The sequence below is a fragment of the Hypanus sabinus genome, chromosome 25, assembly GCF_030144855.1.
Source record: "Hypanus sabinus isolate sHypSab1 chromosome 25, sHypSab1.hap1, whole genome shotgun sequence".
In the NCBI taxonomy this organism is placed as follows: domain Eukaryota; kingdom Metazoa; phylum Chordata; class Chondrichthyes; order Myliobatiformes; family Dasyatidae; genus Hypanus; species Hypanus sabinus.
In genome coordinates, this window is record NC_082730.1 from 27,412,203 (window position 1) to 27,556,381 (window position 144,179).

General features: G+C 40.8%; 1 protein-coding gene across 2 annotated transcripts; it reads right to left on the reverse strand.

Annotated features, from left to right (window-relative positions):
- Nucleotides 1-13,266: 13,266 nt before the first annotated feature.
- slc6a17 (solute carrier family 6 member 17) lies at nucleotides 13,267-86,425 on the reverse strand. 2 transcript variants are annotated; one of them, XM_059950379.1, is made up of 12 exons: nucleotides 86,205-86,425; nucleotides 68,584-68,977; nucleotides 52,040-52,197; nucleotides 47,656-47,782; nucleotides 45,939-46,120; nucleotides 44,624-44,734; nucleotides 43,103-43,344; nucleotides 37,698-37,890; nucleotides 31,548-31,740; nucleotides 27,882-28,041; nucleotides 23,830-23,992; nucleotides 13,267-22,719 (listed from the first exon to the last, which is right to left on the reverse strand). In XM_059950379.1, the coding sequence occupies exons 2-12, from the start codon at nucleotides 68,867-68,869 to the stop codon at nucleotides 22,354-22,356; spliced, it is 2,181 nt and encodes a 726-aa protein (XP_059806362.1). In that variant the 5' UTR covers nucleotides 68,870-68,977; nucleotides 86,205-86,425; the 3' UTR covers nucleotides 13,267-22,353. The 2 variants fall into 2 exon arrangements, with proteins under 2 accessions (XP_059806362.1, XP_059806363.1); XM_059950380.1 differs by lacking the exon at nucleotides 86,205-86,425 and adding an exon at nucleotides 69,552-69,640.
- Nucleotides 86,426-144,179: the final 57,754 nt, after the last annotated feature.

Genomic DNA, 144,179 nt, shown 5'->3' on the forward strand with positions numbered 1-144,179 from the left:
TAACATATGTATAATGTAATTTATTTATTCATTATGATTATTTAATTTTATTTTTCTTCTCTATATTAGGTATTGTATTGAACTGCTGCTGCAAAACAACAAATTTCATGCCCTACGTTAGTGACATTAAAGCAGATGCTGATTTCAACGTGCGAGTGAAGGACGGCCAGACATCCAAAAACAGGAGGAAGCTGACTGAAGCAAGAGGTTAAGCAAATGTGTAGGCAAATATAGAAAGAGCAACCGAGTTCTGCCTGAGATACTTCAAATCATTAATATTAATACCTGGTCAAATTTACCTAGTCTTGGATATTAAGCAATAGCTTATTTCACTGAGCAAGACAATGGCTTTAGTGCAGAATAACGTGCATCAAATGGAAATTGATGATACAGCAGGGTATAGCCATAGGGAGCTAGAGTCATAGAAGAGTAAGCACAGAACCAGGATCTTCAGGTCATCTAGTCTGCGCTGAACCAGTTAATCTGCCTACACACATCAACCTGCATTGGGACCATAGCCCTCCATACCCCTACCAGCCATGTACTCATCCAAACCTCATAACATTGAAATGCAGCTCACATGTACCACTTGCACTGGCAGCTTGTTCCACACTCTCACCACCCTCAGAGTGAAGAAGTTTCCCCTCATGTTCCCCTTGCACTTTTCACCTTTAAGCCATGATCTCGAGATGTAGTCCCACCCAGCCTCAATGGAAAAAGCCTTCTTGCATTTATCCTATCTATGCCCCTCATTATTTTATATGCCCCTATCAAATCTCCTCTCACTCTTCTACATTCCAAGGAATGAAGTCCTAACTTATTCAATTATTGCCCATTCCTGATGAAGGGTCTCGGGCCGAAAAGTTGGCTACTCTTTTCTCACGGATGCCGCCTGACCTGCTGAGTTCTTACAGCGTTGTGTACGTATTCTTTGATCCACAGCATCTGCAGTTGTATTTTTGTGTTTTAACTTATTCAACCTTTCCTATAATCAGGTCCTCCAGTCCCAGCAACATCCTTGTAAATTCTGTACTCTTTCAACCTTATTTACATCTTTCCTTTAGGTAGATACCAAAACTGTATTAAATACTCCAAATTAGGCTTCATTTGGACTGAAGGTGTTATACTTAAATGCACGCAGCATAAGGAATAAGGTGGATGATCTTGTCGTACAGATACAGATTGGCAGGTATGATATTGTGGCCATCACTGAGACGTGGCTAAAGGATGCATGTCTCTGGGAGCTGAATGTCCAAGGATACACGGTGTATCAGAAGGATAGGCAGGTAGGCAGAGGGGGTGGCGTGGCTTTATTGGTAAGAATTCATATAAAATCATTAGAAAGAAGTGACATAGGATCAGAAGGTGCAGAATCTTTATGGGTTGAGCTAAGAAATCGCAGGGGTAAAAGGACCCTGATAGCAGTTATATACAGGCCTCCTAACAGCTGCAGTTATGTGGACTACAAATTACAACAGGAAATAGATCAGGCTTGCCAGAAGGGCAGTGTTATGATAATTGTAGGGGATTTTAAATCAGGTCTGCACTGGATCTCAACAGATAGAATTTGTAGAATGTCTACGAGATGGCTTTTTAGAACAGCTTGTTGTTGAGCCCACTAGGGGATCGGCTGTACTGGATTGGGTATTGTGTAATGAACCAGAGGTGACTAGAGAGATTGAGGTGAAGGAATCCTTAGGACACAGTGATCATAACTTAATTGAGTTCACTGTGAAATTCGAGAAAGAGAAGCCAAAATCCAATACGTCGGTATTTCAGTGGAGTAAAGGAAATTTCAGTGGCATGAGAGAGGAACTGGCCAAAGTTGACTGGAAAGGGACACTAACGGGAAGGACGGCAGTGCAGCAGTGGCTGGAGTTTATGCAAGAAGTGAGGAAGGTGCAAGACAGATATATTCCAAAAAGAAGAACTTTTTGAATGGAAAAAGGATGCAACTGTGGCTGACAAGAGAAGTTAAAGCCAAAGTAAAAGCAAAGGAGAGGGCATACAAGGAAGCAAAAATTAGTGGGAAGACAGAGGATTGGGAGTTTTTAAAAGCTTACAAAAGGAAACTAAGAAGGTCATTAAGAGGGAAAAGATGAACTATGAAAGGAAGCTAGCAAATAATATCAAAGAGGATACTAAAAGCTTTTTCAAGTATATAAAGAGTAAAAGACAGGCGAGAGTTGATATAAGACCGATAGAAAATGATGCTGGAGAAATTTTAATGGGAGAAAAGGAGATGGCAGAGGAACTGAACGAGAATTTTGCATCAGTCTTCACTGAGGAAGACATCAGCAGTATACCGGTCACTCAAGGGTGTCAGGGAAAAGAAGTGTGCACAGTCACAATTACAACAGAGAAAGTACTCAGGAAGCTGAATAGTCTAAGGGTAGATAAATCTCACAGACCAGATAAATCTCCGGAATGCATCCTTGTGTTCTGAAGGAAGTAGCAGTGGAGATTACGGAGGCATTAGCAATGATCTTTCAAAAGTCAAGAGATTCTGGCATGGTTCCGGAGGACTGGAAGATTGCAAATGGCACTCTGCTATTTAAGAAGGAGACAAAGAAGCAAAAAGGAAATTATAGACCTGTTAGCTTGACATTGGTGGTTGGGAAGTTGTTGGAGTCGATTGTCAAGGATGAGGTTACGGAGTACCTGGAGGGATATGACAAGATAGGCAGAACTCAGCATGGTTTCTTTAAAGGAAAATCCTGCCTGACAAACCTATTGCAATTTTTTGAGGAAATTGCAAGTAGGCTAGACAAGGGAGATGCAGTGGATGTTGTGTATTGTGTATTTGTGTATGATACAGAAGACCTTTGACAAGGTACTGCATATGAGGCTGCTAAACAAGATAAGAGCCCATAGAATTACGGGAAAGTTACATATGTGGATAGAGCGTTGGCTGATTGGTAGGAAATAGAGAGTGGGAATAAAGGGCTCCCATTGTGGTTGGCTGCCGGTTACCAGTGGTGTTCCACAGTGGTCTGTGTTGGGCCCGCTACTTTTTATGTTGTACATCAATGATTTGGATTATGGTATACTTGGCTTTGTGGCTAAGTTTGCTGATGATACAAAGATAGGTGGAGGGGCCAGTAGTGCTGAGGAAACAGAGAGTCTGCACTGACTTGGATAGATTGGGAGAATGGACAAAGAAGTGGCAAATGAAATACAATGTTGGAAAGTGTATGATCATGAACTTTGGTAGAAGAACTAAACAGGCAGACTATTATTTAAATGAAGAGAGAATTTAAAGTTCTGAGATGCAACGGGACTTGGGAGTCCTCATGCAGGATACTGTTATGAACCCCGTAACTGGGTCACTTACCAGCAAAGATAGAGAGGTCCGTTGAAGTCTGATGATACGATTTCTAACAGTATTTATTAGTTAGAATACACAAAAATAATATCAATGCAAACATATAGATAATATGCATCGTCAATACTAAATCTAAAAGTGTGGGTATAATAATAATCAATAAGAAATAAGCTCTATCGTTGTCTAGGGGATAATGTATTGTCCGATGGAAATATAAAAGTCACTCAGTTCATGCAGGCTGCAGCCTTTGGGGACCGCTGGGTTTGCAACGGTTGGAGAGAGAGAGAGATTTTGAGAAACTTGCCGGCTTTCCTCTTATGATTTCGATCCATCAGAGTCTCGTTGGTGTGGCCGTTCACTCATGGCGTCTCCTTTAGCTAAGCCGTTCTTCCGTGGTGAACCCGCCAATCCCAGGCAAGGGAAGGACACAAACGAGCCCCCACCGGCTGTCACTATAAAGCGCTGTCACTGGATTTCCAGCGTTTCTCCTGGTGCGTCTAAAGTGGTTGTTCCCCAGACCCTCTTTTATCCTTACTCACGGGGTCTCAGATGTCCATCAGGTTGGGATGATGCAATTCCTCAACCAGCCCACTCTGGTTGTCCCCTGAGGGGCTTCAATGAATAGTACAGTACTCAATACACAATTCTGTCTCCAAGAGACAATGGCCGTCATCAGTGGCTTCGTTTCGCTGAGGCCAGGACACATTCCAAACCTTGTGGATTCTCTCTCATTTCCTGGGTCCCAGACCAGTATTAATAGCGATCTTGCGATTCTCAAAAAGGAGGGAGCGACTTTGTACCCTTTGGCCCCTCAGAGTTGTGGCACATTCGTAACAATACCCTTAAGGTTAACCTCCAGGTTGAGTTGGTGGTGAAGAAGGTGAATGCAATGTTGGCATTCATTTCTAGAGGAATAGAGTATAGGAGCAGGGATATGATGTTGAGGCTCTATAAGGCACTGGTAAGACCTCACTTGGAGTACTGTGTGCAGTTGTGGTCTCCTTATTTAAGAAAGGATGTGCTGATGTTGGAGAGGGTTCAGAGAAGAGTCACTAGAATGATTCCGGGAATGAGAGGGTTAACATATGAGGAACGTTTGACCGCTCTTGGACTGTACTCCTTGGAGTTTAGAAGAACGTGGAGGGACCTCATAGAAACATTTTGAGTGTTGAAAGGCATGGACAAAGTGGATGAGGAAAAGTTGTTTCCCATGGTGGGGGAAGTCTAGTACGAGAGGACATGACTTAACAATTGAAGGGCGCCCATTCAGAGCAGAGATGCAAAGAAATTCTTTCAGCCAGAGGGCGGTGAATCTGTGGAATTTGTTGACACGGGCGGCAGTGGAGGCCAAGTCATTGGGTGTATTTAAGGCAGAGATTGATAGGTATCTGGGTAGTCAGGGCATCAAAGGTTATGATGAGAACGCAGGAGAGTGGGACTAAATGGGAGAATGGATCAGCTCATGATAAAATGGCAGAGCAGACTCGATGGGCCAAATGGCTGACTTCTGCTGCTTTGTCTTATGGTCATATGATCAATATCTTACACAACTTCAACATGACATCCCATCTCCTGCACTCAATATTTTGATTTATGAAGGCCAATTTGCCAAAAGCTTTCTTCATGATCCTATCTCCCTGTAATGCCACTTTCAATGAATTATGAATTCATTCATAAATCCTGTATTCCCAGATCCCTTTGTTCTACAGCACTCCTCAGTGCTCTACCCTTCACTGTGTAACACCTACCCTGGTTGGTCCTACTGAAGTTCAACACCTAGCACTTGTCTGCATTAAATTCCATCTGCCATTTTTCAGCCCATTTTTCCTGCTGCCGATCTGATAGTCTTCCCCGTTGTCCCCTACACCCCAATCTTGGTGATCCAGTTAACTACAGTATCACCCAGATCACCCAGATCATTGATATAGATGACAAATAACAATGGATTCAGCATCAATCCATGTGGCACACCACTAGTCCAGTCGGAAAGGCAACCATCTACTATCACTCTCTGGCTTCTCCTACAAAGCCAATGTCTAATCCAATTTACTACCTCATCTTGAGTGCTTAGGACCTTCTTGACCAACCTCCCATGCATGACCTTGTCAAATGCCTTGCTAAAGTCAATGTCGACAACATTTACTGCCTTGACTTTATCAACTTTCCTGGTAACTTCTTTAAAAAACTCTATAAGATTGTCTTGGCATGACCTACCATGCACAAAGCCATGCTGACTATACAAATGCGTATATATCTGATCCCTTAGAGTATCTTCCAATAAGTTTCCCACTACTGATGTCAGGCTCACTGGCGTATAATTTTCTGGTTTACTTTTACAGCCTTTCTTAAACAGTGGAAAAACTTTAGATATCCTCCAATCCTCAAGTACCTCATCTGTCGCTAAAATCTCTGCTCGGTCCCCTGCAATTTCTGCACTTACTCCTGCAGTGACTGACAGAACACTTTGTCAGGCCCTGGGGATTTATCCAGTCTTTCTCCCTCCTCTGTAATCCGTACAGGGTTATGAAGTTGATACTTTACCTCACTTCTACACACGCTGTCTGTCTACCAAGTAATTACAGATGCAAAAAACATCCATTTAAGACCTCTCCCATCTCTTTTGCTTCCATGCATGGATTCCCGTTCTGATTTTCCAGAAGACTAGCATTCCTTTTGCTCTTAACATATCTGTAGAATCCTTTAGGATTCTTGGATCACGAGGCAAATTTGGCCAGAGAAATGGCAGATGAAATTTAATCTAGACATGTGAGAGGTGATGCATTTTGGGAGATCAAATGCAAGAGGAAAGTGTATAGTGAGTGGCAGAAGCCTTAGGAGCGTTGATTTACAAAGGGATCTTGGGTTGCAAGTCCACAGCTCCCTGAAAGTGTTAATGCACATGGAAAGAATAGTAACAAAGGAATAAGGTATACTTACTTTCTTCAGTTGTGGTACTGAGTACAATAGTCATGTTGCAGTTGTAAAAAAACCTTGGTTAAATGACATAGAACACAATGTTGTGCCAACCACATAACCTACTCTAGAAACTGCCCTGAATTTACTTACTGCTTAGCCCTCTATTTTTCTAAGCTCCATGTACCTATCTAAGAGTCTCTTAAAAGGCCCTATTGTGTTCACCTCAACCACCATCATTAGCAGTGCATTCCACGCACCCACCACTCTCTGTGTGGAAAACTTACCTCTGACATCCTCTCTGTTCCTACTTCCAAGCACCTTAAAACTGTGCCCCCTCATGTTAGCCATTTCAGCCCTGGCTATACAAGCGAACAATGCCTCTCATCAACTTATAGACCTCCATCAGGTCACCTCTCATCCTCTGTCGCTCCACGGAGAAAAACTTAAGTTCGCTCAACCTATTCTCATAAGGCATGCTCTCCTATCCAGGCAACGTCCTTGTAAATGTCCTCTGCACTTTCTCCATAGTATCCACATCCTCCCTGTAGTGAATGACTAGAGCTGAACATGAGTGCGGTCTTGTATTGCTGTAACATTTCCTCATGGCTCTTGAACTCAATCCCATGGCTGATGAAGGGCAACACACCATGCACCTTCTTAGCAACACTGTTAACCCATGCAAGAGCTTGGAGTGTCCTATGGACACGGACCCCAAGATCTCTTTGATCCTCCACAGTGCCAAGAGTCTTACCATTAAAACTAAATTCAATCTTCAAAGTTAACCTGCCAAAATGAACCACTTCACACTTACCTGGGTTGAATTCCATCTGCCACTTCTCAGCCTAGTTCTGCATCCTATCGATGTCCTGCTGTAACCTCTGACAGCCCTCCAGAGTATCCACAACACCTCCAACTTTTGTGATGTCAGCAAACTTACTAATCCACCTTCTACTTCCTCATCCAGGTCATTTATAAAAAGCACAAAGAGCAGAGGTCCCAGAACAGATCCCTGTGGAACACCACTGGTTACCAAACTCCATACAGAATGCGAACCATCTGCAACTACCCTCTGCCTTCTGTGCGCAAGCCAATTCTGGATCCAGAAAAACAAGATCTCCTTGGATCCTATGCCTCCTTACCTTCTGAATGAGCCTTGCATGAGGAACTTTATCAAATGCCTTACTGAAATCCATATACACTACATCCACTGTTCTATCTACATCAATGTGTTTTGTTACATCCTCAAAGAATTCAATCAGGCTCGTAAGAACGAACTGCATTTGACAAAGCCATGCTGACTATCCTTAATCAGATTATGTCTTTCCAAATGCTCATAAATCCTACCTCTCAGGATCTTCTCCAACAACTTGTCCACTACTGAAGTAAGACTCGCTGAAGTAAGATAACAATCCTGTGTAACCTTTACTCCCTTTCTTGAACAAGGGAACAACATTTGCAACCCTCCAATCCTTCTATCCCTATTGATGATGCAAGGATTATCACCAACCACTCAGCAATCTCCTCCCTCTCTTCCCATGGTAGCCTGGGGTATATCTCATCCGGACCTAGCAACTTATCTAACTTAATGCATTTCAAAACCTCCACCACATCTTCTTTCTTAATGTCTATATGCTCAAGCGTTTCAGCCTGTTGAAAGTCAACCCCACAATTGCCAAGGTCCTTTTCCCTGGTGAATACTGAAGCAAAGTATTCACTAAGTACCTCCACTACCTCCTCCGACTCCATGCACATGTCTCCACTATCACAGCTGATTGGTCCTATTCTCACACGGCTCATCCTCTTGCTCTTCACGTGCTTGTAGGATGTCTTGGGTTTTCCTTAATCCTGCTTGCCAAGGCCTTCTCATGGCCCCTTCTAGCTCTCCTAATTTCATTCTTGAGCTCCTTCCTGGCAACCTTGTAATTTTCTAGAGCTCTAATGGTACTAATTTTCTTGTGTGCCTTTTTGGTTACCACAGGACATGGAGGTTTTGGAGAGGGTGTAGAAGGATGTTGCCTGGATTGGAATACACTGGCTGTAAGGAGAAGTTGGACAAACTTGGCTTATGTTCTCTGGCAATATCGGTTAAATCATCAAAGAGTCTTTTCCCTAGATGGAAATATCGAGTATAAAGATCACTTTTATTTGTCAAAGCATACAATGAAATTTGTTGTCTTGCACCATTGACCATGCTTCTGGTGCCAGTATAGTATGCCCATGACTCACTAATCCTAACTTTTGGAATGTGGGAGGAAATCGAAGAACTCGGAAGAAACCCATATGGTCACAGAGGAAACGTACAAACCTCTTGCGGTGGTGGAAATTGAATCCCGTCAGTGGCTGCTGGCGCTATAAAGCGATTGTACTAACTGCCATGTGACCATGTGCAGAAGGGCATAGCTTTAAGATGTGCGAATGAAAGTTTAATGAAGATTTGCAAGTACTGCAGCTGGAACAGATCCTTCAGAACCACCAAATCTGCACTAACTATGATGTCAGACTAAATAAATGCCATCTTTCTGCACACAATTTGCATCCCTCAATTCTGTTTCTGTGCAACTTCCCATCTAAATATCCTAAAATGTTGTTATTACATCTATGCCCACCACCTCTGCTGGTAGTGTATTGCAGGCACCTGCCCCTCCCTGTGTAAACAGACTTGCCTTGTGAATCGCCTTTCAACTTTCCGCTTCTCACCTTAAAGCTCAGTTCCCTAGAGTTTGCCGTTTCCTCTCTGGGGAAAAACTCCCAAGGCTATATTTCTTTTGCTGATGCCTGAATGGTTTACTTTAATAGGCACAATTACTGATTTTGTTCTTTCTTATTTCTAAAGCCAAATAATCCAAATGATATTTTAAGAGTCTTCTGAGTTTGTCTTGCAACTTTCAGTCATTGAATGTATCCATGGTCTGCATCCCTCTAATCCTAGCCTTTTCTTGAACCTGTCTAAATGGCTCACAAACATTGCTAGCATATCTGATTCCTTTTCCCTCTTGGCTGTGCAGTCTAGGCACTCAGCACTCTCTGTGTGAAAGATAATACACCGGTGTCATTATTGGAGGCCAATCATCTCAGTTCCAGGTCCTTGCTGCAGAGTGGGAGGGTGCTGCTACATCACTACCCTACTAAACCAGATTTTATCCTGACCTCAGGTCCTTTCTGATTGGATATGGCATATTCGCACCATGACTGAATGAACTTCCACCAGATGCTCTGATAACTACCACATTGTAAAGACACATTGGTAGGTTAAATGGACACCCCACATTATCACTTGCTGAAGATAAGTAGCAAATAGAATCAGAATAAGGTTTATTATCACTAATATATATTGCAAAATGTGTTGTCTTTGTGGCAGTATACACCTATGACTGTGTGACTAAGCACAGCTCCAATGCCATGTTCAAGTTTGCTGATGGCACCACTGCCATAGGCCGAATCAAAGGTGGTGATGAATCAGCATACAGGAGGGAGACTGAAAATGATGCTGAGTGGTGTCATAACAACCTCTCACTCAGTGTCAGCAAGACCAAGAAACTGATTGTGGACAATCAGGAAAGGGAAATCAAAGGTTCATGTCCCAATTCTCATTGGAGGATCAGAGGTGGAGAACATTAGTAACTTTAAATTATTAAGTGTTACTATTTCATAGAACATGTCCTGGACCCAGCAAGTAAGTGTAATTACCAAGAAAGGACAGCAGCACCTCTACTTCCTTTGGAGTCTGTGGAGATTCAGCATGACATCTAAAACTTTGACAAACTTCTATAGTTGTATGGTTCTCCAGTGTATTGACTGGCTGCATCACAGCCTGGTACTTTGAACAGAAAATCCTATGAAAGATAATGGTTTCAGTCCAGTACACCATGGGTAAAGCCCTCCCAACCACTGAGCACATCTGATGAAACACTGTCATAGGAAAGCAGCATCCATCATCAGAGATCCCCACCACTGCTGCCGTCAGGTAGAAGGTAAAAGAGCCTCAAGACTTTCGCTGCCAGGTTCAAGAACAGTCACTACCCCTCAGCCATCAGGCTCTTGAATAAAAGGGGATAACTACACTCACTTGCCCTGTCATTGAAATGTTCCCACAACCAAGGATCTCACATTTAATAATAGCATTTACTTTGAATGTTGAACTTTTGAACTTTGAAATTTACTATAGGAATATATAACAAATAAACAAATAGTGCCGAAAGGGAGAAAAATTGTGAGGTAGTGTCCGTGGGTTCATGGAGTAGTCAGAAATCTGATAGCAGAGAGGAAGAACCTGCTCCTAAGATAATGCATGTGCACCTTCAGGCTCTGGTCCCTCCTCCCTGATGGTAGTAATGAGAAGAGGGTATGTCCCGGATGGGGAGGGTGCTGGGTGCTTCTTGATAGATGCTGCCATCTTGAGGGACTGCCTTCTGAAGATTTTCTTAATGATGAGGAGGTTAGTGCCCATGAACATTGCCTCACTCTTTTTACACAATATATTTATTTTTATATACTTCTCATTGTCATTTATAATATTTTATGTATTGCATTGTACTGCTGCCACAGAACAACAAATTTCATGACAGATGTCAGTGATAATAAATCAGATTCTGAGTTGTACAAGAGGCTGAATTTAGAGTAGTGCATGCAGTTCCGGTCACCTACCTACAGGAAAGACATCAATAAACATGAAAGAGTGCAGAGAAAATTTACAAGAATTTTGCCAGGACTTCAGTACCTTAGTTACAGGAAAGTATCAATAGGTTAGGACTTAATCCCTGGAGCAGAGGGAAATGAAGGGAGGTATTAGAGAGGTATCCAGAATTATGAGGGGTGTTGATAACGTGAATGCATGCAAGTTTTTTTCCCCACCTCAAGCTGAGTGAGACTAGATATGATAGTGAGACTGGGTGAGACTAATAGGCTTAGGGTGAAAGGTGAAATACTTAAGGGGAATCTGCAGAAATATGTCACTCACAGGATGGTATGAGTGTAGAATGAGCTACCAGAATATGTGGGAGATATGGGTTCATTTGTAAAATGTAAGCAAACTTTGGATAGTTACATGGAAGGGAAGGGTTTGAAGGGATATGGTCCAGGTGCAGGTAAATGGGACTTGGTAAGCAAAGAGACCGAGGGAGAAAGGCAGGGGAGGCACTGCAGAAACAAGGCTGGGATAGGCATTTTAGTTGTGGAAGCTCCTCAGAGGAGGAGGGAAGGTAGCAGAGACAGTCAAACGTATTTTGCCAGTGACATAGAAATGCCTGAACTGCAGTTCAGAAGAAAAATTACTGCAGATGCTGGGGATCTGAAATTAAAAACAAGATCAAAAATGCTGGGAATACCCTTCAGGCAACATCTGGTTAAATAAAGAAATAGAGTTAACATATTTGATTGATGGTTTTGCACTGGATCTGGTGAAAGAGCATCCATCCTAATAATTAAGTGTGTATCTTCCTCCACTGATGCTACCTGACCTGCTGAGCATTTGCAGCATTTTAGAACGAGAGGTTCATAGAAAATAGAAACACGGCTTTCAGTCTGACTCATGCCAATGATCAAGCAAACCCATATCCCATTTTATTCTCCCTATCAGCTCTCCCCACACCAAGGATTCCCAAACCTGTATCCACGGACCCCCTCAGATAATGGTGGGAGTCCATTGCAAAAAAAAGGTTGTGAATTCCTGCCCCAGTTGTGTCATCAACCCACACACTAGGATAAAATCTGCAATTATTCAATAACCTTCCAACACACATTCTTCTGGATATGGGAGGGATACTCTGAAGATGCCCACATAATCACAAAGAGAATGAACAAACCCCACACAGGAAGAATTGGAGATTAGTATTGAATTTGAGTTACAGGAACCTCAACCAGTTGTGCAACTGTGCCGTCGCTGTAGTTTGGAGTTACAGCTTGGAGTTGTTAGGGGTGAACATGGAGGGTGGAGTGGTGAATAAGCAGGCTGTTATCTGTGGGCGGGGAGGGAGGGAGGGCGTAAGGAGACTGAGGAGATCATCATATCATCAGGTTTACAATATCAGCAAGTTTCACCGGAAGAGAACAAAGCACAGTGGAGATTCAAAGGATTCATCATATAATCATAGTGAGCATGGCAAATCATAGCTAGATCAGTTGTGCCCTTTGAGTGGGCAAGAAGTGTCAAGCTAAGAGAGATGGGAATCATTGGGTGTATACAGGAAAGATATTGCTACAGAATAGATGATTACAGAGATGGAAGAGAATATGGAGGACAGAGATGGGGAGGAAGTATGGAGGAGAAGTGGAGATGAGGTAGAACTGGTGGAAGATATGGAAATAGTGGAGGGATGATGAGGGTAACAACGAATAGGTGGAAAGAAGATGTAGGTGTGGAAAGAGAGTGAATAGAAAAGGAGGTGGATAGAGGTGGCTCTTGCAATGGAGAAAGAGTCATTTCTGTCTTGTGTTGGTGGAAAAAGGATGAAGAGAGGAAATAAAGATGTGGTCATAGAAAGGGAGAGGTGGGGGTGAGCAAATCAGGTTAGGGAGGAGGTAATGATGGATAAGGAGAATAAATGGAGGAGATGTGGGAATGGGAAGGAAATATGGGAGCTGTCCAAGATGACGTTACAACCTGAGGTGGAGAGAAGGATTGGTGAAAAGGATAAGAGAGATGAGAGGGAGGTGAGAGGAATGAATTAGATGATAAAATAGAGAGTATGGTAAAGGAACATGGTAGGGATAGAGGGTGGGCTGGAGATAACGCAGAGGGGAAAGGAGTATGAAAGACTGCATGAAGATGGAGGTAGAGGTAGAAGATTGAGGGGTGGAGGAGGATTATTCTGTGAGTCAGTGGAATCAGGCAAAATTAACAACTCAAGGGGAAGTGATCAGTGGATTGAGTTTTATCTATTAGCAAGTGTCTGCAATTTCCAACCCAACAGATCTGTAGCAATGGTTTGTTATTCAGACATTGCAATTCAAGGTGGAAGTGCACCACACAACTGAAACTCCAGTTGGATCAGAAGCACCCAAATCCCAAGAGTGAATTTATTTGCACTCTAAAATGTTTGCTCTATCCCAGACTGAGGTTGGATAATTTGCGTACTTATTGGTATTGATATTGGCCACAAAGCCTCCCATTCATTTCAGCTAAATCACATTAACCTTGCTTTAAAAGCATGATGTTCAGATCTATGTACAGATAAAGATTGATGTTAACATCCTTAGATATTTTAGCATTCATGAGGGAGAATTGTCTGGAACTGGGAAACCAAATTTCATCCATTATACTGTAATTTGTGAAAACAGGGTACTTCAGCATCATTCACTACAAAATCATCAATCACTTCTGAATCTGGGCTCGAGAGAGAAAGGAATAAAGTGAGAGAGAAGAAGAAGAATGGAAAAAAAGAGAGTACAGACAAAGTGAGACAGAAAGACGGAGAAGCTGGTGAGAGGAAGAGTTCTGCCTCACCTTATTCCCATGATCCACACTGCTGGCTTCATCACACTGCAAATAGCAGTAAAACTTCAAGGATCCCACCGCTTACCATATAACCTACCATCAGACTGCTGGTCCCTGGGCACAGGCTCATGGACTGGAGCTTGTAAGGAATAGAAAGTAACCAGAACCATACAGCAGTTCAAAGGCAAGTCTTGACTCTCACCACTTAAGCAATGGGTAACATCTAGTTGTTAACCTGTCAGTACAAAGTCACCCATCAATCAAGAATAAAAATTTTGCTGTCGAGTTTGTGCAATATTGATATCTCAAAAAATCAGATCCTTCATAAAACTTTCTATTTGACCACACACAGTTTTATGTGTAAGAGCAGATTAACAATTGATAGAAAATAGTAGAGATTATCAGCTCTAGATGATCCGGGCATTATAAAAGCAAAATCTGTCCTCAGACCTAATTCTGTAATTCTGGATTTTGGCCAGGAATGATTTTTAACAGTGCAGGAAATGCCCATGATCATTTTATATAAGATACGTGTTCAGAGGTTCACTGCATTTTACACTAGTCAAAAACAGCTTTTTCAAATAATAAATGTCTTTTGAAGGCACTTTGATTAGCTCACTCCTTTTCTTAAATAGTCACATAAAGGGTTAATCACCTGATTTACATAAGTTCTGACATGGCCCTAAACATATTTATTCATTCACCCTGAATGGCAACTGGAATACTGTTAGAGAAGCAGAGTGTTAAAGCAAAGCGGAGAGAGAAGTGACTATCACATTTTTAAAAGTATATGAATATTCATATTGATTTCCTCTACATCCAGTACCGCTGATCTAGAAAGTGTGAAATGGGAAAAGGCTGGACAGCTAATTTTGTGGATGTTTATGCCACAAATTTCCATGGTTTTATGAATTCATGCTCTGGCTCAATCTATTGTCCAGACTAAAGTGGGATTCTTGGCTTAATGTGCCCCTGCTCCAGTGCCTTCTTGAAAGGAGCCACTAGGAATGTGAACACCTATCCAATTTTACCACAAAAAAAGAAATAAAACATTAAACCAAAAGAATGCTGAGTTATCAATCAATTAACAAGAAAACCTTTCAAACAGTACAAAAACAAGAAAATTTGTACATGTTCTCATGTGATACTATATATTAAATATACAGTGAATATATACATCACTACTAACCAACAATAGCATGAAAATATTCAGCAAAACTTCTGTAATTCTCATAATTTAACATAATGTACACAGACATATACAGGTTCAATGTACAATATAAATATCTTTAGATTATTACTACATTCTCTAAGTCACACAAATACCAAATTGGCCAATGTTCTACCTACAGTGGCCAGAGGTGCAGCAATTGTAGGGCTTTAGCAATAGTCATGTACCAGGGCAAAGAATTCTTCTCCAGAAAGGGATTTAAAGAGAGAGAAAAGTAACCCTGTGGTTACCTGCAGTTCCTGGGAAGTTTGTTTTCTTTTTAATCGGCCTTTAGGTTTGAGCTTACTATTTATGATCCTGACTGCCTACTGGGCAACAAGTGGATTGCTGCAATGATTAAAAGTTAAATATGCTGTAAAATATTTCACACCTTGTTGTGCTTCTGTTCCATCACTTTCTACCACATGAAATTCATTGTTTAGGCTAAATGTGTGCAGAACACAATTTGTAAAATTACATTCATTTTGAAACTGAATTTTAAGTGGATTTCAATGCATACATGTCATTATTTCATGCATTTTGCGCGTATTTTGTTTGATGGTACAGCACAGGGTAGGCCCTTCAAACCTCGCTGCCCTAGCAACGTCACATCCCCAATTAACTCTAAACTAATCACGGGGAAGTCATGCAGAGACATACTGAACGGCACCCGGATTGAAGTCCAAACTGTGTAACACCCAGGGCTGTAATAGTGGCACACTGATCGCGACACCACTGCGGAATAACAAAAACACAAACTTCCTTTTGTGCCCAACGTTCGACTTGACTTTATCCTTTGTCTGGCTGTTATCTATAAAATATTAAAATTCTTGCATTTGCAAAGGCTTCTGTTAATGTCTATATAATGAAATGTTATAACCTGGTTTACGATGTAGGTAGTGCAGGAAGGTGTCATTACTGCATGACTGGCTTACATACACACAGCCCATTGCCAGAGTGGAGATAACAACATACAGTAAAACAAGGGGGAACCAGGAATGGACTCACAGCTCTTTGTGCGAGTTATACTGTCAGATTGTTGCTATAATTTGATGACTGGTTCCTTCCTTCACTTCAGGCATTGAAACTTTGAACTATGACTGAGCTTCTGCATCTCTGACCTCAGCAGTGAGTAGTAAACCACACTGGAGAGATTGCAGAAGCATCTATTCCTGTTTTTTGCTGTGTCCTGCCTGATCAGCCCTTACAAGCAGAGGAACATCAATGATCCTCAGTGATTATAACTAAATCCCAGATCACTATTGTAAATTGCTGGCTGCCACGACCATATTAGTAACTGGTTCCGACATTAGTTTGGCTCATTGGTCAGTATGTTAGTGATAATCATTACCCTGAAAGTGTAAGCACTGGTCACTAGGTGAGTTAATCACTGGTTATCATCTTAATGTAATTCTACTCGTCAGTGAAAATCATAGGTCATGGACATAGTGTTAATAACTGACCTCCATATCAGAGTAAATCAGATTTTTGCTCAGAACTTACTTCTAAAATGTAAACCCACAGGCACTGGATTGGAGTTAAACAGCAGGTCAAACAAGATGAGAAAATCCTGGAGTTAACATCTTTCTTGATGGTAACTGTTCCTCTTTTGAATCCCTGCAAGCCAGTTTATATTTCCAGCACTTCCTGTCTGTAATCTTGTGAAACTCTGGTCATTTATTCAGAGATGCTTTCAGGTGCTTGGCACTTACGCTGACCAGTGTCAAGGCAGAAACTATCAACTTTGATTTCACAGGAGAACATTGGGGAACACACATTTACTACTGTGCATTGCTTGCATTGACTGTGCATCTGGGTGAGAGATCAGGTTACTATTAACCAGATTTATTCAGGAACTCACACGGAAGAGGTGTTTGGGGGCAGGGATTAACGCAGCACAATCACTGCATTCAACCAGATAGGTTCTGGCCTCAGCTCTGATCAATTAAGACTGATTATCATTGGGTTGAAGCCTTATTTCCAAAAAAAATGCCAGGTTTGACTTACTATACTTTTCTGCTTCCTCATCCTCTTTGGCAAGTAACAAACCTGACCGACAAATCACTTTTCACTGGCCAGCAGCTGCCGCTTGATAGCTTTCTCCCAAGACTGTTCCCTCCGGACAGGAAGGAATGAAGCAGAATCCACAGTTATTCTGGGTTTATTGTCTATGAACAGGAAATTCACAAATCCTACAAATGTATCCCTACAGGACTCAAAGAATAAATTTATTGACATTACCAGATTTTGTCTGTAACCAGCCAGTTAAACGTAGAGTTGGGAGCTTGGCCATAGCCACCAGCCAAGTAACTTGTGGAGTGGTCCTCCTTGGCTGCAATTCCAGGTATCAACTGTAGGTGTCCCTGACACCACATGAACAGTTGTGTATTTGACTAACAGAAGTTACTTTGCTGGTGCAAGCTTAGGAAAAGCCATATTGCCATGCCCATCTAAAAGTTACTTAATTTTAGTGGATATTAATAATTTAATATATTTAAGGTGGAGGTTGATAGGTCCTTGATTAGTAAGAGGGTCAAAAGTTATGGAGAGAAGGCTGAAGAATGGAGTTGAGGGAAAATAATTCAGCCACAATGGAATGGCAGAATGAACTTGATGGGCTTAATGGCCCTATTCTGCTCCTATACCTTATGGTTTTATGGGCATTTAAAGTAAAGTGATGTCAGCTGAAAGCAAATTTAATTGTAGCTTCAAAAACAAATTGATTAAATAGTCGAAGAAATGAAATCTGCATGTCTGTAGAGAAAGAGCAGGGGCACAGCACCAGCTGGATCGTTTGTTCAAACAGCCAGCACAAGTGCAATGGGCCAAATGGCATACTATCCCACAGGATTTCATGTTCCAATTAATTGCTGCACCTCTAGTAATAATAAAGTGCAATAAAAAATTATATCTGATCCATCTGATTGTACAACTTGAAACAAAATCAACACTTGAAAGCTGAAATCTATATATCTCTGAAACATTGGAGTATCACAACATTATATCTAGAGAAATGGCAATGTTCCCACTGTGCTTACCATCATGTGCTATAAATTAACAGGGCTCCACATAAAAGTCTAGAATAAGTCCCCTCCCCAAATACATGAACTCACACTACCTAAAGTACCAATAACACACACAGGACTGTTTACTACTGGTGTCTAATCCAAGTACATGTTAATCTCTGAACACTATACAGAGTGCAACGATTAACCTTCAGAAGCAGCTACGTGCTGCCTAGTTAGCTGTTGATTTTGCAAGCTTTAATACTGCAATCTGCAAACCAACACTGATTGGTCAGTGATATTGAGACTAGCTGCCCTCAGCAACCAAGATGGTTGCTACTTAGCACTGAAATTTCAGAAATTTTGAGGGGGAAGTGTTTTGTTTCTGAATATCAATGTTCCTTGAGTGACCAACACGAGAGATCAGCTTCTGCTGGACCTGTTGTGATCTGTCTGGACTCAAGAGGAAGTAGTGAACTGTAATTAGATTTTGCAATAAAATTCCAGTAGCCTGATAACTTATTGTTTGGAAACTCTAAAAGATCACTCATTAATACACTAACCCTTTGTTAGCTATGGACTTACTATCTGCAAATCTGTGTATTTGCATTGTTGGTCCTGTATTATAGAGAGTATAGCTAGGTGTGGCATAAATTCCATTTTAAAAGCTGAAATTCTCTGGATTCTGTTCCACACTCCCTTTAAGTCAGTTCATTTCAGTTCCTCCTTCATTTTAAACTTGATCACTTCACTGGAATATTTAATACACTTGCAATATAATATGTTAAAAAGTGAAATAAATGCGCATTGGAATAATAGAAGTAACATCCAATAGTCCAGCACCATTGTAGTCGGATTATTGGAGTGAGATCTTTGCTTAAGTGTAGCTCATTCTGGGATTGGATATTGTGCTAGAATCTCCTCACAAGTTCTCATCCAGAAAAATTTCATCTCCCCACATAGGCATTAACCTTGTTTTGGAATGTTCTTCAAGAACCCTTAAAGATCCGTCAGACTAATCTTGGAATAACAAAATATTACATGACTGTGAAAGCATCGGAGGAGTCACTAGTTAGTAATTTGGAGTGTTTATGCAGTTGATTGTGTTTTTTCTACCTGTGGCGTGGTGTTAGTTTTGGCTATGCCAAAATGACATAAACAAGTTTAAGCTTTCTTGTTGGTTTGCAAAGGAGTAATTTCTTTAGCCAGAGGGTGGTGAATCTGTGGAATTTATTGCCACAGACAGCAATGGAGGCTGGTCATTGGGTATATATATATACATATATAAAGTGGAGGTTGAAAGGTTCTTGCTTAGTAATGGCATCAAAGGTTGTGGAGAGAAGGCAGGAGAATGTGGTTGAGCAGGTAAGTAAATCAGCCATTGATCGAATGGCAGGCAGATTCAATGGGCTGAATGGCCTAATTCTGCTCCCAAGTCTTATGGTCTAATACTACAGTATTAAGGCATTGGAGAATATTGCACTTGATATTATAACAACCAAGTTAAACTACAGAAGGGAGAGAGGGTGGAAGGGAGAATGTGGAAAGAGGGTGATGGGTATGAGTGGAGAGAGGAACACAGAGGGGTAATGTTGGGATGGAGGGGGAATAGGGGGAGAGAAATGCATGGAGCATGCAGAGTAAGAGGTGGGCAGAATGAATGAAGGAAAGAACAGTGGTGGTTAGGTGAGTGGAGGAAATGTGAAGAGAGGGTGGGATGGAAGGTAGTGAGTGATGGGTGACAGAGCAGAGGGTTGAGGGGAAACAGACTGACACTGCTGTGAGCTGTAGAAGAAGCCATTTCTGTGTGGGGGCTCAGGCAAAACACGGGACTGAAATTAAAAGTGTGGGGGTGAGAGCAAGCTTGGATCCTATTCTGGATGAGCAAAGCAGGGGTTTATTTACTCATTGTCTCCACTTCCATCGGTACGGCCATAGTCATTGCCCATTACAAGTGAACTGATTTCAGAATGTAGTTGCTGTGGGGCCACAGCTTGACTGAGACTTGGGTAAAGGTTGGGAACTTTCTTAAGGACAACAGGGAATGAGCTGTAATTTTAAGAGAGTCCAACAGCTTCTTGATCATTTTTCCCCATACCAGCTTCATACTTCCTAATTTTTCAATTAAGCAGTATTAAATTCTGTAGCAATGGTAGCATCTAAAATCACACCTCTGAGTTATCAGTGGAGAAACCGAACCACTACTCAGTTAGGCTCATTTCTACTTTCAAAACTGAGTCTTGGCCCCCTTCATAATGAAATGTGACTCTGTGAGAAGACCACCTTGAAATTTTTTGCCCAGATTTGATGAATTTGATGGCCCTGATTGTTAGGGCCTTGTCTCTGTAATGAGGCAATGGAGAGAGAAAGATTGTATTCAGAATACAATAAAATATATGGAAAATCTAATGTGTATTAACTGTTACTCGATGTATCTATTTCCAGAGACCTGCTCGCCTTAGAGTTGCTGATTTAATGTTCCTATCATTTGTGCTTGGGGGTAAGTCTGCCTGCAGATCTAAGGTTGATGAGACCTGATATGTGGAAGTTAATCTACCTAACAAGGGAATCTTTTCCTTAGATGCTAAATCACTTGTGCATGGTTGCATGTGCTAGCCCTGGGTTAGTACAAATACTGGATCTGGATAATCAGTGGGTCCATTAATAGTACGCGGATTCAAATACAAACTCAGAATGCATTTACTCTGGCAGTAAGTACATGTGGCATCTGTACTCAGCAGCTACATTTGCACAGATATGTGTCCAAGTACATGTGGCATCTGTACTGAGGACTGGCTGATGACAACCTGTAGGGATGAGTGTCTGTCACACTTGGCTGACAACACAGCGCGTACTCGGAGCATCCAGGGCAAATGCCATTTTAGTACTTGTATTATCTACAGCATATTGATACCCAGTTCATACTTTCACATCTACTCTCATGTGTCAAAAAGCATGCAAGGGCTGTAGATATGGCAAGGGCATGCATCATCACTTCTGACACAATACATACATGCAATATCTGTACTGAAATACTGCCAGTACTCGCAATACCTTCATTGATACATACATGCAATGGTGGTAGTGACACACTGCACAAACATTGTTTGTGTTGTGACAAGGTGAGTGAGAACATCCACACATATTCAGCAGGTATGTGTAACCTCTGTACAGAGAGAGAGCTAGTACCTCCAGCATCTTTACTGACGTGGTTAGTATATGTAACATCTGCTCTGATGCAAAGCAAAGCAAGCACATGCAACATCAATAGTAACACGGCTCCACGTCTTATACTAACGCACCACTATTCCATGCGGTGTACTAACCCACAGTGATTTCTCCCAGTCTTTGTACAACAGCCAGAAAGCACATATGACATTTCTGCTGCTGCATAGCAAATACATGCAAGACCAACACACAGATATGGCTCTTTACTGCCAGTGCTGCACTAACATGTCTAATGCATGCACCATTTATACTTACATATAATGTTTGTATTGACACACAGTAAGTGGATACAACATCTATTCAGAGTTAAGACATGCAATTCACATGCTAAGTATCTGGGGCTATTACTGGCCAATCCATATTGATAACTGACTTGCACATGCAATTACCATTTGACATAAGCTTGACACGTACAACATCTGTACTGCTGTGGCCTCTGCATCCAGTACCCTTGCTGGCACACAGAATGTCTGTGCAGACATTAATACCACAGAAGACACCAGCAAGCACATGCATTTGTACTAACATATGCATTTAATACAACATTAGTCTTCCTGAATCTATATTTATGAGCCTGTACAGGTCTAGCCTATAAAGTAGTTGTACTGAATCAGGGCTGAGAAACATATTGCTTGCGCTAGAAGTCTATTTGACATTTGTGCTGAAGGTGCAGACAGATAATGTGCAGTGCCTATACCAGCGGCAATAATATGACAGTATATTGTATCTCTTTATGCAGGTGTTGCATATAACGCAGTTTTGCTGAAACACGATCAGCATATATATCAATAGATACAGTTCAGTATATAAATAAGAGATTACTACATACAATGCCTGTATTGTTATAAGGCTGGAATATATGGATATCTGTGCTTTTATAGGGATGGTTTTTGTGATACTTGTACTGATGGAGAAAAATAACCAAATAATTATGTATTACTTGTGCTGACTCAAGAGGTATATGTGTTGCCTGAGTTGATACAAGCCGGGTTTATTAAAATGCATTCTCAATGTTACCTGCTCTGAGACATGTCCGAGACACCAGTGCCTACACCGCTGAAGATCCATACTGCTTACACTATTTGGATTGGTTATATACCAGTGAAGATCATTGTCAAATCGATCTAGTCTTGGGTTGTTTGCCCCAGTAACAACTGATGATTAATCGTTGCACCACTTACTGTTTCACTTTATATTACAAATGCATTTTGAGCTGAGCTTCCTTCCTCAATCCACCTTAGAGTTCAGATTCGGGAGTGTCTGCTGATAGGTAGCCAACCCCATATCGTCCGTTGGCAGCAGTCATTTCCATTGGCGAGATGCTATCTGGTCCATTATAGGAGCGATGAGTGGGCATCGGCGAAGGCGTCTCACTGGGGACCTTGCTCAGGATGAACCTGGTCTCGTCATGGTCGTCCAAGTTGGATATGTCTTTCATCATTCGACCTCGTTTGTACGAAACAGACAAAGTATTGGACCCATCAGAAACAAGATGAAAATGGCGGGCAATGAAGACAATGGGAATGGGAAGAACTCCCACTACAATCAGTGCAATGGTCACTCCCAGGGCCCACCCTGGGAATATCAGGAACTTCTCTGTAGCCTAGATATAGAAAAATAAAAGCTAATTATGTTTATCACTGTACTTAGTAGATGGGCTATTTCATTAATTTGGCTTATGTCCAGGGACCTTAATAGCTTGTGAGCCCACCAACAGATGCTTCACAAGGAATTTCACTCACACATGGACTGATAAATAGAACTTTTCCTTTAAAATTATAATCAGATGGTGTCTCGCACACTTGCACACCCCTGGACTCAAAGGCATGCACAGTCATTGAGCTTGTACACTCACACAGAAGGTGTACGCATTAACACTTTACAATCACTAGTGCCCCCACTCACTAATTCCCCATACCAATGGACCCTCTACATTCCAATATCCTTACATTCACTCAATATCTTCACTCCGTGCCTAACCCTTTATAAAAAAATTACCCCCCCCCCGAGATGCTCACTATTCCAATACCCACTGCCCCACCTCACTAAGTGGCCCCTTCCTGCAGTCGTTGACCCATACTCTCATTCTCCATCTATATGTAATATTCACATCCTATTAAGGATTAACTGAATACATCCATAAGAAAATAAATCTCAGGGTTGTATATGGTCACGTATATGTAGTTTGATAATTAATATACTTTACATCCTCATCTGCTGAGTCCTCAATCTTACAGTGAGGCCCAAACCTCACTGACACCCCCACACTCACACTGACTGGTATCTTGTACCAAAGTTCAAAGTAAGTTTATTATCAAAATACATAAACGTCACCAGATACTACACTGACGTACATTCACTTGCAGACATCCACAGCAGAACAAGCAAATACAGTAGAAGCAATGAAGAACGATGCACAAAGATTGACAAACAGCCAAAGTGCAAAAGCAGGCAACTTGTGCAACTACTGAGAACTTGAGATGTAAAGCCATTGAAAGTGTTTGTCACTGAGCCCCACAATTTACACCATAAATGGAAATCCCTACATTCAGACCCATACTCACTGAGCCTCTACATTGATCGACCCTGAGAAATCAAGGGTACAACGTTTGCCCTTTCTCCCCTTTTATTAAGACAGATAAAACAAGTCACATCCGTGTGACTATCAACCCGCCCCTTGTTCAATAACCTTATTGTTGAAATATTCTTTTACCTCCTCCATTATCCAGGCATTGTATCCTGGTGGAGTAATGCCCATCTGAATAATACTGGCCACCGTCAGAATAGCCATGGCCAGGGGAGAGACGTACTTCCAGGTGTAGTAATAATAGCTGTATGGAGTGAAGCCCAGCATTTCTGTTAACTCCTGCATGAATCTGGAAAGGAGGAGCAACATGTGAAATGCCTTCAATGTCTGACTTCCTCTGTTCACTGCCAACACATCACTCTGACTATGCAGAGTTTAACCTTACAGAGCAACACAAGTCTGGACATCATTTTCCGAATGTTTAATTCTGTCAGAGCTGTCCCTGCAGTCTAGAGATTAAATGTGCATAAGACAGCTTCTGATATACTTGTGAGGGCTGCCACAGTGTTGCTTAGAGAAAAACCTCCCAATGCAGATCTTGGCCTGTTGCTAGGCACCCAATTCAATTACAATACACATAGTATGCTGGAGGATCTCAGCAGGTCAGGCAGCATCTATACAGGAAAATAAATGGTCAACATTTCGGGCCAAGACTCTTCACATTTATAGGTTCACTTTCAAAATTCAGGACAGACTCAGTGCTTATCCCACTTTTCTCTCTACACCCATGACTAGGTGACTAGACACAGCTCAAACACCATTGATAAATTCACCAATGACACAACTATTGTTGGCAAAACTTCAGATGGTGACGAGCAGGCATACAGGAGTGAGCGAGATCAGCTGATTGAGTGATGTCGCAACAACAACCTTATGCTCAACGTCAATAAGATCAACAAATTGACAGTAAACTTCAGGAAGTTGAAGTTGAGGAAACACATATCAGACTTTATCAAGGGATCAGCAGTGGAAAGGGTGGGCAGTTCTAAGCCCCTGGGTGTTAACATCTCTGAAGATCTATCTTGGGCTAAATATATTAATGAAATTACAAAGAAGGTACTATAGAGGCTATATTTCATTAGGAGTTTGAGGAGATTTGGTATGTCACCAAAGACTCCAGCAAATTTTTACACATGTACCACGTAGAACATTCTAACTGGTTGCATCACCATCTGGTATGGAGGAGTGACTGCACAGGATCAGAAAAAGCTGCACAAATTTGCAAATTCAGCCAGCTCCATCATGGACACTAGCCTACCCAGCAATGAGAAAATCTTCAAAATAAAATGCCGCAAATAAGCAGGATCCATCATTAAGGACCCCCATCATTTGAGACAAAGAGGAGGTACAGGAGCCTGAAAACACAAACTCAATACTTCAGGGAAAAGCTTTTTCTGATTTCTGAAGGACAATGAACTCATGCACACTACCTCACTATTTCATTTTGCTCTCTTTTTGCATTACATTTAATTTTATATATCTATTTCTTATTATAATTTACGTTACAAAACATGCCCCCTTCTCATTGCTACCATCTGAAAGGAGGTACAGGAGCCTGAGGGCACACACTCACCAATTCATGAACAGCTTCTTCCCCTCTGCCATCCGATTTCTGAATGGGCATTGAATTCATGAATACCACCTCACTACTTTTTTGCACGACTTATTTACTTACTATGATATTAATACCAATGATATTAAACCAGAATCTGATTTGCACTCCCCCAACTTCCCGACCCTGTACTGATTCTCATCCACTCCACCATGCTTATAGTTCTTGCCTATTTAAATACCCACCTACTGCACTTACTGAACATCCAAGCAGAAATTCCAGGCTTACCCTCCACACCTACAACCGAAATCCATAAATGGACCTTTGGCCATTCTGCTGCATGACTCTTCCATCAGGCCCTCCCTGAAACGTTACAGAACCAGCCTCTTCCCATTCTCACCACACTTACTTTGTGAACTCTGCACTTACTTGGCGGATGAAAGTAAGGCCTGACTTCAAGCAGCAGCTTATGATCGGAATTGACATTGACACACTACGCAGCAGCTGTTTACCGATCTCTCTGCAGGTACTGAGGGAAATCTAGGAGGGGGCCTCAACCACAGGCTGAAACAATCCTTTTAAAATATTGCAGTAGGACTGTTAAACTTCTCCTCTCCAGGGTTGGCTGGTGCCATGGATGGGCTGGGAACTGCTCTTCCAGTTCTGCAGCTAGCAGATGAACCGGGCTAAACATCACCATTTCAACTCTAATGTCTCTTGGAAAATTATGGAAAAACTACACCCTGGAACTAAGGGTACAACTGATAGAATAATGCACTATTGAGGAAGATGTGCACTGTCAGAGCTACAGTACTCAGGGTGTGCTGTGCCTTCAGAGAGACAGTACAGCACTGTCACAGTGCTAAATGAGAACTGCAGTGACAGTGGGGCAGTCCCAAGGTACAGCTCTGCCATCAGAATCAGGTTTAATATCATTGAAATATGTTGGGAAATTTGTTGCCGTTGCAGCAGCAGTACATTGCAATACATAATTTAAAAATTGTGAATTACACTAAGTGTATTTATATTTATTTAAATAGTTAAATTAAATAAGTAGTGCTAAAAAAAGTAGTGAGTTAGAGTTCATGGGCTCAATGTTGTTTCAAAAATCTGATGGCAGAGGGGAAGAAGCTGTTCCTAAATTGTTGAGTGTGTGCCTTCAGGCTCCTGCCCCTCCTCCCTGATGCTAGCAATGAGAAGGTGGCATGTCTTGGGCGATGGGGGTCCTGAATGATGGAAGCCACCTTTTTGAGGCATCGCTCCTCAAAGATTCCTGGATGCTACAGAGGCTGATGCTCATAATGGAGCTAACTGAGTTCACAACTTTCTGTAGCTTCTTTCAATCCTGTGCAGTTGCCCCCCCCCCCCACACACACACACACACACACACACACACACACACACACACAGAGTTAGACTGCTCTTCATGGTACATTTGTATAAATTTGCGTGTCTTTGGTGACATCAAACTCTTAAACCAGTGAGTTGTTTGTTATGTCTCCCCTCTCACTGTGACAGGGAGACACCCCTTTCTCCCTTATCAGGGACAGAGAGAGAGCCTGTGGAATGTCGAATGCCGGGTGAGCAAGCAGTCTTTGGGGTACTGCAAGGCCATGTCTTTGCTGTTGCTTTGCTGCATGCTTGAGTGCTCGGTGGTGGGTGCCGATGCTGGTGGGGGGAGGAGGGATCATTGCTTGCTGCTGCTTACAGGAGGAGAGCTGGTGGGTACATTGGCGTTCTAACATTTCACTGTCATTCGTTCTTTGTGGGCACTCCTCTGTTTTTGTGGATGTTTGTGAAGGAAAAGCATTTCAGGATGTATATTGTATACATTTCTCTGACAATAAACGTACCTTTGAAACCTTTGAAACTAATGAAATATAGCTGCTGTGGGGCCTTCTTTGTAACTGCATTGAAGGCATAGCATTAAGGGGAACCTTTCTATCGGAGAGCTAAGTTCTGAGGAACAGATACACTAATGAAAGGGCTGTTGCAAGTTGTAATGCTGAGGGAGAGTGGCACTATTAAAGGGGACATGATAAGATAGAATGCTTTGCCAAAAAGGTAGAGTGAAGGAAATATAGGAGAACTCGTGTGTTATCACCTAGATACTGTAAGATATTAAACTAAAACCTAGAGCAAAGAATCCAATACACATTCTTAAAGGGCTATCGAGAGCATTTAGTTGATCTGGGTAACATTTATCACTCAATAAGGTCATTCATCTCAATATTCCATGTGAAATCTTGTTTAATATTAGTCTGTCTGTGTGATCTGGAAACACAGAGTAAATACCCTCCAAAACACACAAAATGATGGAGAAGCTCAGTAAGTCATGCAGCCTCTATGGAGGGGAGTAGACATTTTGGATTGAAACTCTTCTTCAGGCCTCCTCCATAGATGCTGCCTGACTTACTGAGTTCTTCCAGCATTTGGTGTGTTTTGCCCAAGATTACCAGCACCTGCAAAACCTCTTATGTAATTGATCTCCAAAAGTAATTCACTGGTTGTGAAGTGGTTTAACATACCCTGAGCACACGATAATCTATTTGCTGATGTGAGCCATTTAACAATGGAAGAATCCAACCCCTGTAAGCATTGAGGACAAGGAATTGAAGGCACTTACTTTTTTGTCCCATAAATCCAAGATACAGATACATTTTCCAAAATAACCACAATAGTGAGGGGCAGTGTGGCAGAATAATCATCAAACATTGTGACGAAGTAGTTCCCAGAACGCTGGACGAAGATGAGTCCGATTGAGAAAGCAAGCACCGTGCACCCGACTGTGGGAAAAGCACAAACACATCCAAGGCTTTGAGATTAGAAATCAAATTCTATCTGAAATTCACCCTGAAGCCTAGAGTAAGAGTTTTCAGAATGTGGAAAGGCAATCAGCACAAGCAGTACACCCCATTTTTGGTAAAGTAACTGCCCAGTGGTCTTCGTCCTTACAGATCTTCTCACCAGAAACAGGCCCATTTCATGAGATGCAGATATGATCATCTGAACATGAGTTAGGAGCAGACTCCCTTAGCCTCCTCTACCGTTTAATAAGATCAGTGATGATTTAATTGTAACCTCAACTCTAGCTGTGATCTTTAACTTTAGCTTCTGCCCATTTACTTATCAAATAAGACAATAAGTCATAGCAGCAGAATTAGGCCATTCAACCCATTGAGACGGCGCTGCCATTCCATTATGGTTGATTTATTATCGCTCTCAACACCACTCTCCTGCCTTCTCTCTGTAACCTTTCACAACCTTACTCATCAAGTCCTTATCAAGCTCAGCTTTCACTATATCCAATGACTTGGCCTCCACAACTGCTTGTGGTAATGAATTCCACAGATCCACCACCCTCTGGTGAAAGAAATTCCTCCTCATCTCTGTTATAAATATCTATCCATGTGTCTTAAAAAAATCAAAGACTCTGCTTCCCCACCTTTTGAGGAAGAGGCAATACAAGGGAGGTCTCTTAATGCCCTACATAATTGAAGCATTGCCTCCCTATTTTTGTATTCAATTTTCTCCCAATAAATAATATTGTTAGCTTCACTAATTATTTGAAATATAAATATACTAGCCTTTGTAAATAATGCACGAGCACACCCAGATGCCCTTCAGTTCAGAGCTTTGCTGTCACTCATCATTCAGACAATAGGCTTCTTTTGAATATTTCCTGTCAAATGGACAATAATTCCCACATTATACTCTATTTGCCAGACCTTTGCATACTCCCTTGAACTGTATATATCTCTTTATAATTGCACTATGCCCTCCTCTCAACTTACCTCTCCATCTACTATAGTTTCATCAGTAAATTTTGCAGCCATGCCTTAGAACCTTCATCCCTGTGTTATTTATAAACACTTAGGACTGCAGCATCAGTATCACCTGCTGCACACTTGCTCCCTCTTTCTAATAGCAAAACATCTATTTTGAGTCTACTCTCTAGCCAATCTTCTATCTACATCAATTCATTACTTCATTCCATAAGCCATAAAAAATTTATTTCCTGCAATGCCTTTGGGCTGCATGTTATCAAATGCCTTTTAGAAATCTAATTTTAGTAATCCAATTTTATTCATGGAACATTTTACTTCTTCAAAAGGTTCCTCACTTGAGGCCCCATTTATCTTTCAATACAAGTAAAGATCTCATGGCAGAAGAAAGGTGAGAGGATTGGATAGGCTAGGACTGATTTGGCCAGAATGTAGGAGACTCAGAGTTGACCATGCCGAGGTTTAGAAAATCATGATAGTTCCAGCCTTTTTCCAAGGTAAAGAAATCTAAAACTGAAGGGCATAGGTGTAAGGTTAGAAGAGAAAGATCAAAAGGGTATCTGAAGACAAGCTTTTCACATGGAGGTTGGTGGGTATATGCAACATGCTGCCAGAGGAGGTGGTAACAGAAGGGACAATTACATTAAAGAGTCATTTGAATGGGTACATGAATGGGCAAGGTTTAGAGGGATATGGCCAAAGGCAGGCAAATGGGATTCATGTAGGATGATGGAATCGATGGTTTTGTGTCCAAGTTTAGAATGATATGAAGATAGGTGGAAGGTTAGGTAATGTGGGGGAAGCCGGGAGTCTGCAGAAAGACTTGGGCAGATGAGGAAAGTGGGCAAAGAAGTGGCAGACAGAATGCAGTGTTGGGAAATGTATGGTCATGCACTTTGGTAAAAGGAATAAAGGCATAGACTGTTTTCTAAATGGGGAGAAAATTCAGAAATTAGAGGTTGAAAAGGACTTGGGAGTCCTTGGGCAGGATTCTGTAAAGACTAACTTGCAGGTTGAGTTGGTGGTAAGGAAGGCAAATGCAATGTTAGCATTCATTTTGAGAAGACTAGAATATAAAAGCAATTATGTAATGCTGAGGCTTTAGAAGGCATTGGTCAGATCACACTTGGAGTATTGTAAGCCGTTCTGGGCATGTTATCTAATAAAAGATGTTTTGGTATTGCAGAGGATCCATAGGAGGTTGACAAGAATGATTCCCGGAAGGAAAGAGTTAAAATACATATAAGAAGCATTTGATGCCTCTGTGCTTGTACTTGCTGGAGTTCAGAAGAATAAGGTGGGATCTCATTGAAACCTATTGAATATTGAAAGGCCTAAGAGTGGATGAGGAGCTGATGTTTCCTATAGTGGAATATACAGGGATATCCCTTTAGAAAGGAGATGAGAAGGAAATTCTTTAGCCAAAGGGTGGTGCATCTGTGGAATTCATTGCCAATGCACAGCTGTGAAGACCAACTCATTGAGTCTATTTAATGCAAGCGTTGATGTTCTTCATTAGTAAGGGTGTCAAGGGGGAGAAGGTAAGAGAATGGAATTGAGAGGGATAATAAATTGGCAATGAAGGAATGTTGGAGCAGACTCGATGGGCCAAATGGCCTAAGTCTGCTCCTATATCTTAAGCTTTTATGGTCTAAAATTTGGTAGTAGTCGGTTCCAGACATTCATTGCTTCTTTCCATATTTGTTTTGTATGTAAGATAAATTCTAGTTAACAAAGTAGAGATGATTTATTCAATTTATTTAAGCACAATTCAATGAGAATTTGAGCACAAAACAGATCTTGTCTCCCAAACTCTAAATGGCAGCATATCATTTACAGGGTAGTAAACTAATCCCACAATGTTTTCCGCTCTCTCATACTCTTACCTCCTTATTGTTCCATTCTATCATGCTCTTAGACATTAATGAGACCTTAGCTTCAATCACTAATGAATTCAGCCTAAGAACCCTTTGTAAAGCAATAATTTCTCCTACCATATTGAAGTCAACTCATCCTACACTTAGTTTTGGGAGTGCTTGATATTATTGCTGCCATTTCTCAATTTTATGAATGTAAATCTTCAACTCACAGAGCTCCATTGATACCCCTGCTCCCCCCCCCCTTACCCAATCCCTACCTATAATTTTAGTCTGGTTCTCTTTCTCTCTCTATTTCCCCCCTCACTGTAATCTCCCCCCAGCCCTACCTTTCTTTCTCTTTTATTTCCCATAATTCTCCACCTTCCCCCTAGCCCATTTCTTTTCAGCCTATCACTTCCCAGCTCTCTACTTCATCCCTCCCCCCACTTCTTATCCCCCCTCAACCATCCCATGTCACTTCACTCCTGATGAAGGTTTTCGGCCCGAAACGTCGTCACTACCTCCTCCCATAGATGCTGTCTGGCCTGCTGAGTTCTGCCTGCATTTTTTTGTTTTTAAATATAAGCAGGAACTGAATAGATCAGACATGACTTCAGTTGTAGCTAGTATTGAACTGCAGAAACTTACTTGTTAAAAACTCTTTGCGAACTTTAAACGTATCAACAATTGGTGACATGATTCCTTCCATTGTTCCCATCATGCTGCCCAGTCCAAGATTAATGAGCATCAGGAAGAAGAGCACAGACCAGAAAGGGGAAGCTGGGAAATGGGTCATTGCCTCTGTGAAGGCAATAAATGCCAAGCCTGTTCCCTGTACCGACTGCAAGAGATCAGAAAGATCAAGTGAGTGGTAGCAAAGGTATTATTGTTGCAGGTCCAACCACAAATCAATCAACTGAGATATCAGTGAGATTTCAATAAAGTATCTCAAATCTTCATCCTAGTTCCTACCTTGAAATAATTGGTGAGCTTTTTGTAAATTGGGTTCAGAATTACCCTCGTTTGATAAACTTTTCTGTTTACATGCCCTGAGGTTCTTTCACGTATCTTTAATCAGATTTGTCCCAACGTTGCCGTAGGTACTTAGGGTAGCAAGCCAGGGCATGCCCTTTTCTCACCGTTACCATCAAATAGGAGATACAGAAGTCTGAAGTTACACACTCAGCGATTCAGGGAACAGCTTCTTCCCCTCTGCCATCCGATTCCTGAATGGACTGTGTAGCTTTGGACACTACCTCACTTTTTAAATATACAGGATTTCTGTTTTTGTACATTTTAATAATCTGTTCAATATACATAATTGATTTACTTGTTTATTTATTATTATTTTTTCTCTCTCTCTGCTAAATTATGTATTGCATTGAACTACTGCTGCTAAGTTAACAAATTTCATGTCACATACCAGTGATAATAAACCTGATTCTGGTCTCAAAGAAAACTGCCCACAGAGGTCCAGTTAGTCCCTGTATTATGGATTTCATGTTTTCTTATGTAAACTGCTGTCGGCTGTCAGTTCTATGGGATCCCTGCAACCTACAACACTGATATCATTAAGGAAGTTGACCAGCCAATCACATTGAAGAAAGCAAACCAGCAAGTAATTATCGCTTTTTGTTAACATCATTCTGAGGAAATAAACAAACAAAATGAATAAAGGGAGGTATCATAAATAAGTGTTAATTGGAACTTTTATAATATTATTTGAAGTAGGTATATTACTTTGAAACAAATATCTGAGGAAACAAAAACAATCATAAAATTACTTCTTTAGGATTAGACAGGTGTAACGTGAAATGTAAGGATTAAAACACCATTAAAATCTAAATGACACTTCATTCATTCAAGTTATTTTTTCCACAGTATGTTACAGTGAGAACAGTTTATCAGTCGGTTAATTTCCATCTTCCACTGATTTTACCAGGGAAGACTTCAACGAAGTACTTGTGTGTGGAGCAGTGAATCACTGAGAGAAACTTCTGGATCTGCCTAACCATTTCAGGCAAAAGAAAACCTTCCGCCCATCGAGAGACCCATCTACTCTCCTCCCCTCCCAACTACAGTATTCCCTTCAGCCACTTTAGCACTCTTTTCCACATCATTCCCTTCAATTCTTCCAGCCATCCAGTCTATGATTTTCTCTTCAATCGGTGCAGATACACTCATAAACACAAGAGATGCTGCAGATGCTGAAAACTCAGAGTGTTATGCATGTACCACAGCTCTGAGGGGCCGAAGGGTGTGGGGTAGCCCCCTCCTTTGTGAGAATCGCAACTTCACTATTGATTTGGGTCAGGAGACCCAGGAAATGAGAGAAACGTGTGGAATGTCTCGTTCCCCCGGTGATATAAAGCTACGGGACACGGCCATTGCCTCTTGAAGACGAACTTGTGTATTGCAATACTGTGCTACGTGGAAGCCCTCAGGCAAAGTGGGCTGGTTGAGGGAGGGATTGCATCACCCCCTACCTGATTGACATCTGCGACCCTGTGAGTCAGGATAAAAGAGGGTCTGTGGGAACAACCCCTCAGACGCACCAGAAGAAACGCTAGCGATCCCGTAATAGCGGAAGTCAGTGGGAGGAGGCCACGTGCGTTCGGTTCCATTTGCTCTGGAACCGGTGGCTTCTACCACAGAAAAACGGCTTTTAGCTAACAACAGGGAAACCAACTCCCCACGACTCGAAAGATTGGCATCATCAAAGAACTGGGCAAGTTTAACCCATCTCTCTCTCTCAAACCCAAAACGCTGCAGCTTGACCGAACTAACAGTGACTTTTATATTTCCATTGGACAATATATTATCCCCTAGACAACGATAGAGCTATTTCTTATTGATTATTATTATACCCGCGCTTTTAGATTTGGTATTGATGACGTATATTATCTGTATGTTTGCATTGATCTTATTTTTGTGCCCTTTTATCAATAAATACTTTTAAAAATAGTACCATCATACTTCAACAGACCTCTCTATCTTTGCTGGTAAGTGACCCGGTTATGGGGTTTGTAACAAGAGCAACACACGTAAACTGCTGGAGAAACCCAGCAGGTCAAGCAAGAGTGAGATATACCTTGCTAGTCTGTGGTGTCACAGCAAAAACTTTGCATTAAATGTCAGGAAGACCAAAGAGCTGATCGTGGATTTCAGAAAGGATAAGATGAGGGAACATGAACCAATCCTTATAGAGGGATCAGAAGTGGAAAGAGGGAGCAATTGTAGGTTCCTGGGTGTAATATCTCTGAGGATCTAACCTGGTGCCAACAAACTGATGCAACTATAAAGAAGGCAAGACAGCGGCTACACTTCATTAGGAATTTGGGGAGATTTGGTTTGTTACCTAAAACACTTGAAAACTTCTACAGATGTAATGTGGAGAGCATTCTGACAGGCTGCATCACTGTCCGGTATGGGGGTGGGAGTTACTGCACAGAGTCAAAAGGAAGTTGCAAAATTAGTCAGCTTCATCATGCCTCAGATAACCTCCATAGTATCCAAGACATCTTCAAGGAGAGGGGCCTCAGAAAGGCAGCGTCCATTATTAAGGACCCCCTCACCCAGAACATGCACTCTTCTCATTGTTACCATCAGGGAGGAGGTACAGAAGCCTGAAGGCACACACTCAGTGATTCAGGAACAGCTTCTTCCCCTCTGCCATGCAATTTCTAAATAGACATTGAAGCCATGAATACTACCTCAGTACTTTTTATTTCTATGTTTGCACTACTTATTTAACTATTTAATATACTTTTACACACACACACACACAATGTAACTAATTTATTGTTTTTTCTATATTATCATGTATTGCACTGTACTGCTGCCACTAATTTAACAAATTTCACGACATATGCTAATGATATTAAACCTGATTCTGATCTATAGAAATAAATGATCAGTCCACATGATGAGGAAGAACTTCTTCACACAGAGAGTGGTGAATCTGTGGAATTTTCTGCCACCGGAAACAGTTGAGGCCGGTTCATTAGCTATATTTAAGGGGAAGTTAGATATGGCCCTTGTGGCTAAAGGGATCAGGAGGTCTGGAGAGAAAGCAGATACAGGGTTCTGAGTTGGATGATCAGCCATGATCATACTGAATGGCGGTGCAGGCTCGAAGGGCTGAATGGCCTACTCCTGCACCTATTTTCTATGTTTCTATGTTTCTACTTCAGGCCGAGATCCTTATTCGGGATCTGAAGCAGAGTCAACTGTTTATTCATTTCTGCAGATATACTCAGTCTATTTTTCCCCTATTCTCTGTGCTCCCTTGATGTATTTTAAGTAATTCCAAATCCCAGTTGCTGACCAAAATCAGTGGAGATCTTGTTGCACCTACACACTTAATTCATGTTAATCAGTCCAATACCCCATTAGTAAGGAACTTCTTTCTCCATTTCCTAGTTTATTTAGTTGCCGTTAATTATCAGTATAATCCATCGTACGAATCCTGTACATTTCAGGTAAACTTACTTGGTGCCCACAGCAGATAATGCTGGGAGGCACGGCTGGGCACAAGTATGTGATATGACTGGGCATAGGGGAGTAGATAGTGCATGCTATTACAGAGTAAACTGGGCATAACTATATGGGTATGATTGGCTAAATATAGAATCAGGGCATATATAGAAGCATAGCACAGGTTGGTATATACTGTGGCATGGATAATGCAGGATGTGAAAGACAGGGTGCAGCACAAAAGCCAATAGTGGGAATAGTGTCAATGTGTCAGGGCATAGATTGGGATAATGCAAGAAATGATGTGACAGTTTGAAACATGAAAGGTCTAAGATAAAAATACTGTAAAATGTAAATATCACTGGTAGGAATAGGACCAGGTATGACCATGGCAGGGTTGGGAAAAACTACAGGGAGAGGAGAATGCCTTCTTATTGCTCTGCAACGGAGAGGGGAGGCTGCCTTTTTAATCGCTAGTGATATCGCTCTGCTACAGAGAAGGGAGGCTGTCTTTTTAGTCACTGGTGAGATCATTCTGCAACGGAGAGGGGAGACTGCCTTTTTAATCACTGGTGAGATCGCTCTGCAACGGAGAGGGGAGACTGCCTTTTTAATCACTGGTGAGATCGCTCTGCAACGGAGAGGGGAGACTGCCTTTTTAATCACTGGTGAGATCGCTCTGCAACGGAGAGGGGAGACTGCCTTTTTAATCACTGGTGAGATCGCTCTGCTTATGGACAGGGAAAAACCCACCGCTGTGCCCAGAGAATGTAACCCAGGTTTTCTGTGCTCTAGATATGGACTTGGACTATAGACTTTTTTTTCAGTCTTACAGCTTTTTTTTAATTCTGTGTTTTTTGTCCAATCTTCCTCTATTTTTTTAATTGAATTTGAGGGAGAGGGAATTGGGGGGGTGATAGACAATAGGTGCAGGAGTAGGCCATTCGGCCCTTCGAGCCAGCACCGCCATCCAATGTGATCATGGCTGATCATCCACAATCAGTAGCCCCGATAAATGATGTTCCATTTTTGTTCTTTTTTTGAGCAAGGAGGAGGCATTTAGGTGTTAATGATCGTGTTGCCGTTCTTTTCTTTCTTGGTTCCATGGCTATCTGGAGAAGAAGAATTTCAGAGTTGTGTACTTTGATAATAATTGAACCTTTTAATTGAAGGGTAAATAACACAGGTAAGGAAAGCACAGAATGGGCAGGGGTTGGGTGGCCAAGAATGGTGACAATGGAAATGGCCAGAAATGAGGACTGTTCATTCATCTCCATAGATGCTGCCTGACCTGCTGATGTCCTCCAGCATTTTGTGTGTGTGTTGCTCTGGATTTTCAGACAAGTAGTGCACCCATGTGAAATACAAAGACTTCAGAGAGAAATCAGGTAAATCGTTCATAATCCATCCAAAGCAACTGATTCCCACCAGCCACTTAATTAAGTAATGTTTCTAAAAAAAAATCTTCATTGAATGTGCCAATCCTGCAGGGACTTTTAATCAGTAACACTGAAGTCTTATTCTGGAGTCGGTGTTCAAAACTGACATGAAGCATCAATCTCTTTCTTTAGTGACAGGAGGAGAAAGCAAGGTATTAATGGAGAGATGACATGAACGAAAATGAAGTGCTTTCAGCAGGTGTGTTGTGAATAAGCAATCGAGTCAATCCCACTGAGAGACCAGATCCTTGTTCATTAACGTTTTTTTTAAGGCCTTTGCAGTTCAATGTCATGAATAACTAAAAGTCAATGGTTTGGAGATAGCTGCTGCTGTTTCATGAGGCCCTCTGCCTCAAGCAGGAGAGGCTATCAGGAATTTCACTCAAACTGCTTCCCCTCTGTGACCCTCTACATGTTGAAGTCTAATAGATGATAAATCAAGGCTGATAATTGCAGCTGAAATTGATATTCCTTGTGCTTCTTAATCTGCCGCTGTTGTCTTAGGCTGTGCAGGGTCTGAGAGTATGTGACAGGCTGTTTACATTATAGGCACTGTAGGCTGTCTGAGAAGGCAGTCTCCTGCCAGAGGAACCAGCAATGCCTTTAGGTCAATATTTGCTTTTCCGCTCTGAATTTACAGCAACACACTGTTCAGCAGTTTCATTTTGAAAAAGATAAACGTATGAAAGATAAAACTCTCCCTCAAAACATTAAGGATCAGTGGCTTTAGTAAAAAAAATGGAAATCTGTACATCAAATTTCGTAACAAATGTAAAACATTAAACCCCCAGGTTTTTCAGTACATTCACAGAAAAATGTATCATCTCTTCATTTCTTTCACTGTTTCAACATTCTATGAAATGGATATTTGTGTCAGTCTCACCTTATTCAGCTCATCCTCCAGCTGACATGTGTCCAGCCCTAATTCCTTGAAATGATCCTCCTTCACCGTCTTTATGACACTGTACATTTCTGCATAATCAGAAGCTGTGAGATGTGAGAAATTGATGTGTGGTGGAATCAGATCATGGCTCAGGACCTTGGAGTTCAGGTATCCAATAATCTTTTCAGAGTTCCTGCCAAAGGGAGAAAGAAAAATCCAGGATACTTCTTGCAGACTCGAGCACAGAACAACAACTGCATTGAAAAAAGCACGAGGAGAGTTCTAATCTCAAGCATCAATGAGATCTTCAACCACAAACATGAATTGGATATGCTATTACAATTATATAGGACCTTACTGGGACTAAACCTGGCGTATTGTATGCAATATCAAAGAAAGAAAGCTTAGCTTTGTTTGTCACATGTTCTTTGAAATATACAGTGATATGCTTCAAATCAAATCAGCGAGTATTGTGGCTGAGCAACCCACACATCTGGCACCAACAGAGCATGCACACAGCTCTCCAACCCTAACCATACACCTTTGGAATGTAGAAGGAAATCAGAGGATACCCATGTGGTAACGGGGAGACCGTATGAACTCCAAACAGGCAGCAATAGGAATTGGCTCCTGATTGCCGGGCGCTGTAAAGCGATACGTTAACCAGTATGCTACCCTGCTGTCCCTCTGTGTAAGGATATACCTACCACAGAGGGAGCGCACAGCAGGTTCCCCAGACTGATTCCTGGGGTGAAAGGACTGCCAAGTGGGGTGGAGCAATGGTGCAGCTTCTGGAGTTGCTGCCTTGCAGCTTCTGCAGCCCAGGTTTCATCTGGGTATTGGGTGTTGAGCATGTGGAGTTAGTACATTCTACATGAAATCCCCTTAAGTGCTTTGGTTTCCTTCCATGTCCAAAAAAACGTGCAGGTTGGCAGTTTGATTGCCTATGGTAAATTCCCCCTATTATGTACGTGATAGGATCTGGGGCAGTTGGTGGAAAATTGATGAATGGGAGAATTTAATGTATGACATTATTTCCATGGGTACAAATCATTTCATCATCAAAGAATATCCATGGTATATCTATACACCACAGCAGAATGAGAGGAGAGTTTAGTAAAACATCCAAAATGCTGACAAGTGGAGACAAACTAGATCTAGGACAGGGGTTCCCATGAACCCTTCAGTTAACTGTAGACGTCCATGGCATAAAAATAGGTTGGGCATCTCTGATCTAGGAAATGGGGTAAGACATTTAGGACTAAGGAGAGAAAAGCTTCTTCACTCAATCAATTGCAAAGCTGTGGAATTCTCTGGCACAGAAGGTTGTGGAGATCAAGCCACTAAACATATTTAAGACTAGATTTCTCAATAAATAAAGGGATTAAGGGGCTGTAGAGAGAGACCAGGAGTGTGGCACTATGACAATGGGTCAGCCATAATCATACTGAATAGCGGAACAGGCTCAAAGGTTGAATAGTCTGTTATATGTCTGCTTCTTTACAGATAAGATAGCTTCATTATATCATACTCATTTTACATTTAACGCATCCCATAATTGCGAGCCCAATCAGAGAATACTCTAGAGGTACAAGACCGATGTTGCAATTAGGTGCAAAAAAAAAACAAGCTGCTGAAGGAACTCAGTGGACTGAGCAGCATCTGTGGTGAAAAAGGAATTGTCGACATTTTGTGTGCAGGGTCTCAACCAAATGCATCAATAGTTCCTCACCTCTCTGCCCCCCAACTTCCACAGATGCTGTTCAACTCCCAATTTGTGTCCTCAAAAGAGGACACAATCCTTTTAATTAATCAGAACAAACTCTGGGATCTAATTTTTTTTTCGTCCTGAGTTCTGATGTAATGAGCTTTTAGGACTTCATGGCATCTAGAGTCTCCAAGAAGACCTTAATTATTTATTTAAGGGCTTTTAGAAAGCTGAATGTCACAGACACAGGAAAATACAATAAATGACGATGGGTTTACACTTTCACATATGGCAGAAGCTTGCATGGTGTCACATTCATGAAATGGTGAATGACCCCAGCACCTTGCACAAACCATTACACAATAAAGCTACCTTTAAATTCTATTAGAATTAATACAAAATTAGTAAAATTCTCCATCATGACACCTGGATCCAAAATACACAAGCCACTTCTTTGAGGTAAAATTTATACATGGAAACCAAGCCTAAGGGGTGGACATACTCCAATCACTGAAGGTAGCAAGACAAATTCAGAAGTCTGATAAATAGACACATGATTTTTTTTTTTGTTTCAGAAATAATTATGCTATTTAAACAGTACAAGTCAGACATCAACTACAATAACGTTAAATGAGTCCTTTTCTCCAAGTGGAAATTTCAAATACTAGAGGCATAACTTTAAGGTAAGAGGGGAGATTTAAAGGATGTTTACAACACATTAGTACATAGCAAGAAATATTTTTCACAGAGAGTGGTAACTAGGTACCTGGAAAGCATTCCCAGGACAGATAGTGGAAGCATATGATAACAACATTTAAGAGCTAATGTAATAGAAAGGTGCAAGAACAGGCAGGGAATTAAGGAATGTATACTTGGTGGCCTATTATTAGGTGTAGGAGGTACATATAAAGTGGCCTCTGAGTGTGTGTTCATGGTCTTCTGCTGCTGTAGCCCATCCACTTCAAGGTTTGGCACACCACTATTGTATTACATTCTCCTCTGACTTCTCTCATGAACAAGCCACTTAAACCCACAAAACCACCACTCACTGGATGATTTTTGGTTTTTGCACCATTCTCTGTAAACTCTAGAAACTGTTGTGCGTGAAAATCCCAGGAGATCAGCAGTTTCTGAGAGACTTAATCCACCCATCTGGCACCAACAATTATTTCACAGTAAAGTCACTTAGGTCACATATCCTCCCTATTCCAATGTTTGGTCTGAACAACAACTGAACCTCTTGACCATGCCTGCATGCTTTTATGCATTGAGTTACTGCCAAATGATTGGCTGATTAGACACTTGTATTACTGAGGAGGTGTACACATGTACCTAATAAAGTGGCCACAGAGTGTAGCTCACATACAGACAGATGTCCAGCTTCAGTTGGCATGATGGTCACCATAGACACTGTGAGCAAAAAAGCCTGTCCCTGAGCTTTACTGTTCCAATGAACTGTGTTCAATTCCTGGCACCGTGCTTCAGAAAATATGTCATGGGAGTTGTGCAGCGAAGAGCTTTGAAAAAAATACCAGAAATGCAGAGACAGGAGAAGCTGGTATTGCCTTCCCTTGAACACAAAGGAGTATGAGAAGATTTTACCGTGGCGTTCAAAACCATGAAGTGAATTGATATGAGAAATAGCTCCCTTGGTTAGAAGGTGATTGTAACCAGAGGACATCAATTTAAGAAAATTAAATATATATCAAGGTAATTAGAACAGAGCAATATTTACACATCGCGCTGATCTGGAAAGCACTGTGTAAAAAATTGGCAGAAGCATATTCAATAGTGAATTTGAAAGAAAGGAATAGGTGGTGACTGCAAAAATGGAAATATTTATAGGGCTTCAAAAAACAGCAGAGAATTTAGATCAGATCAGCAGAATATCAAGCTTCATGACAGTACACTATACTTCATAAAACTACACTCACTGGCCACTTTATTTGGTATAGCTCTACACCTACTTGTTACTGTAAAAATCTAATCAGTCAATCACGTGGCAGTAACTCAATGCATAAGAGCATACAGGCATTGTCAAGAGATTTAGTTGCTGTTCAGACCAAATATTAGAATGGGGAAGAAAAGTGATTCAAGTGACTCTGGCCATTGGCGCCAGACAGACTAGTTTGATTATCTCAGAAACTGCTGATCTCCTAGGATTTTCACGTATGAGTCTCTAGATTACAGGGAGCGGTGCAAACAACAAAAAAAGCATCCAGTGAGTGGCAGTTCTGTGGGTGAAAATGCCTTGTTAATGAGAGAGGTCCGAGGAGAAGGACTAGGCTGGTTCAAGTTGACAGGAAAGCGACAGTAACTCAAATAACAATGTGATACAATGGTTTGCAAGTTTCAGGATACGTTTGCAGAGCTGGCTGGTGGGAGAACTGTGGGAGGAGAAGGCTGTAGTGAATGGGGATTGGGGGTTATCGAGGCCACACCAGGGATTGAGAATACTTTGCTGACACAAGTAAGTGGTATGTAGTAGACTGGTGAGATTTAAAGTATAGAGGAGGTCATTCAGTCCACAAATGCCATGCCAGGTCCAGGCCCCATTCACCCACTCTTTCACCATGGCAACAGTTACTACCCTTCAACAATTAGGCTCCCAAACCAGCATGGATAATTTCATTCATTTCAACTCTGAACTGATTCCACAACCTATGAACTCACTTTCAAGGACTCTAGAAATCATGTCCTAAGTAATTTTTATTTATCTTCTTTACTTTATCTGCAAAGTTTGCCATCTTTTGCACACTGGCTGTTTGTCAGTCTTTCTTTGTGTGTCATTTCTCATTGATTCTACTGTATTTCTTTGTTCTAATGTGAATGCCTGAAAGAGAATGAATCTCAAGGTACTATATGGTGACCAACACTTACTTTGCTAATAAATTTATTTTGAATTTTGATAGCCCTGCAAATTATTTCCCCTCAGGTGTCCATTCAATGTATGCATTAAAGTCACGATTACGCTCCCTTCACCTGTGCAAGCGGTGAGAAGTAAATGACAACTGTGCATCTTTTGTCCCAAATATCAAAGCTGCTGTTCACATCACTAAAGCATCTGCTGATGGAAACACCTTGCCTCTGCTCGCCCTGCCTAAAGCAGTTATGGGAATGTGGAATGTGTTACCAGCTGGAATGGAGGAAGCAAACAAAGGAAGGGCAACCTACGTAAATGCATGGCGCAGAAAGGCAACGGATATCCTGTTAAGTGTAATGAGCAATGCCTGGTGTTGTAGGTAAACACTAGAACAGAACTTCTGAAGTGAATGGTTCCTAAGGTGCGGGGCGTTGTGCATTATTGTGCAGCTGAGGTCAGAAATGACGAGTGCAGAAGCTTTTATTGCTCTTACAATGGAGATAAAAAGTGACCATGCAGCGTACAAACACACAGGAATAACGGCAAAAAACACCAGATATGCAAGGGAGAGGAAAGAAAAGCAGTTTCCTGAATGCTAATTAGTTTGTGATAAGAAGGCATGAAGTGGTAAACCACATTGGTTCCGGTTCCCAACCTTTTTTATGCCATGGATCAATAATTAAAGGGTCTGTGGTCCCCTGGTCGATTAAGGAATAAGGTGATTGCTGGAAGCACCTGTGTATCTCATTCTCCCATTTTTGGGGGTTTGGGGGATTAAGATTTTCCCTCACATTTCAGTACACATAATATTCCATGAAATTTAGACAAACTTACGTTATGACACATTTCTCATTCATCACATTGGCTTTGAACCCTAGGACCGCAAACACCACAAGTGTTGCCAGAACAGAGGTGAAGAAATTAATGAAAGCCACAAGGGCTGCATCAAAATGGCAGTTGTTGTCTTTCTTGTTGTAACTGGAGAAGGCGATGACTCCCCCAAACCCAAGACCAAGAGCAAAGAAGACCTGTGTAGCTGCTTCCCTCCACACCTGCGCTTCCATCATCTTCTCCAACTGAAATGACAAATTAATAATATACTAATCATCACCATTATTATGTGCCATGTCATATAATGTGGGCAATCATGGTCTTTTGACCGTGATCGTCCTTGGCTAATTTTTCAAAATAAATAGCTTCCCATTGCCTTCCTCGAGGCAGTGTGTTTACAGGATAGGTGACCCCAGCCATTATCAATAAGCTTCAGAAATTGTCTGCCAGCTTTCAGTGGTTGCATAACCAGGACTCATGATATGCACACGCTGCTCATACGCCATCCACCACTTGCTCCCATGGTTTCACATGGCCCTAATTGGTGGGGGTGGGGGGCTAAGTGGGTGCTACACCTTGTCTAAGGGTGACGTGTAGAGGGAAGAAGTTCATTACACCTCCTCTGGTAGAGTGGTTCAGTATCTCCACTGTGCCACCCGTTACTATACTAATATTGAATAATAATATACAAAGGACAAGTTAACATAAGCGCAACTGAAACTGGGTCCACTTTGCAGTAGATCAGTGCTGGGTCAGAATTTGCATACAACTTCAATTGATATTTGCAAACCAGTTCACTGACCTCACCAGGACAGTGAATCGGGCCCTGCCGTTGTATCTGTTGATGGGGTTTTAAGTTTTGTTCAGGAGCGACAATGGGCAAGGAAGTGTACGTGTGTGTGTGTGTGTGTGTGTGTGTGTGTGTGTGTGTGTGTGTGTGTGTGTGTGTGTGTGTGTGTGTGTGTGTGTGTGTGTGTGGTGGAGGACGGATAAGTAAAAAGGACAAAACAATCGAATTCAAACTGACCTTCAGTCCACTTAGCTGGTTGCACTTTCTCACCAGAGACAAAGTGTCCTTAATACTAAAGCTTTACCTCTGCACTCTTTCTTACAATGTAAATCAACCCCAAATGAGTGAACTTCGTCAGTATTTATGAATCAAAAATGAGAAATACATTTGTTCTTTTGGTTTTAATTTGATTTACAAAATAATAAACTGGCAGGTTTACAGGTCCATCCCTACCTCTCTTTTTGTGGCATGAGTATCAGAGGGACAAGTGAGGCTCTAGTCTTCAGGGTATGTCCTTTCTAAAGATGAATTCCACTTCCACCCATACTTTCACTGCCATCTCCAAGATTCAACATGTGCCAGGGGCGTTTACCCCCAAAGAGGCTCTGGAGTGCAGTGCGTGCACTGTACGGTGTTCCAAACACCAGGCATACACATTCCAGCAACACTGAGCTCAGAAATGACCGTCTGTTTTCTAAAGTAAGTCCCAAACTTCAATGCAAGAGCTAAAGTACCTTAGGAGTGAACATGTGGAGAATTCCATCAATTGAACCTCTGAGAAGGAGACTTCGAATCAGGAAACAGATCAGGACAACATACGGAAACAGGGAACTGAAGTACATCACCTGAAAAAGTGAATGCAAACCCATGGAAATGTACCTGAGAAGTCACAGGGAGCCAGAATACTACTCCATCAACACAAAACACTACATCAGTCTAGTTTCAACATTTAGCTCTGGTATTATAGAATAAAGTTGGAGTGTTTGATGTGAAATGTCAACAATCCACTTAACTCTACAGTTGTGGCCTGACTCTCTAAGTTCCTCAAGAGGTTTGTTTTTTTTTGCTCCAAGCTCCATCATCTCTAATCTCTTGAGTTTCCCATAACATTGTAGATTCTATTTCTACGTTTAGGAACAGCTTGGGTTAAGTACATGGGAGTGAGCCATATGGAAGGCTGCAGTTCAGGAGGGTTGATGGAACTAGGAAGAATCACAGTTCAGAATGGACTTGATGAGCCAAAGGACCCGTTTTGTTGCAAGAGTGAACTATGACTCTATGACTGTCCTATCAAACACTCCCAGCACAGATACAGCATGGGATCAATACAAAATAGATCTCCTCTTCTACTACTCCATTAAATATTCCAAGGGATCGGCAAGGACAAATTTGATAGACAGTGAAGTTAGTTCAATTCCAACCCTCTAAACTTGCTATACAGATTAGAGACAGATTAAGCTCCATCAATATCATCTAAAAGTCTCCCAGGATGATTGCAATACAAGTCATAATGACAACAAAACATATTCTGTACACCTAATCATAAATATAAGAAAACCTGCAGATGCTGGAAATCCAGAGCAACACACACAAAATGCTGAGGGAACTCAGCAGATCAGGCAGCATCTATCGAGAGGAATAAACAGTCAATGTTTTGACCCAAGACACTTCATCAGGACTGGAAAGGAAGGGGATAGAGGCCAGAATGAGAAGGTGGGGAGAGGAGAAGGAGAACAAACTGGCAAGTGATAGGTAAAACCAGGCCAGGGGGTAAGTAGGCAGGTGGGATGAAGTGAGGTGCTGAGAGATGATAGGTGGAAAAGGTAAAGGGCTGAAGAAGAAGGAATCTGATAGGAGAGGACAATGGAGCATGGAAAAAAGGGAAGAAGGAGAAGTTCTAGAGGGAAGTGATGGGCAGGTGAAGAAAAGAGAAGGGGTAAGACAAAGTGAAAATGTAAAATATTCAATGCAGTCTTATTAAACTGTCTCAGAGTATGGTTAAAAGCAAAGAACATTCAGTCCTCTCCCTATTTGAACTGAAAGATTTACCTTGCCAGATGACTGGATACCCTTGATTGTACATAATCCTACAATAAACCAGGCAGACAACAGGCAGAGAGTCATCTTCCAATTGAGACCACCTCCATCGTTAATATTGTTGGAGATGTTCAGTGTATTTCTGTACCAGAAGTAGGTTGTAGCTGAACTCTTGTCACATTCTGGCTCTATAACTGATATAAGAGCAAAAACAATTATAGTAGTGTCAGCACCAACTTCACTGAGTGTTAAAAAGAAGATTAATGCATTTTCAGGTGTTATTATGTTTCTGTTGGTCCAGAGCACAAACCCATAGCCATTTAGTTAGTCAATCACAGGAGAATGCTTGTGGAGATAAATCTGAATACCTATTTAGAAATCAACGCAGAACAGGGCCTTTTGGCGCAAAGAGTTGCATCGCCCAGTAACCCAACTATTTAAAACTAGCCTAATTACCAGGACAATATTCAATGATCAATTAATCTGCTAATTGTTATGTCTTTGGAATGTGGGAGGAACCAGAGGACCCAGTAGAAACCCACGTGATCTCCTTAAACACAGCAGTGGAATTGAACTCCAAACTCCGATGTCTGAGCTGTAATAGTGTCATGGTAACTGCTAGTTACCATGGGGCAAGAGGCAGAGTTGGTAAGGGAGACTCAAAGGAAAGACTCCAGCCAATACTTCAGGGAGTGACATTGCCCAAGGAACATATAGTACTTCAACTGAGAAATTCTGTTACCAGCAATTCCTGTCACAGAGTCCTAAGGACAATTTTACAATTAGAAAAATGATTTCACAGATCAAAAGACATTAATTTTCTGAGATACCCTACCCTAGCCTTATGTATAGAAAGAATATCACAAAAAAACTTGAAGATCCAACATTATTAAAACAGCAATCCTTAAGGCTGATTTATACTTGTGTGTATGGGCTATGCCGCAGCCTACGCCATAGTGAGCATGCGTAGGTGAGCGCCAAAATACTAGTTGGCGGTGGGGTTTCTATGCCACTGTGTTGAGTTTCTTCATGAGAGACATGGACGAGGAAATGCATTTTAAACACTTTCGCATGTCAGCAGGTAGATTTGACGATTTGGTTCATCTATTTCGTATCGGTGTATGCACATCCTACAGACATGGCGGAGAAGAAACAACCAGAAATGTGTAGGAGGAAATGCGATGCTACCAAGCGGACCAATCACAGTTGTTGCGGACTGCTTCGCCGCGATGCGTGAGTAACTTTTCTCGAGAGGTGCACGTCGCCCTACGGTGTAGGATACAGCGTAGGTACAGCCTAGGGTACGTGATACCTACGGCGTAGATGTGACACGTAAGTATAAATCAGCCTTTATTTGGAACCATAACTTCTGGTTCTCACCCATAGATCATAGAAAAGCATACAACCACACAAAGTACAATTATATATGTGGTGAACCTCCTCTATAAAATATCATTTAAATCAGAAAAAATGGGGTGTGGGAAAACCTAGGAGAACTTAAATTCTTAGTAAAAGGAACTTTATCAAGGTTTTGCATAGGGTCACTGAGTCTGTCTTCCAGTAACTTGGCATGGAATTCCAGTTGACATTTCCTGAAATTGAGCCAATGGCTTATTTTCCCTTCCTGATTAGCTCTCTGGAGACCATTCCTGGAATCAGAACATTCAGAGACGAGAAACGGAAAACATAGAATTACTGTCCCCACCACTGAATGAAATCAATTACTTACTGGTAACAGTGCCATTGGAGATCAGCGGGCACTCACTCCATGGAAGTGGAGACTGGAAGGATTTGAAAAAGTAAAATATACTCCAACCGATGATGACATTGTAGTAAAGCCCAACAAAGAAACACACCTGGTAAGGGAACAGAAGGTATTGACTGAGTATCAGACATAGCAGAAAGCAATAAGGCAGGATCAAATCCCCAACTAAATAACAGTGCTGCCTGACCACAGTGTAGGATTCTCAATCTTACTGAAACTCTCACTTTGCATGTACGTAATGAGGATTTCCTTGGAAAGAAGGCCCTCCAATCATATCACTTATGTAGGAAAGCAAAGAATAAACTACCATTTCCTACATCACTCCTACAGAACGCAGATTAGCAATGTACCAAGCAGTGCAGAATTGAGGAGCTGTGTAGTGACAAGACAGAACATGGACTATCACACCCTCATGGCAAACATTAATGACTTATGATATATATTAATTGAAATAATTATATTACCCGGAGGAGGGATTTGACAGTAAAGTATCCAAGCTTGCTGATGATATGAAAACAAATGGGAGGGTATGTTGTAATGAGAATTTTAGCCTGTAGCAGGATGTGGATTGGTTGAGTAAGTGGCTGAGAACTTGATAGGTTGAGTTAAATGTGGGGTCAAGCACTTCAGTAAGAGGAATCTAATGGCGGACTATTATCTAATTGGTGAAAAATTGCAGATGAGTGAAGTACGGAGAGATCATGGTGTAGGTATGCACAAACTGCAAAATGTCAGCAGGCAGTCCTGCAAGTGGTCAGTAAGTCAATGACACCTTGATATATTTATTCCTCGAAATTCCTATCACCAGTGACTGAAGGAATTAGATCTATCTTCTTCAGAGTTTTGGAGAATAAGCGGTGATCTTATTGACACAAACAGATCTTTAGAGGGTGTGACAGGGTAGCTGATGATTCCACTAGTGGCTGAATGTCCAGCAAGGGGTCAGCATGGTTGCATAGCAGTTAGCATTACACTTTACAGCACCAGCTGCAAGATACACGCAATGCTGGAGGAACACAGCAGATGAGGCAGCGTTGATGGAAATGAGCGAACAGTCGACATTTTGGGCTGAGACACTTCAGCAGGACTGGAAAGGAATGGGGAAGACACCAGAATAAAAAGCAGGAGAGGAGGATAGTTAGATAGCTAGAAGATGATGGGGGAAGCCAGGTGGGTAGGAAAAGTAAAGGGCTGGAGTGGAAGGAATCTGATAGAAGAGTGGAAAGGAAATGAGGAGGGGACCCGGAGGGGGAGGTGATAAGCAGGTGAGAAGAGGTAAGAGGCCAGTGTGGGGAACAGATGAAGCCGAGAGGGGGAGGGAATTTTTTTTCATGTCATCAGGTTGGAAACTACCCAGTTGGAATACAAGGTGTTGCTCCTCCACTCAGCTGTAAGATTAGGGCTCAGTTCTTGCTGCAGTCTGTAAGGAGTTTGTATGCTCTCCTCGTGATTGTCTGGGATTCCTTCAGACGTTCCAGGCTCCTCCCACATTCCAAAGATGTACAAGTTAGGGTTAGTAAGTTGTGTGCATGCTATGTTGATGCTGGAAACATGGTGACACTTGCAGGCTGCCCCCAGCTCATCCGGGACACAAATGATGAATTTCACTGTGTTTCAATGTTTCAATGTACGTGTGTTAAATAAAGCTAATCTTTAATTTTCTTCAGGGTTAGCAAATGGCCATTAAAAACTGTGCATAGGAAATTCTCAAAGATGAGGAAAAATTCTTGTAATTCTCTACCCTGGAAGGTTGTGACTGCACGATCATTGGGAACATGTAAAGAGAGAACAGATAATTCTTGAAAGATCTGGGAACTGAAGGCTAAGCGGAATGGTACAGAAGAGGACATGAGGACAGGGAAAAATCTGCCCTGTTCATACTGAATGGCTGGGCAGGTCCAAGGGACCTAGTGATCTGTTCTTACTCGTTTTTTTTTCTTATACTATGATGTCGTAATGTACTCTTATACTCTAATTAATTAATTTCAAGCAAACAAAAATTGACTGGGAGGTGAGGTAGACAGGAGAAGAGGAGTGGTGGTGGGGGGAGTCTGGCTGTGAAGTGCTCTGAAGCAGGAATGAGCAGACAAAAGATTGAGGAGAGGGAAGGACTGGAGGAATGGACTTGGGCAATGGGGTGAATGGGAATGGTCTGGGATGGGGGATGGCAGTGGTATTAGACTAACCTTGAATAGGGCAATGGGGAAAGGGTTCCAGGAACAGGATACAGGAAGACACACTGAGGATATCTGTTTAGAACAGTTGTAACCAAGCACCCTTTATAAACATACCATAATAAAACTTCTGTATTGCATTGAAACTCTTTAATAACATAATCTTGGTTAGATTATTTTACTAGCAATGGAAACAAAACCCTTTTAAAAAAAGGTTCCCCTTTAACTAAACAGATGTTATCTAAACAAACTAAAATACTGAATAATATTAACTCACTGCCTACATATCGCTGCAAAATTAAGAATAGCTAGGATTATGTTAACAGTAAGAGGTGTCCTTAAGTTCATCACTGAAAAGGATTATTGAGATGCAGTAAATAGTCTTAACCTTGAGTGGAATTAATCTATTCCTGAAGGAGAGGGAAGGATATTTTACGAAAATCAGGAGCAGAGAGATTTGATGTACAAGTCCAAGGACCACTGAAGGTTATAGCAGAGGTAGAGGAAACAAATAAGAAGATATGTAGATGAGATTCTCACATTCCTTAGCTGTGAGATTCTCACCTTCATTAACTGGAGCACAGAACAGAAGAAAACCATACATAATTTTGGTTAGGTGACAGCTGGAGTATTGTGTGAAGTTCTGTCACCAGGATGTTGCCTGAAATAAAGTTTTTCTGCAATGAGGAGGTCAGGATAAGTTGAGCTTGTTTTCCACGGAGCAGAGGAGGCTAAGGAGGGATATGTATCAGTATAAGAGAGTAGGGTGAGTAGTAAGAAGCTTTTCTCTATAATAAAATCAGAAAGCATAGGTTAAAGATGATATTGAGGAAATTTAGAGGAGGTCTGAAGGAAGTATTTTTCCTCCAGAAGATGGGTAGAATCTAAAGCACATTGACTGAGAGGCTGGTAGAAGCAGTGATCTGTATCTGAGAACATTTGGAGGAGCACTTAAGGTTCCAAAGCATACAAAGCTATGGGTCAAATGCTGGAAAATAGAATTGACATAAATGGATAAATAATATTTGTTATGAAGGGCTAAAGGGTATGTTTCTATCCTGGATGACTCCATGATTCTATGATGGAGGGAAAGAAAGTGGGATGAGGGGATGAGGGGTAAATACTGTGTGGTTTCAATATAGCGCTTTTGGGAACAAAATACCTCTGAGAAAATGCTGGTTACCCTCTTCTCTTCCCTCTCAGCTGGTTTTGGGAGATAGTGAGTAAGAATCAGGTTTCAAATTCTTAAAAACGTATACATTTCACTCAGTCCATTTCATCTGGTTCCGAGTTAAAATTCAAACTGTTCCACTCATAAAAAGAAACAGAAAACGTCAAATTCAAGTGGCTTGAGAACAATGGAAGCAGACAAGCCAATTGTCTTTGTCCTTGCCATGAGGTCGAAGAAATGGAGGCTGCCATTTTGTGAAGCTGCTCTACATCCTCCGTTTCGTGAATTGGAGTTGCTTGGCTTTCAGTATTTTAAAGTAGCCACAATGATGCTACAGGTAGACTAGAGATAATTTCCAAACAAGAAATTATTTGTGGAGGTGTTCTGTGGTTGGATATAACATGCAGGTTTATAAATGTTGGGGTCTGTGTCTGCCCTGAGTGATTCAAGCTATCTACTGACTAAGAACAGAGGCCCATAAATTACCAGCTGTCACTTGTGGAAGTAGGGCAATAAAAGGATGCTGGCTTGAACCTGAGCCCATAAGATGTTATTGGTCAGTCAGATGACTCATAGCAAATAACACTAAAAGGCAACATTTGAACTGGTAAGGAATGAATATAAAAGTAGAGGTTTTCGGATACAAGATAGCGATGAATTCTATCAGAGATTCACCATCGCAAGGAAGAACTGCATGCTAGGGGCTAGGAGAAGAAGGATTGATTGTCTAGCCAACAGATATTCCTTATTTCAGTGTTATACATTGGAAGAGTGAGCTGAGTGAGTATTGGAACAAAGAGAATGGTAGAACAAAGTTGTTGGCCCGAAGTGAACACAGTTACATTGTTGTTCATGCAGAGACAATAAAGTGCAAGCTTTGACTAATTAAGAGTTGTGTAGTGAGTTTCTTAACCTAGTTCTGTCGATGATTGGTCAACATCTTGCAAGCAATTCTAAACAGTTCTTTCAGTTGTAAGCCACTTAACTCAGCTATGGTACTCACAATGCAACTTGCAAATCCAATGCCTCCCAGCCTGGGGCAAATATAATTCCAGACACCAATACTTCCCCTCCTTATTCTCTGGCCCACTGCAAGCTCCAGGAAAAACAGAGGAATCCCAATGATAAGAAGCAGAATGAAGTATGGAACAAGATAAGCACCTGCAAGTTAGACAAATATTGAAAACATAAATTAGAATATATTTAAACCGGTTCACACTGTGTTTTAACAGTTGGGTGAAATGTTCCCGGATCAATGGGAGTCTGTGAATTCTCTGATCCTTGAAATCTATTCTCTGCCTGAAGGGTGGGTGCAGAGGCGGTTTAGTTATTATTGCCTCCAGAATTTCTTCCTTACATCTGTGGCCAACTTCGTGCTACAGGAACTGAAAAGATTGACTCATGTCAAACACCCACTACTTTATCCTAATAGAAGTAGGCATTTGATGGCAGCAGACATAATATTAAGTTCCCATGCAATGCACTATTTTTCGGTGGAGGCTTTCTATAATTGACACTTATCACAGCACATTAAGAATCGAGCCCCCTTTGCTCCTAATTATGTCTAAAAGGTCTTTCAGTTTCTCAATGCTTGCATCAATTCTTGTATCTACCTGCAATCCGTAACCTTTATGAAACTTAACCTCCCTCCTTAACTCCTGGCACTACTCTCAATATTATTTTAATTATTCACCTATTGCATTCTACTTATTTTAGTAACATTTTAATTTTATGTCTTGCACTGTATCACTGCCACAAAACAACAAAATTTATAACATATATCACTGATAAAAACCTGATTCGGATTCTCTCCAAAACTCTTTTAAACACTTACCAATTAAGAACTTATTGATCTCTGCTTGAAATACACCCAATGACTTGGCCTCTATAAACCCTCTGTGGTAATACAGCTGACAGATTTACCACCCTCTGTCTGAAGAAGTTCCTCCTCATCTCAGTTTTAAAGGCATTTCCCTTTATTTAGAAACTGTGCCTTCAGATCCTAGATGAATGGAAACATCCTCTCCACATTCACTCTATTCAATTCTTTCAGGTTTCAATGGGTTTCAATGAATTCCCCCCTTATCCTTTGGAACTCTATCCAGTACAACCCCAGAGGCTTCAAACGCTCCTCAATATGTTAAGCCTTTTTTTAGTGAACCTCTCCATACCCTCTCCAGGGCCAGCACATCCTTCCTTAGATACAAAGTCCAAAATTGCTCACAGTATTTCAAGTATGGTCTTACCAATGCCTTATGAAGCCTTGACAGTGGATCCTTGCTTTTATATTCTTGTCCTCTTGAAACAATTGATCAATTGCATTTGTTTTCTTTACTACCAATTCAAAACTGCAAGTTAATCTTGAAGGAATCCTAAACTAGAACTCCAAGTCCTTTAGCACATGTTTTCTGAATTTTTGTCCCAATCATTTATACCTTTAACACGAACTCAATACCTCCTTCCTCATCTTCATATCATTCTTCTGACTCAGAAATACAATGGTGACTCTTGCCCTGATTTTGCTCCTTTTACACTCAACCCTAATTCAACTGCCTTAACCCTGCTCCTTCCAGCACACACTCCCCCAAAGCCTTGCTTCCTAACCTGACCTCTCCCTTCATTTTTAGATTGATTTCCCAACTCTTTCTGCACAAACCCCGAAGGGTAACAATGTGACTTGAAGGATTACATCATGTCACCATGGAAAAGTGATTGGAAACATTTATTGGAAGGCAGTCAACTCATCTCAGTTCAATGCCAATCCACGTCACAATTTCAGTCTGACCCCCAGGACCAGTATCTTGAAACTGTGAAAAGATGTCTGGATAATGTCATTAATCTCAGTTTAATTGCCACCCTATACAGGATCATGAATTAGCAGTCAATGACCAGACGGCACTGCTGAGAGTCACAGACTCATGTCTCTAGGGCTTGTTAGGAAATATTGCGATGAAGCAGAAATCCAACCCTCCAGGTTGGATGCACAATGACTTTCAGTGACTTTGCTTAATTAACACAAACAATTACAAATCAGTCAAGGAACTGAGGCCTGATTTATAGATAGCCTTTCCAAGGAAAATAAAGAGATATTTGGGTATGTGACTAAATGCTCTGGAACACTTATGGAGAGATAGTAAGTAGGAGAGGGGCAGAGAGGTAGAGGGGGAGTTTAGGAGGAGTTAGGATGTGATGGAGCTCCCTGAAGCTGCATTTATTTGTTACTTAACTTCTAGTCAAAGTAACATCAACGAAGGAGCAAATTAAAATCAGGAAAGCACAGATAGCAGCCATAGGTGGAGTTAGTTGAGCTGCTGTCCTGTGGCTTCATGGCTTTAATTCTGACCTTTGGTGCTGCCTGTGTGGAGTTTGCTTGTTCTACCTGTAATCACATAGTGTTTTCCCCAGGTGCTCTGGTTCCCTCCCAGATCCCACAGCCATGCTGGGTGGTAGTTTTAAATTGCCCCTACTACGCAGGTGAGAGATGGAATCCAGAAATGCAGGAAAATTAAAAAGGGGATATTCTTAAAGAGGAATGCAGGATTAGTGCAAGTGAATTAGAAACACAGAAAAAGAAAAACTACAGCACAATACAGGCCCTTCGGCCCACAATGCTGTGCCAAACACTTACTTACTTTAGAAATTACCTAGTGTTACCCATAGCCCTCTATTTTTCTAGGCTCCATGGACCTACCCAAGAATCTCTTAAAGACCCTACTGTGTTTGTCTTCTCTACCATCGCCGGCAGCCCATACCACGCACTCACCCGTCTCTGCCTAAAAAAAGTTAATCCTGACATCGCCTCTGTACCTTCTTCCTAGCACCTTAAAACTGTGCCATCTTGTACTAGCCATTTCAGCCCTGGGAAAAAGCCTCTGACTATCCACACGATCAATACCTCTCATCAGGTCACCTCTCATCCTCCATCGCTCCAAGGATAAAAGGCCGAGTCCATTCAACCTTTTCTCATAAGGCATGCTCCCCTATCCAGGCAACATCCTTGTAAATCTCTTCTGCACCCATTCTATAGCTTCCACATCCTTCCTGTAGTGAGGGTAAAGTGGGGTCTGACTAGGGTCCTATATAGCTGTAACATTACCTCTCAGCTCTTGAACTTAATCCCATGGCCGATGAAGGCCAATGCACCGTATTGCCTTCTTAACCACACAGTCAACCTGCGCAGCAGCTTTGAGTGTCCTATGGACTCGGACCGCAAGATCCCTCTGATCCTCTACATGGCCAAGAATCTTACAATGAATTCTTGAATGTCTGTATGAACTGGGCCTGTTCCTGAGCTACATCCAGGTTTGGAGACACCACTGTGATCTCAGAGGTGGTTGGGAGAACTGGGGAAGATTCCCAAGGTGAGGCCAAGGAAAGTTTTGAAAACAAGGGTTAGAATTTTAAAAACATGTTCCAAAATCAGGCTGATGACCACACAATTTTTGGTTGAAATCAGGATGCAAGTGGCAGAGATTTGGATCTCAAATGTTAGATGGGAGACCATCAGTTGGCCATAACTAGAGGTTTTAAGTGTATGGATAAGTTTGTGCAATTGTAGAACTGATCCAGGGACAGAGATCAGTAACATTAGAAGAAAGAATCAGACAACATGGATAGCTGAGCAGGCTTGTAATTGAAAACTTGTCATGGAATAGAGAATAACAGTGGAGCTGGGAACATTCTATCGCAGCCTTTGAAAGATGCCATTGAAGGGGTAAATGGATAGGAAGTGTAACATGTAGAAAACTGTCCCAAGGGGATATTAAGAAAGCCGCTGGCTGATAAATAGAGACAACAAACACAAGCTGGAATGAAGGCTGAGAAACAGTGTCTAACTAACAGGGCATGTTGCGGGATATTCTACTGAAGTTGAAATCTGGGACATTTTCTGTACGATGATTCCCAGGTGATCGTCTCAGCTGTAAATACATTTTGAAAATATAACAAATGCCGGGGGCCTTTTTGGATCACTTCCCGCACCCTCCTGTGACTCATGATGTATGACTTAATTTATTCAAGGATTCAGCCGACTTGTTTCAGTGAGAGGAAAGTGTTCGCCATCTGATCCAACCCCAGGTGGTCCTCACAGCTCCAAGTTCAGCAACGGACTGCACAAAGGGTGGCAATCCTCCGTAGTCTAAATATAACCCCTGAAAGTGCTGTGCTCCCACCATGACCAGCGGCAGATCTGTCCTACCAGCAGTACATCATTCACTGATACACTGGTTGCGTCTAGCAGGCTACCTCCGCTGTAATAACAGACGGTCAAACACAGTCAGCCACAGACCTGCAACTGAAAGTACTTAGAGTTCCAGAGTCATAGAGAAGTACCAGCACAGGAACAGGCCCTTCAGCCCATCCAGTCCATACTGAACCCTTTTAGACTTCCTCTAGCGTCCAACTGTGGCAGATCTGTACCCAACCGATCTTATTTTATTAAAGCCAGAATTATACAATGAAGGTCATGTTCCCCAAATGTGCATCCAGGTGGTATCCACTTGTACTGTAACATGAGAGGTCTTCACTCAATAATACATACTGTAGCTCAGTTGTATTCCATTATAGAACTGTAGTCATCATTATTGTGTCCTCATGTTATAACACCACAGCCCTTACCCATCAAGGTTCTTTAAGGTTACATATTGAGATGAGGAGCCAATTGTCATCTTTCTGAACTGCAAATTTGTATAATTTTGAGTAATAAAGGATTAAAGCAGTGGTCCCCAACCACCAGGCCACGGACCAGTACTGGGCCGCAAAGCCTGTGCTATAGGACCGCGAGGAAATTCTCTGTCACACCCACATATACGACAAGAAGAGGTTGGCCAAACTAGAGATGCTTTCTCTGGAGCTGGGGAGGTTGAGGGGGAGACCGGTTCGAAGTTTATACAGTGACGAGAGACATAGAGTAGAGAGCCATTCATTTTTCTCCCTCAAACGTCAAAATGTCCAGCACTAAAGGGCATGCGATTAAGGTGAGAGAGAGAAATTACGAAAGAGATATGCAGGATGGTGCACACCTCTTTTTACACAGGGAGTAGTGGGTGCAGAAATGCATTGCCAAGGATGATAGTAGATACGACTGAGGATTTTAAGATGCTCTTAGATAGATAGGCATATAAATATGCCAAGAGTGGAGCGATATGGACAATGAGCAGGCAGAAGGCATGAGCTGTCATTAGCTGAATTAGTTTGGAACAACACCATGGGCCGAAGAGCCTATTCCTCTGCCGTGTTCCACATACCAAACCTCTGCACTGAACCCTGTGCTATAAATTTACAAACCTAAACACGCTTGCATGGTATTCCAGTGCTATACAGTAACAGACATCCACCGGCTCTGGCTGTTATGCATTTCAAGTTACTCCCTCAACCGTACACAATTTGTTCAATGTTCTGGAAGTCCTAAACCAATAGCAATGTGAACCAGTCTCCATCTCATGGACTAGCATGGCTCACTGTTACTTTGTTACCAAGGAGGACCAATGAATGTGGAATTGACAGAAATGCCCAGATTCAAGGGATGAATTTTGAAACAGTTAAAATCCATATCTATAGCAAATAAGCAAGCATCATGCATGAGTCAAACTTCTGCTGGTATCTCAAGTCAGATGCTTGAATCACCAGAGATCTAGCTTCCCAGGAGATAAACAAGGTACTACAGATGCTGAAATATGGAGCAAATGATAAATGCCAAAAGAACTCAGTGGATGAAGCAGCATCTATGGAGGAAAAAGGGATGAGTCAATATTTCCGATTGAGGGCTTCCATCAGATGCTGCTTCATCTGCTGAGTTTTTCCAGAAGTTTAGTTTTTGCAATTAACTGTCTGGATTTGGATTTCTGATGGACAGGTACAAAAATTAATTAAAGATTATGATGAATAAGCTTTAGCTCAAATGATGCCTGAATACAAACAGTTGGAATGACATAGTTATATAAATTCATCAAGTCAAATTTACAATCCATTGAGAGTACTTCCATCAGCTTTGGGCATAGCAGCTCAGAGTAGGTGTAGTAATGGTTTGTGAGTGGTGGATAGGACAATGGTGGGAGATAGTTACAAAGCAATTTCATCAGACTGGGTCCTAACTGAATAATAAGGCAGGTTGGGCATGAGATGCTTGCATGTCTATATGCCTTCAAGTTTATAAGGTTATGCCATGATGTAATTGAACTCTGATATTAATGATCCCAAGTCTGGCTGCAAAAGGAGGAAGGTCGGCCATGGGGCTAGCAACCCCACCTCGTAAAAACCCAGAGCTACAGAAACCCCAACAGAACCTAATGGACAGAGGACTGGCAAGCTACTGTCTGCAGCCTTTGCCGCAGAAGTGGCAGTGATGTTAAATAAGTAATGATGTAATTGGGGTATTTAAGGTAATTAAAATATTTGATAAAGATGGAGGCAGACCATTTCTTCAGGTGGGAGACTTCAACTGTTGTGATAGTTAATGGGTTGGCCACTCCCAAATGGGAGGAGTTCAGATACTGTACAAGCAGAGTTATCAATAAATTTGATTTGAATATCCTGCCTGCTGCCGTGCTGGTGTGTGCTCCCTGCCGCATCCCTCATTATCAAACTCAACACCAACAAACTTACGTGATACTAAAACGAGAGTTAGGTTGATCAGGGATAGTGCCATATGTCAGGAAACAGTCTCTCAGTCAACAGAAACTCTGTCCCTCCCCTCTTGCAGATTGCGACATTCCAACAATCTTTCTTCCTTCTCAGTCGAGGCTTGATGTACATCCTTTGCCTCCACAGATGCTGCTTGGGTTGTTCCAGAATTTTGTTTTGTGCTCTAGATTTCAGTATTTGCAGATTTTTTTTTTGTCTTCAATCCACAAACTTTGGAATTCTGGAACTATTTCCCCTCTCAATCAAATGGAAATATTAAAAAAAAACTGAGACTAACCAAGTGTTACCACGTAAGGAATGTAGACCCTATGTGGGAAATGGATTTAAGCCATTATAATCCGAATAATTTTGGGAGGCTAAATGGCTCAATATTGCTGCTGTGTTTCTGTGTATGAGGGTACGTAATTAAGGATCAATACAGATCAGGGGTACTATGTAAGAAAGTGTCCAGGAGAGGAGTTAGACCCTCATGCTAAATGCTAAGTGGAGAGATGAGTTTAATGTCATTAGACAGCTATGATGGGCTCATCATCCCAAGAGAGGTGGGAGATAGAGCCAAATGGCTTTCTCACCCAACCCTGCTGGCTTCTATGGTATTTGTTTATTATTATTATTATTATTATTATTATTATTATGACATGTACCAAGATACAGTGAAAAGCTTGTCTTGTATGTCATTTATACAGATCAAATCATTGCACAGTGCAGTAAAACAGCAACAATGCAGATCTAAGTGTAAAAGTGAAAAGTGCAGTGCAGGTAAACAATAAAGTGAAAGATGATAATGGTGTGAATTGCAAGGCCAAGAGTCTATCCTAGCGTACAAGAGATGCAGCCAAGGGTCTGGAAATAGTTGCTAGACTAAATGAAACTGAGAGGATGACTATGAATACAAGAAAGAGAGGCTCTGACTGACATCCTCTGGATTCCATACTTGAAGGAGATACAGTCTGAACAGCAAGTTAGTGCCCAAGGACTGTCATTAGATTAATTAGTTTATGAAGATCAGACATGCAGCTTGATATTTGCCAGTAATAGATGAAAACTCATGCCTCAGTCTCCGAGTTTACTGATACACTTACCTGCAGTCCCTGGACGTGTGAATGAGATGTGCTCTATTGGTTATGTTGGATCAGACTGGGCTGAGGGAGGATATAGCCCTGAAAACATATCAGAAAACACTAAATGGGTCTGAAGGAGAGACTTGTCCTCGCATTTTCTCTCTCTCTCTCTCTCTCTCTCTCTCTCTCTCTCTCTCTCTCCAGTGTCTAAATGGAGGGCCTTAGAGTTTATTTTATGACCTTGTAATTTTTAATGCTGAGCAGTTTGCAAAATGCATCTTAGCCTGAGCCAGCACTTTCCTTCAGCAGCAGAATCTCCTTCATAAACACCCAGCAGTAAACAACTGTGCAATATCTTTATAGCGAAGAACTGAAGAAGGGGAATTACAATATCTACCAGAAAGTGGATGGGGCAGCAATAATCTTTCAGTATATAGAGAGAACTTGCCTAATTTACCAGATAGTGAAGGGGAACTGGTTTATTTCACCTAAAATCTAGGGGCTGGAGTGCAGTGGTAGACAATTTCTCCGAGTGGAGAGGAATGGGTCAATTTCCAGAAGGTAAAGCAAGGTTGTGGATGACATGTAGCCCTACCCCCTCCCCCCCCACCAGTTCAATGATGGGGTCAGGTGAGGAGCTGTGCAATTTCCCAATAGGTTTGTGAACCTGGATAATTTCCCAATTTAGGGGAGGGGGAGGAGCATACAATTTACCAGTGCACGGGGATTCCATTATATCTCCATAGCAGGTGGGTCCCTATGACTTTCTTGTAGGTAAAGGAAATGTTATTTCTCTGAAGTGTTCACATTCCCATCAACTCAGAAGCTGAAGCATCTCTGACTAAATCTTCTCACCAATACATGCCATCAACTCCCAGCTTTTAGTCATCCTTGGACACTGGTCCTTTATCCTTCATCGTTTTGTGAATTCATTACCCCCTTCCTCCAATGATTCACCTGAAGGGATTGTCTCCTTGCTGGTTTACAGTTGCATTAAAATTAGGATCAATTCTTCAGTTATGGATTTTCAGCAACCATATTGTTAAATATTTTTATCGTTACTGGACCTCAATATGCCTGACCTGAATTTGAATAATTGGCTGAATCTTTTGAAGGACAACTATCTTCAGGGTGCATCTGATCCTATTGTGAAAAATATATTTACAGAAAATGAAGGATTTGTGAATGTCTAGAATGTGAGATGTTTCATCACTCTAATCAGAACTCACCTAGGACAGAATTTCAATTATGCTGTTGTGTTGAAGTCTGATCACGTGTCACTAAACGTTTATTACGTTAGATTGAAACAGTTATCAACATCTACACAAAGTACACTGCAGACGCTGTGCTCAAAGCAACACGTACAAACAAGCTCGAGGAACTCAGCAGGTCAGGCAGCATTCATGGAAACGAGCAGTCAACGTTTCAGGCCGAGACCCTTCGTCAATATCTTATGGCATTCAAATAAAATGTTTCATGCTAAATACACAAAACAGATGATCTTGCATTCAGCTGCAAGCATTCTATCAACACACACAAAATGCTGGAGAAACTCAGTATGTCAAGCAGTATCTATGGAGGAGAATAAAAAGTCAATGTTTCAGGTCAAGACCTTTCATCAGGACTGGATTATCATCAGGGGTTGGGACAGAAGGCAGAATAAGAAGGTGGGGTGGGAGGGGAAAGAATACAAGCAGGCATGTGATAGGCAAGACCAAATGAGGGGGATTGATAGCTGGGAGGTGATAGGTGGAAGAAATAAAAGGCAGAGGAAGATGGAATCTAATAGGGGAAGATAGTGGGCCAAGGAAGAAAGAGAAGATGAGGGGAACAAGATGGTCTGGAGAAAGTGTGAAGTCAGAATTAGGAATAGAAGACAAGGGCAAGGGGGAGTGGGGAGAAATTACCGGAAGTTTGAGAAATCAGTGTTCAGGCCATCAGAATAACTTCTAGCAACTAAAGAATCTCTTGAGTTTATGATGTGCGGGATGAACTCAGGAGGCCTGGTTGGATCCAGGGAGGGAAATAAACAGTCAAGTTGTCAGGCTGATGAAGTGTCATGGCCCAAAATGTCAACTGTTTTTCTCCTCTTCCTTTTCTGCTGCTGGACCTGCTGAATTCCTCTAGCATTTTGTGTGTGTTACTTTAGATTGCCAGCATCTGCAGGCTCTCATGGGTCAGGCATTTCATCAATGTCTTTTTTTTTAAGCAAACTACTAAAAACAGCCGAAAAGTTTGCTGACAGGACCAGGTCAGTCTTCATTTAATGACCTCGCACAGCTCTCATCTGGTGGTGATCTGACCCAGTCCTCAATTAATGACTTGATCTAACCTTCATTTAGTTACCCCATGTAGTCCTCAGCTGGTGACCTCATCCAGTCCTCATCTGATAACCTCACCTAGTCCTTATCTGATGATCTATCCAACCTGGATTACTAACTAGATTCAGGACCAGAAATATCAGCCAAAAGGTAGGGAGAGTGTTAATGGGTTACATGGCTGTGATTAGCTCATTTGTAGACCTTGAGTACTCCTGAGACCCTTAGCAATGTGCTTGCTTAGCCATTGAACTTTAAGAAATAAATTTGAATCAATTTATGCTGACAGTGCAAATGAGTCACTAAAATAGAAAGTTAGACAAGCATTAAGCAGGCTAGTGTCTAAACTAACGGTTGTTCATTACTGCTGACTGGTAAAGAGCTGGGAGCACAAATACTGCAACACAATATTTGATGCAAAAATTGCTGATTAATTAATTTATCAATTAACAAGTATGTGCAAAAATGTCATTTTTATATGGATGAGGGTTTATATGTCTCTTATTCTATATGAAACTGAAGAACCATTTGGAGCTTTGACGTCTTATGAATTGTGTGCTATTAAAAACATTTTCCTTTGTAGGCAGCCAACACTGATTTGTATTTTCAAGACATGTTCACTACTGTCAATGCTTATTGGTCTATTTGCTTTGAAACATAATATAGGTCTTTTTGACTTACTGTAGTCAATGAATATTCTCCCTCGTCACTTTGGAGGACAATTAAGAGCCATTGTTGTGCGATGAGAGCTACATATGGACTCAGATATGTTGGTTTATTTCCCTAAAGAACATTAATGAACCAATAATCCCATAGCTTAATAATCATGTCCTTTGAGATGGAAGACCAAATAAAAAGATGGTGGTTCATCTCAGAGGTGTGGATTGGGGTTGAGCTAACATTTAAAAATAGACAACAAGGAGAATGAAAATCAGGGGGAGACTGAGACATAAAACTTGGGAAAGGAGATAGTAATCTGAATAAGGAATTTATACAAGACAGAGAGAGAGGTCAGATTCTGAAGTGAGGACAGAAAAGGACAGGATAGAGAGAGAGAGATATCAGACTCTAAAGTGGGGACAGAGCAGGAGAGGATATAGAAAGGGGAAATAATGATGAGGAGATAATTGGTTAAAAAAGAGACTGAGGGAGCATCAAGAGAAGGAGAAGAGAATGTGATAAAGAATGGGTGTAGAAAAATGGAAGAATGGTAGGGCTGAAGCAATTGTGAGAAGAATGGAGAGACCAGAATTCGGAGATCAGATATGGAAAAGGGGAGATCAGGAAATGGGCATTGAAAGTGGAAATTCTGGATTGGGCCTTAATTGGGAGGTGAAGATTTAGTTAATTTGTAGCTGATGTTATAATGCAGTGTCTGGAGGAGCCAAATTCACCCCTTCTGATTCCAATTCAGGCAGACATAAAAAGTATCTTATCTTTTTCATTTTATTAGCAGATCTCAGCAGCACTTTAATACCTGTTTCTTTAGCTGCTGAGTAGACAATCCTCAATTTATACAGAAAGCACCATCCAATCTGAGGAATAACCTCTTAATATGCATTGCAATAGGCTCAATGGCTTTGGTTCTTTGTAACAACCCGTACGCTTCAGCTGGGTGATCACAGACAGCTCCTGTCAATATATTACTGGAAGGATATTGCAATGAGGGAGAGTAAAAATTTACTCAAATGAGATCATAATTGAGAAGTTATAAGTGATAAAAACTGAGGCCTAATTAACCTAGAACAGAGAAGGTTAGCGGAAGATTTTTAACATGAGAAAGCATTTCCAGCCGGCCAATGAATAGTTAACAGGCACAAACTGAGGTTTAGCAAAGAAGTGAGAATTTTTTTCCTCATGTGAGTCATTATTAAAAATGCAGTACTTCCAGTGGGTATTGAATCACAGAACATGACATCAGTTAACAGGGGAACGGATAAATAAAGAAAAAGATATGAGTAAGGATGTTGTGTAGATAACGTCAGCAGAGGGTAGCAACAAAAATGAAGGCATGACATTCAGTCTTCCTCAGTGTTACAATTAAATAATTTGACTTGGGAATACGCAGAAGTAATAGGGATCAACACAAAATGACAGAATGGTAATTTTGATAAATATATACTTGTACACAAATTGTATGCAGGAAATTTCTGAAAGATTGGGGAACAGGCAGATATTCAACAGTGAAGAAATCTCAATTACAGGTTGCTCTCTGCACTAAAGCACATGACGAGACACTGACCTACTTTAGGACAGTGATGCCAGCTGCACCAGAAACCCAGCAAAGTGATGAACAACTCTGAATACAATCATCCCTTATTCCCAATCTCCTCCTCCTTCCTCAACAACACCAAATCATTTCCTTCCAGGATCTTTAAACCACGCAGTTCATTCTCTTCCTCTTCTTTTTCACAAGGTCAACATGAAGGATAAAGTGATTCAGACCAGCTCTGTCAATCATCCTCTATCCAGCTACATCTTGAAGTGCCCTCTCTGGATTCATATTTCCAAATTACTTCTTTTACTCATTTCAACCAGCATATCATATTGGGAACTGTGGTTACCCACTTCAAAATTAGCCTGTTATTAGATCCTGCCTTGGTCAGATCCTCCTAAAATAGAAACTGCTAAACATTTCCAATGCCCCACACCTCCGCGTGCTTCTCTGCTGCAGAAACAGTATTGGGGCCAGAATGAAGACTCATGAACAATGTTCCCTCTAACTTGTAATGGCCAATGTGCACAAAAATTTGCGCTGTGCAGTTTTTTGCCTGGAGACAACAGCATATGCGCACTAAATAATTTCTTCAATATAACGGCATAAATAAGCCAATTCTAAAATCCGTCAACAAATCATTGCAAACTCCACATTGTCAGCACTGTCTGCATTGGAAACCTGAAAAGGAAATGTGATCGTGTATGATCCTGAAATATACTTAGTATGCCAATGAGGTAGAGGGTGACAACCTTTTGTGCACAGTTTTATTCCTTTGTGAGAGGGTAGCAAGACGTGCGTGTGCACACACCCACACACCTTTGGGGGAATATTGCTCACCAGTGGAAATGCCCAATCAGGCCCCTCTTTGACCCTGAAATGACTTCAACCGTATATTACTCTAGGCCAAATTAACCATCATTCAAATAGTGCTGTGTGACTGAATTTCAAATTATAAAGCCATAGTCTGCCATTACCACAGGCAGCTGCTCTTCTCCTTGTGTGGAGAGACTCTCCCAAGTTTCATAGTTTTCTATTTTTAAATGCAGTATGCTGAAACTAACTGAGGAGTGGGTGTTGCCACACTGAAGCAGCTCTTCTTCAGATACATTACCATCCAGTATGAGTTCATTGCATTCATTCTTGGTAGCATAGGATCTTCCCTCATTTCACAGAAATCATTCAACCTCAACAGACTAATTGACCACACATTCCGTTGGTTTTTGGGTAGCTGGTTTTATGGACATTAACATACAGCAGTTACTGCACAAAGTAACAACAACTCTCAAACTAATCTAATTGGGCATTCAAGAGTGGATCAAGGAAAAGATTTAGGAAACCTGACTCCATGATACAGGATTCCCAGATTAATCCCATGGCTTTACTCTTTCCTCAATGGCCAGATTAATGCCAGTCTTCCTTTCGTCACTCTTCCTGCTTCTCTATATTGTGGCAAGAATCGCTCACTAATCTTCAAGGCAAACATGAGGAAATCAGCAGATGCTGGTAATTCAAGAAACACACTACGAGATCTCTTACTATCTTTCCTTTCAGTTAGTCCTGACGAAGGGTCTCGGCCCGAAAAGTTGACAGCGCTTCTCCTTATAGATGCTGCCTGGTCTGCTGTGTTCCACCAACATTTTGTGTGTGTTGCTCACCAACCTTACCTATTTTACACAGTGGAGTAGTGGCTTACTGGTTAAATTAACAGAATAGCAAGTTATGAGTTTGGATGAATTATCCATTGACAAAGGTTCAAATCTAATCATTGTAGCCAATAAATTTAAATGTAATAAATTAATTAAATTTTTAGCTTTAACTATTAAATCTCGGTGTAAGATTGCTGTTATAGAAGGAAACCTATTGCTCTTGTCTGGCCTATCTTATTTTATGGATTCATTGTGGCTAAGTATTGATTCCAAACTTATCCCTCAATTCTGATCTTTCCAGACACCTCTTTTTCAGTCCCAGTACCCTTTCCATCCTCATAATTCATATGATTCTCAAGCCCAATCCAATTTTCCATTCTCTCTTCTATCTATATTACAATGCTGATGTCCCCCACTTTCTACAGAGCTTCGTTTTAAAGCTAATATAATCCCATTTTTCCATTCTCCCTCTAGTCCAGCAGCTCACAACCTTTTTTTTTAATCCATCGCCCAATACCACTAAGCAAAGGGTCCATGAAGCCCAGGTTGGGAACCCCTGCTCTGGTCCATCAATCCTGAACTAAGTTTGTACGCGAGGGGCCAGTAGTAACAATGTAAAAGATCTGTAAGACCTATAGGGGGGTAGGGGCAAGGATGGGGAGACTGTAATCAGCAATTTTCAGTGTTGCTTCATGCCACTACAAGTATCTGAAGAAGAGCTGCTGTACTGTGATTTCACTTCCTCCTCAAGATGGTTGGTCAATAGCATCTCAGATTGCTATGTGATTGAATCAATTCAATGTTATTCCCATTAGATCACTCTATTCCAAGAGTTTATCATTTATCGCAAACGAGTACTAATTGCTCCATTCTCTCCAACACTCCTGGCTTCCATTAGAGAAAAGTTTAGTTTTTGTACTGTGTCATGTAACACAATGGTCCTGAAAAAACATTGTCTCATTTTTACTAAGTACTGTACCAGCAGTTATAGTTGAAATGACAATAAAAGTTGACTTGACCTGAAAACATTTTGCTTTGCACGAGCTATTCATGCCATCCCCTTTCACCTTTGCCTTTGGCTTTGGCTTTTTTTTTCTGTCTTTACTCTCCACAGACATTAGGAGCGAAAGACAAAAGCTGACATTTCCTTCCTCAGAATCAGAGGCAATCGGACTGTGAGAATAGGAGTTAATTTGGGTAATCCCCCTCTCGTTGCACTGATCCAGTGCTTGCCAGCTAATCCTATCACTAAATTGCAGGACAGCGACTTAATCAGGATAAATGTTTTTAAGCAAATACAAAACAAGAAATGGAACAAAAGGAATTTAATAGATGGCATTTAACATTACATTTAATTCACCAATGGGACTCTGTCATATAGACCTAGTGCTATAGAATAGCTACCTTCATCAATTATATATGTATAAAAATCTTCAACCATACTCCGTCTGGATTATGGCTGCATGTTGTTACCCTTTGTTCTGTTAGTGCTGCCTATTACTATTTGAACTCGCTATCATCTGCCGTCTTGAAGCTGTTATTCTGATCGGTCATATTGAGCTTGTTAACAAACACCCTTATCTAAGAATGTTACTTAATTCAGCGTAAATTCAGCATTTTCACCAGTATTACATATTACTTTGGTAGATAACTGATAAATGGCAATCAAGGAAGCTAAGCAGTTAATAACTGAAAATTGTCCGCAGTCCACATTTTCATTTACCATTTTACCAGCAAATGCAAAAATGGGTTTACACTCAGATTTACAAGTTCTGCAACAAGATTACATGCCAATGTCATCTATTTACTCACTTTTGATCACCAGTCAGTAATACAATTAACCATGTGTAGTGGTCAAAGGTCTGTGGCGGGTTGACTTTTCCTTTTCTCATTCGTCCCTTTCTTGCATTTTTTTAAAAATCTGAGGCATTATTGTGTTCAATTCTCCTTCAAACTTCCCTTGTTCCTTTCTACATCAGATTCCCCCAAACAGCAGGCATTTCTCTTCACGTTTGAATTGTCAGTACAGTTTTCTGCAGACCTTAGCTAGTCTTTATCAAAACTGCCAAACCAGGAGAGTACTCTATTCACAAAACCACTGCTTTCACCTTTCTTAATTTCACTGCCCAGCTCCCTTAAATTTGCCTTCTAGTTCCTTTAATTTCTCCTTTCAGTTTCCCTTCCCACTTTCAACTCTCTTCCTTCATTCTCCTCCACACCTCTCCCAATTTTGTTCAAGCTTCCTGCAATCTTCAAATCTCTCACTTCATTTGATATCTGCTTCATTTGTCTCTCTCTCCTGAAATTAATACTCACATTCTGTCTCCCTTTGAACCTCTCTCAGTCTCTCCTCAAACCTCTCTCACTCTTGCCTCCCATCTTCCTCAATCTTGCCTCCCACCTCCCTTAATCTTCCCGCACACTGCACTCAATCTCGCCTTCCACCACCCTAAGTCTCTCTTTCTTTACCTCCCTCCTAGCCTCCTTATACTCCTGTGGTCTCTCCGCGCCAGTCAGTCTCACCCCACTCCCCACTCTCCATGCCACAAACACCCACAGAGTACTTGAATATCTTCCCATTTATTTACCAAAATGACATTTAAAATTGTAATTACTGTTTAAAATCATTGAAAGGTGAATGAAACCTAAAGCCTATTTCTTACCTCCACCATTTTTCTGACATAGGTAGGGGAAACGCCAGACATTTCCCAGACCAACTGAGTAGCCAATCTGGGCCAGAATATACTGCAGTTTGTTGTTCCAGGCTGGCCGATCTTCAATCTCCATGGTGTTCTCTACATCCTTATCCTTGGTGGGTGGGACTCCTCCTACATTGAGCGCACTGCGCTTGTAGTCAATAGGTTCCTCTCCAGCAAGGAGATCGGCGACAGACTCCGTGACAGGCTCATTGCTGTGCTCACGTTGTGTAACCTTACTGTTTTTCGGCATTGGTCACACCTTTACACAAAGCTTCACAGATGACAGAGCAGAGGCAGATGCTGGAGACTCCGGAATATTCCAGTCCCCTTATGCTGGTACAGTCTTCTGCGGGTGAATCTAATTACAAAAATAATTACTGGTTAGACGAATGTCTTCAGAAACATTAGTATTAAACTTTGAACCACATGCTGATGCTGGAGAATTTTAGAGATTCCAGGTGACTTGCAGAGATCTCCCACACTCACAAAGGGACTCTGACCTCCCACCCTGCCTCCAGGGAGCAGGGAGATGAGAAACCCACCCTGTCTCCAAGAGGCTGAGAGTTGACCATATTTTGGTTTACTAAATAATGAGGAGCATAGGTAAAGTAGACAATCACAGTCCTTTCTAAAGTGAAGGAGTCTAAAACCAGAAGGCATTGATTTAAGATAAGAAGGGAGAAATTCAGAGAAGATGTAAGGGTTAGCCATTGACGGTTATATGGATCAAGCTACCAGAGGAGATGTTAGAATTGCAACATTTAAAAAACATTTGGACAGGGAATGGACTTCAGATTTAGAGAATGGAAGGATGTTTTTATATTTATAGCTGGACATTTTGTGTCCCCAGTGCTTTCCCAAGTCTTTAAAGTGGGTTTACTGCAAAGTAACAACTGAACGTAGAAAGCAGCTTTATCAGGGTCCAAACTCACCTACATGTCAATAACCCTCCAGCACTAAGTTGCCCTTCATGTTTTGCAGGCAAGGTTAAATTAATTTTCACGTTAATTAGCACATTGAGCTGAAGTGCTGGTCTCATTCCTGCATAATGTAGAATATTGCCATCTGCAGGGAGCTTTGAAAGAAGGAGACTTTAATATTGAAGTTTTAATCTCAGCTTCCCATAAACAAATGACAGAATGTAAATTCCTCACCTGTAGCTGTCAACATTTATTATCTTGCACTGGAGATAGACGAGGAAACTTCACTTCAAAGCAAAAGTTGTGAGTTCTAAATATCTGTTTATGAGCATGATGAATCTTTTGTCTTTCGATTCCTGCCTGAATTTCCAGTGATTGATGTGGACATAAACATTAATAATACATCCAACAGTGAACTACTGATAGACTGAATTGTGATTCAACAATTATACTTTCCAGAGAGGAAGGGTGTGGAAAACACTCGCAATTTTCCAACGTATGCTTCCGATTGCCAATGGATTCCAGCAATGACTTTCATTTCCAATAACGTATCATGCCACTGCTGATGCCCAGAAATCTCAGATTAAGATGGCAAGCTGATTTGAGATCTATCTACCCATCAGTTAACAATAATAAAAGCAGCCTGTTCCAAGTCTCTGGTTGCAGATCAAACAAACCAAACCAGTGAAATAAAATCAAAATAATGTGCTTTCATTTGGGCGAGATGAGGATAATGACACAATCAGCTGTTTTAACTACATGTCTAAAAAAATTTGCTCCATATTACTTGCTTAAACCAGAATTTGGATCAAGATAGTAATTTCATCTCTTTTGGCATTGTCCTCTGGCATTCTTCTTTCATTAACCACTCCTCAAAGGTGGTTGTGCTCAGAAACACCATAAGCATTGCAACTCTCTCCCTTTAGTTCTTCACCAGTCAATTTCTCCTGGTCCTCTTTTCCACTGCCAGTTAAAATCTCACGCTTTCCCCTGCACCTTAATGCCAAACTTTGGACAGATTATTGGAAATCAGTTGAAAGACTACCATAGTATTAACTTTATTCCATTAGCTGACTCTTTCCTTTCTGGAGTTGGGGACAGAAAATACTCTCAAACATTCACTTCCATCCATTTATCAAATTGCCAATTGAAAAATTGAAACATACTGCATGATAGGAGATGCCTAAACAGAGGCACATACTCATTGAGGAACATCTTTTGGGTGGTGGGAAGCAAAACTATAGCCACGATTCTCTAATCTGCTTTCCATTCCTATTAAATGTTCTCATCCATTCAGTCCATTGAATTCATATTGACAAAGTGGAGACAATTTGCTTCATTAAATGCACTTCATAATGATGAAACGATACAATGAAAAACATTTCTAGGCTGAATAAAATGATCTGATGTGAGAAATCCTGAAATTTAAGGATGAAACAAACAGGCCAGTCAAGAGATTTTCATTGACATAAATCTGAGGTTTTAAATGCTTGCACATTTTGTGATTGACAAATGCTGAGAGAGGTGAGAGGTTTCAAAAATATTATCCTTCGTAACAAGACTTGGAAATGTAAATGACTTATAGTTGTAGAGAAAAGAAGGAATGCACATTGAGGACGGTTCTGCTTCTTTCCTTGCAATGCCCTACCCTCTTTGTGACCAAGATGCAAGTGTCTGGTCAGGTTTGAATATAAGAGTTAATCTGATGCTGACGGAGGATGTTTTCGAAATTCTGAGATTTATGTGATTATTGCCATTTTCTGGGTGGACGATATGCTAGTTTACGTGTGAGGGAGAGGTTGGAGATTTGGGATCTGATATTCTTGTTGCTCTTTTCCAGGTGGGAGATACATTAGTTTTTTGTGTGTGAGAGGGGGAGGGGGTTGGGGGATTGATGTTATTGTTGCTTTTTATTTTGCATGGGAGGGGGTTGGGGGTTTGATTTTGATGTTCTAGCTGCCATTTTCCAAGTGGGCGATCTGTTAGTTTCTGTGCGAGAGAGAGGTTGGGTGTCTGTGGTTTGCGAGTTTTGTTTCTTTTCCTTTTTCATGCCGGGGGTGGGGGAGGGTAATGTCTTTTCTTTCAATGACCTCCATGGTTTTTCTGTATTTCATGGCTATCTGGAGAAGACAGATCTCAAATTTGTATTCTGCGTACATACTTGAATAATAAAAAGAACATTTGAACCTTTGAACTTTGCAAACCTTCACCTTAGAAGGCTGTGTGTGTGTTGCTTGGATTTCCAGCATCTGCAGATTTTCCCTCATTCGACCCTAGAAGGAGGTCACATCTAAAGCACCTAAAGGACCACTTAATTTTATCCAATATACCTTTGTTTCCACTGTTCTTCTGCAAACAAGTCCTCTTGACATTCAGTTGCTTTCCTAACATTACCATAGAATCAGATTCCACCACAATTTTACCTGGTGCATCCCAGTCTTTTTAATCATTGAGATGTAGATACTGCTCAATATGCATTTCTACCAGTTAGTTTAAATCAATGACTTTCTGATTATTGATCCATGCCAGAGGATTTTGCTTTCTCTTATTTCCTTGACAAAAATTATGGACAATATTTAAATCTCCATTTAAAACTCTAGTTCAAGGAGAATAACCAACATGTTTTCTTATTTCTCTACATCCCTGGAAAAAGTCCTGGTAAACCTCCTCAGAACTCTTTATAGCCCTTTATTCCATTCTAAATGTGGTGTGAGAAACGGACAAAGAGCTCCAGCTGAGGCCTAAACCAAGATATGCAGGATGTGACTTCCTTGCCTTTGTATACAATATCTGTACTTATAGAGCTAATAGATTAACTTAAATATGATCATCATGTATAATTGAAACCAGAGAGTAACATCTAGGAAAGAAAGAAAAGACATAAGGCAAATCCAAGAATCATTTCAATCAGTAACTCAGAGTTGGTGGCAAGAGGAAATATTACACAAGGACATGATGGATTATGGAAGATGCATAATCAAAGGCCAAAATTTGGGTCTAGTTACCTCATTCATATGAGACCATTGGCCTTCCATGTTCCTGAAAAAGGTATTGATGCAATCATGAGTGAGCAATTTCAAGTTCCTGGGTGTCAAAGTCTCTGAGGATCTAACCTGGTCCCAACATATTGATTCAGCTATAAAGAAGACAAGACAGTGGCTACATTTCATGATGAATTTGAGGAAATTTGGTTTTTCACCTAAAACATTCAAAAACTTCTACAGATGTGCTGTGGACAGCATTCTGACAGGCTGCATCAGCATCTAGTATGGAGTGGGGACAATGTGGTTGGCTCTACTGCTCAGAATCATATGAAGCTACAGGATCAAACGAAGTTGTAAAATTAGTCAGCTCCATCTTGGGTACTCACCTTCATAGTATCCAAGACATCCTTGAGGAGCGGTGCCTCAGAAATGTGGTGTCCATTATTAAGCACCCCCATCATCCAGGGCATGCCCTCTTCTCATTGCTACCATGAGGAAGGAGGTACAGAAGCTTGAAGGCATGTACTCTGTGATTCAAGAACAGCTTCTTCCCCTCTATCATCCAATTTCTAAATGGACACTACTTCACTTTTTTTTATTATTTCTGTTTTTGTAATAGTTTAATTTAACTATTTAATATACATATATGTACTTAATGTAATTAATTGATTTATTTTTCTGTATTTTCACATATTGCATTGTACTGCTGCCGCTAAGTTAACAAATTTCATAATGTAATCAGATGATATTAAACCTGATTGCGATTGTGATTCTGATGAATTATTGATGTGAAAATGGGAATTAAGTATTGATGGAACTGTGCAGGGATAGCTTTATTTTGTGCCTATGGTGTAGTTAATTGTTACTATTTGAAGGAATATGTTGAAGGACCTTTACAGTATATTCCATCAGGGTTAAACTGACTATGAGAGTTTGAGGCAGTGTAAAGGGTGTTCAGATTTGTAATTAATGCAAGCTGCAACCACTCTAGGTTTCTTAGACAGGGTAATATATAGTTATCTCAACATTCTGTATACTTATCTGGATCTGCTATGAGAATGATTGAGACAACAGCAGAGCGAAATCTTTAAATCTAAACTGTGCCCTATTTGTCCTTGAAACTTGTAGAAATGTGAAAACTCCTGGGTTTCTGAGTGTGAGCAACCCTCACCTTGAAGAAGATATTTTTAACTTCATAGCTGGCCTATGAGAGGGACAGCAGGAGTTGCTGATTTACATTGTAAAACAGCCAGTGAGTAAAGGTGACCTCCGTTCATTGCCATCATCTTATGTGATACGAAGCGAGAAATAGATAAATCACTGAACCACCTGATCAACCATAAACATCACAGCAGATTCCTGACTATTTCAGGCCCACAATGATGCTCTACAATGCTGACATCAGCAGAGCTGAAGGGCATCCCATCCTTTGCCTGAAATGGATGGACTTTCCTCCATCCATGCACTGTGTCTGCAGCGTACAGGATCTGGAAAATGCACTGCAGCAAAAGCCATCGCTTCTTTGCCAGCTCCTTCCAAACCTATGAGCTTCAAATCTAGAAAAACACAGGTAGCAGGTCCTATCTCAAAATTCCCCTCCATAGTCACATAGCATCCAAATCTGGACTAGTATTATCATCAATAAAGCAAAGTCCTGGAGAAGGAAATACCTTCACCATTCCGATTGGATGATATTCCATTGCCACCTCGTCAAGGGTCGCTGGGAATGGCTGATGACACCTCATCTTGTGAATGTTTTAATTAAAAGACTCATTCCAATGTTGATATACATTCAGCACCCACGGACACCACAGCATGCACCCTTGAACATGCATACATGTACTCTGTCACTCATACACGCCCAAACATAGGCATATATATGAATCTCAGAGTTGTATAATGCATATATATATTTTCATAATTATTTGATAATCATAATAAATGTACTTTGAATTTTTGAATATAAACATATCATAAAGCTAAGGCTTTATAAGGCATTGGTCAGACCACATTTGGGGCTTTGTGAGATGTTCTGGGCCCCTTATCCAAGAAGGAATGTCCTGGCATTGGATGGGTCTAGAAGAGCTTCACAAAAATGATCCCAGGAATGAAAGGGTCAATATATGACGAGCGCTCAGTGGCTCTGGGCCTGTGCTCACTAGGGTTAAAAGAATGAGGAATCTCATTGAAACCTATCAAATATTGAAAAGCCTAGATCGAGTGGATGTGGAGAAGAAATTTCCAATATTGGGAGTGTCTAGGACCAGAGCATACAGACTCAGAACACAAAGATGTCCCTTTAAAACAGAGGTGAGAAGGAATTCCTTGTTTTAAATAAATATTATTAAGATGCTTCATCCTTTGGCTCTTGGGATTCTTCTCTTGTTCTTTCAAGGTTCTGGATATATCTTCTTCCCAGAACAATATTCCAATACTCATTTTCTCATCAGTTCTCTCTCCTTCATTGTCCCTTCCGTCTTCCTCCTTTTCTTCACCCAGTAGGCAGTGAATCTGTGGAGTTCATTGCCATTGAGGGCTGTGGAGACCAAGTCACTGGGCATATTTAGAGTGGGGATTGATAGGTTCTTGATTAATCATGGTGTAAAAGGTAATCTGGGTAGATGGGGCTCGTTAACCATGGATGGTAGCTCATCTAGAAGAGGGAAAACTCTGACTTCAAACCTCAGCTGCCTTGTGGTGATACCCGTTCACCGGAAAGGCTTTGGGAGTAAACCCCGAGGAAAAATCTGGAGTCGTAGTCCTGAAGGCGGCTGACTGCTGCACCCAGCATCGGCACGGCAACTCCTGCGATGCTGCTGGCACCAAACTGAATCAACTCTCGTCGTTCCTTTGGACCTGTCATCAGCATGGAGAGGGGGTCCCACTGCATGGGCAACAGACGGATCTCCATATCAACTCTGCCCTGGCTTGCACCCTGGGGAGGCCACTCCAGCTTCACTTCAGTGAATACCAGAGGCGCAGTACCCATAGTCGACCGCAACTGACGGAGGTTATGGGGAGAAGGCAGGAGAATGGGGTTGTGAGGGATAATAAATCAGCCATGATCAAATAGCAGAGCAGACACAATGGGTCGAATGGCCTAATTATGTTCCAAGGTCTTATGGTCTACGTGTTCCTACACATTGCACATACATGGATGTTTCAATGGTGGACACACTCATATACACTCTGTAATTCATTATTACATGACCCATCCACCCATGTGAGCAGGCAGGCACAAGCACTGACATGCATGTAATATCCAAACACAGCCATTAGTACACCATGAAGTTTTGGCATGCCGCCAACATTAATGTTCCTGAAATCTCAGGATCCACCATACCTATGCACTGCTGTAACACCAGAGCTGAAAACAGCTGTTTGAATGGATCCTGATGCTGTGTGGTCCCAGCTTCCCTCAGCCTCAACAGCTTCCATGAGCTACTGGATGCCTGAGTCAAGGTGTGGTCACTTGTGGGTAATTTAGAATATCTGAGGCCACTGAAGCCAACTGCAATAGAAGCCTCGTAGCTGGTTAAGATCAGGTTGCTCAGAACATGTTTGAGAGCAGAGCCCAGAGCATTTTATTCCTCATATTCCGATATTCTGTAATTGTGTGTGAGTGTGTGAGAGAGAGAGAAAGTGTTTGTGGCAGACTCCATATCAATTACCCAACAATCTATGATCAGTATACATGTTACTCAAGTCTCTTAACGTTGTATCTTGCAATTCAACTTATTCACTATAAGCCCTGATGTTGAACATCCTTTTACTCCTATATATGCTAGCAGGGAGTAAGGGTGCTCAAGATCAAGGCTCAGACCAGCATTATGAACTTTGTCCATCAAAAGAGATGTGGCTATGTGTGTGGGAAATTATGTCCTCTGAAATACATTGGACTTTTTTGGAAGAGGTGACCAAGTGGGTTGTTAAGTATAAGGTTGTAGACATTGTCTACATGGACTTTACCAAGTTGAGATCACATAATAGGATACAGGTTGAGATAGTTATTGAATACAAACTTGGTGGTTGGAGTTGGAAAGAATGTTTAACAGATTGGAGGCCTTTGACCAGGGATACTGCAGGGGCTGGTGCTGGGTCACTTGTCGTTTATATTAATGAGTTGGAAGAGAATCTAGGTAGCATGTAAGTGGATTAGTAAATTTATAGATAAGATCAAAATTGGCAATGGGTGCACAGGTTACGTCAGGATCTAGATCAACTGGGAAAATGTAACTTAAGACAAGTGGAAAGTGAGGCATTTTGTGAAGTGAAACAAGGACAGACATACACCGTGAATGACAAGACCGTGGGGTGTATTATAGGACAGAGAGACCCTTAACATGCAACACAGGTAGATAATTTGGTGAAGAAGATATAGAGTATGTTTCAAACAGGAGAAAGTCTGCAGTTGCTGGAAATCCAAAGCAACTCACACAACGTGCTGGTGGAACTCAGGCAGCAGCTATGAAAATGAATAGACAGCCGATGTTTCAGGCCGAGGCAACATGTTTGGCTTTATTGGGTACAGCACTGAGTACAAGAGCTGCAACGTGATATTACAGCTGGATACGTTAGTTGGGCCATACCTGGAAAATTGTGTGCACTGCACTTCTCTGTACTGTAGCACAGATGTGACAAACGCAGACAGAAAGCCAAAAAGATTCACAAGGATATTGCTGGTTCTGGAAGGAGAGACTAGAGAGGCTTCAATCATTTTCATTAGTGTGCAGAAAGCAGAAGGGGGGAGGACCTGACAGAGATTTATAAAATCATGCAGGGCATAGATAAAGTGGATGGCACAATTTTTTTCTCTCAAGTTAGAGCTGTCTAAAGCTCGGGGGTACAGTTTTAAGTTGAGAGTGGAATGATTAAGGGCAATTTTCACACAGAGGGTGGGGGTTATGTATAACAAGCTGCCTGAAGTAGAGGTAGAGGTGGGTACAATTATAAAATTTCACAGACATTTGGGCAGGTTAATGGATAGGGAAGGCTTAGATAGAAATGAGCCAAATGCAGGCAAAGGGGACAAGCTTAGCAAAAACACCTTGGTTGGTATTTGCAAGGTTGGGCCAAAGGACCTGCTTTAAGATTCTATATCTCTATAACTCCCTAACTGCAAAAGTTTGGGTCAGATCAGAGGTAAAAGAGAAACAAAAGGTATGGTCAGAGATTCCAGACTAGAGGTTGGGGTGATGGAGGTACTGAATGTTGGTGTTGGAGTCATTAAGCATAAGTGACAAAGCCACCGATCTACAATATGCATGAAACCATCAGCACTGGAAGCTATAAAGGCAGATTCAACATCATTAAACTGAAGTGAGAGAAGGTGATAAATACAGAAGATTGTGTAACATGGCTGCAGACAGGACACATCTATCAGCTAATGTAGCCTGAAAATGGCAGACATTGGCTCCTGGAAGTCATACTCTGCGATTAAAGATTGTATCATCCCAGGAGGCTACATATTCATTGAGAAGCAATGGTACTAATTACACAAAATGTGCTAACACCACCAATGTATAGAACTAATAACATTGTGAATCATTGGAGTGACTGACACTATGAATGTAAACAGTGAATGACTGCTTTTTATACTTGCGTGTACTGTATTTTATGCATAAAGTTTATATCTGAAAATAATTATTGCTATGTGAATGTGTATGCACATTTATGTATGGAATATGTGAATTACATCTTCATGTTTATAATGTATCTGGTTTACTCTGCTTTAATATCTGACCATGTATGTATAAGTTTGTGTATTTTTTTGTTTTTGCAGACAAATTTAAGCATTTGGGTATTTAGCAGAAGGGTTCATGCATTTGCATGGATATACATTTGTATGTTTATTCCCCTGTGTGTGTTTGTATGTGTGTTTCTATTTCCACGTTTATCGTGTGTCTTTCCAAATGTATATTTGCCTGTTTAGATTGTGTCACTTCATGTTTCATACTAATACAGAGTCTGGAGCACTGTGCCTACATGCAAATCCTTGTTCAGTTGTGGCTCTGAGCTTAGAATCTGAAGTGTTTCTCTCCAGTGACAATGACAGCATCTATCTGACCTACATTGACAGTTGAGAGAAAGCACTAGAGGCAGTCATACATCCTGCTGCATTTTTCACCTTGATAGCTCCTGGACATACTTCCTCACCCTTTATTCAAGGGCATTTAACAGTTTGGGAATTTCCTGCTTTTCCTTAAAAGAATGAGAATAACCCCACTAACCCAATTATGTCAATTAATTAGTTTAGATTTTCCTTCCTTCCTTTCTACTTCTTCCTGAATGTGCACAGTTCATCACAATATACTCATTAAAATCTCAGAATCCCAACACTATCAATCTTATTAACTCTCATGAGACTTCCTTTCATCCCAGTTTTAAAACTTATTACATCGCAATTTACTTTTAATATCTTTAGGACTTGTTACGGGAGTTGGCTGTTTTAGCATAGCTGTTTGCGTGACTTATATTGAAGAGCCATTTGAAGGGAATTCCATCTGCCAAACATTTCCATTGGACCTTCTGACCATTGCTGTCTGTGCTACCGAAGAACATTATGTGGCCTAAATTCTTGGATAAGGAGTCTGAATCAATGTAAGTCCCTATAAATACAAAGAGCATCAGTCTCTAGTATACAGATTGGTAAAGGACTATTATCTGTATATGCTAACAATTCTTAAATAAACTTTTGGGTCAGGCTCACAAGATATATTCACATTCAAACATGTGGAATGTCTTTTAAAGCAGAGTAGTTTTACAATATTAAATAACATGATGCCTCCATGAACATGTGCACAATGGACATGGAGGAACTAAAGATTGAGGGTATATCTAATGATTGCTGGGGGGGGGGGGGGGGGGAAGCTCCATTCAGTGCAGGCTGGCCCTTGTACTGTATCCTGGATAATGGACTACCTGATTGGCGGACCACAGTTTGTGCGGCTTCAGAGCTGTGTGTCAGACATGGCTATAAGCAGCACTGGGGCTCCACGGGGGACTGTATTAGCTCCCTTTCTGAGTAGAAGTTGCCTCTACTTCCCAAGGGCATTCAGAGTATGCAGGCCTCTCCTTCACGTGTTCTACCAGTCAATTATTGCCAGTATAATCTTCTATATGGTAGTGTGCAGGGGCAATGGCATCAACATGGGTGATGCCAACAGGCTCACTAAAGTGATCAGAAAGGCTGGCTCTGTTACAGGAGTTAAATTGGACACACGGGAGACTATGGTAGAACAAAGGACCTGACGGAAAACCTTGGCAATTCTGGACAATGTTTCTCAGCCTCTGCTTGCTACCTTGGCTGAACACAGGAGCTATTTTAGTAATAGACCAAGACAACTGAGCTGCTCCAAAGACCACTATATGAGGTAATTCTTACATCAGCCATTAGGCCCTATAATGAGTCAACCTATAGCTAGGGAAATGATAACCTCCCCTCCTGTTAGACTCTTTAAGGTAACATATTTTTATTCTTCCTTACTTCTCTTCTAATATTTGTATGTTTGTTCATCTGTGGACTTTTAATGCTACTGTGACAATGTAATTTCCTTTGGGATCAATAAAGTATCTACCTATCTTTCTAGAAAGATTACCCTTCCATCTCCTCTGAGAATCTGAGCTGATGAAGGTCAGAGTGATGGAGTAGGAGTCCAGGATGTGAGTAAATGTTGGATCATCTCAGAGAAAAAAAAACTTCAAAATGGCTGTTGCGCTCAGTGATTAGTTGAAAAATGCTTGCAAGAAATGAAAACTTCAATAAACATGATTTTCCTCTCAGAATCCACTTGCAGTTTCCCTAAGAAAGGATGAGCTGGCATTGGACTGTGTCCAGAGGAGGATCACAAGAATGATCCCATGAATGGAACTGTTAACATGTGAGAAGCTCTATGAAGCACTTTAAATTGTAGAAGAGAATGACGAGCACAGAAAAATGATTTATTAACCCGTTTAAGAATTTTATTCCATCTAACATCAGAAATCTGACAATTTAGGTCATCCTCCCAAGCTTTTATTATTTTATCTAAAAAGTCTTGTCTAGAATCAATCAACAAGTTATAGATACCGGTAATAGAACCATTAACAAAAGGTTTTAAATTTAAAAGATCGTCCAGTAAATTTTTATTAGAACCTATAGGAAAAGTAGCTAATTGGAAACGCAGAAAATCTCTAATTTGAAGGTATCTGTAAAAGTGTGATTTTGGGAATGCAAATTTATTTGACAATTGGTCAAATGAAGCAAGAGATCCTGAGATAAACAGGTCCCAAAAACACTTAATACCTAAGTCATCCCAACCTTTAAAGACTTTATCAGTCATAGAAGGAATAAAAAAATAATTAAGGAGAATGGGAGATGATAATGAAAAATTCACTAAACCAAAAAATTTTCTAAATTGAGACCAGATCCTTAAAGTTTGCTTAACAATTATGTTATCTTTTAGTTTTTAGGTTTTAGGTTTTAGTTTTTACCTCTCTTTTAGCAAGAAGAGCAATCTTGCTTAAATGGAAGGAGTCTACCCCTCCTACACATCTTCAATGGCTACGTGATATTATGTCCTATTTAAATTTAGAAAAGATCCGCTGCTCAGTCTCAAATTCGAAACAATCTTTTTATGATATTTGGGGACCTTTCCTAAATTATTTTCCCAATTTATAAAGTTTAACAGTATATTTAAAAATATATATTTTATGATGTATGACCTATCTTTAAATTTTTGATTACAGAGTGGTATACCTTTATGTGTTATGCTATAACATTTTGATCAATTTTATTACAATATATGAATGTACTCAAGTTATGTGGAGATGCATCTATGTGTTGCACTCTGTAAATCTTTATTTTCTTCTGAATAAAAATATTGTAAAAAGAAAAAAACATGTGAGAAGCATTTGATGGCTCTGGACCTGTACTCACTGAAGTTTAGAAGAATGGTCGGTGGGGGGTGGTTTCATTGAAACCTATCTAATATTGAAAGGCTTAGATTGAGTGGATGTGGAGAGGATGTTTCCTATAGTGGGGAAGTGTAGGACCAGAAAGCACTGCCCCAGAATAGAAGGACGTCCTCTTAGAACAGAGATGAAAGAGGGATTTCTTTAGCAAGATGACAGTGAACCTGTGGAATTCATTGCCACAGATGGCTATGGAAATCAAGTCATTGGGTGTATTTAAAGTGGGGGTTGATAGCTTCTTGATTAGTCAGGGGGTCAAGAGTTGCAGGGAGAAGGCAGACAAAAGGGGCAGTGTTAAGGGGTATAATAAATCAGCCGTGATGGAATGGTGGACAGACTCAGTGGGGTTATTTTTGCTGGCTATACAAGAACTGTTTTAGTATATAAGAGATAAAGTCTACAAGCATGTATCCAGCCATCTTTCTGATGAAATCTTAGTTTTAGGCTTACTGCATTTCCTGGTTTGATTCTTTTTCCTAATTTAGAAATATAATTTGAGTTAATTGAACAAATTAAAGTCTAATGTTTTAGTAGCTTCAATATCTTGAGAAGTTCGTATCCTAGATGTCAAGGTTCTTTTCTCTCAATATAGGATATCAGACACAAAGAATCAGTGGCATGACTCATCATCTGCCCCTGATACTTGAATATTTCTCTGTCTCACAACTGAACTGATTAAAATGGGACACATCTTCCTCTAGTATTGTTTATTTCTAACTATTAATATTAGTTGCACTTAAATATTTAGATATTTATGTCTTAAGTATTTAGATATTAAGAAGACCACACAGACTCTTAATCATAACCTCAGGTCTAATAATAATATTATTTCTTTGCATATTATCTGTCACCAGTAAATTCCAATGGCCGTTGACATTTATAAGCTCACCCTGTAATTGCTGAGATGTTTATAAGATGCGAAAATAAACTATTAACACTACGAACATTACATGTTCATTCCTTGCATCAGCTGATCAGTCAAGAAGGTAAGTGCAATTTCCGTGTACAACAATATCTCTCAAGACTAAACAGGACCAGGAATAAAATCTCTCATGGTTCCTGTCATTGTCTGCAAGGAGTTTATATGTTCTCCCTGTGATCATGTGGGTTTCCTCCGGGTGCTCCAGTTTCCTCCCACATTCCAAAGATGCATGGGCTAGTAGGGTAATTGGCTGTAATAGGGTGGCACAGGCTCATTGGGCTAAAGGGCCTGTTGCTGTTGTGTATCCCCCAAATTTTTTTTTTAATTGCCTGTTTCTACCTTGTACCAAGTCCCGTTTACTCATTACCATTTGCACTGATGGATGGACTCATTTTGAAATAACTTTGTTTAGATTTTAATCTTTTCATGGTCAAATTCCTATTCTTTAAGCTTTTCCAGTCCTACAATATATCAGTGCACACTTTATGTATTTGCCTCTTGTTTATCTCTGATTTTCTTCACTTCCCATAGTAGCTCTGCCTTCAAATGCTTTGCCTCCAAGCCATGAAATTCCCACCTTTATCTTACCTGCCTCATTACTTCTTTCTCCTACTTCACATCTTAAAGCCTGTATCTTCAATCATAGTATTGATTAGTCTCATCATATATGGTTTAAGGTGAAATCTTTTTTGATAAGTGTTTGTAAAACATATGGGATATTTGGGCTGCTCTACTATGGTACAAACACAAGATATGTGGTTGTTCTTTTGGGGCAAACTCATACTGTTTTTCTCATTTGACCAAATTTTCATTTTGAAATTCTACTCTTTGGGATTACGTGTTTTTTCCCAAACTATGTGAAATAGCAGAGAATTTTTGTTCCAAGTCAGGGGCTCTCAACCTCTGGTCCACAGACCCATTGCTTAATGGTAATGGTCCACAGCATAAAAAAGGTTGGGAACCCCTATTCCAAGGCCAATGCTTAATTACGTAAACACATTATGAGATGGATTTTGGGTTTTGATAGGAGCATGAAAGCATGACCATCATCAGTACAACCTAAACAACAACAGTTAATATTAGTATGTTATATAAGCCAGCAAATACATTGATTTGAGTTGTAATTTACATATCACTGTTATCATATATAAATCATCTGACGCTTTTGATTTGATTCCAGCCTGCAACATACACACCAGAATCTTTCATACACAGCACTTGATAGGAGACCAATCTGTTGGCCATGGCATATTTGAAATACGGAAGAAAATGTTGAACTTGAATGGGTCAAGGACAGTGGAAACAGACAGATCAACTGTCTTTGTTCCTGCCATGTGTTTGGGGATGGAAGCTGCCATTTTATGGAGACACTCTATTCTCCATTTTGTGAGATGAAGTTGCTTGGCCTTCTGTTTTTTCAGATAGATACATTGAGGCTTCATGTAATCTGCTGAACTGGAGATCATTTCCAAAGAAGTTATTTGTGAGGTGTTCTTTGATTAAATATAACATGCAGGTTTGTGAATGTTGGGCTTGATGCCTGTCTAGAATGATTTCAGCTGGTTACTGAAGAGAACAAAGAGCCATTAATTAACAACTGCCACTTGCTGGGAGAGGGCAATAAATAGATGCTGGCCTGGAGCACAGCCAATAAAAAAGTGTTAAAGGTCAGACACATGACCTACAACCAATAAAACTGGAATGCGATATTTGAATAGGTAAGAAATTAACAGAATAGCGGACACTTCAAGTGATAACTTTCTCAACAGACCCACCATCGCGAGGAAGAAACTCCATACTACGGGTTGGGAGAGGAAAGGATTGATCATCTAGCCAATGGTGATCTCTTATTTTTGTGTTATAAATTGGAGAAGCAGTCTGAGTACTGGTACAAAGAGAACAGCAGAAATCATGTTCTAAGTTATTGGCCTGGGATCAACATAGTTACCATTGTTGTTTGTGCAGAGACAATAAGGCGTGAGCTTCAATTAACTACGAGTGGCATAGTGAATTTCCTAATCTGGTTCTGTTGACAAACAACCAACAAATCTGTAACTCACTTCCAGGTGATCTACTGTACATTCTATATACCGTATAATACTCTTGAATCTCCCAGAAACTCATTTCCAAAAATCTTGTATCAATATAAAATTCCACACCCCATAATTCAGAGATTTTACTGGGAACATTAAGACCTACACAGTGCAGTTCTCATGAATTAAACTCTTCACTAATTTTTTTGGAAGATGGGGGTGATCTAGGCATTGCTGCAGTCAGCATTTGTCCATCTCCATATTACTCAGAAAATGGTGGAGAGTTGACTTCACATATTGCCACAGCCCATCTGGTGAAGGCACTTTTCCCAATGCTATTGGGTTGGTGAGTTCCAAACCTGAGACCCATGTCACTATCTGTTACTCTGTTTTCTATATTAAAAAGCAAACAAAACCGTTTGATTCAGACCTCCAGTTCATTTCCAGGGTCCCTATATTTGCCCCTCAAATCTCTTAATTGCAATAGATTGCAATTTTTGTCTCAAACCAATTTATCTTTTATATGCATGGCAAGTTACAAAGGTGAAGGTTTTAACTACATTTTTTTTTTAAAAAAAGCATAGAATACACTGTCACACCAGAATATTAAAAAAAAACAATTTTTAAGCTGCGCTCCGTGATTGGCCACTTCCACCCATAAATTGGAAAAGATGTCACACATGCACCCGGCTGCGATAGGTTGTTAGCGGGGGAAGGGGGGGGGGGAAACAACATTTCTGATCGACAGGGAAATTAGCCAATAGGCTGATGAGTGGGCGGAATGCAGGCAGCCTCCCGCCGAAGAAGAGACAATTTTGGGGGCGTGTTCCTTAAGACTAGTTGAATCTCCTTTGCTAACAAAGTGTAAGGTGTAGAACGAAATCAAGACGGCGTAAAATTATTTTCAGTAGCGATAATAAAATGACTTGAGTTTTGGAGCAAGATGCTCCAACACGTATCGATTGCACTGGAGTGCAAAACGCATTCGCATTCGTGTCGCAACCCAACCTGGTCTATTTCCAGGAGCCTGATCAGAACTTCACTGGACACTGATGTACAAGTGGAAAACGACTGACCATCGGCAGCGTCCACATAACCAGTCTCGCCCGGAGCCGAGCCGGCCCCTTTAATATCTCCACGCAGGGAGACAGGACAAGTTTGGATGACATTCGTGGGTTATATTTATTCAAAACTGCATCGCCTAAATACAAAAAAAACATCTATTTTTTTCATTCTTAGGCACCTTAGCTTTCCAGTCCAAGTGTCTAGGCGTCTAATATTTCATACCCCCAAGCTTCACTCAATCGAAGCAAAAATCATTTTCTACCCTCCAGAGAAATGACATCGATTCTTAGCAAGCATCACAGTATTTTAAAGGAAATTAAAACGTGACGATTCGGTCACTCCACCCTCCTAATCCTCTCAGTGCTATTTCGAAAATGTTGGTTAATTCAAACACAGAGAGCATATGAAGCATTCTAATGGTCGGCGGAATCTCCCTGTTCCGAATCTTAATAATTTACATGTTAATCTCGAAGTAATACAGGGGAAAAATGAACTTCATCTCCAAATTTACCTCAGAGTTATCAAACATCCACCAACCTTACATCGACTGTCAGCTCCAGAGGACAACATAGATTGCAAACATTAATAATTCAAGCATCTGCTATTTATGTCAGTTGGGGGTTGAGCATCTTACCAAGGTTCCTACGCACATTGAAGGTGAAAACTGAAGAAATCCGCCTTCAATAAAACTGACAATTCCGCAACTTACCAGCAAATAATCAGCCGAAATATACCATACACGATCGGGAGCCGAGGGTTGGAACTCGAATAGAAATCTACTGAAAGGATGGGAAAGAGGCGGAGGACCCCGGTGTTAAGATTAAAAAAAAACCCAAACAAGTAGTGACTCCAAATCAAAATCCAGGGTGGAAACGTCCTCACGCATTGACGCCAGCAGCGTGTGCATTCTGCATCATCTCCTAACCTAAGAATAGCATGCCATATGAATGGGAAAAAAATGAAAGTTTATCTCAAGGGAGGTATTAGTTTGAGAATAGTGTGGGCTGCCGTGGTTAAATACTCTTTCAATTTACGTACGTCACTGATTGTTAAACGCTGGTGGGATACAATGTCTTCAGATCACAGGGGGGAAAAATCTGTGTGCAAGCTGAGAAACAACTGGTGACGCAGAACTGAGTCGATGAGAGAGATACCAGGTTCGGTCCTAAGCCTGGGACTGGTCCAGGTGACGGCTGGGATTAGATGGACAAAGAAAAGCTACCGGGGAGGTGGGAGGGATGGAATCGGATACAAGAAGGTGGGAGAAGGGCTGCCCAATGAAAGGTAGAGAGATAGGTGAGGGAATGTGAGCTGTATTTAGGTGGATAGATGCATTGTTGAAGGAGGTGAGGATGAGGGTGGTCTCCCTCGATTTACGTAGGGATCAATGGATAGCAGTGTTGCCCATGTCTATGCGAGCAAGTAAAGATTAGTATTGGAATTGGTTTATTATTGTCACGTGTAACAAAATACAGTGAAAAGTTTGTCTTGCATACTGTTTACACAAATTGAATCATTACATGTGCTCTGAACTAGAATAAAATAATAACAATGCAGAATAATGAGTAAAAGTTACCTAAATTCAGTGCAGTTAAACAATATAAAATGCAAAATCATAACGAAGTAGATTGTGAGGCAAGGAGTCCATCTTATCTTTGAAGATTTCCTTTCAATGGTCTGTTTACAATAGGATGGAAGTTATCCTTCAGCCTGGTAGTACGTGCTTTCAGCCTTTCATGTAATCATTGTGCACTTTTCCATCCCTCCTCTGTAATCCTAATCAATGCTCATGGTGACAAAACTGGCATTTAATGGGGTATGAACCCCAATGGTGTGCAATACTTCTGCTGTTGTATCAACAAGCAGAGAAGAGCAACATTTTCGCCATGGTCATTATGCTTAGTCCAATTGTCAGCTGCTCTGTCCCTGAAAGGGCAATATTCAGAATCAGAATCAGATTTGATATCATTGGCATATATGGTGAAGTTTATTAACTTTAAGTACAATGAAATACATGATAAATAAGTATGGTAAAACATTGAATTACATTAAGTATATATGTCTATTAAATAGTTAAGTTAAAATAGTAGTGCAAAATAACAGAAATAAAAAAAGTATTGAGGTAGTGTTCATGGGTTCAATGTCCATTTAGGAATTGGATAGCAGGGAGGTAGAAGCTGTTCCTGAATTGCTGAATGTGTAACTTCAGGCTTCTGTACCTTCATATTGACAGTAACAGTGTGAAGAGGGCATGTCCTGGATGGTGGGGGTCCTTAATGATGGACACCACCTTCCTGAGGCACCATTCATTGAAGATGTGTTGGATACAATGGAGGCTGGTACCTGTGATGGAGCTGACTAATTGCAACTTATTTTGATCTTGTGCAGTAGCCCCCCCCCCCCACACACACACACACACATACAGATGATGATGCAGCCAGTCTCCATGGTAGATTTATAGAAGTTATTGAGTGTCTTAGTTGACAAATCAAATCTCCTCAAACTTCTAATGAAATAAAACCACTGTCTTTCCTTCTCTATGGATTCATCAATATTTTGCATCAACGTTAGGTCCTCAGAGATATTGACATCCAGGAACTTGAAATGACTTACTCTCTCAAGTACTAATCCCTCTGTGATGATTGGTTTTGTGTTTCCTCATTTCACCCCTCCTGAAGTCCAAAGTCAGCTCTTTGGTCTTGCTGACGTTGAGTGCAAGATTGTTGTTGTGACACCACTCAACTAACTGGTATATCTCGCTCCTGTACCCTCTTTCGTCACTATCTGAAATTCTCCCAACAATGGTTGTATCATCAGTAAATTTATAGATGCTGTTTGAACTATGCCTAGCCACACAGTCATGGGTGTAGAGAGTATAGAGCAGTCGGCTAAGCACACATTCCTGAGGAGCGCCAGTGTTAGTTGTCAGCGAAGTGGAGATGTTACATTCCAAACTGAAGTTGGTAGTTTGAGTGTCATCTGGGAGAGTGCATTCATAGGAAATCTGGAATTGCCTGAGATGAGGGTGTTAAGTTAATTCAAGAGGTAACTAGATGGGATCATCATAACCAGGACAGTTAGACAAATGAAAAAGTGAAATCCACCGTCTTTCTCCAACTGTAAATCTATATGATTGGCTTTAATTTCATCTTATCCATATGAAGTATAGAACCCTTAAAAAATTCATTTTTCTGCACTACCTTTAAGTTACAGTGCACAAAGCAGTTTCTTAACTGACGTAACTGACTTTGGAAACCTGCTTGAAATACTCAGCTCTCAAAGGACTAGTGCTCTCTGGAACAAAGAAGGAATGTCAAACAGAAGACCAGGAGAAGGATCATGACTGGTTGGGAAATGGCAGATGGTTGTGTTTATGGCACTCCCAGTTTTTGGCAGATTATCAAAGTCTGATAGTCACTTTCTCATTAGCCTTATTTTTTTTTTGCCTTTAAAGTAACCATTTATGGAAGTAACTACATCTACAGTCATTACATCCTATACTCCCTTACCTACATATCCAAAGGAAATGGTAGAAAATATATATAACTATGTGAAAAACAATAGACAGTGAAAGACTCTCTCATATGTTTCTAATCACGGTACCTTCTCTATTATGCAGTACGTCTTCAACACTTACCATTCAAATCTGTGTGAACTACCAGAAAAGACGTAGGTAAATCTAAGAGAAAATCCCGAAACAGTTTTATCTTTCAAGAGAATCTTTCAATCCTTTATTCAATTATTAACAGTCCTGACGAAGAGTCTCAGCCCAAAATGTCGACAGCGCTTCTCCCTATAGATGCTGCCTGGCCTGCTGTGTTCCACCAGCATCTTGTGTGTGTTGTTTGAATTTCCAGCATCTGCAGATTTCCTCGTGTTTGCTATTCAATTATTAAATTGCATTACTAATTTCAATGTTCAACATTTCTACCTAAATGCTGAAATGCTGCAGAGGAACTGGCAAAAGAATGGGATGAATAGATCCATTTGTTAATCTTGTATCATTCTGGAGTGAAGTTTCATGGACTCCATAAATCCTGGTCAAACTCATCATTCGTGTTCAAATTGTACTGAATATGCCAATATCCAGCCGGTTGTAGACCCGCAACAATTAAACTTATTACACATACCAGGCACATGGTCTCATGTCCATTCAGTCACACACAATAAAGTGTGTGTGCATGCACACACACGCAAACAAGCTAATACACAGACAGACCCAAGATCGAAGACTGCATTCATTTACCAACACACAATGCAAATGCACAAGCAAAATCATACCAATCCCCTTATATATTATGCACACGGTCACCTACTGTACAATTAAACCCCCATATCCTGATGCCCTCACACATGTCCTCACATAAATACCTGTCATCAGGCATACACATCATAAACCCCATAAGCACATACTTCCACATACACAAGCACAGGTGCACACTCACACCCAAATTTATATAACCAAACACATATCCATACATACTTGGATACAAAAGCTTACATTTCACTTCCTCGCATGTATATTAAGAATTTATTGAACGAAGATGTTGCCTGCATTTATATCTATAAACATGCGGCAGAGATGAGCATGGAACTAGACCACTCTTCCAATGCTGATGGTTTATTTGTAGTTTTCTATTCAATGTGCAACAGTAGCGTGGTAATTAACATGTCATTGTTACCACTCGGGGCATTGGAGTTCAAAGTTCGTCTCTGGCGTCCTCTCTAAGAAGTTTGTTCGTCCTTCCCCTAAGCATGTGAGTTCCCTTGGGGTGCTCCAATTTCCTCCCACAGTCCAAAGTCATACTGGTTAGTAGGTTAATTGGTTATCGTAAATTGACTTGTGATAAGGCAAGGATTAATTAGGTGGGTTGATGCACAGCGTGGTTTGTTGGGCCAGAAGAGCCTGTTCTGTGCTGTATCTGTGGTGAATCTGTGGAATTCTCTGCCACAGGAAACAGTTGAGGCCGATTCATTGGCTATATTTAAGAGGAAGTTAGATATGGTCCTTGTGGCTAAAGGGATCAGGGGGTGTGGAGAGAAAGCAGGTACAGGGTTCTGAGTTGGATGATCAGCCATGATCATACTGAATGGTGGTGCAGGCTCGAAGGGCCGAATGGCCTACTCCTGCACCTATTTTCTAAGTTTCTATGTATTGCTAAATAAATAAACAAACAAACAAACAAACAAATAAATAAATAAATAAATAGATAGATAGATAGATAGATAGATAGATAGATAGATAGATAGATAAATAACAGGCTAGATTTTGCTTTTTGCCAAATAATAACCAACCTAGCACAACTGCCAAGCAGATTATCTCTTAATAACCAGGCACATGGTTGAGAAAGCCAGTAATTATCTGGACATTATCATGGTGCGAAGACAATAACCTATCCCTCAACGTCAGCAAGACGAAGGAATTGGTTGTTGACTTCAGAAGGAGTAGCGGACCGCACGACCCCGTCTACATCACTGGTGCACAGGTGGAACAGGTCAAAAGCTTTAAGTTCCTCAGGGTGAATATCACAAATGACCTGACTTGGTCTAACTAAGCAGCGTCCACTGCCAAGAAGGCTCACCAGCGCCTTTACTTCCTGAAAGAGCTGAAGAAATTTGGCCTGTCCACTAAAACCCTCACTAATTTTTATTGGTTTATATGTAGAAAGCATTGTTCTAGGGTGCATCACAGCCTGGTATAGAAGTAGTCCTGTCCAAGACCGGAAGAAGCTGCAGAAGATCGTGAACATAGCCCAGCACATCACACAAACCAATCTTCCATCCTTGGACTCACTTTACACCACACACTGTCGGAGCAGTGCTGCCAGGATAATCAAATACAAGACCCACCCAGCCAACACACTTTTTGTCCCACTTCCCTCTGGGAGCTTGAAGATTCATATGGCCAGATTTGGGAACAGCTTCTTTCCAACTGTGATAAGACTGCTGAACAGATCCTGACCCGGATCTGGACTGTACCTTCCAAATATCCGGACCTGACTTGCACTACCGTACTTTCCCTTTTCTATTTTCTAATTATGATTTATAATTTAAATGTTTATCATATTTACTTTGACTTGTACTTCAGGGAGCGGGAAGCACAGAAACAAATATCGTTGTGATGATTGTACGCTCTAGTATCAATTGTTTGGTGACAATAAAGTAAAGTAAAGAGTGATTTGTCCCCCATTACAAAGTTCCTCTGGCCTCTATTTTCAGTACCTCCCAATATCTGGGCTGCTTTGCCAATCATAATAATGCAATTATAGTGTTTTGTAAATGCTGATATTGCAGTACTTACATCCATTGCAAACAACGTGTGGCTCACAGTTAAAAGAAAAATTGAATTCAATTGTACAAGGCATTGGTAAGGCTGAATTTAGAGTATTGTGTACACTTCTGGTCACCAAATTATAGGAAAGATATCTACAAAATAGAGAGAGTACAGAGAAGATTTACTAGAATTTTCCCTGGGTTTCAGCACCTAAGTTACAGGGAAAGGTTGAACAAGTTAGGTCTTTATTCTTCGGAGCGTAGAAGGTTGAGGGGGGATGTGATAGAGCTATTTAAAATAATGAAGGGGATAGATCAAGTTGACGTGGATAGACTTTTTCCATTGAGAGTAGGGGAGATTCAAACAGGAGGACATGATTTGAGAGTTAGGGGGCAAAAGTTTAAGGGTAACACAAGGGGGAATATCTTTACTCAGAGAGTGGTAGCTGTGTGGAATGAGCTTCCAGTAGAAGTGGTAGAGGCAGGTTCGGTATTGTCACTTAAAGTAAAATTGTATAGGTATATGGACAGGAAAGGAATGGAGGGTTATGGGCTGAGTGCGGGCCAGTGGGATTAGGTGAGAGTAAGCATCGGCACGGACTAGATTGGCCGAGATAGCCTGTTTCCGTGCTGTAATTTTTATATGGTTATATATCACAGCTCTTGTTACTTTCTTTGAACAATGTTATACCTTCTGCTTAATTGGAATGATGAATATGTCAGGACTGAATTATTTCAATTGTAATTGAATCATATTATGAAGTTTAGTTTCAAACACAGTGTTGTCTGGTTAATTGGGCCATCGGTTAATCAGAGCTGGCACTTAATTGGACAAGCTATTAAAGAACAAAAGTTAATCAGGAAAATAGCTGGGATTTATTCATTTATTTGGGACATTATGCTACTTGGGGCAGGAGACCATTTCCAAACTTTTTATAACTAGCACCAGACACATGCAATTGCACTGTCGTTAGAGACTACTCTCTACTTTGAGTGAACAGTTTTTAAGTAGCATAATTTGTGTGTGCTTGTGTTCAAAAAGCAGTGATTTGTGTCACTATAGTTGATAAGCAATAAGCAGTAAGACTATTCAGAACTGTTTTGCTCACTGTGATTTCAAGCATTCAGGCTTGGATATGTCAGAAATGGCCAGTAGTGAAAATGAATCAATTTTACTACTTCAACAAGTTAGGATCTAGAAGAATCTGAAAGTATTGACAATCATCTTGAATGTTACAATGAAAATGAAGATTTGAAAAATGCAAGCATCAAAAGCATTTTTGAAGGCAGTCCATTATCTGCGCTGATTTTGTTCATTTGCAGTTGATCAAGCAAATGCAAAAGTATTCGTTGAATTCTTCCATCAATAACTATTCGGAACTAATACACAATATTATAGTACTGTAGTAGTATTTGTTACTTAGTTAAATGGCAGTTTGTCTGTCTTACATCTTTTTAACTATTTTCATGAAATAGTTAAATTGGGGCAGCCACTTAATTGGGCCAAAATGCTCTGTCCCTGATAATGTCCCAATTAACCAGAATCCACTGTATTTTCTTTCTATAAAAATAATTTGATGCCAGCTGTAAAGAAAGGTCTTCAGTTAGAACTGCTGATTCTGTCTCCACAAATTCTGCCTGATGTGTAGTGCCTTTCCAGTATTATCTACTTTTCTTTCAGATCTTCAACATCTGCAGTATTTTGCTTTTGTCCATCTTATTGTCTCCTTCATTCATCATTCAACAGTCAATAGCTCTTCACAGTTCATGGCCTTTCACGAAACTTGCACCAATAATGCATTTAAATCATCTCCCCTCCTGAAGCCTCTTGAGAAGGAAAATCTCCTGGAAGCCAACCATATTTTCTTGATAACCCCTTACTACATGTAATACAGTCCTGGTAGACCCAGAAAAGTGCAATTCAGGTTTTATTATTTTCTATATTTTTCCTGGATTTTTTTATGATTCAGGATTCCATTTTTTAATTGCAAACTACAATTCCATGCAGAATCCTATCATGCATAAAATAGTTGTTCTATAATCTGCTGAACCAAGTTCCTTGGGTGTGATGAAGAACTTTTTATTTCCCCATTAATGAGGTGCAGTAAGTCATTAGAAACACCTTACTAGTCAAAAATAACATAATTAATTATAATGGGGCAGTTATAGAACTATCAATAGTTACAGGCTAGTTATGCTATTGTCAGCATTTATTAATGTTATTATCAACAAAATTCAGCCACTTGTAGCATTATGCACTTTTTTTAAAGATAAGCTTTATTTGTCACGTGTACATCAAAGCATATAGTGAAATCTGTCATTCGTGCCTAATCAAATCAGTGAGGATTGTGCAAGGGGTAGCCAACAAGCATTGTCATGCTTCTGGTGCCAATATAGTATAGCCACAGCTTCCTAATACAAACCCTAACTGTACATCCTTGGAATGTGGGAGGAAACTAGAACACTCAGAGGAAATCCACACAGTCAAAGGGAGAATGTACAAACTCTTCACAGATGCGGTGGGAATGGAACCCTGATCAGTGATCCCTGGTGTTGTAAAGTGCTTGCACTAACCACTGTGCTATTGTGCCTATTTATTGTGATAGTTCCAGAATCAGATGTGTATGGATGGTAGAAAATTAGAGTTAGTTTACTAGGAAAATATATATAAACAGAATTCTATTGACAAAGGGCAGTGTGTTAGACTCAATTTTCAGTGTAACTTGCATCAGAAACATCCACAATGAAATTCTTTCTTACGGTTCACCATAAAAGCAATAATTCTATATCAACATTCAGTGTGGGCATCACCCCATTAGCTTCACACAACAATAGTTACAGTAAAGCATTAAACTATATTTATGTTTAGTTTCAAAATACCCAACTCATGAGTGGACAACCATATAATTAGCAACTGGTCCAACAACCACAGTGGCCACTTTATTAAGTACATCTGTAAAACTGCTTGTTAATGCAAATTTCTAATTAGCCAATACTATAGCAGCAACTGAATTGCATTAAAGCATGCACACATGATCAGGAAGTTCAGCTGTTGTTCAAACCAAACATCAGAATGAGGAAGAAATGTGACCTAAGTGATATTGTTCATGGAATGTTTGGTGGTGCCAAAAAGGGTGGTTTGAGTATTGCAGAAACTTCTGACCTCCTGGGATTTTCACGCATAATAATCTTTAGCATTTACAAGGAATGGTGCAAGAAACAAAATAACATTCTTTGAGTGGCAGTTCTGTCAGCAAGAATATCTTGTTAATGAGAGAGGTCAGAGGAGAATAGCCAACCTGGTTAAAGCTGACAAGAAGGTGACAGTAAACACACGCCATAACAGTGGTGTGCAGTAGAGCTTCTCTGAATGCACAGCTCATTGAACCTTGGAGTGGATGGGCTACAGCAGCAGGAGACCATGAACATACATATGAAGTAAACAAAAATAGACTTTCGTGCTGATAGCAGAATTGCAATTCAACAAGTCATTGCCCATGAAAAAATGTAGAAACCAATGACACATTGCTGCTTCGGAAGAAATACCTTTCAGTTGATGTGATTGATCCTTCCAGCACAAATTATGTAAGGGTTTGTGCATTGAGTAAGGCTCCACCATTGGATCCCAATGTAAATAATGCAATACAACGTTTCACTGCATTGACTCATGTAAGAGCTGAAACAAGCACATGTTGAAATAGCTTCCTTCTAAGCTTTGGCATTCTAAAATTCCACTATAAGGAACCCCTGCATAGAATTCTTTATAATTTATATGGGAATATGCATAGGCAATTCCCAGTATAATTTGCTCTCTCCCAGTAATATCCATTTCCACTACATTGTTATTACAGTGGCTTTTTGCCCATTGGCTTTGATGTTTTCAGGCAGAAAGCACTGAAATGCTGACATAAAAACAGGCCAGAGAATAAAAAACTCACAAGTAAATCATTAATTATTTAGAAGATATTACTGAACAAGGGAATGCAAACAGACAAAGCTTTCATAAAAAGTATTTAAGTCTGGAAGGGTTGTCTTTGCAATAGTCAGAGGATAATCTGAACCAGTTTGTGATTATATTTTATAAATAGTTTAACTGCAGTTCTCTCTGAGTAGAATAAAGTCAAACAGAAGTTTTCAGATCACTTTGGTCCTGTTTAGGGAAGATTATTCTTCATGTATTTAATTGTATCTACATGCTCATGCTATCAAAATGATTGACCTGCCGACTAGCTCCAAAGCTGGGATATGCCTTGTAATGTTTCAGTTGTTATGGAGGCAATTACACAGTGTATCATCACTGCAAGGCTACTGGCAACCAATCTATAGCATAAGCTTCAAGTTACCCACATCCACTCAAGGTCACCATTAACCTTGGCTTGGCAGCCTTGGGTTCTATCTGGGCTTGCACTGCAGTATCTGTCATTGAGTTGCCCACACAATTACGAAACTGTCAGATTGTAGGGTTTTCACCTCACTGGATAATGACAGGAGTTTGATGGTTGCACTTCCTAAGCTACTCAGGGCCATTTCAGAGTCTTTCCATTCCACCTTATGTTGTGTTCTGACTCACCACTGCTGCCATCTGAAGTTAACCATATTTTCTATGATGTACACAGCTGAAGTAAAGCTTCCAAACACTGTTACTTAGAATACAGGCAAAGTGGAATTACTATTTGTCACCAGTCAGTTTGAGAAGATGAAAGATTTTGTGACTTTATAGAATTGCATGGTTAGCAAGTGTCAGCATACAGCAAGGGACTAAAAGTTCAGTGGAGAAGGACAATGGACTTACTTTTCTGAATCACTTGTGGAGTCATTGACATTTTGAACAGATTTACTTAACTTGATTTCATTATATCAACCAGCAGCTGATATTCTTGCATAATTTTGCAAAAGCCAAAGGCAAAACACACCCTATGATTTCTGTTTGATAACTTAAAAACATAAGCATTGAACACGTTGATGTACATTGCAATAAATTTATGAAGAATATTGTGCACATGTTTTGTGGTACTGGACAACAGATGTAGACACAAAACACTGTAGATCCTGGAAATCTGGAGCAACACACAAAATGCTTGGTAAATTCAATTGGTCAGGCAGCATCTATGGAGGGAAATTGATAGTCAATGTGATGAATGATGAAAGGTTTCAACCTAAAATGTCAGCTCTCTATTTCCCTCCATAGATGCTGCCTGACCCTCTGAGTTCCTCCAGAATTTTGTGTGTTGCATTAGACAATAAACTATGTGTTTGTATCTCATTGTAGCAAATTGTAACCAACATGCAGAATAAGCTTTTCTAACAAACCTTAATCTCAGAGCAAAACTAGTAAATTAACAATTACAAAACCAATACTTGTTCATGATCTTTCTATCCATTCATTTTCCCTCCATTAACCCCTCTGCTAGATGAGCTCGTCACCTATCTCATAACAATCCTGACCTCATCTGATCAGAGATACTCCCTTCATCCCATCCATTCATTCTCAATCTCTCCACTTGAAAACTAGCCTATTTACTCTAGGTATTATAGTTCTTATGAAGGTTCTTCAACCTGAGATGTTACCTTTGGTGTTCTTTCCATGGATGCTGCTTTACCAGTTGAATGTTTCCAGCATTTTCTGTTTGTATTATTTATCATTTCCAGCTTTTATAAAAAATGTATTTCTATTAGCAGAAGACTACTTTTGAATTCTGATATTTTTCATGTCTGCTCTGCTCTTGATACAGATTGTGTCATCTCGACCCAGTCTCACACTGCTCATCTAATTTAGATATTCATTGCAGTGTCATCACAATCACCCTTCAGCACTGGACAAGCAGATGTTCTTTGTGTGTTAGATTTGATAATAAATTTGAGAAAGATATGCTATGATGGAACCTACTACAATTTTAGGCACTTCATTTCTAAAGGCATGAGAACTCTTGACTGGAGAAAGATCTTCTCTTCCAATATCGTTGTCAAGTGAATGGAATAAAAGTTGTGCCTAGGATAATGTTTTTACTATCCTAAGCCAAGATCAGAACAAAATAATCTATTAATCATTGTTATTACTACTGTAATTAATCACACTTTTTTTGGAAAACAATCACTGTAATCAATACCCTGTCACTACGCTTTCATAGCTGAGCTTTCAAACCACCTATTTTGGCAGTGTGAACTGAAATCTCAAAAGTGCAGGACAGTTGCAGTGTGGCATGTGTGTGTTGAATCAAGGTGGGGGGACCGGGACCATGAGTGAAGAAGGAATCGATGTATGGCCTTTACTGGAGCAGACGTGGAAGCAGCAGATCCCAGGTGAGGCAGAGTTGAGCTGGTGAGACCTGCACCTAAGAGTGAGGAGCAAGCCAATGTTTGGCCAATATAAGCACTAGGCCAGATTGGAAAGCTCAGGTACAGGTTGAATGGAGGTGGCAGGGCTCAGGCACAAGAGTGTATTGAGGCAGCAGCACCTGGGTTTGAGAGTGAAGAAAGAGATTAGGTTTGGCTGATTTACGTGCCAGGTCAGATTGAAAAGGTCAGGGTGTTGGGGGCAGAAGCAAGGGACAGACCTGTGAGGTTTACATGTCTCTACGCTGAACTGAGGCTGTGGTCTGCATTTACTGGGCTCCTGGATTGGTTATGACTGGCAGCATGGTTGTCAACTGACTTTCATAAACTTTAGTTCTGAATGCTATTTGCTTACTTTTTATTGTTTGCATGATTTGTGTTTTTTTGCATATTGGGTGTTGGATGGTCTTCTTTTTTAATGGTTTCTATTGGGTTTCTTTGTTTTGTGGCTGCCTGTAAGGAGATGAATTTCAAGGTTGTATACATACGTTGAACTTTGTTTCCGTTCTTTTACACATTGGCTGTTGGTTATTTATTGTTTTTCATAAATTCTGTTACATTACTCTATTTTCCTGTAAATACCCACAATAAAACACAGTTCACAGTAGCACATGGTGACAGGTATCTCCTTTGATAATATATTTACTTTGAAATTTGAACTTTAGAACTTCAAAGAAATTTGTTAGATTATTTTAGGCATGTACTGTACTTTACGGTAAACTCCTGGTTTCAGCACCTTGAACAGCTCCCTTCACCCACAAGAAGCTCCATGTCCTGGGTTCATGAGTATTTCCTCTTGATATCGCGCAGGGATGCTTAAGCTTTTTTATGCCATAGACCCCTTAGGCAGTGCAGCGAAGCCCATGAACCCCTTCTCAGAATAATGTACTTAAATATAAATAATAAAATATACAGGATTAATAAAACACATTAAATAATAAAACAATGCTCTTAAGATATAGGCAAGATAAAATTAAATTTGATTTTTAAAAATATGATCAGCATGAAGACTGTTTTTGCTAAGTTTAAACAAGAACATTAAATTTTTATGAAACTAAAGTATCTCTGATTTGTATTGGTGACAAAGTCACAGGTACTGCTAATACTATTGTGGTTTGTTGTCTATATTCATAATAGAAGGAAATGCTAAACTTCATTTAGAGGCTAGTGTAAATAAAGATGTAAATTTCTTTCCCATCCAAGATCACAGATCCCCTGGAATCTATCCCCAGGTTAAGAATCCCTGTTATAGTGCAATGGGCTCAATTAGCCAAGTAAATTCTCCCTGCTTTTATGCAATAAAAAAAACAGACTGATAACCTGGTGCTATCCGATTTAACAAGCTCAAGGATTCAAGCAGGTTTAAAGTTTGCCTTCTGCTCCTAATTTCCAAAACTTCTACTGGAGCTGAGAAAAGCAGCACAAACACAAAGTTACGGGAGAAATCTGGGAATATCACCACACTGTCTGCACCAAAACAAGAACTTTCCTAATGTTTTATGTTAAACATGCTCACAGAGTTAGGGCATGAATTATTTACTTCTGAGGGATGGGATGAATTAGTGTGTATATATCATGCTTACGAAAGATTTTGGATGAAGATTCATCTCTTCTGATCTCATCAAAAAGCTGCACCTTGAGGAATAAACAGCTAGATAATTGAGGAATTCAGGTAAGTGAATGAAAGGAAACAGTGTCGAGGATCACATTTCATTGCATCTAGGTGATTACCAACTGGAGAACTGAGAAAAATGTTCATTAAGAAAATATCTGGATAAGTAAGTCATCTGTGATGGTGAAATCTAAGGCTGCCAAGGGGTTCCTTCATCCAAAGATCGTATAAGGATTTTACCTGAGAAACCTTATGATATTCTTACTAGAAAAAGCAATTAAGTTGAATACAATATCAAACAAATATAACCATGTAAATACATGCTTGTGAACATGTTTACACATACCGTATATCTACATAGCTTTCAAACTCACTGGGATCTTCCGTCTTGCATTACTGTGGAGGCTACTTGGCACTGTCTAATTGTAAATTATGTGGAGTGATTTAGGTGACAAAATCACTAATGACTCACTCATAAAACAAGCGTGAGGAATCTTTCAGTAGGAAGTCTCGTCTCTTGTGCTCTTAGAACAGATCCACCTTGTGCCTCACTATCCATAGCACATGGAATTGCTAAGGTTAATTAGCTGTGGAACTTTTAAGACAATTTTCAAATCAATCAAGTATTTAGGAAGTCATAAACAAAGGCTTTTCACTGACACACCGCTGAATTTTTTTTAAAAAAGCAGCATCACCACAAGGGTTATGTCTATTTAATTAGAGACCAGCTGCATGGGGCAATGACACTCAAGGTCCTCATACCAGCCCAGCTGTTCCCTGCGGACCTGTGCATACATACACTTGTCTGCATTATCCCACATGCCTTATATAGCCTTTCTCATGCAACCATCCTCACAGGTACAGAATACAGAAATATCCTCAAACACACAGTAACAAACATATATACCTCCCTCATAATTGCATGCAAAAATTGAGATATGATATATTTTTCTTACATCTATTCATATGTACATCCTATTTCTCTCTCTCTCACACACACACACACACACACACACACATTCTCTCTCTCTCTCTCTCTCTTCCTCGAGCACACATTCTCCCAGAGCTTGTCCACATGTAACCTACTTTTAAACACTTGCTTGATCACAAGAATATAGGAGCACCAGTAGGGTATCAGGTTCCTCAGGTCTGTCCAGCCATTCAATATGATCATGGCTGATGAATGCTTGATTCAGCTCCTCATCTGTGACAATTCCCCATCGTCCTCATTTCCTTAATCTATCAAATATTTATCTGTTTCCATCTTAAGAGAATTCTAGAGATTCACTACCATGAGGAGAAATTTCTATCCACCCCAGTTTTAAATGACGAACTCCTTATCTTGGAATTAGAGACAAAGACCATCAGCACGGAAACAAGCCCTTCAGCCCATTGTGTCCATGCCAACCGTCAAACCTATCCAATACTAGTCCCACTTACCTGTGTCACTTCCAGATCCCCCTTACAACATGCTCATTGAAGTACCTGTCCAGATTGTCTGTTCTTTATTCCACCACCTTCTCTCAGGCAGCTTATTCCAGATACCAACTACTGTCAGTGTGGAAAAAAATCCTTAGATCTCCTTTAAACGTCTTACCTCTTATCTATAAGTGACGCTCTCTATTTTTAGACGTCCCTACTCACTCTAGCTATCTATGCTATATATGCCTTCACAATTGTATATACATCTATCATGTCACCTCAGCCTCTTCACTCCAGGGAAAACAAGCCCAGCCTCTCCAATCTTTCTTGATAACTCAAGATCTTCAGTCCAGGAAATGTCCCTATGAATATTGCCTGCACCGCTTCTAGCTTAACCACATTGCGTCTATAGAATAGGTGACCAGAACTGTACACAATATTCCAAATGTGGCCATTTTGAACAACTGTAACATTACATCCCAACTCTCATATTAACCTTGACTGGTGATGTTGAGAACCTTCTTCACTCTATTTCAATCAGTGTTCCCATTTTGAGGGACTGAGGTACTTGTACCCTAAGTTCTCTATGTTCAACAGCACTCCTGGAGCCCTGCTATTCACTGTATATGCCCTGCCCTGGATTATTCTTCAAAATGCTTAACTTCACTGCTCTCTGACTTAATCTACATTTACATTGCCCACTCATCTATATCCTGCTGTGATCTGAGACTACCTTTCTCCCTGTTCACTCTGACACCAATTTTCATGGTATCTGCAAACTTTCTAATCATGGCTCCTACACTCCCATCTAAATCATTAATATATTCAAGACAACAAAGGACCCAGCATTGATCTTTACAGATCACTACAGGACACTGACCTCCAATCTGACAAACAATGCTCCATTAACTCTGTCTCCTTCCAGCAAACCAATTTTATATCTAATTGGCCAGCAGACCCTGGATCCCACTTGTTCAGACCTTCCAACCACCCTACCACACAGGACTTTGTCACAGGCCTTGCTGAAATCCAAGCAGGTAATGTTACTTCCCTGCTCTTGGTAACCTCTTCAAAATATGCTAATTCATAAGACATGGTTTTCCACACATTATTTGTGCTGACTATCCTTAGTCAGACATTGCCTTGCCAAATGCTAATAAATATTGTCCCTTCCTTCTGATAATTTTCCCACTGTTGATCACCACCCTCACCAATCTGTAACTCTGGCTTATTGCTCGTGCCTTTCTTAAATAAAGGCAGAACATTTGCTATCCTCCAGTCTTCTCATACTTCAGCTATGGCTAACAAAGCTACAAAAGTCTCTGCCAAGTTTCCAACAATCTTGTCTCTTGCTTCCTCTAACATCCTAAGATACAACTGGTCAGGCCCTGGGGATTTATACATCCTCTATGAATTTATAATGTTAATATCACTGTACTCTCCCCTAACTCACTTGCTTCTTTGTCCTTTTCTACACTATGTACATATTAGAAGTCCCTTTGTATCCTCTTTGTACACCTCAATTATCCCCTGTCCTTTCTCAAGCCTTCTCTCTCTCGCACACACACTCCAACACGCACATACTCGCAACAGCTTGATAACCAGTACCACTCTCAAGTGACCTGTTGCCTGGATAATTTTCCATGACAACACTAAATCACGTGACAATCTTTCCTTGAAGGTGAAACTGAATGGTTTATTTTATCTCCTGGCATTATCTCAAAAATAGAAAAGAGCCTTTCGACAAAAATATCATCAATCACTTTAAAACTGTGCTTAATAAAAATGTTTATTCATTAATGGGTTTTTATCCATAAACATGCATTATTGAGCTAAAGCCAGAGAACAGAAAAGGCAAAGGGGAACAGGATCTGCTTGAATTACAATTGTATTCTGATCTATAGGGAAGTCCTCAGAACTGGAGGTGATAGGAATAAATGCGGAGTATGAGAATGAAAAAGAGAAAAAAATGTTAGCACACAAAGGAGCTGGAGGAACTCAACGAGTCAGGCAGCACCATTGGACTGATGAAGCCGCTTGACCCAAAATATTGACTGCCCATTTCTGTCCACAGATCTTGCCTGACCCATTATGTTCTAGCAGCTCCGTCGTGGATTGCTTCTGACTTTCGGTCTCTTCTGTCTCCTGAGAGAAAAGACTATAAATTGCTAAATTAGTTTATTATTGGTGAAAAACTTTATTTTGTATTCCATCCAAACAAGTGCACTGAGATAGTGTGAAGGAAAATAATACCAGGATGCAGAATAATGTGTTGGAGCTACAGAGAAATGCAGTGCAGACAGACTGTAAGATGCAAGACATTAATGAGGTGGATTGTGTGAGGTCCATCGTCATTCTACAGAACTATTCAATAGAGAGATACAAGTTGAAGTTGACCCTGATAATTTTTCAGAGATTTGAAGGAAGTGGAACAGTGGGCAGTACATTGGTTAAGGACCAAGCTCCAAGATGCAGGGTCTGAAACAAGTGAGGAGAAGAGGGACACAGAGAGGAGTAGAGATCTAGAGGCTGAGGCCATTGTTTTGGGGCAAACAGGCAGAGAATATCTCCTCGCTTTCCATCATTCCAACAACTCTTTCTTCAACAGTTTCATCTCTTAAACTGATTGGACTAACTCAAAACTGGGTAAAGTCTTATTAGTAATTCCATAAAATAAAAGAAAATCACTGGAATTTTATAAAGGACTCTAAATTGCAGATCAATATCATTATTAGGGAGGGATGAATTTAATCAATTTATTTTCAGATCTGGTTGAAGGTTAAAACAGTTATTAATTCTCTATTTTATGGCTCTTCCATTAATTTACTGTGAAAAGAAAGATAAAGGAATAAAATAATTTTTATTGTTTATTTTGTATAGAGTATGAAAGGGGTTACAGTTCATTGTGCAATGGGATCACTGATGGTTTCAGAGAGCCAATTTCCTTTGCTTGTGTTGAGATTAAGGTTGTTTGTGGCTATTTGAATTGATTCCTTTTTGCAGCCTTACAATTTTTCTGATGTTCCTCTGATATTCCTTCCAAGCCAGACTCTCTCTCTCTCCCTCTCCCTCTCTCTCTCTCTCACACACACACACACACACACACACACACACACACACACACACCTGGAGGAACTCAGCAAGCCAGACAGCGTCCAATCTGTTTTTGATTCCTTCTTCTGCAGACTGTAAAAGGTCCTGCCATTTACAGGAGAGACTGGGGTAGGCATACCTCGAAGAGTCTTGGCTGCTTCATATAAACCAAGTTGATTTCTGATTCCTCCACTGCATTGTGTTTTGCTGTGGAAAAGCAGGTGGGCAGATGGTGGAAGTGAAAGAAAGGAAGAAATTATTCTAGATTCAATCTGTGTTTACATGCTTAAGTGTCACAGGCATCAATGTAAATGAGGCAATTGCTTTGATTTTATGAGAACTGAGCACAGATTTCCACATGTAAACTTGTTGGAAAATGCACTAATGGATAAATAGACAAATAGTTTATGGATAGTAGGGGAAGGGTAAATGCTAAAATCTTTGTTACTTATCTGTTGAAGTTCAAGCCCATTGAAGTGCCATCCACAATGGAACAGAAAGGGCAGAGTTCTTCTTATTGAGAACAAGTTACTCTGGTTATTACAACAAGTTACTTTTCCCATTCTACCGTTCCTTCAGTGTTTTGCACAGTAGTTAGTAAATGGAATATCTGGTGATAAACCACATAAGATTTGCCAGTAGCCATTACCCCTCCCTGCTTGGTAATCTCCAACAGTCCCCTGACTTTGAGCTTCCAAACCCCCAATATTGCCAGATGAGTATTGCAGAGAAGGGTCCCATGAGAAGGTGCTGTTTGTTAAAAGACCAGGTAGGAGGTGCAGAGAAATTTTGGAGAGTTCCATTACCAAAGGCAAACACGTATTTTGGTTTTAAAAGAAAGGAAGATTACCTAACCTCTGCAAGGGTGTTTGGTTGAGCCAAAGCAGATTAAAAAACGTTGGTAGGTGAGCGAGAAACAGGGACATTAACAAGAAACATTACCTCTTCTTTCCCCCAAAACATGAGAAAATCTGCAGATGCTGGAAATCCCTAACCCCACCTTCTTACTCTAACTTCTCCTCCTTCTTTCCAGTCCTGCCGAAGTGTCTCGGCCCGAAGCGTCGACTGACCTCTTTTCCATAGATGCTGCCTGACCTTCTGAATTCCTCCAGCACTTTGTATGTGCTTGCTCTTCTTTCTTCACACTGCTGATGCTGTCTGACTTGTTGAGAACTTCCTGCATTTCCTGTTTTTACTTCAAATTTCCTGTCTTTTGACTTTGGAGCGTAATGTAAAATTGCTGTACAAACAGCAGAATTTTGGATCAGCTCAGGTTTACAGAGGGTAAATGTAAGGAAGTATTTACTAGTGGATTTGAAAGAACTGGCACTTTAATTAAACAACTAAACTAAAAACGTGACTAGATTTAATGCTCATCACGTATGTCAGGGTTTTGCATGAGCTGGGTGCCTGCAGGCATTCCAGTTAGATATCCAGCATTCAGCTTTCAGTTATGGCTCCCTTCCCTGGTTTCCTTGAATCGTGATGAAGGTCATTTAAAATGTCAAGTAATCTTTGTGTTGCTTTTTATGTTTGTCCCCCACTGTATGCATCTCACTGCAATACAACAGAAACAGTCACCTCGGCAATTTAAATATTTTATAGAGCAGAACATGTTATGTTTTTGTTTACTGAAATTAGATTTAGGATGGACAGATTAAACATGTTTTTTTTTAGCCTGAGCTGTTAATTATCAGTCACTGGGAGCAGTACTGAGAATAGCAGAAGGAAAGCCTGAAATAAAGGCAGAATTGGGGAAACCTGTTCTGAAATCACGGTCGCACCTAATATTCACAAGTAACTCAGACATTGCTTCTATTATAATCAGTCAACTATGAGTGAAATTGATTTTAATAGAATTCAAGCCATGATTAGGCATTAAATTGGAGCTGCAATGGAATGGGACTTTGAGACTCAACAACCTTGGTCTTCGATCTTGGGGCTTTTGACCTCTGTACTTGTCAAACTCTGGAGTTTGGCCTTCGGCTTTGCCCTCTTAGACTTTGCCAACTTCTGGGTATCGACCCCAGGACTCACCAACCTGGTCTCCTACCGATCCAGCCTCTTGGAATGTTGACCTTCGACTGCAGAGCACTACAATCCTCAGCCTGTCCCCTCCCCCACACCCCAGTATCAGCTAAATCAAGTTTAAATTTGACTGTACATACATACAACTAAACAAAACAACTGTCCACCAGACCATGGTGCACCCACGATACATAATTCACTTAATCACACAAAACAATATATTGCCACGAATAAGTTAATAAAAAAGAATTTAAAATACGTGTAAAGTGTGCACCACAGTTAAACAGTAAACAATATACAGCTCATTGTCCTAGTGACGAGACCTCAGTGGTGGCAGAGTATTCATTAGCCTCACAGCCTGCAAGGTGAAGATGTTACCCAGCCTGGCAGGCCCAGTCCTGGTGTTTCTATACCACCTTCCTGATGGTAGAGGGTCAAGGAGATTGTGGTTTGTGTGGTCGGGATCCCCAACAATGCTCTGGGACCTTCACATTCAAAGCTCCTGGTAAATGCAAAGACGGGGGGGGGGGGGGTGGGGTGAAGACCCTACTGATTCTCTCAGCAGTTTTTACATTTGTCTATAGGGTCTTGCAGTCTGATGCCTTTCAGCTTCCATTCCAGACAATGATAGAGCTAAACAGGACATTCTCGATGGTGCTCCCGTGGGAAGTTGTTAGACTAGGTGCGGGGAACCCTGCATGCCTCAGACTTGACAAACTCAAGCTGTGCCTTCTTGACTAATGAGGAGGAATTGTGGGTCCAGGTTGGATCATCTGTTTCGTGCACACCAAGGAAGCCTGTGCTCTTCACTCTCTCCACAACAATGGATAGTGTTCGACTTTCACCTTCACGAAGGGCAAAATCATCCCTTTTGTCTTGTCTTTGTTGAGACTGATTTATTTATTCTGCTGGACATCCACAAAGGGATGGAATTGGTCATGGCTTAAGAAAAATATTGTCTCCTTGAAAGAAGCATTCTTAAAGGAAGCCATATTGCCAATTTTTATGGAGTGAAAAAATCTTCCTTGGGGGTGTTTTTTGATGATTATCAGTTACATACAAAAGATACCAAGTCTAGCCTCTTTGTGTGTTATTTATTACCATAAGTGCCATGTTGTTATCTACAGGTAATAATTACATTCAATTATTGGATAGGTAAGCACTGAGATCCATTGATAACATTTTGGGCAGAGTGAGCAGAGAGGCTAGCAGTATGCTTCTGACTATGAGATGGAAGTGTTAGTAGCTCATGATGAAACTGAACTGAACTGTGCATTAACATGCTCTGGTTGTTCAATAAATCAAAGAGTCTGGTGTAAAGCATCAATAAGGTATGATTTTGAATTCTGATGGGGTACTGAGGTACCAGAATAACATGCATTTGCCAAATACTTTGCAGGAAATTTGCAGATTGATATGGTTTCTATAAACACGGTTTATTGCTGAAAGCATTATATAGATATCCACTTCATTGGAGGTTGCAACATAACGTTAGTATTGTAGTATTATTACAGTAGGGAAACTAATATATTTTTTAAATAAGGTTCTTTGAGTCGTGGCATTATTGCATTCAGGTTTCTACAATAATATCATACAAAAGTAAATGACTACATAATGTGTTACTGCAAAGGGTCGATTACAACAAGGTTTCTGTAAACATAAACAATTGTACAGATATTATTATTGTCTGTCTAGATATGGGCATTTGTATGGGTCCCAGCTATGCCTGCCTTTTTGTCGACTATGTGGAACAGTCTATGTTCCAAGCTTACACTGGTGTCCATCCCCCACTTTTCCTTTGCTGTGTTGACAATTGTATTGGTGCTGCTTCCTGCCCCCCTGTGGAGCTCATCGACTTCATCAATTTTACCTCCAACTTCCACCCTGCCCTCAAATTTACCTGGTCCATTTCCAACACCTCCCTCCCCTTTCTCAATCTCTCTGTGCTTATCTCTGGAGACAGCTTATCTACTAATATCTATTATAAACTCACAGACTCTCAAAGCTATACCTCTTCTCACCCTGTTACTTGTAAAATCGCCATCCCCTTCTCTCAGTTCCTCTGTCTCCACCTCATCTGTTCTCAGGATGAGGCTTTTCATTCCGGAACAAAGAAGATGTACTCCTTCTTCAAAGAAAGGGGCTTCCCTTCCTCCACCATCAATGCTGCCCTCAACTGAATCTCTTCCATTTCACACACACCTGCTCTCACGCCATCCTCCCGCCACCCTACCAGGGATAGGGTTCCTCTTGTTCTCACCTATCACCCCACCAGCTTTTGTGTCCAGCGCGTAATTCTCCATTACTTCCGCCTTCTCCAACGGTATACCACCACCAAACACATCTTTCCTTCCCCCCCCAACTTTCTGCTTTCCACAGGGATAGCTCCTTAAGTAATTCCCTTGTCCATTTGTCCCTCCTCACCGATTTCCGTCCTGACACTTATCCTTGCAAGCAGAACAAGTGCTTCACCTGCCCCTACACCTCCTCCCTCACCACCATCCAGCGCCCCTAACACTCCTTCCAGGTGCAGCGACACTTCACCTGTGAATCTGTTGGGGTTGTATACTACATCTGGTGCTTCCAGTGTGGCCTCCTTATATCGGTGAGACCTGACACAGATTGGAAGACAGCTTTGCCGAACACCTACACTCGGTTCGCCAGAAGAAGTGGGATCTCCCAGTGGCCAACCATTTTAATTCCACTTCTCATTCCCATTCCGATGTGTCAATCCATGACCTCCTCTACTGTCGTGATGAGGCTACACTCAGGTTGGAGAAACAACACCTTATATTCCGTCTGGGTAGCCTCCAACCTGATGACATGAACGTCAAATTCTCGAACTTCTGGTAATGCCCCTCTCTCATTCACCCTTCTCCATCCCCCATTCCCCCTTCTCCATCCCCCATTCCCTCTCTCACCTTTTCTCTTTGACTGTCCATCGCCTCTCTCTGGTGCTTGTCTCCCCCCCCCCCTCCACTTTTCTTCCTTCCATGGCCTTCTGTCCTCTCCTATTGAATTCCCTCTTCTCCAGCCCTGTATCTCTTTCACCAATCTTCTTCCCAGCTCTTTACTTCACCCTGCCTTCCACCTTTCCAGTTTCACCTATCAGCTTGTGTTTCTCCCTTTCCTCCCCCAGCTTTTAAGTCTACTCCTCTTCTTTTTTACTCCAGTACTACTGAAGGGTCTTGGCCAGAAAATTAACTGTACCCTTTTCTGTAGATGCTACCTGGCCTGCTGAGTTCCTCCAGCATTTTGTGTGAGTTATGTAGTTATTATCACATCGATTCCATGGGAGCTTACCGTGCTGAGTTTCTTACATTACCATGAAAATCACACTTAATGAGCATTGCATTGACTGGAAAATAACTTGCCAGGACAGTAGTACAGTGGTACTGCTACCTCGACACTCCAGTAACCGAAGTTCAATTTTGAACTTCAGTGTTGCCTATGTGGAGTTCTGCACATTCTCTCTATAACTGAGTGGGTTTACCTTGAGTGCTCTGGTTTCCTCCCAAAGGTAAAGCCATGTTGATTGTGGGAGGGGGGCGGTTAATTGCCCACTGTAAATTGTCCCTAGTGTCAGTGGGTTGCAGGGGAATCAAGGTGGAGGTGATGGACATATGAGAGAGAAGAGCTCCAAAGGAAATCTATCTGGTCACAGGGAGAAAGTATGCACTCCCTTCAGACAGCTTCCTCTCACATTCCAAAGATGGGTTTGGGATATTAAGCTGTGTACACACTATGTTGGTGCTTTAAGTGTGGCAACACTTATGGCCTGCTCCTTGCACAATCATTATTGATATGATTTGACGCTAACAACACATTTCACCATATGCTTTGATATATATGTGACAAATAAAGCTGATTCTTCTCATTATAAATATGTGATGGAATGAATGTGATGCTCTGAAAGGTGTCAAAGACTCATTTGGCCAAATGATTGGCTTCTTTGTTTTACAGAAGTGTATAAACTTAGTATCCGCACATCGAAAGTTTTGATATATTTGTAAATTTTGTTAATATATTGATATGACTATAAACAAACTTTTGAGTTTTAGACTTGTTCCAATTGCAGGATTATTTTCATAATAGTTCTTCACAATGCAATGCAATTTTAGAGTTACTACAGTGGCATTCCTGCAAAAGGATTATAATGAAAAGCACTACCTAGAGTAAACACAGCAGTAGTTATAGTGGAGCTATTTGAGGAGCTTTTCCATAAGGATTAACATTCTATAGATCATATCTGAAAGTGTATGCGTGGGCACAAAACAACACCAGATCAAGTTGCAGTTTCTCTCACACTTAAAAATGCCTTGTTCACAAGCACACCTCTATAAGACAAATAGATAAATTAGGGTATTGAGCGCATGACAGCAGGTTTGAACCAGTTCTGCTGCTCCTCTGTGAGGCTCCATGCAGCCAAGGACATAGTTAGTTGATCTATGGAGCCGTGCCAAGCATTCCTGACTGGCAGTGCCCATTTAAGAACAGAGCCAGCTGAATGATTTTGTGAAAAGAGGTTTGCAGAGCTGGGATGATTCAATAAATATTTGATTCCCTCAGCTTTATAAGTATACAGACTGGATCTCTGCCTCTTGAGCTCCAACCGAGCTGGATTCATGTATTGTGATACGAGCTCAGCAGTCATGAGACTCTCAACAGACGGCAGTGGAAACTGGTTTGACGTCATAGCCCCCTAGAGAGTGTACCTTGTACTGTTCCTGCCTCTCGTGACAGCTGTCTCACCTTGACTTTTCCTACATTCCCCGTTTCTCCTGATGCATTTCTATTGATTGGTTCTTCATCTCCTTTATATTCTGTTACATTTGTCCTTGTAAATATGAGTTGAGCTTAACAGCTCATCCTCTATTCATTCCTCTCATGAAAGCACTGATTCTCTGCTATAGTTGGGCACTAGAAAAAAAAACTGCAATTAGCTGTTTTACGGAACATGAAAACTGAATATTCAATTATAGATTGTATCACAATGAAAGCAATATTGTTTTTGCTATCTGCACACAATTCCTTACAACGTAGTAATACAGTGTCTATAAAAATATTCAGCCCCCCAACCCCCCACTTGGAAATTTTCATGTTTTATTGTTTTACGACATTGAATCAGAGTGGATTTAATTTGACTCTTTTTGACACTGATCAACAGAAAAAGTCTCTTTCCTGTCAAAGTGAACACAGATCTCTGCAAAGTGATCTAAATTAATTACAAATATAAAACAAAAAACAATTGATTGCTTAAGTATTCATCCCCTTTAATATGACACACCAAATCATTACTGATGCAGTCATTTGGTTTTAGAAGTCACATAGTTAGATAAATGGAGATCAGTTTTTGGATAACTGTGTGCAACCAAGGTGTTTCAATAGATTGTAGTAAAAATACACCTGGATCTGAAAAGTCGCACTGCTGGTGAGTCAATATTCTGCCAATAATGACACCTTAAAGACAAAAGAACACTCCAAACAACTCTGTGAAAAGGTTATTGAAAACCAGAAGTCAGGAGATGGATACAAAAAACTTTCCAGTTACCAAATATTCCTTGGAGTACAGTAAAGTAAATCATCAAGAAATGGAAAGAATATGGCTCAACTGTAAATCTGCCTGCAGCAAGCTGTCCTCAAAAACTGTGTGACAGTGCAAGAAGTGGACTAGCAAGGGAGGCCACCAAGAGACCTGTGGCAACTCTGGAGGAGTAACAAGGTTCAGTGGCTGAGTTGGGAGAGACTGCACATACAACAACTGTTGTCCAGCTGCTTCACCAGTTGCAGCTTTATGAGAGGGTGGCAGAGAGAAAGCCACTGTTGAAAAGACTCACATGAAATCTTGGCTAGAGTTTACCAGAAGGCATGTGGGTGACTCTGAACTCAGATGGAAGAAGCTTCTATGGTCTATTAAAAGCAAAATTGAGCTTTTTGGTCATCAGACTAAACACTACATTTGGTGTAAGCCAAACACCTCACATCATCAAAAACACACCCCTACCGTGAAGCATGCTGGTGGCTGTATAATGCTGTGGGGATGTTTCCTTGCAGCAGGCCCTGGGAGGCTTGTAAAGGTAGAGGATAAAGTAAATACTACAAAATATTGGAGGAAATCCTGATGCAGGCTGCAAGAGAACTGTGACTTGAGAGAAGATTTGTTTTCCAGCAAGACAACGACCCCAAGCATAAAGCCAAAACTACACAGGAGTGGCTTAAAAACAACAAGGTTAATATCCTGGCGAGGCCAAGTCCGAGGTTAGACCTCTATCCAATTGAGAATTTATGGCTGGACTTGAAAAGGGCTGCTCACTCACAATCCCCATGCAATCTGACAGAGATTGAGCAATTTTGTAAAGAAGAATGGGGAAATAGTTTCAGTGTCTATATGTGCAAATCTGGCAGAGACCTGTCCACACAGACTCAAGGCTGCAAATGCTGCCAAAGGTGCATCTATTAAATACTGACTTGAAGGAGGTGAGTAATTAAGCAATCAATTATTCTGTGTTTAATAACTGTAATAAATTTAGACCAATTTGAAGACATTTGTTTTCACTTTGACACCAAAGAATCTTTTCTGTTGATCAGTGTCAAAAAGAAAACAAATTAAATCCACTGTGATTCAATATTGTAAAACAATAAAACATAAAAACTTCCGGGGGGTGGGAGTATTTTTATAGGTATTGTATATAATAATCAGAATCAAAGAACTTCTTTGATTTTCATCTACATCTCTTAGATCAATTATACTACACTTCTATGTGGCTGCTAATGAAATGAACCAATTTAGGGCAAGTCATGGGTCAAATCAAGACGCTGCCAGAGACAGTTTTTTAACACTGTCATTTCTGTTTGAGATTATATACATAACCTTGAGATTTCAGAACATGACTTAAACAATTACTCTTACTGCAATACTGAGAAAGTACTACACTGATATAGAATAATACAGAAGAAGTATGGTTGGTTGGAATGGCAACACTGAAGAATTGCTGTACTACCATGCAAATACTACTCATGGAATTTTGTACTGGCAAAGCAGAACTGTTGTATTGTCAGAGAGACAGATGGAAAAAGCGCTTCACTTTTGCACAACAGTGATTCATTGCACTGAATTGTTGAAGGGAGCTGAACTGAGGGCATGCTGCACAGTCAAAGGGCTATTATTGAGTGATACTGTCAGACAAACAGCAAAAAGGAAGCACTGAATTATTAAAGACAGAATTCTACTTGAATGCCGCACTGTCAGAGGTACTGGTCTTCAGATGGTATATTAAGTATTTTTCTGTTTATGTACAAGTTAAATCTCATGACAGTGAAAGTTGTCAAAATCAGAATCAGAATCAGGTTTATTATCACCAGCATGTGATGAGAAATTTGTTAATTTAGCAGCACAAATTCCCAAATATCTCTGTGACTATCAATATGTAAATAAACTCTACCAAAAGAGATTAACAGATAATCCACCTCTTGACAATTTTTCAGATTTTGCACTCAAAATGGCTGCCACAATTGCCTATAATGCAGCAACAGCTATACAGTAGCAGTAACTTAAGAGAAAGACAGGCCCTTTAATCTACTTGTTTCAGCTTTTAGACTGAAGAAGTACAAGGTATACATTTCAAAATACCAAAGAATAAATTGAAGACGTTTTTTGTTGCATGAACAAATGCAATTATATGACAAATTAATCTTTAGCTATTCCACAGTTACTTCACAACTACCACTTTAAATACTACTCAAATCTGTTTTATAAATATAGTATAATGACATTGTTGCCTCTTATGGTGAATACTCCTTATTTATAATTAAATTCTAATAAATGAGACATTGATTGCTGCTTTTAAGAATTTGCTCCCTATGTGAGGAATGTTCATTGCTTGAATGCTTCCCAGCAGGAAAGATGGGAATTAGTCAGAGTGGTTCCCGGGGATGTGAGTGCTTGTGACAGAAACATGAAACTGTGAGCATCCCGCGCTTTGGGAATTTCTGTTAGTAGTCGCGTTTCACAGCAGATCATTGTCGGGGTCTGCTACAGCACTGCAAAATCGCCAAAGCTCCAAAGCCACTCTGACGTGACCTGTTCAGTGACTTTCTGGCTCACGTCCTCCTCTGTATCGTGGCACAAGCCAATGAGCCACTCAACTCCTGGAAACTCCTCAGTCCTTAATTAATGCCAATAAACGCTAACGTTCTCTTTGCTGTTTGTGATTTCTTGCCGTGAACATTTAACAGTCACTTCAAAGCAGTTCACAGTACACGAAGGGCTTTTGGGTGTCTGATGTTGTACAAAGTTATACGTTAATCCTATGTGCTCATAGAAGCAAAAGACAGATCAAAAAAACTACTTCATACAAAATATCTAAAATATCTAAATTTATTTTCACTACAAAATATCGAGCTGGGGGACAGACACCAGGACGATGAGTTGCCTCCTGGGCGCTATGATCATGGATGTCTCAGAGCGGTCGTATGAGGGGAGGGTCAGCTCGGAGAAGTCATGGTACTCATTGACATCAATGACATCGGTAGAAAGAGGGAACAGAACCTATGTCGTGAGCACAAGAAGTTAGGAAAGATGCAGTAAGCAGAAACATGAAAGTAGCAGCTTCTGGGTTACTCCCATTGCCGTGTGTTAGGCATGGCAAGGACAGAACGAAGGAAATGATGAACCAATGGCTGAGGAGCTGATGCTGGAGGCAGGGTTTTAGGTTCAAGGATCACCGGACCTCATTTAGGGTAAGGATGACCTGTACCAGAGGGGCAGGTTGCACCTTAACTGGAGGGGAATCAATGTCCTGGTCAGGAGGTTTGCAGTAAGTTTAAAATTAGCTTGGCAGGGTATGGCAACCAGACAACCAGGTCGGGAAGTGGAAGGATTGAGAGGAAGGTAGGTGTCAGGACCGGTAAGAAGAGGCAGGAGAAAGGTAACAAACACAAAAGGACAGACTGATTGATGTGTGTGTATTTTAATGCTGGAGGTATTGTAGGATAAGAGTGATGAACTTAGATCAATGAACAATACCTGGAACAATGATGTTGTTGCCATAGCAAAGACTTGCTTGAGAGAATGGATGCTTAATATTCCAGCACTTTAGTACTTTAGAAAAGCTATAGAAGGAGGAAAAAGGGGAGAGGGAGTGGAATATGCTATTAGTACAGATATTGTGTAGGCAGAATCTATTAGTTTAGTTGGACATTTGATGCAACATTATGGGCTGAAGGGCCTGTTCTTATGCTGCACTCTTCCATGTTCAATGTAAAAGCTCTCAGATGGAAAGGCATTTGCAGACGTTGAGAAATACTGCTCCCTTGAGAAAGTGGAGCTTCATCTCAGATTCCATTTGCACTGACCATTAATTCAGATGATCCCCTAAACAATTCTTTTTCAATTCCTGACTCAATACAAGCCCTAAGCATAGCTCCTCTCCTTCTGACTAGGCATACTGCATACTTCCACACTCAACATTGAATTCCAGAATTACAGTTAATCAAAAGTACAGCCTGTGAACCTCACATTTCTGTGATTCTTCTCCTCTTCTGGAAGTCACAGATACAGTAATTGTTCACCATTATAACAACCTGTTATTATTCTCTTATGCCTTCACCACTTTCTTTCACCCTGCCCTGTTGCCTCTTCGTTTTCTATTTAATCTCGCCTATTCTCCAACTTAACATGGATGTTTGTATTCATCCCCCTTTATCGTTTCTCTAACTCTTGAAATTTGTTTTCCCTCCAATTTTTCCCATATCTGATGAAAGGAAATCAGCCTGAGCAATGAACTCCAATTCCTTCTCCAAAGATGCTGCTTGTCTGGCCTTTTCTGCATTGATGATGTTTTGGAAAGGAGACTAACTGCCCTCAATGGTCAGAAAATCGCTTCTCTACAATAGCTATTTCCACTTCTCCATCTCATAAACTATTTCCTCGATCAGGAGGCAGCACCACTCATGAAGCTCACTCTTATCAAAAGTGAAGCTATTCCCTTGACTTGTACTTCTGACACGTGATCATACAATACCTCCGCCCATCACATCTTCTCCTCCAATCCACCCTCGACACCTCTACCACTTGGCTTTTCTGACTTAGACCGTAAGATATAGGAAGGGAATTGGGCCATTTTGCCCATCAGGTCTGCTCCACTATTTCATCATGGCTGATTCATTTCCCTCTCAGCCCCAATATCCTGTCTTCTCCCTGCATCATTTAATGCCCTGACAAATCAAGAATCTATCAAACTCTACCTTAGATATATCCAATCATCTGGCCTCTAAGGTCACGTGGCAATGAATTCCACAGATTCACCATTCTCTGGCTAAAGAAATTCCTCTTCATCTCCATTCTAAGTTGACATCCCTCTATTCTGAGGCTATGTCCTCTGGTCCTAGACTCCCCCACCATAGGAAACATTCTCTCCACATCCACTCTTTTAAGGCCTTTCAATATTCTCTTTACTCCCTCAATATTCCACCTGGTCAAATTCATCAACCCCTTACTCTCTCCACTTCGTCCATCCTCCTCCCACTGGCCGCACAATATTCCACACATTTAAAACAAGCAGCCTGTAAACTTCTCTGCCCAATTCAGGTGTCTAGGAGCCATCAATCCTTAATAAACCCTCGATAAAGAAATTAACATTCATCTGGCATCCTTGCCTTACTATTGTCTATACTTCAAATTTTGGTATTTACAGTACCTTACATCATTTCTCTTTTCTTGCTTTACAGTGCTGTTTCCTATTGGGGATCAATACATTTTGATTGTGGTTGTCTTAGTCTGTGTGACCTTCAAATAAATATCACACTTCTGTCTTAGAATTCTCTGTCCCTTTTTCACTGAAAATTAACCAGAGTCCAGCTAGGTATCAGCAGGTTGCTTGTTATCATATTCCAATCCCAAACACCAGCATTCATTTCCAGCAGAGTTTGATGATTCATATAGCTGCACCCCCTTAGCTCCAGGTGTCGAGTTGAAATCTATTAGCTATACAGTCTAATTAAAGGCAGATCAGACAGAATCAGCTTCTCAGTAATCTGACCTGGGCAGCCAGATATGAAGGCCCATGCCATTGGTTCTTAAGAGTTAACTCAGCTGATTGCACAATCTCATGCATTGCCATAGCAACCATCACTATGCAAACAAAATCTCTGGATGCGATTTTTCTCAAGTGAGATTTTGCATGCTAATGAAGTGTCTGGGATAAGTCCCAGCATTTGCCAAGTTTGTGACGCAATCAAGCTGGCAAAGGGTGAGCTGGGAGGGCAATTTGCCTTAGCGTCTGAATGATTTCAATCCATTTTGGCTCCATTAAGTGATATTGAAACATGTCATAGCAGGTTAAGGGCAGTGATAAATTGTTCTACAGTAATTAGTGGCATTTTCTGAATGAGGTAGAAGCATTTACCAATGCAGGTAAAAATAATTGGATTGCAGCCACTCACTCAGTCTATCTACACTGAGAGCAGAGCCAGGGTAGATTCACCCAACTGAACGTACTGAACAAATGGTGGGAGATGGATAAGCCAGCTCACGTTTTGTAATTACATTCAATCTTAAACCAGATGTGCAACGGTATCACTTAACAGTGTTAATGTGTAGTGTTAGAGAGAGTTCAGGAGCTGAGCCTAAACTGAAACAAAATGGAGAGACACAAGAAACACAGGCAGAATCTGGAACAAAGAGAAAACTGCCAAAGGAACTCAGCAGGTCATAGAGTCAAAGAATTAGATAGCACAGAAAGAGGCTCTTCAGCCTAGTCCGTCCATGTTGATCAAGTCACTTTGTTGAGCTAGTCCCCATTTGCCTCCACTTGGTCCATATCATTCTAATCCTTTTCTATCCATGAACCGACCTAGATGTCTTTTAACCCTTACATTCTGTTTGGGTCAAATTTGACTTGTTTTGATATTTGACTGCAGTAAAAACATCCTAAATGCCATATTTTTTTGCCAAAATTTGATGACTTTTCCTAAAGTGACCCAATATGCACAAAAATGAAAATATTTTAAAAATTTATACTTTTGTACAGGTGCTACAAATTTTTGTACATTGAGGCTGTTCCAGGTCAAATTTGACCCATGTCTATTGAAATGGATTTTAGATCTCTGAAACATTAATTAAGGATTAATCACCCATTTATTAATGTCAGATAGACTATTATACTTTCCATGGTTCAAAATTTGGGATGGACATTTGTTATGAGGGGATTCTTGTGACTGGTCAAAATTGACTCGGACCATACTCTGAAGGAAAAGAATATGAACGGGTTGCCTGGGTTAAATGGTGTAATTGTAGCTGTCTCCACCACGTCCTTTGGCAGCTCATTCCATATATTCGCCACCTGCTCTGTGCAAAATTTTCCCCTCTGGTCCTTTTAAATCTATCTCTTCTCACCTGCATGTGTTCTAGTTGTTGACTCCTCTAACTTGGGAAAGCACTGAGTTCCTGTTTCCCATTAACCATGCTATTTATACTAATCTTTCCTTCACTTCATTCTTTACACTCCCCACATTCCCAGATTTCACCACTCACCTACATACACACTAGAGGCAATTTACTGTGGGCAACTGACCAACCAACCTACAACTCTTTGCAATGCGATAGGAAGCCAGTGCACCCAGAGAAAACCCAAATGGTCACAGGGAACAACATGCACAGTGCTGGAGGATGGGATTGAATCCTGTCTCTCTCACAATAGGGCAATTAAAAGATAATGCCTGATGAGAAATGTTTGAGTGACCTAGGGCTTTTCTCACTTTGGAGTGAAGGAGACTAAGAGGCAACTTGATAAAGGTTATAAGATGACATGAGGCATAGATAGAGTGGGCAGCCAGAGAAGATATGGCTAAGAAGAGAGGGCATATTTTTAAGGTGATTGGTGGAAAGTTTAGGGAGATGTTAGAGGTAAGTTTTTTTTTAACACACAGAGCGGTTGGTGCATGAGATGGCAGTAGTAGCAGATTCATTGGAACATTTAAGAGACTGCTAGAAAAGCATATGGATAATAGAAAATATGGATAATAGAGGTTGAGTTGTTGTTCAGACCAAACATCAGAATGGGGAAGATTTATTAATCAAAGTGCTTTTGATTGGGGAGTGGCTCTTGGTGCCAGATGGGGTGGTTTGAGTATCTCAGAAACTGCTGATCTCCCAGGATTTTCGTGCACAACAGTCTCTAGAGCTTGTGGAGAATCGTGCCAAAAACAAACAAATAAATCCTGGAAGTGGAAGTTTAGCAGGCAAAAGTGGCTTGTTAATGAGCCAAGTCATGGGAGAATGGCCAGGCTGGTTCAAGCTGACAGAAAGGCAACAGTAACTCAAATAAACCACGAGTTACAACAGTGGTGTGCAGAACTGCATCTCTGAATGCTCAACCTGTCAAATCTTGAACAGGATGGGCCACAAGAGCAGAAAACCATGAACAAAGTGGCCACTTTGTTAGGTACAGGAGGTACCAAATAAAGTGTCTGTTGAGTGTATATAGCTATCAAAGCCAGAATTTATTATGCATGCCAAACCTTTTATGCAGAAGCATGATGAGCTGTCTTCTTCGATCACTGCAATCCATATGGCATAAGTATCTCCATATTGCTGCTCAGTAGGGAGTTTGAGGATTTGGATTTAGTAACAATGACAACAAAGATTTTGCTTCCTGAATACCTTTAGGTGTATCTTATGAATTTTTGGCTACTGATCATGAAAATCGCCATGAAATTTCCCTATCATGAACCATTTTTTGAAATCACTTATGTTCATTATTTCAATTCATAATTCAAGTCAATTAAAATGTTGCCTACAATGTAAGCTGGAAAGTTTCCTATCTTGTCCAGGCATTGTGGACTTGCTTAGGCAGTGCGGCTGCTGCATGGCAGGACAGGTTTCAATAATAATTATTAGGTTCAGGACTGTAAGGATGGAATTTACTATCACCAGGCACAAAAATTTGAGACAAATGCTTCCCAGAATAACTGATGCCAGATTAAGGAAAGCATTTTTGCTGGTCCACAAATCAAGCAGGTCATTAATGACAGGCAATTTGAAGAATTTCTAGTGGGACCAGAGAAAATCACATGGAAGGCATACAAGGAAGTTGTTGAAATTTTTCTCGGCATCTACAGAGCACCGAACTACATGCAGCTGGTTGAAAGCATGCTTCAAGCATATAAAACAATGAAATGCAACATGTCACTAAAGATTCATGTTCTGCATTCCCATTTAGACTTCTTCCCTGCAAATCTTGGTGCTGTTAGTGACGAGCATGGTGAAAGGTCATGGAGAAAAGATATCAGGGCGACGGGAATCCATCAATGCTGGCGAATTATTGTTGGACACTTAAGTGAGAAGCCTCAGACACTGAATACAAATGAAAATCATTATCAAAATATCGTTAACTTAGTTGAACTATTGCAAAGCATCAGCACCATAATGCAATTAAACACATTATATTCAATAAAAGTTAATTTATTGTTTCTCCAAATTCCTACGTGATACACATAGTCTGAAATTATATTTGTGTTCATCTTCAAGCAGTCTATCATAAACAAAAAAATCCTGAGGAAACAATTGGTTGTCCAGTGTAATAAGCTATTTCCAAAAAATGGGACATAGTGAATCTTGATGCTTGAGATGCCCCCAGTTTTTGCTGCAGTTTTCCCTCTGGGTTTCAGAAGATATGGATTTGGCAGGTGTTTTTCAAAGGAGGTATGGAAAGTTTCTCATCTTATAGTTAACATGTATGCAGCCACATTGGTGAAGGAAAGGGAATATATTTTAGGAGGAGAACAGGATATCAAAATGTGGTCTTGTTTGTTTTAACTGGTAACTATCTAAATTATTTTTGAACCTTGACTCATTGGGCATATCATGAGTATTCCATCAGATTCCTGACCTGAATCAATGTGTGTTGGAAAGGCCTCAGAAATAATAATCAAGTGCTTGAGATACTGCATGATTCTATCTTTGAACAAGAAACAGTCCATCCTGACACATTTCAAATCATAGTCAAGGATTTCAACCAGGCTTGTTTGAAGAAATCCTAGCCCAATTAGCATCAGCATATGAGCTGTAGCACCAGAGGACCCAACACACGAGATGTTATGCTAAGATAAGGAATGCCAACCATTCCATGCCCAAAATGCACTTCGGTAAATCTGATCACTTGGCTGTCTTTCTCCTACAATCGGTAGACTGGGTCATATTCTAGGACTTACTTGTGGCTCCGAATGAATATACACCATGGTTGTCACAAGCTTTATTAAAGCAATTATAGATGAATGTCCCCTTCCAAAATCATTCAGAGTCTTTCCCAACCAGAAACCCTGGATGAACCATTAGATCTGCAGTCTGCTGAGGGCCAGATCTTGCGGCCAAGAAAGATACAAGAGATCTAGGTACATCCTCTGGAAAGACAATTCAGGGAAAAAGTGGCAATTCCAGACTAAACCTGAATCAACCAAGGATGCTTGACAGTTGCAGCAGTGCTTGAATACTATTACCTTTCATAAAGTAAAATCAAGCAACATAGGCAACAACAGGGATTCACTTCCAGATGAGCTCAACACCTTCTATGCTCTGTTTGACCATCAAAATATGGAGGAACTGTCACAGACTCCCTCCGTCCCCAATGATCCTGTGATTTCAGTTTCTGAGGTCAATGTGCAAGCAGACTTCAGGATGGAGAACCCATGAAAAAACATCCAGCCCAGATGGGGTACCTGGCCCAGTACTAAAGACCTGTGCTGATCAATTGGCTGGAGTGTTCACTAAGATCTTTAAGCTCTTGCTTTGACAGTCTGAGGCACCCACCTGTTTCAAGCAGACTTCATTGATACCAGTGCCTAAGAAGGCCATGGTAAGCTGCCTCAATGACTATCATTCAGTGACACTTACATTCACAATGTTGAAGTGTTTTGAAAGGTTGGTGATGAAACATATCAACTCCAGCTTGAGAAGAGACTTGGATCCACTCCAATTTGCCTACCAGCACAACAGGTCCAAGTACTTCAAATCTCTTTGACTTTTCACCCAAGCCTGGAACATTTGGACAGCAAAGATGCATACATCAGGATGCTGTTTATCAACCACAGCTCAGCAGTCAATACCATCATCCCCTTGAAACTAATCAGTACGCTTTGAGACCGTGTGCTTAGCCACAGCCACAAGGCTGTGCTCTTAGCTCTCTATTCTACTCGCTTTACACTTATGTCTGTATGGCTAAGCAGAGCTCCAACGCCATTTTCAGCTTTGGATGATACCAGAGTCTAGGCTGAATCAAAGGTGGTGATGGATCAGCATATAGCAGGGAAATTGAAAATCTGTCTAAGAGATTATGTGATAACCATAATCTCTTACTCAATGCCACCAAGACAAAGGAGCTCATTATTGACTTCAGAAGGAGGACACCAGAGATCCATGAGCCAGTCCTCATCGGAGGATCAGAGGTGGAGAGGGTCAGTGACTTTAAATTTTCCAGTGTTTTTATTTTGATGGACTTGTTCTGGGCCCAACGTGTAAATGCAATTATGAAGAAAGCACGGCTGCAACTCTACTTCCTTTGAAATTTGCAAAGATTAAGCATGACATCTAAAACTTTAACAAACTTATATACATATGTAGTGGAGAATATATTGGTTAGCTGCATCATACCCTGGTATGGAAACACCAATGCCCTTGAACAGAAAATCCTACAAAAAGTAGCAGATACATCCCAGTCCATCATGGTTACAGTCCTATCCATCATTGAACACATCTACACAAAGTGTTGTCACCAGAAATCAGCCTCCATCATCAGGGACCCCCACCACCCGGATCATACTCTGTTCTCACTGAGCCATAAGGAAGAAGGTACAGGAGCCTCAGGATTCACACCTGCAGGTTCAGGAATAGTTGTTACCCCTCATCCATCAGGCTCTTGAATCAAAAAGGATAATATCACTCCACTTGCCTCATCATTAAAATATTCCCACAACCTTTGGACTCACTCTCCAATATTCTTCATCTCTTGTTCTTGCTTATTATTTTATATTATTATTCCTTTTTTTAATTTAACAGTATGTTGTCTTTTGCACACTGGTTGAATGCCCAAGTTGTTGCATTCTTTGAACATTGAAAATCAAAGGGTAAGTCACTTTCTGCAAAACACATTTAGTAGAGACTTTATTAGTTACTTCATGCACCAAATTAAGTGGCCATGGAGTGTATGTTTGTGGTTTTCAGCTTTTGTAGCCAATCCACTTCAAGGTTCAAAGTATTGTGCTTTCAGAAATTGTCTTCTGCACACCATTGTTGTAATGTGTGGTTATTTGAGTTACAGTTGCCTTCCTGTCAGCTTGAACCAGACTAGCCACTCTCCTCTGACTCCCTCATTAACAATGCATTTTTGCCCACAGAAATGCCACTCACTGGACTTTTTATTAAAACACGAGAAAGTCTGAAGATGTTGGAAAGTTATAGCAACACACAAAATTCTGGAGGAACTCGGCAGGTCAGGCAGCATCTATGGAAGAGTAAACTGTTAACGTTTTGGGCTGAGCCTCTTCTTCAGGACTGAAATCATTCTTCCTGAAGAAGGGTCTTGGCCCAAACATTGACTGCTTGTTCTTTTCCTGCTGAGTTCCTCCAGAACTTTGTGTGTGAATGTTTTTTGTTTATCACACCATCCTTTGTAAGCTCTAGAAACTGTTGTGTGTGAAAATGACAGGAGATGAACAGTTCCTGAAATCCTCAAACCACCCCATCTGGCACCAACAATCATTCTACAGTCAAAGTCACTTTGATCACATTTGTTCCCCATTCTGATGTATAGTCTGAACAACAACTGAGCCTCTTGATCACATCTGCATGCTTTGATGCATTGAATTGCTGCCACATGATTGGCTGTTAGCTATTTGCTTCAGCGATCAAGTGTACAGGTATACCTAGTAAAGTTAACACTGAATGTATTTACTCACACAAAATGCTGGAGGAGCTCAGCAGATCAGGCAGCATCTATAGAGAAGAATAAACAGTCAATGTTTCTGGCTAAGATTCTTAATCAGGAGCTGATCCTCCATAGATGCTGCCTCACCTGCTGAGTTCCTCCTGCACGTTGTGTGTGTTAGTCTGGATTTCCAGCATCTCCAGAACATTGTAAGTCTATAATCTGCAGCAAAATATTTAACATCTAGTCTTCTCCTTTGCCCAGAGCATTTGTGTAGTTTGTCCATTTAAGTTTCTATACAGCAGTAATGCAAGGATGGTGATGACACTGGGTCAATTAGTGATGGTGATACAGGTTCAGCCCCCCTTATCCATAATGCTTGGGCCTGGAGGTAATCTGGCTTTTGGATTTTTGTCAATTTTGGAATATTTGCATCTATATAATGAGATGCCTTTGGGGTGAGACCCAAGTCTAATCCATGAAATCCATTCATATTACATATCAAATTATACATATACACTGACAATAGTTTTACATAATACTTCAAATAATTCTGTGCATGAAACAATAATGTATGTATTGAATCATCAGAAAAGTAAGCTATCACTACCTCCACCACCCAGGTGGACAGTCAGTGGCTATTTGGCATCACTATCATTCCCAACTCTGAATTTATGTGTTACTGCTTAGCAGTCTTCGTCTTACACTTGTTTATCACTCATATGTACTGATGCAGCCATTCAGCGTGTTAGAATTTCATCAGCAACAATTTGGGGGAATTTATGAATGAATTTCTCTGGTGCTTCATGATCACCAGATGCTTTATCACTACTAATCTTTAAGACTTTAATGCTGCGCCTTTTCTTCAATTTCTGCAACTAGTCTGCTAATCACCTTCAATTTTCAGTTTGTCATGATAGATCTTTGCTTGTTTCATGATCAGCACACCGTTAAACAGCATATGCTCACTCTGAGGCTAACGAATCCACTCTTTCAATACGCGATCAAGATCTTCATTTTTCACTTTATGCAGTGTTTTTCTCTTTTTCATTAACTTCTGTTCATTACATATGTGAGGTCACTTCTCAAAACTGCCCATGGTACACAAAGACCTATGCATCACCAGGGAGCCTCCCCATTGCTTTGTGGAATGTTCCATTTGGGTTGTTGTGTCAGCAATGAAAAAGAAAATTTGGGTTTTGGAGGTTTTCAGATTTTGGAATTTTGAATAAAGGGGGTCCAATCTATATTATTAAGCATCAGCTATGGATTTAGTTAATACATTCCTGAGTCTGTAGTTTCATGTGTTACTCCAGAGGCTTGTGCTTAAAAACCAAGGACGTCAATGGTGTGCTTCCGTACTGTCAGAAACGCCATCTTACAAAGGGGTTATTGAGCTAACACTCCATCTGCCTTTTAAGACGGACATAAAAAATCTCTTGGCGCATGAACCCCCGAAATCCTTTCTACAGGGGCACAACTGAGAGCATCCTGACGGGCTGCAGCAATCCGTGGTATGGGAACTGTACCTCACTCAGTCGCAGGACTCTGCAGAGAGTAGTACAGACAGTCCAGTGCATCTGTGGATGTGAACTTTCCACTATTGAGGACATTTACAGAGACAGGTTCATAAAAAGGGCCCAAAGCTTCATTGGGGACTCGAGTCACCCCAACTACAAACTGTTCCAGCTGCTGCCATCTGGAAAGCAGAACCGCAGCACTAAAGCCTGGACCGACAGGCATTAGTGTAGGAACAGTGTAAATAGGTACTTAGTGTTTAGTGTGCATTTAGTAGGCTGATGATCTATTTTTCTAAGCTGGATGAGTCTATAACTCTATGACTGCAAAGGGATTTTCTGATCATTATTGCTGTGATGTTTGTGGTACCTCATCACTGCTGTCCTAAAAATGTGGCCTGTATTGCTGAGTAATTCAATGCTTCTCAGTGTCAGTTTCAGACGTATTGTCCAAGTCTCTTTATTCAAGCTTTTGTCATAAAATACCTGGCTGCAAGGTCAGTTATCTCATTGCCATTGTCAAAAATTTCACAGCTTGGAAATGGCCCTTCAACCCATTTCAATTATGCTAGTCATGGTGCCTTCTTGAGCAAATACCATTTGCCTGCATTTGGCCCATATCCCACTGAGCCTTTTCTATTCATGTAACTGTCCAAACGCCTTTTAAATATTGTATTTGTACCTGCCTTTACCACTTCTGACGGCAGCTCTTCCCATGTACCTGCCACCCCCCAGATCGTGCTAAAGTTTCCAGTCAAACAAAATCCCCATCCAACTGAAATGCAACTGTAAACATAATTCTAAATGGCTGCGGATCTGGGGATTTAAATAACGGAGAAGCTAAATTTACAGAACTGGTGCTTAGTTAGCAATGAGTACTGATGGTGAGATATATATCACTTGGATCAAGCAAACCTCTGAAAAGGATTTATTCTTGTAGACTATATGTCAGGTGTTACAAGCTTCAGTTTAATTCACCACACAGCAATGCTGCTAAGTGGGCTATTTATAAATAATTCTTTTCCTATGCCATATTGTCTTGAGGTTTAGTCTCAGGGGATGTGTAACCAAAATTTGTTCCTGTGATTTCTACTTTAATGCTGTTGTCTGCGTGAGACATTGAGGCTCTGCTCTTTTTATATTAGGTAGCCTGAGAAGAATTCTACCTCTGCCAACTTGAAATGATCTTGGAACAATCTAAGCAAATTTCCATGCAGGTTAACCCCATGTTGCCAAGTTCTGTGCAATTACAATGGGAAGTAGACACTTAGTGTTCACTTTATTAGTTACCTCCTGTATCTAATGAAGTGGCCACTGGGAGTATGTCCATGGTCTTCTGTTGTTGAAAACCATCCACTTCAAGATTCAGCATGTTGTGCATTTATAGATGCTCTTCTGCACTATTGTAAAGTATAGTTATTTGAGTTACTGTGGTCTTTCAAGCAGCTTGAACTAGTCAGGCCATTCTCCTCTGATCTCTCTCATTAGCAAGGCATTTTTGCCCACAGAACTGCCGCTCACTGGATTTTTGTTTTGTTTTTTGCACCATTCTCTGTAAGCTGTTGTTTACGGACTGTTGTTTGTGAAAATGCCAGGATATTCGAACCACCCCATCTAGCACCGGCAATCATTTCATGGTCAGTCATTTAGATCACATTTTTCCCACATTCTGATGTTTAGGTTGAACAACAACTGAACCTCTTGACCGTGCCTGCATGCTTTTGTGCACTGAGTTGCGGCCACGTGATTGGCAGGTTAGATATTTGCATTAACGGGCAGTTGTACACATGTACCTAATAAAGCGGCCGCTGAGTGTATGTGGAAATATTGTGTCTCTCTGGGCGACGAGCACATGTGTGTGTATGTGTCTGTTGAGTGGAGTGGAGAGCAGTTGCAAGGCATATTGGTGGGAGAAAGTCTTACCCTGAAGTCTAACTGGTGCCAAATCTCAGATGGAACTCGATAGACAGTATCTTTCATCTGCATCTGTCTGAGATCTGAGCTTCCTCTGACCAGGGAGTGCTTGCTGGGGAAAAATACAGAGAGCATTATTTTGTTTAAATTTGATCTGTGCATAATGTGGGCATACTTTATGTTGGAAAGAATTGTTTTAATATTTATAAGCTGTAAATATTCATGAATGAACACAATGGAGGAAAATCTCAACTGCAAAACTTCAGGCTGAGTTCTTTCCTTCTTGTTTTCATAGCACTAGACAATTCAAGAGGGCATTCTACATATCCTAGCTGTGCTATCTCTTTGCTGGAACAAGTTAAAACTAATCATTGGAGACAAGCGTCTTACCTGCCTCATTCTAACCCCCTACGGTATGTTACTATGCATTACATCACCAGCTGCCTGTCTGTCTTGATTATCGGCAGGGCACTTCCTATCCCATCCTTTGAAAAGAAGAAGACTGAATGTTAAATAGAGCCGTAACCATCCCAGCAGCCATGGGCAAAACACCCACTCTGTTTCTCCTTTTGCAGGAGCAAAACGAGAGGGGGAGAGAGAGAGGTAGAAAGATAGAGAGAGCATGGGAAGGAGAGAGAGAAAGAGAGAGAGAGAGGTAGAGAGAGGTGGGGGCAGGGTAAGGGCAAGAGAGAAAAGTAAATCCAATGTGGTAAATAACCAGGTCTAGATTACATACAGTACTTACATTAATATACTAATTCAGATGAGGATACTTTCATATTTGACCTCTGTGGTATGAGTGTGTCAAGGCTAAGAAACAAGATCCAGGATACACTAAAAGGTTATGTTAGATCTCTTTGGTTGATGAGAAAAGAGCAAGGGAATGATTAAAATTGATTATCCCTTTCTCTGCATTCTGATTTTAGCCACTTTTGGTTTAGATGAACAGGTGCTTAGAGTAGGAGACATGGGATTGTACCGCACAGGCCAGGCCCCTTGGCCCAGTAGGCCCATCTCACTAACCATACCTGCACCCAAACCCTCCCATGTCTTGCTGATTTAAGTTCTTATCTGGATGCTTCTTAAATATCCATAGCTCTCTTGGACAAGTACTCCCTGCTCCTCCCAAACCTCTTGTTACCTCCACTATGTGATTCTGGAGAGGTGCATTCCCCCATCCTCACTGAAAGGCCCTCATGTAAGTGTGGATACTGAGTGCTGTGCAGAATCTCATGCAGAAGGAAAAACCATTGATTTTATCCCAAATCGAAAGCAGTCAGAAGCAAGAGCCATGATCAATACCTTCACCACCCTAGCCCAAGAATTAGTCTAGCACCACAGTTGAAATCTGCTGACTCATTACTTGGAACTGCCCCCTGAACATGCCTGGCCAGCCTGTCTGCACACAGTGCTAACTAGCCAAATTACCAGAGGGCAAAGTCTGTATTGTGGTGAGTACAATTGGCCTGATGTGGATAAAAGAGAGCGTTAGTCCTGGTTGATTTCTCGTCTCAGGTTCCTAAAGTGTCCCATAGGGAGGCGGAGAACATTAAGCAGAAATAGCAACAGTGTAGACAGCAGTTTTAATCAAAATCATAATCGGACTGAACTGATAGGGTGAAATCTGCAAAAGGTAACAAGGCAATTTTCGCATTCAGCAACAAATTCTGAATGCACACTGGGATTTCTTGAAATAGCAAGGAAGCCTTATTGCTGCTGAATGTACCATCTGCCTGGGCCAGTGAGAGTGGAACTATTTCAAAACTTGCAAACTCAAGTGCAGCTTTCTAAATTTGTGCAACTAACACTTCATCTCATGCTGAATCCAGTCCCTATTCTGTCTCCCCTCTCACCTCTTCTCTTCTCCTTACCTGCCTATCACCTCCCTCTGGTGTCCCTCCTCCTTCCCTTTCTCCCATGGTCCACTCTCCTCTCTTACTGAATTCCTTCTTCTTGAGCCCTTTACATTTTCCACCTATCAGCTCCCAGCCTCTCACTTTAATCCTTCCCCACCCACCATTCCACCTATCAACACCCAGCCTCTCACTTTAACCCTTCCCCACCCACCTTTCCACCTATCAACCCCCAGCCTCTCACTTTAACCCTTCCCCACCCACCTTTCCACCTATCAACCCTGAACCTCTCACTTTAACCCTTCCCCACCCACCTTTCCACCTATCAACCCCCAGCCTCTCACTTTAACCCTTCCCCACCCACCTTTCCACCTATCAACCCCCAGCCTCTCACTTTAACCCTTCCCCACCAACCTATCTTCCCCCTCTTCAGCTTTGTCTATTACCTTCTAGTTTGTAATCTTTCCCCCAACCTTCTTATTCTTGCTTCTTCCCCCTTTCATTCCAATCCCTGATAAGGGGCTTTGGCCCGAAACATAGACTCTTTCCCCCTCCTTTCCATGGATGTTGCCTGACCTGCTGAGTTCCTCCAGCATTTTGTGTGTGTTATATGTCTGAAGTGGTACCTGAGTACAGTTTCTCTGGTGACTTTCACTGTCTGAAGACCATAGAGTCGCTGGAAGATTTTTCTTTCTCCCAGTATCGCCAAACCTCACTGAGTCATGCCGGAATATATTTAACAGGCCCCTGCTGCTTATTGTACCTTGCAGAAGTGACTCAATTTGGAACAGCAGCTTATTCAAGTGGAGGAAGAGAGAAACAAGGTGTGTCATAGGAATGCTCAATCCCTCACGGTGGGCTTCTGGGAAGACCGGGGAGTAACTGCAGGAGAAGGTGGAAGATTGAGACATATGGTTGAAAGAAGGGGAAAGCTGACAGAAACAGAAGAAGAGCATGAAAGGAGAACTAACAATAACCTCTCTGAAGATTTTGATCTGGAACAATTCTCCCTCAATACAAGCTAAGGTGGCATTAGTAGGTACAGTAATCATAAATTTGACACTGAGATTCTTCAGCAATGCACAAAATGCTGGAGAAACTCAAAGTTCAAAGTATATTTATTATCAAAGTATGTATACATTGTACGACCTTGAAGTTTGTCTCCTTACAGACACCCACAGACCAAAGAATCCCAAAAGAAGACCATCAAGCCCCTAGTGAGCAAAGAGAAAGATTAAATAAATCGTGCAACAATAAAGGCAAGCAAATAGCATTCAGATTGAGTCCACAAACACGAAGCACAGAACTGGCCACAGCCTTAGACTCAGTTCAGTGTAGAGCCAAGCAAACTTCGCAGAGCCCTCAGCCTCAGCTCAGGGAAACAGAGCACTAAGGACCCCCAGAATCCTGGCTACGTTCTCTTCTTGCTGCTGCCATCGGGAAAGAGGTACAGGAGCCTTAGGTCCCACACCACCAGGTTCAGGAACAGTTCTTATCATTCAACCATCAGTCTCTGAACCAGAGTGGATAACTTCACTCACCTCAACACTGGTCTGCTCACTGAGCGCAATGTATGGCTTATATTCAGGGATTCAACAAATCATGTTCTCAGTATGATTGATTGATTGATTTATTTATTTTTGTGCTTGCACATTTTGTCTTTTTTAACACATAAATCGTTTCTCAATTTTTGCTTGTCTGTAGTTTTTCATTGATTCTGTTGTATTTCTTTGTTCTACTGTGAATGCCTGAAAGAAAATGAATCCCAGGATAGCATGCATACCTTGCTAATAAATTCACTTTGAATTCTGAGCTTTGAACTTATGGCAGTTGACATTTTGGGTCAAAACCCTTCATCCATAGCCCTCATTTCCATAATCTTATCTACTTCTTCTTTAAATGTTTCCAATGGTCCAGTCTCCATAACCTCCAGTGTAGTGAGCCTCTAGATACACCACACACAATTGCTGAAACAACCACCGAGTTCTGGTCTTACAATGAAGGGTTCTATCTGATCAGCATGATTCATGAACTACAGCTTTATCATGATTCAAGGTACATTTATTATCAAAGTACACATGGAGGATACAACCTTGAGATTTGTCCTCCTCCAAGTAGCCACGAAACAAAGAAAACTATAGAACACATTTAAAGAAAAATATCAAACCCCCAACATGCAAAATAATAAACAAATCATGCAGGTGGCAAAAAAAACTGAGTGAAAAACCCGGAGTGCAAACACTAAATCACAAGGACATCGAAAAAGTTCAGGCGTGTTCAGTTCACTTCAATCCAGCACAGTGTTCCTCACCATCTGCAGGCCTCAACATTAGTCTGCCCCGATCAAAATCGCACAAAGCAACAACAAAAGAAGGAGCAATCAGAAATCAGAACACATCACAATGTGAACTACAGAGTCCAAACCTCAAACTGTGTCGATTAAACCTCGCCTAAGACCCATGAGGTTCCTAACCATCTCCAGCACCATCAAGTCAGAGGGAGGAGCAAGCAAGAGGGATAGAGAGGCCAGTGAACACCCGCCTGCCTTCCGTCCTCGTCTTTACAGATTTCAATCTTACTCGATGCTTCAATCGGTGGGATCAGCAAGAAATGGAGTCGATCATGGGCTCACGCCCCATCTCCAGGCTTCTTGGCTTCCAGACTGCCGAACTCCCACGGAGACAGCAGAGAGCCAGATTGCTCAATCGGCCTGAAAACATGCCACTAAAATGTAGATCTCGGGGTTTAATAGTATTATACCTTGAATGGAAACGTTTGTTTGATGATGAACTTAAATAAAAAATAAATTACAAAAAGAAAAGAATCAAATTGGAAAGAAAAAGTTGAAGTAAAAGAAGTGGAAGAAGTAATTGTGTGAACTGTCTAAAGGATGCCGTGCTTGGTCACGTTGTTTGCTGGCGCCATCACAAATACTGCTACTTTAGTGACACGTACTATGTTGCAAAACAAATACTGACCAGCAAGCTCTGTTTTCTTCTCAAAATAGCCTTGCAACACCATTTAAACCTATCATTCATGTTGTTTCATAGCAACAGGATTATAGTGAAAGATTCTGAGCCAAGCATCCAAGGGCAAAATTCAACAAAACAACATACTGTGTGTTAGAATGCTCAGAGTTGATAGGATTTGATTATAGCCTGTAGCTTTAGTGGGAAACAAACATGATATCGACTCCACTGGAAAGTCCTATCACCACAGAACACACTGCACACGGTATATAATGTACAATCCAGTGCACTATATAATATCTGGTGCAGAATGCTAGATACAATGCAATGTACAGAATTTGATATAGAATGTGCAACACAGTACACTATGTAATTTATGATGCAGAACTCCAGGATATAATACAATACAGGGCACATGGTACAGCGCTTGATGCTTTGACTTTTGCAGTGTACGGTTTAAGGTATCCCCTAATTGACTCACTACACAGCACAGTTTACAGCACATATACAATATACATATGGTCTGTGAAGCAATATATAATATACATTCCCAGTGCAGCACGTAGTTTACCAAACATGATGAGGCACATAGTAAATACTTGGGAAGACCAGATTGAGGAGGATTTTGAGCGTAAGAAAGGTAAAGACTGGGAGCTGGTAGAGCAGTGCCAGAGGAGGGTTGGAGGGCATGATGTGAACCTATAGAGGTGGGGTGTAGAGGTTTTGCTGGCTGTTCACTGTGCAGAGTCTACTCTCTCCTTGGCATTATGGGGGCTGCACATCAGGACTGTCAGAGCAAGCCTCCAGGTGAGAATGGATCAAGAGGTGTGACCCCTGGACACAAGCCAGGGCCTGAACAATGCTGATTGGGTCACCTGTATGAGAGGGCCTGAAGTTGAAAGAGCCGAAACACCCCAGGTTAGATCACTGATGATGTGTCCCAGCCCATCCTAGGATGTATCTCCCCACCACACGGTGCAGTACACAGGATACACTACGAATTATAACATTTGGTGCATTACTTAATGCAGTACTTCTTACCGTTCACATGACATTGTACCCATTGTTGCAAATAATGTATGGTGCAGCACACTGCTCACTCTTTCTAATGCAATAACATTGTACATGGTATGCATTGTGTAATACACAGCATTGCTGGCAATGCATATGCTGTAGCTAATCTGTACAGTTCATTGTACAGTATTGTACACGGTACTGGGAGTGGTTAATGTTACACAGTACACACATATGGTGGAGAGTAAAATATATAGACTACAGTACAGTATGTTGTACTTAATATGCGCCCAGTACACAGAGCATGGTAGAATACACAGTGTTCAGAGCACAGTAAGATTCACCAGACTGGAGGAACTCTGCGGGTCAGGCGGCATCTATGGAGGGGAAGAAGCAGTCAATGCTTTGGCCAAGAGCATTCATCAGGATCCACTGAATGTTTATTCCCCTCCATTAATGCTGCCTGACCTGCTGAGTTCCTCCAGCATTTTGTGTGTATCGTTCTGGATTTCCAGCACCTGCAGAGCCTCTTGCACTTGGAGCACAGTGCCTGATGTCACGCAAAGAGTACAGGACACTCCGCTGCACATAAGACAGGATGTGCACTGTGCACAATGAAATGATAGGTACACGGCACAATGCACTGTGGATTGCACATTTGATCATTAAAAAGAGAAAGGAAAATATTGCTACAGAGACTTTTATTAACCCAGCATCTGCCAGTTTACAGCTAATAGCCACTTATGAAATGGTCACTGTAGGAATGCAGCAATCACTTTAACAAGATACTATAATTTGATTCTCAGAGTAGAGAACAATCTTCTTAGGCAGTCTCTCGGATGGCTTGTTTCCTGTCTAGTTCTGTGTGCTTAAAGGTGATTAATGAGGCCAATGTGGGAGCTGCTGACAAGAAGAGCACACAGTCACAGAAGGTGCATATGGTTCAGCATCTTGCGTGGTTGAGCAATGTTATTATGTGGCAAAGTCACTGCTGGTTTCCTGAAGTGGGCCCAGGGCCGGTAGATACTGGTTGTAGTTATTGCATTGTCAGTGATGAGCAGCCAAGAAACTTTGGTCCTTTTGACTGCACATTTTCAGAAGAGTGCTGCAAGTATTTACTGTTTCTAAGTTGCTGGAGCTAATTAGAAGGCTGATGAGTTTCAATCTGCTGTTTGATCCTGGATCTCACTTTCACTGACCTAAGTTATACTTGCTTCCGCAAATGAACTACATGCCTTTCACATCTCAGATTACATGCCATAGATCTGTAGTTACTGTTGTATATTGGAGATAAGATAGGCAATTTGTGTAGAAAATTATTTCACAAATGGCATTGCAAGAATAATCTCTTCTTATGCTAGTTTTGAGGGAAGGACTCCCTGTTCACTTTTGAACAGTCTCTACCCTTGGCCATGTACCAGAGAGAGCTTCAGTTTAATATCTCATCCAACAAGTTGGAGGGTCTTAATCACCTTCCGTGTTGCAAATTTCCCTTGGCTCTGAGTTTACTCAATATTTTGTGCTGAAAGATTGAGAGAGGGATTTAAACCAAGTACCTTGCAAAAGAAAATGAGACTATTACCAGCAGAGCCACCGGTAACCCCATTACAGCTTATGATGGCATCAGAACAAATGAGAATCTGGATAGTGAGAGAATCACTTTAAAAATAGGGCACAACCATGAGCAACAGCGTCAATGGGGCCATGTTAAAATAGGCTTGAACCAATGTCATAAAATTGACAGATCAGGAGTCAAAATCAGCAATTGTGTTAAACTATCAGGAAATGTAAACTATACATAAATTAATATTATTTGCATAAATCACATGGATTAGATAATCTATGCATCCCTGTAGGTTATAGAATGCACAGAATAAAAGTATGATACTGTACTGTCTGTTCCCTTCATGCATTCAAATGCAGATTTTGCCAGGTCAATGCTAGGCTACTACTGGCAGTATCCATAGAAACCTGCTACCTCCAGGTTCAACTGCTGTAATTTCTGTTTCCTTTCAATATTAATATTCTACTTTTTCTATTTTGAAACTTATCCACATTATTATGATCGTAGGGTGTACGATCTAAGATTGTTTTTAGGTCATAAACATCAGTTGCAGAAACACTCCAAAATAAATTCTGTGGAGATCTGCGGGCGGAGATTCATAAATGACCCTGGGTGACCTTTTCTCGGTGCATACTTGATAGCCTGACATCGACTGTCTTTTCCACATCTTACAGTCTGCTTCTTATAGTATTTTATGTGCCTCAGTTGTCTAATGCTCTTAATGAAACTATTGTTTGCTCTATAGAAAATGTCCTTTCTTGTTTGTTGATTAGTGTTTGCTTTTGAAAATGCTTGAGAGAAATGATCAAACCTCCTAGTTTATTGTAATTTTAAATTATATTGATTTGCAGTTGTTTTGAATACATCTTGCCCTGATCTTCCTGCTTATAATCCCATTTAGCTACTTTCATCCTCATTCCTTCTTGGACCCTTAATCTCTCCCTCATCAGCAAATCCACAAGCACCCTTCATCCTCCCTTCCCGTGCACTCACACTTAATCTATCTTCTCATCCATCCATTCCACCTCGTACCCAACCCTCCAACCCCTCCTTCACTCATTCTTAGCCCATGTCCTTTCCTCTCAATTTCCCTCCTTTCTTTCAGCTCCCTCCAAATACCTTCCCCTTCATCATCCCCTTGGCCCTCATCTTTTTTGCCTCACTCCCATTGCTCACCCAGTAGCTCTTCTCTCTCACCCTAATTCTTCCATCAACTGGGCCTGCAAAGCTAACTGGCTCATAAGCCCTGACCAGGAACCATGCTAAAAATAGAAGGAATATAAATTGTTAATCTAAAAACAGTATGAAAATGTGCATTAAGTGCCTGACACAAGCAACAATATTAATTCTCTTTAATAGATCACAGTGCCGATCTAGACAATATCCTAAAGGAGAAACATGAAGAAACGGTTCCTTTTTTTATTCATTTCCATGGCAACAACCAACATGACGTCAAGATCTTAAAGGTGATTCATCTTCAAGAATTTTGGTTGTGAATATGAAACAGTCTTCCTCTATTGATTCACAACACTGTGTTTTATGATTTTTGTGTTGCCTACTCTTATTGAATTGGCTGAAAAATACAGCCAATTTTTTTCAAGGACCATAAACCCATCAATATCGTCACCTCTTTTATTTTCTTAAGGGAGGCAAGCAGGAAGGAAAAAGAAAATATCCAGCTGTATCATGTATCTGTTCTATGCACTCTGTGATTATATCAAAGAAATACTATTTTTAAGAGAACATGTTAGTCCTGCTTTGGTGGAATAACTTAAGATGATTCTGTGTCTTCACATCAGTTAGTCTTGTGCTCGTCTCTAATTTGATTTTGTGTCAATGACCTTATCACTGTATCTCCCTCCTTTTGCTTATTTTTAACAATAATTGATGGAAAAGATCAAGCCCTCATTCCAAGATATCTAGCCTAAACAAGACAGAAAAGAAGACAAGGTGAATCTACAAGTTGTTAAGGCAAATGAGCCTTATGCTCATGGAAGTGCAAGGCTGGGGCCTTAGACAAAAGACGACAGGAGAGAAAAATAGTCAGATTTCTTCCTAGAATGATCATATTGCTAGCTGCTCATTCAGGCCAATTGTGCTGATTGCATTAGCTACTGACTTACTGGCATGCTTACTTTCTCCTTTGGAAGATGAAGAATTTGCAAGGTCTGAGAACGAACAAGGTAGAGCAACACTGAGATAATCAGCATATTTTTTTGAAGAGCACAAAAGGCAGTAAATATCAACAAGCTCATGACTAATGGATCTGCTGTGTGAATGCAGTCACGATCCGGTGAGCTGTTCCCAACTCAACATATGACTTGGCCAAGATTTTGAGTGTAAGAAATTTTCTTCCCCTTGCTCATGTCCCCAGTACATTAAACCTTCAGGTCTGGAGGCGGCATCCTTAATTAATGTCTAATTCTGGGTTACAATGTTTAAATTTAAATCATTTAATATGAATTATGTTTTTGAATGAAAGTCAGCTATTAACAATTTTTATTTTTATTCACATTGCTAATGATTGATACCTCTCTCTGGAGAGTCATGCACATTGCAAAATACATTTTATTAATTTTTTAATCTCAACAACATAGCCTAACTGCAAGCATTTCATGTAAACAGTATCTATAGGATTACAACTGGGGTTATGTTTTGGTGGTAGTGGGGGCTTCAATTTGAGGCATTGTGATACAGAATTTCATCTTCATATTTGCTTCCTTCATAAAGGAGGCCAATTGGCCCATCGAGTCTATGCTTTTTAGGAATGAATACAAATAATCTCATAGCACAAAGTGAAGAAGAGCAGGAGAATTGTCCACAGAATTTGGGTTATTATCAGTGCCCGAAGACAGAACAGCCCACCTGACTGGCATCCTAATCAACTTCCTTCCATCAGTGCTTGCTGTGATTACAGTGCTGACGATTTACATAATGTAATGCAGTTATCTCCTTTAACTAGTCTAACAGCATCATTCAGATTTGAAACTTTTACCACCAAGAATACCAAAGCAAGAATGTAATGCTGAGGCTTTATAAGGCACTGCTGAGGCCTTACTTGGAGTATTGTGAGCAGTTTTGAGTTCCTTTAAGAAAGATTGTGTTGACGTTGGATAGGGTTCTGAGAAGGCTCACAAGAATATTTCTGGGAATGACAGGCTTATATGAACAGTGATTGATGTTTCTGAGCCTTTACTCACAAGAATTTCAAAGAATGAGGGGAGAAGCTCATTGAAACCCATTGAATGTTGAAAGGCCTAGATGGAATGGATATGGAAGGGACATTCCCTATAGTGTGGAGGTCTAGGACCAGAGGGCACAGCCTCAGAATAGAGAGAAGTCCATTTGGGATGGAGATGAGGAGGAATTTCTTTAGCTAGAGAGTGGTGAATCTAGGGAATTCAATGCCACAGTCAGCTGTGGAGACCAGGTTACTGGGTGCATTTAAGGCAGAGGATGATAGGTTCTTGATGGATCAGGGTGTGAAAGGTTGCTGGGAGAAGGCATGAGAATGAGGATGAGAGAGAAATGGATTAGCCATGCTGAAATGGTAGAGCAGGTTTGATGGGCCAAATAGTCTTATTCTTCTCCTATGTCTTATGGTCACATAGTCCGAGAAGAATAAGGGAAGTCTAGTGGATAGAATAGCACTCTACTCCTTTAAAATATATAACCTTTCCCTCATTGCCATTGCAAATAAACCTAGAATTCCCTCTCCAACAATACTCTAAAACCACCTTCATCAGAATGATTGCACAGTTTAAAAATATTGCTCAATTTTCAAGGGCAATTACCAATAGGCAATAAATGTTGGCTGACAGAATGAACTAAAAATGCTCAGGTAAGTTCATGAGGCTTTGATATATGTAAATCAATGCATTTTTTGTATTGTAGCATTGATTAGATTTCTGAAGTGTTTTGCCAGCTCTAAGGTGCTTTGTTAATATCAAGGAATACTGGTTCTTTATTCATGCTTCTGAAATGCTCCTGTCCTGAAGAAGGGTCTCAGCCCAAAACATCAGCATGTTTATTCACTGCTATAGATCAAGTCAAGTCAAGTCACTTTCTATTGTTATTTTGACCATAACTGCTGGTACGGTACACAGTAAAAATGAGACGTTTTTCAGGACCATGGTGCTACATGAACAATACAAAAACAACACTGAACTATGTAAACCAATACAGAAGCTACACTAGACCTCAGACCTACCCAGGACTGCATAAGGTACACAGAACAGTGCAGGTGTTACAATAAATAATAAACAAGACAATAGGCACAGCAGAGGGCAGTCTGATGGCTTGGGGGAAAATCTGTTTCATAAATAAACAGCTGAATGGCGGCGTCCGGGATTCCGCCCGTTTCTGTACTCTGGCCGAGTATTTCATTGCCACAGATGTAGTCCAATTTAATGTCCATTGGAGAGCAGAATGGACGGGACAGCCGGCCGGCTAGGGCTTGCTTTTTTTTCCTGGCACGGACCCCTGCCCGCTCGCCTCGCTTCCGCTTCCTGACCTGCTGTATTCCTACATTTTGTGTACTTTGCTCCTGAAATACTTCCCACCTTCAAATGCATTGTAAATTTGCATTATATTCTTGTCCACCGTTTTACTAAATTACATATACACATTCCATTAAAACACACACACACACACACATCTCTCTTTGGGAACATAAATGACCACAGATGTTGGAATCTGGAGCAGCACACAAAGTGCTGGAGGAACTCAGCAAGTCAACCAGCATCGATCAGTGAAGGATAAACGAAGCGAATCTCAGTCAGTACTCGGAATGAGCCCTGACTCACCAATAATGAATGGGCATCAATATGCTATCTACAGTATGCTTATTGATGGTCCTGCCAATGGGAAAACTTGACCACATTTTTGCGATCAAAGCCATTCAGAACTGCCCTACTTGCTCGAAGGAGGACTTGCAACCCAGCTTTTCCTGTCTCTGCTCGTAGCTGAAGCTCTGCAGACTTCGAGCCAACCCTTCTTCATTCTTTCATTTTCGGTTCTTTTATTCCTGTTTGTAAACTTTACACATGCAACATTACAGGGGTACAAAAGGTAAACTGAAAATGCTGAAGCACTCAGCAGTTCAAACAGATCTAAAACAAAAACAGAACCTTCTGTTTCTCTTTCCACAGATGCTGCCTAATCAGCTGCGTGCTTCTGCCATTTTCTGTTTTTATTTCGGTTTTCCAGCTTCTGCAGGTTTTTCTTTGATTTTCCAATGCATGAGGCATACTGGGGGGAGGGGGCGAACATATCATGAAGAATGTCGATGCAAATATGCCATGGGAATCCAGGTTTGGTGTGTGTAATGTGTAACATTTGTAAATATATAACATGCGTGAATGATGTCAACTCCCTAAATATGTGTTACATGCAAAGTGTGGTTAGAAAATTAAATATGCAAGATGCAGGCATTCTAGCGGCATGTTATTACTCTCAATATTGCCTGCATAACCTATATTTAGAACATCAAGTGTGAACATATGCACGTTGAACATAAATAGAACTCCCATGGCATTGCACAGGAAATGAAGAGCGGGTAAATCGGGACTACGAACCAGACATAACTGCATTGGAGCTGCCCTGCCAACTGAGTAAACAATCACATTCAGGCTGGTGCCTAGGGATGAATATTGCTAAGGCTGCTGTCAGTCAAGTGAGGGATGAATATGACCTGATAGTCTCCCTTGTAACTGTACGCTCGCTGTCTGCACTGCCCGAAACCTCTGCAACCTCTTCAACAATTAAGAAACCAAATGAAAGCAAGGTTCACAATGAGACTAAACTTACTCTGAGTTCAAATCCAGAATTATATAATCCAAGACTTCTTTCAACAACGAACACCGTAATGAGGTCAAGAAGACTTCTATGAAGAAATGATGAGATTTATCATTGTTATTTTTTACAAAGAGAAAATATGTATTTATAATTACATAAAATGTGTGTCACTTGTATCTTATGATCGAAATTGTAAGTGGAATATTTTTATTAAGAAAATACACTTTGTGGCCACTTTATTAGGTACATCTTTCCACCTGCTCATTAATGAAACTCAGCCAATCATGTGGCAACAACTCAATGCATAAAAGCATAGTCAAAAGGTTCTTCAGGCCAAGCATCAGAATGGGGAAGAAATGTGATGTAAGTGACTTTGACCATGGTGCCAGATGGGGTGGTTTGAGTATCTCAGAAACAGCTGGATTTTTATGCACAACAGACTCTAGAGTTTACAAAGAATAGCAAGAGAAACAAAAAACATCCAGTGAAAGGCAGTTCTTTGGGATGAAGACAGCTTGTTAATGAGAGAGATCAGAGGGGAATGGGCAGACTGGTTCAAGCGGACAACAGGGCAAGAATAACTGAAATAGCAACACGTTACAACAGTAGTGATGCAGAAGAGTATCTCTGAGCACATAACACATCAAACCTTGAAGTGATGCACTACAGCAGCAGAAAACCATGAACATATAACTCTGTGGCCACCTCGGCTGTATTCTGACTTGCAAGGAGATTGCTTTCTCTTTTGGAACTACAAAGATCTGACACCCTCAGAACTTGGTTGTTCAGGACAGTCCAGACTGCTGAGTATTTCTCCAGCTAATTCACTAACTCACTGTTGATTTGCATTTTTTAGGTATTATAGTACAATAGCATCAAGGAGGCAGCATTGAGGATCTCCACCATCCTGGCCATTCCATCTCACAGCAGCAACCATCAGGTCTAGAAGCCTGAAGTCCCACAGCACCCAGGTTCAAGAACAGCTATTTCTCTTCAACCTTTTGGTTCTTGAACCAACCTACACAACCCTAATGACTACCACAGTCTTGCAACATCATGACCACTTCAAAAACTTTGCATTAAAATGTATTTTGTTTGTTCTTATATAACTTTGTACGATTTATGTTTTCCTTGTGAATGCTGTATATCTGATGTCATGCGTCTTTGATACCACTGCAAACAGGTTTTTCATTAGACCATTGAACAAAGAACAGGCCCTTCAGCCCACAATGTTGTGCTGAACCCATTAATTAGCCATTAAATGGGCAACTAATCAAATCATTTTTAGATGCACAATGTTCATATCCAAGTCCCCTCACATTCAAGTGCTTATCCAAATTTCTCTTAAAACTCCCTAATGTATCTGTCTCTACCACCATACCAGACAGTGCACCCACCACTCTCTGTGCAGAAGAACTTGCCCCTCAAATTTCCTTTGTATTGATCCCCCTCACCTTAAATGCATGCCTTCTGGTATTAGACATTTTCAAAAGTGGAAAAAGGTGCTGTCTAATCTATCTATGGCTCTCATATGCCTCCCCGGCATCACAGTAGCATAGTGGTTAGCACAATGCTTTACAGTACAGGTAACTCGGGTTCAATTCCCGCCACTGCCTGTAAGGAATTTGTATGTTCCCCCCGGGACCACATGGGTTTCCTCCAGGTGCTCCAGTTTCCTCCCACAGTCCAAAAGCGTACCGGCTGGTAGGTTAATTGGTCAGTGTAAATTGTCCCGTGATTGGCCCGCATTAAAAATTGGGAAATTGCTGGGTGGTGTGGCTTGAAGGGCTGGAATGGCCTATTCCATGTATCTCAATAAATAATTAAATAATTTCATCAACCTCTATCAGATCTCCCCTCAGCCTCCACCACTCCAGAGAAAACAAGACAAGTTTGTCCAACCCCGTGACATAGCACATGCCTTCTAATCCAGGCATTATTTTGATAAACCTCTCCTGCACCCTCTCTAAACCCTCAAAAGCATTCCTATAAGGGGGCAAACCAGAACTATATGCAATAATCCAGGTGTGGCTGAGCTAGGGTTTTACAAAGCTGCAACATAGCTTCCTAATTTTTGAACTCAGTTCCTCAACTAATAAAGGCAAGCTTGCCATTTGCCTTCTGAACCACCCTATCAACTTGTGTAGCCACTGTCAGGGAGCTATGGACTTGGACCTTAAGGTTCCTTTGCCCATCGACACTGTCAAGAGTCTTACCCTGGACAGTGAACTGTCTCATTACATTTATCTCACCAAGGTGCAACACTTCACATTTGGCCAGGTTAAACTCCACACATTTCTCCACACATATCTGCAGCTGATCTCTATCCCACTGTATTCTTTACTCATCTTCTACACTATCCACAGCACCACTAATCTTCATGCTGGCAACTTGTGTGTGTAGCAATCAATTTAACTTTGATTTTGATTTTGTTGTAACAAATTTTTCAGTGATTTCATTAGTTTATTAGGAGTCGGGTATTGAACAGTAGAACAGATGTTGTGCAGGCTGGTCACCTACCTACAGGAAAGATATCAGTAAGATTGAAAGAGTACAGAGAAAATTAACAAGGATGTTGCAGGAACTTGAGTTATAGGGAAAGGCTGAATAGGTTAGGACATATTTCCCTGGAGCAGAAGAGACTACGGGGAGATTCGACAGAAGTGTACAAAATTATAACAGAAATAGATAGGTAAATGCAAGCTAACTCTTTTTCCACTGAGGATAGTGAGCCTAGAACTAGAGGTCATAGGTTCAGGGTGAAACGTGAAATATGAAATATTTAAGGGGAACCTGAGAGGGAACTTCTTCACTCAAGAGGGCTGTGTGAGTGTGGAATGAGCAGTGAGTGGAAGATGTGGTTTGATTTCAACATGTATGGATAAGTACATGGATGGGAGGGGCGTGGAGGCCTATGGTCTGGGTGCAGGTCAATGGGACTAGGCAGAATAATAGTTCGGTATGGACTAGATTGGCTGAGGGGCCTTTATCTGTGCTGTTGCACTCTATGGGAAACAGGTCCTATGTACGTTTAATGGGCTTTTGGGAAACAGGGCTCCAGTGAGATCAAAGGAAGCATGGTCCAAATGTGTTTAAAGGAATACAGGCAATGGTTACAGTGAATGCAGAGAACAGAATGCGTTGAACCAGATGCCAAATTGTCCAGATTTCTGGATAATCGGATTGAGGATTATTGGAGTTTATAGTGTTTAAAAGCATTGGGAATACATCATAAAAATATCTGATCCCTATTTCTATTACATTGTTGATTTACACTAAGTCTTGCTATCTCATCCACTCTAAGGTACAAGATGTAAGATTAAGAGAGTTAGCGAGGACAGCTAACAGTAAATAGCTTTCACTATTTGGGCAAAAACA

Bases quoted from the DNA above. Each gene is read 5' to 3' on its own strand.
- slc6a17 (XM_059950379.1), bottom strand. From the start codon at position 68,869: ATGCCGAAAAACAGTAAGGTTACACAACGTGAGCACAGCAATGAGCCT. The intron at 46,121-47,655 runs GTAAGTAATTGA...CTCTTATATCAG, and splicing joins CTCCAATGGCACTGTTACCA to TTATAGAGCCAGAATGTGAC. The intron at 23,993-27,881 runs GTAAGTGCCTTC...CCTCCTTTCCAG, and splicing joins TGGATTTATGGGACAAAAAA to ATTCATGCAGGAGTTAACAG.